Source organism: Capra hircus, chromosome 13 (genome assembly GCF_001704415.2).
Source record: "Capra hircus breed San Clemente chromosome 13, ASM170441v1, whole genome shotgun sequence".
NCBI classification, from domain to species: domain Eukaryota; kingdom Metazoa; phylum Chordata; class Mammalia; order Artiodactyla; family Bovidae; genus Capra; species Capra hircus.
In genome coordinates this window covers 53,926,453-54,067,328 of record NC_030820.1, presented here as the reverse complement: position 1 = coordinate 54,067,328, position 140,876 = coordinate 53,926,453, and the positions used below count along the sequence as shown (strand labels likewise).

General features: G+C 54.8%; 2 protein-coding genes and 2 non-coding genes across 4 annotated transcripts; all 4 read left to right on the top strand.

Annotated features, from left to right (window-relative positions):
• Window positions 3,450–3,542, top strand: MIR1 (microRNA 1). Its single transcript, NR_129548.1, has one exon. It is a non-coding gene; the product is annotated as a microRNA 1 (primary transcript).
• MIR133A (microRNA 133a) lies at window positions 13,746–13,840 on the top strand. The gene has a single exon (NR_129579.1). It is a non-coding gene; the product is annotated as a microRNA 133a (primary transcript).
• SLCO4A1 (solute carrier organic anion transporter family member 4A1) lies at window positions 52,217–76,243 on the top strand. The gene is made up of 12 exons (XM_018057579.1): window positions 52,217–52,299; window positions 63,406–64,235; window positions 65,147–65,237; window positions 65,839–65,960; window positions 66,338–66,449; window positions 69,197–69,351; window positions 70,766–70,961; window positions 71,504–71,669; window positions 71,757–71,929; window positions 72,191–72,255; window positions 72,870–73,018; window positions 74,991–76,243. The coding sequence occupies exons 1-12, from the start codon at window positions 52,229–52,231 to the stop codon at window positions 75,153–75,155; spliced, it is 2,295 nt and encodes a 764-aa protein (XP_017913068.1). The 5' UTR covers window positions 52,217–52,228; the 3' UTR covers window positions 75,156–76,243.
• On the top strand, window positions 89,499–137,611 carry NTSR1 (neurotensin receptor 1 (high affinity)). Its single transcript, XM_005688283.3, has 4 exons — window positions 89,499–90,212; window positions 130,458–130,659; window positions 133,767–133,857; window positions 134,829–137,611. Exons 1-4 carry the CDS (start codon window positions 89,499–89,501, stop codon window positions 135,076–135,078), a joined length of 1,257 nt encoding a protein of 418 aa, XP_005688340.2. The 3' UTR covers window positions 135,079–137,611.

Genomic DNA, 140,876 nt, shown 5'->3' with positions numbered 1-140,876 from the left:
GAGCCTGCACACCCGCCAGACTGTCCCCTTTTGTTCACCTGACCTCTACCTTGCGCTGACCCCGGCTGGGGTGCAGAAGCGTCCTGCAGACACAGCCCAGGCAGGGAGGCTCAAGGTGTGCGGGCTGAGAGGTCGCTCCCTAACTCCGCAGAGCCTGCCACCCTGCGCCTCCCTTCTCTCTCTCTCTCTCTCTCTCTCTCTCTCAAGATCTCCCTCCCTGCTAAGTCTTCGCTGCTGCAGGAGGGCTGGGGGAAGGGCCAGGGTGCGGAGAGGGGGTGCCTGGTGTCTTCTTTCTCTCCGTTCCCCCCACCCCCGCCCCCCAAGTGCGGACGAGTCGGGAGCCGGGCCTCCCCCACCCCTGCGCTCGCGATTGGCTCGGGGAGAAGGATGGGCTGCCGCGGCTGCAGCACCATCTCTCTGGGAGCCGCACGGGGCGCACCGTACCCGGGAGCCGCGACCCTGCGCCCACGGCCGCCGTCGCCAGCCCGGCCGGAGGGGCTCCGCGGTGAGTCCCACTCAGCCCGCCCGGCCCCCCGCAAACTTGCCGGCGGCCACGGTGGGGGTGTGCCCGCGGCGAGGGGGAGCCATGGTGCCGGCGCCGCGTGGCTCCAGCCGGGGGTGCCTCGGAGTTTTCTCTTGGCTCGTGGCATCGTCCGCATTTGGAAAACTGCAGAGCCAGCAGACAGCAGGGCCGGGAGGGCGCGTCCAACCGCGATGCGAGAACTTTGACATGCGGGCGTTTTGCAAGGAAGCAGTGCCTGCAGTCACTGCCGGGGTGCACGAGGGTCGAGGTGCTGCGGTGGGGGCCGCGGGGTCTGGGGGGAAGGCGTGACTGACCTGCAACAAAGCGTGGCTCAGGTGGGAATGTGGCGAAACTTCCCTCAGAACTTGCGGCGGTGGAGATGCTGGGGGCAGGGGTCCTGGAGCCAGCCCTGTGGTGAGGCTGCCCCAGGAGGGAGGCTCTGGACTTTGGCGGCTCTCACAGCCAGGGTCAGGGTAGGGAGGGTCCCTGTGCTGGGCGTGTACAGCAGGGGCACACGTGGGCAGAGATGGGGCTGGAGGGGAGCAGCCGGTGGTCTCTGGGAGAGAGAGAGAGACCTCCACCTGGCTGGGGGCTGGGAGCATTCACAGCTGAAGGGCTGGACTTGGCACTGGGTTGGGCCAGCACACTGCCCTCCGTGGTCCCCTTGGAGATGGCTGGTGGTCCTTTTCTGTTGAGACGGGTAACTTCTTGAAAAGTGGCTGTGGTTCCTTTTTGAGTGGATAGAAGCTCTCCAGGGGTCTGGCTGGACCTAGGGTGACTCTCCTGCCCCTTGGGACCCCCAGCTTTCCCCTGATCTCCAGACACCATCCATATGAATGCCTGGGAATGGGGGTCGGAGAGGTGATCCTAGACCTGAGCCTTGGCCACACCTCCCAGTCTCTGAGGCCTCGTTTGTCAGAGGGTAGCTTAGAAACTTGGACTTCAGACTCCAGGTATCATTTGAGCTTCTCTCAAGGGCGCCCTCCACCCTCGGGGGGCTTGAGGAGAAGCGGGAGCTGGAGCAGCAGTCTCGGTTGTCCTTTTCTATCCTTGGTTCCCTGAGGATGACAAATGGCAGCAGCACACAGAAGTGGGACATTGTTCCTCCGTGTCTTTCTGCCGGGTAGCTCTCTGCTTTTAGTGGGGGTGCCCCTTGGAGCCCTGATCACACCCCCACCCCCATGAACTCCAGCTCTGCTGTGCCCAGTGCTGCTGCCAAGCTCAGGGACTTGAGAAATCACCCAGATTCTTCTGCACGATGCAGGCTTTGCAGACATGGCCCTGCCCCGGGTGGCAGCAGTGCTGGAACCCTCTCCGCACCCATCCACACAGGGATGGCCAGGCTGCCCCAGGGGGAAGGGTGGGCAGGGTAACCCTGGACCTTGCCTTGCTAATGAAAGGAGAATTAGAAGTCCACTCAGGTCCAGGGCCTTGTCCTCAGGTTGGGATCAGTTCCTGGCCACACAGGACCTGGGCCCAATGGGCAGACTGTATCTGCACCTGGCCTGTCTCCCCACCCCAAGTGAGTTTCCAGCAGTCAGTGACACCCTCCTTCCAAGTTCTACTTTTCACCCATGGGCCTTACCTGGCCACAGCGGGGCCTCTGTCCCATGCTGCTCCTCTGTCCTCCCAGTGCCGGCTTGGGCTGGGGTGGCTCCCCTTCCTGCATGGGGACTGGCCCCAAGGTCCCATTACTCTGCTTCAGACTCTCGTGGTTTTCTGACTCCTGGCTTCGTGGTGGCCATGGAAAGTGGTGGGGAGGAGGGGCCTCTGCTCTCCATCACAGAGAAATTTTGAAATGCTGTGGAAAACAATATCGATACAATTAAGTATTCCAGAGTGCTTAGTTGGCCGCTTGCTAAGTTTACTTAAACCCTGTTTAACGGGTTCATTAGAAGCGGTGAGCACTGGGGAAATTCATTAACAGGAAGGCGGCCCCTGCGTTTGACTGTAAATTGGTATTGATCAGGCCTGGCGGAGGCTGGGCGCAGGCCACAAAGAGCCAGGTGAGGGCCGGCCACCCTGGGCGCCTGTGGGAGCCACCCGCCGCCGGCACAAGCAGCGCTTTAGGTGGTGATGCACCAGGTTTGGGGGAAGGAGAGAGGACGGGTGAAGAAGAGAGCGAGGGATGAGGAAGGGTGTCGGCGGAGGTGGCGGTCAGTGCAGGGAGGCCGAGCCGGCACCAGTCCCTCACTGGGCTGGGCGTCTGCTCTGTGGCCAGACCGAGGCACCGAGGGAGCTGGCCACGGCCCGGGCCCCTTCCTAGCAGCTTCCAGCCACCCTCTGGGGATGCAAGGTCCACCTGCAACTGTCTTTCTCACGCACATCTTCAGAGACGGGGCCTGAGCCCTGCCCTCGGGCACTGGCTCTTGGGAGGCCGAATCACCAGGGACCCGCCCAGGAAGCCGCCCAGCTGCTGCCCAGGTAAGGCCTGCCTGCTTCTCGGTCATCTGTGCCTGTGGCCAGGTGTGCTGGCTCTCTGCTGGCTCTGACTACCCTGCTTCCTGGCCGCCCGTGGCGGTGTCCTCCCAAGTGCTGTCCCTTCATGCTGTCCCCCCGGCATGTGCACTTGGCCAGGATGGCGGTGCTTCGGTGGAGGGGAGGTGCCAGCAGGAGGAGGGAATGGCTTATCCTTCCTGGGCCACGGGTGGGAGGTGGCATCCTGGGTCCTTTCTTGTGTCACTGATGCAAAACTAAACAGATGTGTGGTGATCAAGGGAGTCCTGAGACTTAAGAGATATGTTGTCTACGTCTGTCCTTCCTGTGTGTGGGTGTGTGTGTGTGTGAGAGAGAGAGAGAGAGAGAGCAGGGGAGAAAGGGGAGGGCCTCGGGGGGCCGCGGGGATGCAGGGTGGGGTGTGCTGACTCCAGGGTCTGGGCAGCTTCTCGGGGGGCCCTTCCCACACCCACAGCCATGCCCGCTGGACTACCTGCTTGGGAAACATACTTCTTTATGTGCCCATATGGACCTGCTAAGCTATGGAATGTAAAGAAGTATGTATTTCAGGTCGGGAACTCTCGCTGGAGGAAGGGGGCAGCGCACCCACGGGGCCGCCCAGGGGACAGACAGACAGACGGGCGGCTGTGGCTGGCCGGGCCTCCGTGGCAGGCTGCCTGGGCGTCGGTGGCCGGCCTGTCCCCGGCCGGTATTGTTCTGTCACTTTGCCTGTGTCAGCAGGTGGAAGCATTCACCAGACATTAAATATTCAACGTGCTGACTGCGGCAGAGGGGAGGCGGCCTGTGGCAGGCATGGGGTCCGCCGGGGGGCATGTAGGGGCTGGGGGTGCGGGGGCGCCGGTGGCTCTGGGGCGTCACTTGTTGCCACCCTGGAAGGTGCCTTTGCCAGCAGAAGGGGCTGTTTGTGAGATACAGGCAGGAAACTGCTCAGAGGAGAAGCAGAGTAACCAGGAAGGATGGGCCAGCTGCCTAGGAGGGAAGGGGTTGGTTGGCCACGTGCGAGGGGCTTTTTGAGGGAGAGACACTAGGTCTTTGCTGTCAGGCCATCTGTGAGACAACGGTGAGAGCACCATAGGGCTCAGCCTCCCCAGCTCCAGGCCACACTCCCTCCTCTGAGACACCCTGGCCCAGCATTTCTGGGGCACCCGTGATGCACATGATGGGAGACCAGGGCCTGAGCCAGGCAACTGGAGCCCCTAGTTCCACTCTGCCCCCCAGACCCCACGCTGCTCTCTGGTTTTCAGCGACTCTGGCTGAAAGCGCTTTGCTGTGTGAAGGACGGTGGGGTCACACTGGCCACTGTGGTGCGGGCCAGGACCCAACCCACCTGTCCTGCACCAGCCAGGTCCCAGGCAGGACAGGGGCTGGGGTGATGTCCTCTGGGCCCCATGGCTGGACTGTGAGCATCCAGGCACTGGGGGCATGCTGTGTCCAATTCTGAAGGCTGTCTCTGCAGCGCAGAAACTTCTCTGGTGAGGCAAAGGGCAGCAGGCTCTGGGGGCAGGTGGTGGGGCCGGGCTGCTGTGGGAGGACGGGTGTCCCTGTCATTTTCTGGCTCTTGGAGTGGTGGCGTCTGCAGCCTGCCCAGGGCACGTCCTCCACAGCCTCGGGGCTATTTTTCCAAAGCATGCGTCACCTCTGTCTTTCCTGCCCTCCCTGGCACTGCTGCCCAGGCCCATGGCAGGTGCCCCGGCCCCTCCTGCACCCTGACCTTTGGCAGGGTTTTGGCCCTTGGGTTGGGGGTGGGGCAGGGAGGAGGAGTGAGCTGGCCTCCTTCTCCAGCTGCTGTAAAGGTCTGGGGGCAGCCAGGTTCTGTGAGCCGCTCAGGCTCCTCAAGGAGCTGGATACAAGGAGGCATGGGCAGTTCCAAGCTCACCTGTGGCCACCACCTCCCAGGGAGCTGACTACATTTGAGGGTTCAGGGTCCCTTCCCAGTTTTCAAGTCTCCTCACTTCTGACTCTGCTGGCACCCACTGTGGGAGGTGGAACTGTCCTTGGGCACTGCCTTCCTTCTGAGGCCAGAAGGAAGATGACCTTGCCAGAAGGGGTCAGCGCCCGGAATCCTGGGAAGGTCATCTCTGCCTGCGGCTTCCAGCTCCGGCCGCAGGGAGGGAAGCAGCCGGGTGCGGCCCCCGAGGCCGGCCACAGACACACGCTCTCTTCCCCTCCATGCGTCCCGCTGCGCATTAAGCCTTTATTGCAGGATGTGGTGTTTAAATAAAAGCATTAGTGTTTTGGAATTAGGTTTGACTGAGCAGTAAAACTAGAGAGTTTGCAGGCAGAGAGAGCCTTGGCCTTCTCAGCTGTAAATTGTGGCGGGTCTCTTACCTGTAGAATTAGAAAGGGGCACCAGAGGGCCCTCCCCATGAGAACCCCTTGCCCAGTCCTGGTGCCCCCAGCCACTCTGATGAGGCTGTATTTTCTGTAGAAGCTCCATCTCTTGGTTTTCCAGTGGAGGAGCGGGGGATGGGCCCCCAAGCAAGGGCTGGCGTTCCTCCGGGTGGAGTCTTTGGTCCTTTCTGTGCGAAGGATGGGGGAGACCTCTGGGAGCAGCGCCTGTGCTCTGCCCAGAGGGCCTTTAGCTGGACAGTGCCTCCCAACCCTGCCATGCTGCCACAGGGGCTCTGGGGCTCCAGTGAGGGGAGAGGCACCTGGAGTGAGCCAAGAGGGTGAGAGCAGGACAGCCCACACTCAGGGGCTCACCCGCCAACCTGGGATACCGATGGCCCTGTGTGGCTGCAGGGAGAGGTCCAGGTTGGGTGGGGTGGCCAATGCCCCTTTCCCAGAGCTCAGAGAGGGCAGGTCCCCGGGGAGGCATCTGAGAATGCGGAATCTGGCCCACAGCAGTCCTATGGAAGTCCAAGTTCTGCTGGTGGAAACAATAGGTCCAAGGATTGTAGGGCTCATCAATTCATGAGGAAATTAGTTGAAATTTTCTATGCTATGGCTCACTATCTCTAGCCATGCTCCAACTGAAGTTTCCACACTGGACAGAGAGCAGCTCTGAATCAGGGTCAGGTTCTGCATGGGTGTGCTCAAGTGCGCTCAGGTGTGCTCAGGTGTGCTCAGGTGTGCTCAGGTGTGCCGTGCATGGAGGGCAAGTTGTCTTTCCTTTCTGGAGCCAGGTGCCACATACCTTGAAGCATGGTTTCCAAAGAGGGGCTGTGTGGCTCTGTTTGAGGGTTCATCAAGGGCAAGAAACTAGATTGCACGAGGCTTTCAAAGAGGGGCTGGGGTGGCCATGGTGAAAGCCTCTGTGAGCAGGTATCAGAGATATCTCTTAAAACTGACAGCCCCACATGAAAAATGTCGACTGAAGAATGAATTGCTTGTGAGGTGATGAGACTGACCTACAGGACAAACACCTGAGCTGCCACAGCCCCGGGTCCATGAAAGTGAACACTGCTTGAATTGCAACCCTCACCCTTAAATGTCCCAAATAAGAAATGAGGGAATCCGAGTAATCTGGGGATGAGGGCCAGGTGGGGAAGGTGGCCCTGGAGCCCTTTGCCAGCAGGGGAGGCGGGGCCAGAGGGTCAGTAGGTGTGGCTAGAGGCGGGGCCAGCCCATTGCATTAATTGCTGCCACCTTAGCATAAAGGGTAACTGTGGTCCTGTCTGAGTGGTGCTGACTCAGCTGGCTGCACGTCCGACTGCAGAGGGCCTCTCGCCTCACTGCAGCTCTATTCCCTGCCTCTGATGCCCACTGCTCCTTAGGGTCACCAGGCTTGGAGCCCCCGGGGCTTTCTGAGGGGCCTTGGCCTTGCCTACTGTCCTCGGCCTGTCAGCAGCTGGCTTGGGGATGAGAAGAGGCAGATATGACTCTCGGGAAGGGAAGGGGCCTCCCCACAGCCTCAGAAACTGGTGCTGCTTGCTCCGGCCCATTTCCAGCTCCGGCCTCTCTCAGCTGGCCCCACAAGGCCAGGTCCCAGGCATTCACAGCTGGAGTTGCTCCAGGCTGTATTCCTGGCTCTCCCTTTAGTGCCCAAGTACCAAGTCTCTCTGACCAGGGAGGCCTGGCCCGCTGGCAGTGAGGGCTGGGGTCGGGGGTGGGGGGTGGGGAGCAGTGCAGCCGCTGCAGAGCTGCTCCCCAGGGCGCTGCAGTGCGGAGGCGCAGCTGCGGGCTGCATGCAGGGCCGCGTGTCTCAAGGGCAGGAACAAGAGGGCCACCGCTGCAGCTGCCGCTGCTCCTTAGGTGGAAAGACACAGGCAGCGGGTCTGGCAAAGGCACCAGCTCCCACCTGGGTCTTCGGGAGCCCCACTAAGTCTCAGGCCCACTCTGCTTCCTGTGCTAAGCGGGTGGTCCAACCAGGTGCTGGTGGGGGCCAGAGAGACTGGGCTCAGAGGCACCCCCAGGCCCCAGTATCTAGCCCAGGCAGAGAACAAAGGCGAAAAGGCCACTGTACAAAAGTTGCGGGCGGGTCACTGGCTTCTTCCCCTCCAGGGTGACACCAAAGGACCTGGTGGTTGAGAGTCTGGGGACTCCCAGGGGGTCAAGCCTCTAGCGTGGGGAGGGAGCCAGTAAGGATGGCCGGGGCCAGAGGCAGGTATGAGCATAATCCAGTGCAGGAGGATGTGTGGGACGGAGGTGGAGTGACCCAGGTATTTTTAACAGCAGGGCGGTAAGAGGGCAGCTGTCCCCAGAACCTGTCACGGGTGCCCGTGGGGACTTGCGAGGCTGAAGGACACCCAGGACAGACACGCAGCTCTGGGCCCGTCCCCCTGGCAGGCCTGCGCGCCGCAGGTCATGCCCACATATGGCGACCAGGCTGCGTGTCCCCCCAGCCTCCCGTCCACTGTGGCCGGTATAAATAGTTAGTCCACATTCTCAGCTGTCCTACTGGAGAGGCTGAACTTGGATGAACCCGGGGTGGCCCCCTCGCACCCCGCCTGCCACTGGAGTGCCCGGGACCGCAGCTGCAGTGGCGACGACAGGACAGGCGGTGAGGCTCTGGGCTCTGCCCCCGCCCGCGTTTTGTTCCCTGCTCCCTGCTGGCCCCCTTGGTGGGCGTCAAATCCAGCGGCACCTGGAGAACTCTGTCAGCCACATCCAAGGGTTGAAGAGGGCCAGGAGCTCAGCCGGGGCTGGAGATTTGTGTCCGGGGTGAGGGGAGGTGGGAGGCTGGGGGACTCGTCCTATAGCAGGCAGAGACTGGTGCTGGGGTCCCCCGAGGCCCCGCACCCTGTGGTCTTTCCTCATTGTCTCCAGCTATTCCCTCCTGTGCTGGACATGGAAACATGCTCCAGAGGCCTCACAGCCAGCAGCCTGTCACTCCCCTTCCCCAGGGACCTTGCATGCCTCTATTCTAACCAAGAAGTGAATCTCTAATATTGGAATTTCACCCCCTGACCAAGGGCGGTGGAGCAGATGACCTTGGGTGAAGGAACAGGGCCTGTTGAGTCCCCCTCAAAGCGTAGGTGCCAGTCCTGTGGCCTGGAGTGCACTTCTGTGTCTCCTGATCCTGAAGGTCTGGCCAAGCTGGAGGGAGGATGAAACACCCAGGCGTTGGTGTGGCAGAGTCCCCGGCCTGTGGGCGGCTGCAGTGGCCCTCCCACTAGTCCATCTGGGGGTGACAAGGCCAGTCCTGTGCTCTGAGCCCTGCGGTGCCGGATCCAGCTATACGGGCGGATAGGCTGCGTGGATCCCAGGAGGCCCCGTGGTGCCCACTGCCCTTTTCTTATCTCCGGACACATCAGCCATTAATTTGCTCTAAAGCTGCCACCCCTCCCCAGACCTCAGGTCTCCCCCATCTGGTCTCAGGCTAGCAGCTCTCTCTCCTGAAATCACACCAACTTTTACTCTGGTCCATCTCTGAGATAACAAGACACAAAAATCTGTCTTAGCGTTTTTGCAAAGAACAGCAAAACCCTTGTGTGTCCCCTTCCGTCCTTCCCTCCCGTCGCCCCGTCCCCCTGCTCTTTGGGTCTGTTTGAGGCGAAATTTATCTCTAGGAGGGGCCATCAATTTGCTCTGCTCTTTTTGACAAGTTTATTAAAAACCCGGGCAACTCTGTATTAAACTTTTATCAGTGTTGAGAAATAATACTTTTTTTTTTTTTTTAGAATAGGCAGAAAAGTTATGGAACTGGATTGAATGGGTCTTGGTCAGCATCTGGCTGGGTCATTGCTGGCGATAATGAGAAACGGGGCTGTTTTGGGGATGTGGTTCCCTTTTGCCTCTGAATCGTGGGTCTCCCTTGAGACTCCCCTGCACGGTCACAGCAGCCCGAACAGAACCCCGGGAAGGCTCCTTTGGCCAGGCCACTTGAACTCCCAGGATCGTCATTCTTTGCTATTGATTTTAATAATTAACCAAAATCTGAAATTAAAAATTAATTTAATGGTGAATCCTAGTGTTAATAGGTAGTGCTGGCACTGAAGAAATATTAGGTTATTGATGTTTAAATTTTTAAAACTCCATACTGAAAAACACAAAACGGATCCAGATACAAGTGGGTGGCACCTCCCAGGTCAGGAGGGGAGGGAAGTTGGCAGGGAGGAGCTGCCCTCTGCCTGAGGGTGTGAGAATGGAGCTGGAGGGGAGGGGGCTTGGTCTTGGGGTCCCTGTCTCTGTGATGACCCGAGGAGGGTGCAACTTCAACCTCATGAAATGGGCTCTGAGGGCAGCATCTTTGATCTCAGGTGGGTCTGGTCAGTTGGTCATCCATGAGCAGAATTTGGTGCCACATCTTAACTAAGGACATTGGCCATAGTGTCCACTGTGACGTCCCTGGGGGTGTTCTCTGCCCGCAGTGGATGCTGTTTGCTGAGGCCCTGGGTCAGAGATTGTGCAGCAGCATGGGTGAAGTGGTGCCTCGCTGCCCTTGAGAGGCAAGTGGCTGGAGCACCCCTGGAGCTATGACAGCGGTGACGAGGCATGAAGTGACAGGGACTAGGACCCTGCACCCCATGTAGGGAAGTGGAGGCTCAGAGAGGCCAAGGAAGCCCCGGGAGCTCCAGCTCGATGGGTATGCTCCAGAGCCCAGGGTCGCTCTCTGCTCCACCAAAGGCCAGACCTGGGGACTGCTGGGGGTGCTGGGAGCCGAGGTGGAATTCGCTTGGTGAGGCTGTGCTGAACCTGCTTTCTCAGTCTGGGGCCTTATCCAATGCAGGGAGGCTTCCTGGATAAGGTGGTCACCACAGCTCTAGGCCTGAGGGTGTTCAGAGCAGCAGCAGCAGCCCCACAGCCTTCTGGCCCTGGTGTCAGCGTGTCACTGCCCCGCTGGGCAAGGCTGACCGGTGTGGCCCAGAGCCTACTGCAGGCGCGAGTCTCAGCGCACGCACGGAGTGCTGGCCTTTGTCCACATCGCTGTTTGCTGCAATTAGAACTAATTGGACACAGATCACATTTTTCATAGCATCTAATTTTCTATTGATTTTAACGGGGCTGCTGGTGTTTTCGGCAGCGGTTCCCCGCATCTCGTATCAGTTGCTGCTTAAAAATGCTGAGTGTACTTCCCCATGTGGGGTGATTCCATCAGCAGATGTTTTAAAACCTATTTAATTGTTTGGTTCATAAAATGCACAAACTGTATTAGCTGCAGCCTTGTTCCTTCACACGCTGGTAAAAAGAGAGGCAGAGGGCGGGTGCAGCCCCACTTCTCCGGCAAATGGCAAATTCACCAGCACCCAGGCTATCCTCGTGCCAGGCCATGCCCTGGGCCAGAGGCATTGCTCACATAAATGCAGAGTCTGTGACGTGACTGCAAGTCACCAAAGGACTTGGCAGCAGCCCCACCTGCTTCCTTGGGAGGCCTCGGGGCTTAGCCCCCTTGTGCTTCCTTCTAACCTTGGGGTCAGAGGCCCTGGAGCAGCAGGGCAGCCACATGGGGAGGGGGCTGTGGTCTGCCTGGGGTCATCTGGGGGAGGCCAGTGCAGGGCCTGAGAAAAGGAGTGGGGACCTCCGAGGTAGAGTGGGGACTTGTGGGGTATCTGGTCTCTGAGCCATGGACGTGTTTAAGAGCTTGGGGCTTATAGTCCATTAGTATTTGGACTTTTCTAGGTAGAAAAGAAAAAGTATTCCAAGGAAGGTGGGACCCCCGCTGGTAGGTGGGACCCCAGGATACAGTGAAGAGGTGCAGGGATGTCTGTCAAAGTGAGCTGAAACAGCCAGCTGGGCACTTGGCCTGCAGGGGCTCCTCACAGTGGACCCTGCTGTGGGCACTGCCTTGCGTGCCCTTCAGATGCACAATCAAGTGTGGTAATCACGTATTCAACAAAGACTTGCTGGAACATTCCCTGAACAAGGGCATGGGGGGTGCGAGTGGAGTAAGAGGCTGGACATCCACAGCCCCCAGGAGAGTGGCCCCTGGCAAGGAGAGATGGGTGGGCTGTGTCTGGGAGCAGGCGATGCCACTCAAGTCCCCGTGCCCTGCTCTCTGGGACCCCACAGGGTTGCAGGCGGTGGCATCCTGGGTGCTCACATCCTGCGGGCTTCTGAGCAGCTCAGGGCAAGCTCGCTTAACCAACCCAGCCACAGGGCCGTTAGCCATTGTCCAAGGTCAGGCGAGGTTCTGCAGCCAACACCCTTGCCGTGGTGCCCATGGGTGAAATGCTTGCTGTGCTCCTTGGTGAAAGAGTCTGCCAGATCCCTGTAGGAAAGAGCTGGGGTCTGGACCAAGCCCCTGCCCTGGGTGCTCTCTTCTGCTTCGGCTTCCAAATGGCCTTGAGCAGGGAGCCAGCCAGGCTGAAGAGGGGACTGAAATGTGCAAGGGGCTCTTGTCAGGAATAGAGCGTTTGATGCAGAAGCAAAGGCCTCTCATTTGGGGAAATTCCTCCAGCCGCAGGGATGCATGGCGAGAAACGAGGAGAAGAGGTGGGCTGCAGGGAGGTGCCAGTGCAGATCACGCCTTGGGGGGTTACCCACCTGGTGCTGAGATCTGGGCTCTTGCCTGACGATGGACTGGGCATCAGCTATGGGGTGTCTGGCTCTCTTCGTTGGTCGCCTCATGCCAGCCAGGGCATGGAACCCACAGGGCAGTTCTGTTGCTTGTTAAATCTCCGGCTTCATTAGGAATATCGACAGGGGTGATAAACGCATCTAGGTTGCTTCTTCTGCACGGTGTCTTCACCGGGGATGGGGCTACTGCTCTGGGGAGTCTCATATCTGCCCCTGTACCCTGCGCTCCTGGAGTTTAACCAAGAAAGGGGTTTGCAGAGCTGAGTCCTGTCAGCCCCGCTGCCTCCAGGGCTGAGCTCTGATAAAGGCTGACCATCTAGTCACAGGTGTGAGTCTAGGAGGGCCTGGCACCAACCCCTGGGCTCCCCCTGGACTTTGGGGAGGTGATCTTGAGGTGAAAGGCCAGAGCCATCCACAGAGGGGTCCTGGCCAGGCTCTGATCTCAGGAGGGGTTGCCGAGACAGGGATAGGGGAAGGCAGCAGCCTGCGTGGCGGGGGCTGGGGTCTTGGGGGTCCTGGAGTAGCCCTGGAGGGAGGGCATGGTGCCCTGTGGCCCATCTCCACTGCCTGGGCATCTGTGGCCATGGTGTCAGGAGACAGGGGCAGAAAGGGTCCCAGAGAAGAGCAGTGGGTGGAGTGGGGGCAGCAGGCATGTGTGGTCACATCTCTCAGCCAGGCTGGTCTGTGCTCAGAGCGAGGGCCACACACAGGACATTGCATCCCCAGTACCCCCACCCTGCCATTGCCCCTGATGGATCGAGTGCTGGCAGAAAAACTAATTTTCTAAAAAAGAATCTGCTCCCTTTGAATCACTGAGGGTGATCAGGCAAATTTGGTCTGGGCTGGCCGTGCTGACCTCACGATGACCGGGGGGCCCACCCTCACACACCTGACAGGCTGCCTGTCCCCAGGTTGGGAGCCAGGGCCCCAGAGAAGGCCCTCAAGTGGGTCTCCATCTTGCTTCTCCCCCTACAGGCACACAGGTCTAGCTTCCCTGGAAATCTCAGGCCTTGACCACCTGCAGCCAGGTCAACTGGGCTCATAGTCAGCTGGGGCCCACGGTGGGATCTGGGGCCTGTCCTGCCTCGGCTGCGGCTAAGGCTGTGATGGGGGCCAATACCCCTTCTTGCCAGCCCTCAGGATGTCCACCCATGAGGGCAGGTCCTGATGGTGGTTGCTGGGCCCCAGGGCCTAGGTAGTGGTGGCGCCAAGGGCCTTGGACGAAAGGTAGGATGGCTGGAGAATCAGGGAGTGACCGTGGGGGGAGGAGCGGGATGCAGACGCTGGAGGGGTGGGCGTCAGCTGCAGCAGCAGGACCTTCTGCCTCCCTGCACCCCCCATCTCCACCCCTGCCTCCTCCAGTCGACCCAGTGGGCGGGCAAGCACTGTGTGTGTTTGTGGTGTGTGTGTGTGTGGTGTGTGTGGTGTGTGTGTGTGTGGTGTGTGTATTTGTGTGTGGTGTGTGTGTGTGTTTGTGTGTCCTTGAGTTTGTGAACTTATGTGTGTTTCTGAGTGTGAATGGGTGTGAATGGTGTGTAAAGATGAGTTTGTGAGTGTGTATGTGTATGTGTCTATATCTGGGCAAGTCTGTGTCTGAGTGTGTGTGTCTGTGTCTCTGTATCTATGTATCTATGCACGTGTGTCTGGCGTGTGTGTCTGTGTCTGGTCACGTGACTGACCCTCAGACCCCCCCACCCTCGCTCCCCCATGCCTATTCACCCCAGCCCAACAGAACTCGGGGGCCTCTCGGCCCAGGTGGTCTCAGGGAAGGGTGGGGGTGCACAGCCTGGACACCCTGTGGCCCCATCTCATCCAGACTTCACCCAGAAGCCGCCTTCATCGTTGACGCTGCTGTTTCCCGCGGACCCGGGACCGAATGCTTTGCTAAAGCTGGTAAAATGGAACCAAATCAACTGTTCGATGGATTTGGTCCCCTTCAACCAGCTGTAGCTGTGCATTGATGGCGCCTCGGCTCTGCGGGAGGACACACGGCCACATGGAGGCCACTCAGGCCAGCTCGGCCAGGGGACCCAGATGCCGCTCCTCGAGGTGGGTTCCTCGGAGACACCCTCCCCTTGCAAGCAACGAGGATGCAGAACTTGGCGGCCCCACCCCCACTGCCCTCTCCAGTTTACTGTGAAAATAAATGTCTGCTGCACACCACAGCATCACCGAGAGTGTGTGTCCAGGAGCCGGTGCCACGTGGGGTCTGGCACCCACATCATGCCCACTTGGCCTTGCTCTGCTTTCCCCTTCAGAGCAGCCTTGGTCCAGGAGGTCACTGAGGGCTGCATGGTTTCTTTGGGGGTGCTGAGGGTGGTGATTGGGGGCAGGCCCACTGAGTCCCTGGACCATAGTTCTCAGCTTTCCTGCCAGAAATGGCTTTCTCAGGGGAGCAGGGCTAGACCCTATGGAGGCCTCTTTCGGCATCTTCTGGCACCAACCAGGGACACAATCACTGACAGGACTACTTGCACATAGTCGCAGCTTTAAATGTAAGCCCATCATCGCTCCAGAGACGCCGATGACGATGTGTATGAATCTGCTCGTCCCTTGCTTTGGCTAAGTGCCCCAGTCCTGCATAAAAATATCAAATCAATAGCCACACATTCATTCTTCCCGAATGAACCAAATGCGGCTCCCACAACCTGCTTCTCCCTGGGTGGGCCTTCTGCTTCTCCTGACCTGCCCTCCTGTGGGTGTTGGGGCCTGGCTCAGGTGGGGTCAGCTGCAGTAACTCCTTGGGACAGCCCCTTCCCAACCCCTCTGGTGTCTCTCCAGAGGGCCTCAGGGGCTGGGCTGAAAAGGAGGTATTCTCTGTCCCCCAGAACTTGGAAAATCCTAGAGAGCACCTTTGGGGGCGCTGAACTTTCTGCAGTCCTCTGGGGTTGTTCCTGTCTTTGAAGGTTTTATAGTGGTTCCATTTCCAAGGTAAATCTTTCCACCTGGTGTATCCCCTTCTGGCCCCCGTCCTCCTGACCTTGGCAGAGGGGCATTGGGGATAGGCAGGAGACCACATTTTTCCAGCTGGTTTGCTCATCAGGGGAAGAGGAGCAAGGCTGGGGGTCACAGCTCTGCTTGAAGACCTGCTGAGGATGGGGAGGACACTGCAGTCCATCAGGGAGAGGAGAGGGGCTCTGGCCAGCACAGAGGGGAAGGGGGCCCAGCGGGGACCCCAGGTCCAGCCCAGACCTTCCTGTGCCCCCACATTCCCAGATATACCAGAGACACAAAGGTGAGCTGAAGTCATTGGCAGAGGTGGCAGGACCAGTGGGTGACTGGCTTCTGCTGAGAAAAACTAGGGCCAGGAACACCCGATCGTTGCCTTGAAACTGAAGGACATTGGGTCCCTGCTCAGGTTTGTCAGAGATGCTTCTCTGTTAGCAGGTCTGCTCGGGCAGTGGAGCTCAGCATTGCCTCAGAGAGTTAATTCCTGGAGCCAAGAGTGAGGGAAGTTGCTGCAAGAAGCAGTTTTCCCCATCCTCCCAACTCCATCGTGACTCAGACAGATCAGAGTCCGAGAGTCGAAGTGCCCTTGTATGGGGGTGGGGCCTGCCACCCCTGCCCACCTTGCCCACTCTGGCAGCTGCAAGTAGGACCCCTGTCCATGTGGCCATTGTCTCCTCAGAGAAGAGAAGCTGCGAGGGAAGCCAGGGGTCAGCAGAGCAGTGCCGGGGGCCAAGTCCACCAGGAGGCAAGGAGAGGCCTCTTCAGTTCAGTTCAGTCGCTCAGTCGTGTCCAATTCTTTGCGACCCCATGAATCGCAGCACGCCAGGCCTCCCTGTCCATCACCAACTCCTGGAGTTCACTCAGGCTCACGTCCATCGAGTCCGTGATGCCATCCAGCCATCTCATCCTCTGTCGTCCCCTTCTCCTCCTGCCCCTAATCCCTTCCAGCATCAGGGTCTTTTCCAATGAGTCAACTCTTCGCATGAGGTGCCCTCTTACATGAACCTAAAGGCAGAGTCAGCTCCTTCACTGGAGGACAGCCCTGTGAGCCCACCGGCCACCCTCAGGGAAGGCCATGTGCTGCCCTGAAGCTGCCAGGCCCATGTGCAGAGGCCTCCACGAAGTCCTGTTCTGGGACCTTACGGGAGATCCCCAAGCCTGCTCTCATCTAAGCTGAGGCTGCCCTGCTTTCCTCTTCATGGTGAGGACGAGGAACCAAAGATGCTGTGCCTGGGATTCACAGCCCACCAGGGGAACACCACCATCCGCATCCCTGCCCTGATGTGTGGTGTCTGGGGGCAGAGAGAGCTGGGGAGACCTGGGATGCAGGACATGCTTCCAGGAATATCCAGTCTCTCACTCCGGGAAGGTGCCCTAGTCTCCTCGTGAGCCTCCCTCCTGTTTTCCTTCTATGTCAGCAGAGTACCCCTACTAAGACCCTCCCCCAACCCTCATCCATCCCCGTGGTCCCTCCCCCATCCACAGCACTGAACTTCTGGCCACTCTCAATGAAGGACATGTCAGCTCTGGATTTGGCACAGTTTTCAGTCATTCCTATTATAATAATAACACAACAATAAAAATAGCACCTGCACATCATGTGCCTTGTCACCCCCAAACAGAAGGTCCCCCTGACCGATCAGAAGTTCCCTGCTTGGGAAGAAGCTATCGGGGGACTGGACAGGGCACAGAGGAAGGCTGGGGGACAGGAAGTTCCAGGACTGGCCAGTGGTTTGTGGAGGGACCTTGGGTAGTAATTTGACTTCTTCATGTGAGGAAAACCTGCCCAGGGAAGCCAGTGGGTCGGGCAGGGGGATTTGGGCATAGTGCTTCCTTAAACAGTAGAAAAACCAGTGGAGAGCATTTTCAGGACTTGCCTGTGGACAGCTCCCTGCCAAGCTCACTGCCTGCCCCAAGGCGAGCCCTAGGCTGGTGGGCAAGAGACGTGTGGGGATGCCCGTGGGCGCACCCTGGGGAGCTGGGCTTGCAGGCACGCAGCCCCACCCCGTGCCCTCCCCTCTGTGTATCTCTGAGCCCCAGGTACTGATGCCAGAGGAGGAACCCTTGAGCTGGAAGACGAGAGCCATTAATCAGAGTCTCAGCAACTTAATTACAATGCTTGCTTGCTAATGGTTCCAGGCGCAACTCAGAATAAGGGTGTTAACACAGAGACTCACTATATTTGGGGACCCCCTGGCCTGAAAACAGGCCTGCCGAGCTTCTACTATACCCTCAACAGACCTAGTGCCAACACATGAATTATTCATGAGGCACTGTATTAATTGTATTGATCTATCAATAATTAATAACAACATGCTAATAACCACTTCTGTGGCTAGTCTGTGCTGCTCGTTCACGCCCTTCCCATGATGTCCGCCCTGGGATGAGGACCATACAGCTCCAGGGGACCAGAGCCTAGCCAAAGGGCAGCGGAGAGCAGTGGGCACATTGCCTGACTATACCCCACCCTGTCAGAGGGCAGTGCAGAAAAAGTGGCACCGAATGGCATGGTGACACGGGTCCCTCTCCAGGTGTGCCCAGGAGGAAGGCCAAGGGCATAGTCAGATGTGTCCCTCAGCTGACCAGTTGCTTGTGTGTGTGTGTGCTAAGTCGCCTCATTCATGTCTGACTCTTTTGTGACCCCATGGACTATAGCCCGCCAGGCTCCTCTGTCCATGGGATTCTCCAGGCAAGAATACTGGAGTGGGTTGCCATGGCCTCCTCCGGGGGATCTTCCCCACCCAGGGATGGAACCTGCATCTCTTAGGTCTCCTGCAGTGGCAGGTGGGGGTCTTTACCAGTTGCTCAGGTATTCCCAACTGTCGGCTGGAGCTCTGTGCTGCCGGGGTGGGCCCATGGGGGTCGAGTGTGTGGGCTCCGGGCCAGCCTGGCTCCAGTCTCAGCTGTTCTCCTCATGTCAGCAGGCCCGGGTGGGTCTCTTCACCCCTGAAGCTCCACTTGGCCTTGAGGAGGGACTTCCTGCTGGGGGAAGCGTGTTTCAAAAATAAAATAAAAACAAGTCAGTGCTCTGCCCCTTGTCCCTTTTGCAGGGCCGGGAGGGAATGATGTTTGGCAGCTGGTATTTGGCGAACCCCATGGAGGCTGGTGCCAGGAGCCCTCCTGCCTCTGGGTTCCCAGTCCCTCTTCATGGGGGCACTTTCACCCAGATCACCGTTATTAGCCCCATTTTAAAGATTGGAAAGGACATTCTGGCAAGTTAAGGGCCTCATCCAAGGTCACAGCCCATGGAACACCTGAACTGGGCTTCAAACACAAGCAGAAGTTTCCAGAACCACAGAGCAAAGCAATTAGGTGCCCCTCCTCCCATCCAGCAGTTGGAGAGGTGGCACCTTGAGCCTTGCAGACAGCCCACTCCCCCCACACGATCCTGTAGCCCCTCCCCTTCTTTCTCTCTGCTTCTTTTTCCACTCTCTTTCTCTCTGTCTCTTCCCCATGTAATAATGATGGTTCCAGGATGATTAATTGGAGGGCCCCCGAGCATAGCAAGCTTGTCCCTCATGGGGGCCTGTGGGGTCTCCCAGACACACTGGGACCCTTGGCTGCTCCATACCTACCCACACGGGCTCTTGTCCTCGGCTTTTGGGGGGCTGGCTCCTTGGGGCACATGACTCAGAGCGGAGCTGTCACAGTGAACAAAGGCCGTGGATCTTGCTTTTGTGCCCTTTTGGCAACTTACCCCAGAAGAGGCCTCAGCTGAGCAGAGCAGACCCTTGGCATCGCGGGGAGATCCCAGCGGGGCCCACTTCCCAGTGCTCCCTGGGGGAGGGGCAGGTCATCAAGGACAGGGGATGATGGGAGGATGTAGGATGGGGTTCCTAGTGAACTGTGAGTTCTCCTTGGAGGCTAGCTCTCATCCCTTCCAGAAAGTGGGGTTTGCCTCCAGCAGGGGGCCAGGAAAGGCTGCCAGGCAGTGTCCATCCCCCCAGGGCTGGCTGTGCTACCATAGGGCTGCCCTGAGCCTCAAGTCATGCTGACAACTTGGGGACACAGGCCCGGCTGGCAAGGTCCCTCATGGGCAGCATCTCCCCACGTGGCTCAGCAACCAAGCAGGGAACGGGGACTGAGCAGACGGGGTTTGCGCTTGGCAGGGGGCATTGGGGTCTTCAGTGCCCATGGGTTTGGGGGCAGGAGGCCTTCCAGGAGAAGCAAAGGTGCAGAGATGGTGTGACCTGGCTGGGGGCAGCACCCTGGCAGCCTGTCACGGGACCTGCTGGGTGACCGCAGCCAAGTGACCACATGTCCCAACGTCAGTGTCCTGGGCCAGCCATGCACCCTCGTGATCACCCAAGGGTCAAAGGGAAGACTTTGCTCAGCTCCTGGTGGGGAGAGCCAGGCGAACAGGCAGGAAAGCCCGGCCCATAGTGGACCCTGGACCCAGAGGCCTGTGGGTGCCTCTTGGGGGCAGCCACCCTTCCCAGGCCTGCCCCCCTTTTCTGTGTGTTCCTACCTGAACTTGGCCTTCAGGGAGGACCTCCAGGTGGGAGAGGCCCTGCAGGCTTGCATGGCAATGGGGGCCTGGTGAATGAATCAGGAGTCTTGGTGCAGCCAAACCAATGCCCCAGTAGCAGCCGCATAGATTGTGGGGGTCTTCGAGCACCAAACCCCACATCCGGGAACCTGCGGTCCCTAGAGGCTGTATGGTCCTGTTGGGAGAAGGGTTTGCTTTAAAGCAAGTTTGATCAAGAAGCTGTTCCTAAGGCTTTGGAGAAACTGCTCGCGGACAACTTGGGGGAGGGGCAAGGGGCTGGAGCGAGAGGGGCAACTGGCATTTTTCTCACTGTCTGGGTGTTAAACCAGTGGCAATGGCTGCTTTCACTCAAAAAGGAGCATTGGAAAGCTTTGGAACACAACATTCAGAGAGCAGGGCAGTGAGGACCCCAGGTCCTAAGAAACCAGATTTGAGCAGCCGCCCCCCTCTCCATGCACAGTACCCTTCCTTGCAAAGCCCCCGGCAGGGCAGAGGACTCCCAGTTTGACTCCATCTCTCCCCACTGCCCTCTCCTCTGGGAAGACTTCACGAGGGCCTGCAGGTCTCTCCCTTCTCTTCTATTTACTCCTCCCGTCAAACTGTTTAGAAAGAAAGCGCCTAGCACTCCCCGCACCCCAACCCTGTCCCCGAGTCTGCAGCCCAGCCTACCTGTTATATGTGAGTTTCTGTGACTGAGACCCATAGGCTCAGGCTGCTCGGAATATATTCGTCCAGGAACCTGGGTATGTGTGTGCTAGGTGACGGCAGACAACCCCTTGCTGTCCAGAGGTGCTTGTCACTGCCTCTTTGGTCTGAGAGGGGAAATGGACAAACAGCAAAACCGGTAAACTGTGCCCTCCCCCCGACCAGTGGGGCCACTGCCAGGCTGGACACCCCCGGTAGCATCTCCCGCTGAAGTCCCCCACCGCACACTGATGGGGATGCCTTGAGGGGAGATGTCAGTCTTTGTTCAGCTGCTGGGACAGGTACCACCCACATCACAGTGGGCCACCCACTTTCCTTGAAGTTGGCTGATTTAAGCACCTGAACTGGTGTTTGACCAAAGAATTGGGCACCAAGGCCCAGGCGATGGAGCTGTGAAGTCACCTTCTCCCTCCCCAGTGTGATGGGGGTCTTCCCAACCCCACTGCCAGAAGGCGGGGAGGCCTGGTATTTTGGGGATTAAGTCACATCTTCCACCCACTCTCCCAAAGGAGGGCTGTGAAGCAGTGGCAACAGTCTCGTAAGGATCCATGGCTTCTGGCTCCAGGGAGCCTGCAGGCCTGGGTACTGTCAAGCTCTGTGCTCATCTTCATCCTAACCCACTCAGGAAACACCTGCGGAGGTTCAGTGCCGGGCTCAACAGAGACCAGTAGAGGCAGGGCGCATGGGGTGGGAGGGGTCAAGGCAGTCACTCCTTGCCCGCTTTGGGTGAGTTATCACGGAGGACGTCCTGGGGGAAGGGATGTGAATCGTAAGACCCACATGATGGGTAGGGGTTCTGAGCAGGTGACGTCTCCCATGTTGTCCCCAGACCTTCTGGCCACCTGGGCCTTGAGCGCCCTCTGGGAATGGGGATAGGTGTGCACCCATGTTCTGAGTACCAGCAACATGCTTCTGCAGGTCACAGCCACACCAGCTCCAGGGCTTGCAGTCACAGTGAATTCACTCCACTTTCCCCACGCTCACCTGGACATACATGGCTGAGCTGAACACACGACGTGTGAGCAGAAGCCCCCTCAGACCCAACCTTCAGTGCAAGGCCCACCTGCCCCACAGTCAGGTATGACATGGCGATATAAACACAGACCACATGCCCAAGACACACAGGCCACTTACACACACCCGCTGCAGGTGACAGGCCACCGCACAGACAAGGCGGCCGGCTCTCCTATCAGAGTTGGCTGTGGGCATGTCTAGGAGCAGTGCACATGACCAGCAGACATCCAGAATATTCCTAGCCCAAGGAGGCAGCAGGTGGCCCTGCCCAGAGCCATGTGTCCCTCCTGTTGGGCACACTCCTCAGCCCAGATCAGCCGGACTTTCCACAGCTGAGTGGATTGGAGCCTAGGGACTGAGGGCCTGTGTGACCCGGGCAAGTTGCTGCGTCTGTCTGGGCCTCAGTTTCATCTGTAAAGTGTGATGACTGAGAAGCAATACATTGGGGCACATTGCGGAGGGAGAGCGCTTAGACCCAGACCCACGAGGAGAGGTGCCCAAGGCTGGAAGCGCTTCAGGGATCCCACCCTGGGGCTGCCACCCAAGCAGGACTGGGCATCCCCCAGGGCTCATCCTGCAGCCGACATTTCCTGGGCTACCCGGGCGCTGCCTTGAGGCTACAGAAGCACAAGTGGATGACGCATCACTGCCGCTGCAGGATTCCACAGACGTGTGAACTGTGTGTTCCTGAGGGCGAGTGTGGAAACCTAATTTGGTGGCTTCATGCTGCTTATACTCGCTAAAGAAAGCCACTTCAAGAGTGTGTCTGATGAGTCCCTCCCTGAGCAGAAAGCTGCCTGGAAGCCCTGGTTCTGGAAGGAGGGTGGACAAGTGTCTGTAGAGAGGAGGGTTTCCTGAGTGAGTTCATCTAGGAGCACATGGCACCAATGTCAAATGGCCCCTCCTCCCAGCCTGCAGCCCATCTCTGGGACACCATAAGCTGAGACTCTGACCACACAGCTAATGTAGTGACTATGGGACCGAGGGTCCTTGGAACCCACTGAAGGAAGAGCAGCTTCCAGTAAACTTCATCCCAGGACTGGGAGACTGGCGGGCAGAAGTGGGACCCCTCTCAAGGAACACTTGGTGAACACACTGCCCAGAGCCAGCCCCTGGTTAGGCTGCCATAGTGGGGAACACTGGCATCTTTGTCTGGGTGCCTGAAGCAGGATCTGGACAGAGGTTTGGGGTAGATACATAGTCTGTATGGAGGTGATGCCAGCAAAGCCTCAAGGAGCTGGGAGGAGAGACCAGGAGGAGGAGAGGCCATGAGGGCAAGCTGATGAGGGGTGACTGCCTTGGGCATTGGGGCTCAGTTCCACCGAGGAACCTGATGTTGCCCCAAGTGAAGGACCTGAGTGTGGGACACTGGGTGTCTACCACCAGCCCCCATCCCTCTTGGAGATGGGGCCTCTCTCCAGGAGGCTCTCCACCTGCCTCGTACACTGTCCACTCAGGCCACAGATGTCCTCTGTGGGTGGCAGGTGCCAGAGCTGTCCAAGGTGGCCTCAGGACCATCCACAGCCCCCCCTCCCCCGCCGCCTCCCTTTGTGAGCTTGCTTTCAGCACCAAGGAGAGCAGCCGCCAGGCCATGCTGGCCCCACACCAAGGTCTGTGTTCTCTGGGACGCTGACGCCTGGGTTGGCAGCAGGCTAAGGTCAGGTTTGTAAACCACACAAAGGCAGAATTTTACATGGTTTTCTGCTGAGGCAGAAAGTGCTACAATTGTCAAGAGTGATGGCTTCTCAGGCAGTGGTTTGTGCGGGGCAAGGTTTCCTCTTTCATCTGGGACATGAATAACCCTCTTCCTACCATTCTGCCTGGCCTTTTACTATTGATATTATATAAGTTTCAGGTGCATGGTGCTAGGGCTCAACATCAGTGTACACTACAGAGTGGTCACCTCCACAAGGCCAGCTGCAATCCACCCCTAAAGCCCCACCTCTGGTAATCTGCTCCCTGTCTCTATCAGTTTGTTTTGTTTCATTTTGTATTTTTAGATTCTGCGTGTGCGTGAAATCACATGGCATTTGTCTTTCTCTGGCTGACGTATTTCACTTAGTGTAATACCTTCAAGGTCCATCTGTGTTGTCACGAATGGCAGGGTTTCATTCTTTTTATGGCTGAGTAATATTCTGTTGTGCTTGTACCATATCTTCTTTATCCATTCATCCATTAATGGACCCTTACATTGCTTCCATGTTTTGGGGGTTCCCTATCCATCCATCTATCCATCCACCCATCTGCACACCTCCTTGCCTACTGGGTTAGACAGGGCTGACACAGGCCTGCAGGTGCATGGGGCCCTTATCTCAGCAGAGCTGGTGTGAAAGTCTTACAGGGACCCAGATATTGGGGGGTGATCCTGGTCAAACCAGCAGGAAATGGCAGTGCTAAGCCCTGAAAGCAAATCTGGGGTGCTCAGGCTGACCAGGTCTGGGCACTCAGGCCCTAAACTCCAAATCCTGCATGGCCAGGGCCTTTACACATGTCTCCATGTGTGCAAGTATGCACGCATGTGCATAGAGGTCAGAGGGCAATGGAAGTTGTATTGAGTACAAAGTGTTGCACACAAGACATGTGTGAGCATGTCACACACACACTCATGTATGCGTGTACACACATGCACAACCCAAAGCACACCCACAGCCACCCTTCCTGTGCCCCTGGGAAGCACTTTCAGAGACAACAGGTGAAAATGCGCAGTTCCAGCTCTGGGGGAGTTGGAGCCCATTTTTGTCCCGAGTCCTTGCCTGGTTGGTGGTGAAGAGTGGGGCTTGGCGACTGGTTGGAGCAGTGCTGGGCCTGGCATGGTGAATGCGCCAGGCAGGCAGCCGAACGAGGGCTCGGGCCAGCATGGGGCCAGGTCACAGAGATGGGCTGCGGGAAAGGGAGGGGTGGGCCAGGCTGTGGCAGCCAGAGGGGGAGGCGCCTCTGCTGCAGGTCCATTAACAGCATGGATGGAGGCTCCGGGCTAGAGCCAGAGATGACTTAAGAGAACACCAGAGGGATGGGACGTGGTCCAGGAGAACAGACCCGTGCCAGGTGAATAATTCAGCAGGCTGGCTGAGACAGGAGGCAGGCAAGGCTGCTCTGAGCAGCCAGTGAAGGGCAGGCAGGACGAGGGTTGGCAGTGGGTTCTGGGTCATCCCCACACCCGTGGAGAGAATGATGGGGAAGCAGAGGTATGTAGGGCTCCCCACCCAGCCCCCAATTTGTACCTGAGCTGATGCTTGGCCTCACCAGGGAGAGGGTTGCAGGAGGGCACTGCCTGGCCACATGGGGCTCAGGACTCCTGCTGGACCTCCCACTGAAGAGCAGGAATCCAGGGTCAAGACAAGGTCAGGGGAAAGGTCTGGAATGTGGGTATGAATTTGGGGTCATCGATATCTGGGTGACCTTGAAGCCTTGGAACTGGCTGAGGTCACTGGAAGTGTGGACAGTGGGGAGAGGAAGCCTGAGTCCTGCAGCCCCAGGAAGGGAAGGAAAGAGGGGAGGCCGGGATGGGGAGTGTGAGAGAGAAGTTGGGGGATACAGTGTGTGCTTCTCTGGCCAAGCACACAGTAAGTGCTCAATAAACACGAAGTCCTTGGTGGCTCAGAATGTAAAGAATTTGCCTGCAATGCAGGAGACCTGGTTTCGATACCTGGGTTGGGAAGATACCCTGGAGAAGAAAATGGCTACCCACTCCAGTATTCTTGTCTGGAGAATTCCAAGCACAGAGGAGCCTGGTGGGTTACAGTCCGTGGGGTTGCAAAGAATCAGACACAACTGAGCCACTAACACTTACACTGTTTTCAGTAAATTGTTGGTTTAAAGCTCCCTGGTCAAGAGACTGTGGGACTCACCTGCTTGAGTCCAGATGGACAGACAGCAAGCTGATCCCCAGCGTCAGTGTGGTGCTTCCACTTCAGCCATGTGCCCACGTTGCTGTGGTTCCCCTCCTCTGCTTCCTTGTGTGAGGCTCGGGTCACACAAACTTCTAGGAGTGTGGGGGCTAGCTATGCCAGGACCCACGCAAGCCATTACCCACCTCCTGCATCCTCTTCCATCAAGGGTGACGTCCCATGGACGTCCACCCGGAGCCATATTCACCAGGACCAGAGGGCAGAAGTTGCAGGACCATTGTTCAGGAAAAAATACTGAGGCCCCCACGGGTGGAGTCCCAGCACACAGTAGGACAAAGCCCTGCCCTGATGGCTGCCAGTGCCCAAATCTGAAGTCACCCTCCGTGCGACAAGGACAATGACCCTCCAACCACCAAGAGGGGAGACATGTCAGGACAAGCGGCTGGCCTGGGACACAGATCAGCTGCATCTAGCTGGGGACACCGTTCTCCATGAGCCCCCTGTGGCCTAGGGAAGGAAGGATTGGCTGTGGGGGTCCTCTGCTCATGTCAACATGCCCACAGCTGCTGGGGGCTCTGGCTATGTCAGCCTGACCAGGCCTGGGTATTGGAGGGTGTGCTGGGCCTCGTCTGGACAGCCTCAGGGGAGGCCAGGCCTGATGAACATCAGGGCTGCCTTAGCCAGCTCAGACTGCTGCAGCAAAATACCACATACTGGGTAGTTTAAACTACAGAAATTAGCCTTCTCAGGGGTCTGGAGGCTGGGAGTCCGAGATCAGGGCGAGCACAGTTTGGTTCTCGGCTCCCTCTCTGGCTGATGGACAGCTGCCTTCCTGCCGGGTCCTCACAGGGCCTGCTCTTGGTGTGCATGCAGACGAAGTACTCACCTTACCAATCCTGCCACAGGAGCCATATCCTCATGACCTGATGTAACCCTGATTGTCTCCCAAAGCCCCGGCTCCAAACACCATCACATTGGAGGCAAGGCTTTAACACATGCATTTGGAGGAATTTTAGGAGGACACACATTCAGTCCAGGACATGCAGAAATCCTCAACAGATACTGAGAAATCAAATGCAGCAAGAGTAATAAATATGTCATAAGTAAGTGAATGTCAGCTAAGGCTGAAGCTCCAATATTTTGGCTACCTGATGCTAAGAGCCAACTCATTGGAAAAGACCCTGATGCTGGGAAAGATTGAGGGTAGGAGGAGAAGTGGGTGACAGAGGATGAGATGGTTGGATGGCATCACTGACTCAATGGACATGAGCTTGAGCAAACTCCGGGATATAATGAGGGACAGGAAAGCCTGGAGTGCTGCTGTCCATGGGGTCTCAAAGAATCGGACACAACTGAGCAACTGAACAATAGCAACAACAAAGTGGATTTAGCCCTGCAGTGCGTGGTTGGCTCAGTGCTCAGTACAACTCAGGGAGTGGTGAGGAACAGGCCTGAGCTGCCCTGTGCCTGGTGGGGGAGGCAGAGTGTGGCCGGAAGCTGGGTCAGGTCAGCACATTGATGCAACATATTCCTTTTCTGCATCAAAGTCCGACCAACATCTTCATTACCGGCACCAGATGCCACCCTCCCCCCTCCACCATGGGGAAAGGGGGACTGGGCTGGACTCAGTCTGAGCTGGGGGCCATCAGGCCACACATGGAGTTAGGAGCAGAGGGCTGGAGCCCATTCTGGCCCCTACCTCCCATTCTCTGGGCCGCTCTGGCTGCTTGGGACGATAGAGACCTAGTCAGACCCAAATTTCCCGCCCCACACACCAGCTCCAGGGGTTGAATAATTGATGGCAGAGCCGATGAGCTCAGAGCTGGCGGCGGGGGCAGTCTGGCCGGACCGCAGTGACTCAGCGGGAAGGAGGAGACGGGAAGCAGGCATATCTCACGCACACCCAGCCCTACGGTCACAGGCAGGAAGGGGGACGTGAGACATATGGGCCATGACAGCTTAATGGCCTTTGGTTAAAGCAGCCCCTGAACAAGTTAGTTCAGGGACGCTCTGTGCTGAGACCACTCCATTAGCTGGGCGGGGAGGGGTGAGGACAGGCAGGGGTCTCAGCCCTGCTGGGGTCTGAGGACAAGGCCTCTACACGCCTTCCCACTGTGCTTACTCCCCTCGAGCTGTGGAGCCCTGTGCCTGCAGCAGCAGCAGCAGCAGCAGCAACAACAGCGGCAGCAGCAGCAGCGTGGCCAGGTGGGAGGGCCAGTGGCCAAGTAGGAGGGGTCCTGAGTGGGAAGGTGGGGCCACTCGGGCCAGCCCTCAGCCCCAGCCCTCCAGCAACTTCCTCGAGCCCCCATCTGGGACCCCTTTTGGGGCGTGGTGCCACCCGCCCCTGCCCCTCCTGTGAGGGCTAGCTTCTCAGAAACAGCCGGCCATTCTCTGCCAGAGCTGCCCGCACCAGGGACGATGGGAGGAGGGTGCCCTGCAGCCCGCCCGTCCTCCAGGGGCCAATTGAGGGATGGCTCACAGCAGTGTCAGGATCGAGCCGCAGGCTGGGGACCCAGCATCGGTGGCTGCTGTCCAGGTGAACAGGCCGCTGTTGGAGACTCGCTGGCCATTGGGAATCACATTGGCCTGTATTTGTCATAAACGCTTCTCTGAGTCACTCTGTGGCCTGATGCACAGTTGGGCTGGGCAGCCTGGAACATTTAAATTTTTCACCCTCAGGAATTGCAGGGGAAGTCCCCTCCAAAAGTTCTCCCTCACACCCATCTGAGCAGCTTTATAACATTCAAGTTGCTGCTCATGCGTGTTGGGCACAATTTCATTAACAAAGAATAGAGTGCTTGTGGGTGACACCCTCCTCTTCCTGTGAGGACCAAGCTGCTTGACTTTCACGAAGGTAGGCGGCAGTATCTGAGATTCTGAAAGGAGAGAAAGATGCTGCTGGTTGGAGAGACAGACAGGTCGGGGGAGAGGGGGGTTCTGATGAAGAAAAACCCCTTGCTGGAAAACAAAGGGTAAAAATAGCAGCCCAGCTAAATGGACCACACTCCCAGGCAGTGATGCCAGCACTTCCTGCCCCCTGCTCTCCAAGGACCCATGCACTGACCCTGCGCTGGGAAGCGCTGGGCTGGGGGCCAACGGAGCACTCTCGGAGCTGAGAGAGGCCCAGATTTAACTGGTGTTATTCATTAGCTGTTTTACTCAACTGGTTGGCCGGGCCCCAACACAGCCCTGGCTGCCTCCAGGGTTGCAGAGATGTGGGACTATGGGCGAACATCCCCCAGGGCCAGGCAGTGTTCACCTCACCACCCCCCAACAGCATCCTTCTCCTCACACTTTGGCGGCATGTCCCAGAGACCCATACTCCCAGAGCTCACCACCCTTCCCCAGGCCCCATCCAAGGAAGCTGACTGTCAGCTCTCACTTTCTGACAATCTGGAACCCAGACAGCTGGATGACAAGCAGATAAGGAATATTTGTTACAGCTTCAAATGTCAAAAATCCCTGTGCATTAATTGCAGGCCCAGGTGTGTCCCTCACCGTGGGTGACTGAGGCTTCGGTCTGGGGAACCTCTCAATTACACACGTCACGAGCAGATTCTCCGAGCTGTGGGCCAGCTGCAACCCTAGCTCATTCCAGCTCGAAGGCCACACACGGAGGAGTGTGAGGGCCACTGTGTGTCCGCCACGGGCATGCTAATTTTAGGTTATTTGGTTTCCTCTTTAAATAGTATCCAAGGTGACTAGCAATGTGCATGCATGCTTAGTTGCTTCAGTCATTCTGACTTTTGGCGACCCCATGGACTGTAGCGCGCCAGGTTCCTCTGTCCATGGGATTCTCCAGGCAAGAATGCTTGAATGGGTAGCCATGCCCTCCTCCAGGGGACCTTCCCAACCCAAGGATCAAACCCACGTCTCCAACCCACGTCTCCTATGGCTCCTGCATTGCAGATGGGTTCTTGGGAAACCCGCCCTTCTCCACATTAGAAGCATAAACCATTTAAAAAGTCTCCTCCTCCAGGTATGTCCAGTGGTGGCACAAGCCCATGTCAAATGAAGGAAGAAATATGGGTGAGGGCAGCTGGAGGGGCCAGAAGGCTGAATGGCTTCCAGCCCAGAGGCCTCAGCTTTCCCCCTGAGGGGTCATCCAAGGACCAGGATTTTTAGGAGTGGCGCGCCCGCCCTCCGCATCCCCTGTCTGGCCAGGCGGCAACATTACAGTCATCGGCTGCAAGGATGCTAAACATAAAACGACTGCTTTCCGGGAAAACTGCTGACGCGCGGGACTCTCTGGCAGAGAGAGAGCTTGAGGGAGTCGGGCCTCCCGGATCTGCTTGACACGTGATGGCTTAGACCGTGATCAATTTTCAATCCCTGGAACGAAAATAGTCTTGATTTATGAAATTCCACAAGTTGCTTCTTCTCCATGTCGCCTGGTATTAGAAAGTGGCATTCTCCCAGGCAGGCCTGTTGGGCACAAGGGTGACCTCAGACAGGTCCATCTGAGACCCACCCAGCACCCACGGCACCCCGTGCCTCGCACCTCCAGATACAGCAGAAGCAACTCAAGTGTTCACATCTCCCAAGGAGCCCAACCATACCCACATGGGCCATATCTGCAGGACCCTGTTTCTGTATTTCCATGGCTTTCATAGGCTCCCCTCTCTGAGACCTTGTTTGCACTTGCTGGGGTCAGCAGTGGTTCTGAAACTGACCCTGACCTCAGGGGTCACCACCCAGAAGATGAAAGATGATGAATTAAGCAAAGACAACCCTTTCCAAATCCACCCACCAGGAAAACTTTGTATTCAGGGGGGTTGATGAAGATCTATCAACTTCAGCCCATTTAAATATCATATAATTATATTCTGTCTGCAATTTCTGGTCACTAATGCAAGACCCTCAGCTAATTATGTAAGTAAAGTACTTGAAGCATCATTTAGAAGCCTTGAGTCACCACATGCCCCAGTCTGCCAGACAGATAAAGTAGTGGGCACACAGATGAATCATTTTATTACTCTGGGATGATGAAACGAGCACCACTGAGGAAAAGACTGATGTATTTGACCTCGTGAAAATTTGAAACGCCTATATGGTTAAAGATACCATAAACCAAAATTAAAAGCAAACAGCAAATAAGTGTTTCAATCCATGTTACAGATGGACAGTCAACAGCGTTCTGAAAAGGCAGTGTTGAAGTACCGAAGCACCGGCACATCCGCAGAGATGGGCAGAAGACTTGAACAGGCATTTCACCAACTACACCGAGCAACTCGTGACAAATGCTTGACTTTGCCTGAATCAAAGATACACGGTGAAAGAGCCAGTGACATTCAATTCATCTTCTGCCAAATTGGCACACGATGATCTACATTGTCAAGCCAATTCTGTCCAAAGGACAGAGAAAAGGCATTCTTATGCTCTGCCAGACTGGTTCCAAATAGGAAAAGGAGTACGTTAAAGCTGTATATGGTCACTCTGCTTATTTAACTTATATGCAGAGTACATCATGAGAAACGCTGGGCTGGAAGAAGCACAAGCTGGAATCAAGATTGATGGGAGAAATATCAATAACCTCAGATATGCAGATGACACCACCCTCATGGCAGAAAGTGAAGAGGAACTAAAAAGCCTCTTGATGAAAGTGAAAGAGGAGAGCGAAAAAGTTGGCTTAAAGCTCAACATTCAGAAAACGAAGATCATGATATCTGGTCCCATCACCTCTTGGCAAATAGATAGGGAAACAGTGGAAACAGTGTCAGACTTTATTTTGGGGGGCTCCAAAATCACCAAAGATGATGATTGCAGCCATGAAATTAAAAGACATTTACTCCTTGGAAGAAAAGTTATGACCAACCTAGATAGCATATTCAGAAGTAGAGACGTTACTTCACCAACTAAGGTCCGTCTAGTCAAGGCTATGGTTTTTTCAGTAGTCATGTATGGATGTGAGAGTTGGACTGTGAAGAAAGCTGAGTGCCAAAGAATTGATGCTTTTGAAGTGTGGTGTTGGAGAAGACTCTTGAGAGTCCCTTGGACTGCAAGGAGATCCAACTAGTCCATTCTAATGGAGATCAGCCCTGGGTGTTCATTGGAAGGATTGATGCTAAAGCTGAAACTCCAGTACACTGGCCACCTCATGCGAAGAGTTGACTCATTGGAAAAGACTCTGATGCTGGGAGGGATTGGGGGCAGGAGGAGAAGGGGATGACAGAGGATGAGATGGTTGGATGGCATCACTGACTCAGTGGACATGGGTTTGGGTGAACTCCGGGAGTTGGTGATGGACAGGGAGGCCTGGCGTGCTGCGATTCATGGGGTTGCAAAGAGTTGGACACGACTGAGCAAATGAACTGAACTGAACTGATGCTCTGCCAGGAGGAGTAGAAATGGGTGTGTTGTTTTCGGAGGGTGCAAAGACAGACCAAAATTCCAATAAAATTCGTGGAAATATGTCCTTAGGAAAGAAGTTTCCGCCAGAAGATTTTCATGCAAGGATACATCCTACATAATCCCCAAAGCTGGAAACAGTCCATGTAAGTTAGGTCAATTATGGTGGAACAGGATGTAGCCACCAAGAAAGCTGTAGAAGAATATTTACGGGCATGGAACAGTAACCATTGTACACTGTGCAGTGGAGTGAAGGGGCTGAGAAGACTGGGCAGCAACATGTGCGCACTATCTTATAGGAAAGGAACGCGTGAATAAATCGATGGTCAAGGGCACACTGACCCTGGTCGCTGCTCTCAGGGGACCAAGCGACTGTCGGGAACTTTCTCACTACAAACCAGGAGAAATGATGAGACGGTGGGTTTCCTAGCTCCACTGCTGACTAATCAGCTTTCCGTTCCCATCGATTCTGTTCTATAAATCACTTCCAATTGAATTATCTGGAATCATAATGCAAAGAGGCACGCACTTTAACGAGACCGGCAAACACAGACAAGGAAGACGGGCCCCTCCTCTCAACCGATTCAGTGAGGCGATTACTGTAATAACAGAGGAGGAAGCAGCAGGGCGGCCGGGGCAGGCCCACTGTCATAATATTTTCCTTGCAATTAAAACAGAATTTTTAAAAGGTAACGTGAGTGGTGGAGAGGAAAAATCAGTGCCTGCCTTTCAGAGGTGAATAAAGGCGGACCGTGGGAAACAGGACCTGCATTCCAGCTCTCCGTTCACCAGCAGTGGCACCCAGGCAAGCTGCTTAACCTCAAGGCTTTATCTTGACCTGTAACATTGGGGGTGGAGGGGATGAGCCTATCTGCCCTGCAGAGGGGTTGTCACGGGGTTAGAATCCTCTTCGGAAGTATCTGATAAGAAGTGTGTGTGGCTATTGTCAGGTATGTTAAGATATGTCAGGTATATAAGCATGACACAACTCCTTTCCACTGGAATTTTGCTTGGATAAAACTTACAGAAATCTAGTTAAGGCTCATGCATACCCTGAACCCATCAGCTCTGCACAGACTCCCCAGGCAGTACCAGTCACTACAGCCCCAAGCTGGAGACAGCCTAGTGTCTACATGCCATTTTAAAAAGATATTTTTATTTACATATTTGGCTGCTCTGGATCCTAGTTGTGGCATGCAGGACCTTAGTTGTGACATGTGGGATCTAGTTCCCGACCAGGGATCAAACCTGGGTGGCCTACCCTGGGAGCTCAGAGTCCCAGTCACTGGATCACCAGGGAAGTCCCTCTATGTGCCGTTTATTGGATAAATGGTTGTGTGTTCATACAATGGCACACAACACAAAGAAAGAGGCTACCACTGTATGAGACAACCAGGATGAGTCTTGCAAGTATAATTTACATGAAAGAAGCCAGCCACACACACACACGTACTGAATGATTCCACTGAAGTAAAAGACAGGAAGCTGGAAAAGAGGACACAGCCTCTCAAAAAAGTGAGCCTAGAATTGTTGTCTGACCCAGCATCTCCGCCTCTGGGTATTTACTGGAAGGAATAAAAGCAGGATCTTGAGGAGATGTTCACAGAGTTCTTCATAACAGCATCACCAAAAGGTAGAAACATCCCAGGGCCAGTGGCACCCTCTGCTTTCTGTTTAGGGGACATCGAGCCCAGGCCTGGAGGAGCCAAGGCCTTGATGATTTGAGGCAAGGCTCAGATCGGCTCACTCAGCAGCTGAGTCTAGAGGACACAGTAAAGGACACCCCCTCCCAAGAGGATCCGAGGGGACACCTGAGGCCCTTCAGGTGCCTGGAGACACAGGGATGGGAGAAGCGAGCCTGCTGGGGGATCCTGTAACTTCCTTTTCTGCTGTAGCGAAGACGGGGACTACCAGGCATGGAAGAACCACACCTGCCTGGACACACAGCCAAGAGCGAGAACTGGCTCAGAGGCAGTGCTCCTAAAGTCACCAGCAAGGTCACCTTCCTCCATGAAGCTGATTCACTCCCCTCCCTCCTGGGAAAGCTGAGTCCCTCATGCACCCAAGGTTCTCACTCAGCAGGACCAGCAGCCGGCCAGATGTCCCTCCCCTCCTGCCTTCAGACACTGGCAAAGATACCCGCTGTCCTGTGGCTGCTGGAGTCGGAGTAGCTGGGCAGACCCAGGGCCCGGAAGCCCAGGGCTGCTGATGTGATCTGAGCTCAGAGCACAGAGAAGCCGGTTCCTATCCCTCGTGTCCACCTGTTCCTTCTGCGTGGAGTCCCTCCTCCAAGGTCAGTTTCTTGCATAGCTGCAGCTTTCTAGGGAACCAAAAAGAGGGCAGGAGAGGGTGGTGACCGGACACCCCTGCCAGTCTGCCTGTGTTCCTGGTGGCTCCAAGGTCCCGAAGCAGCCGGCTGACTTATCACCTTCCGGGCGTCATCACCTTCTCAGACATGCATCCCAGGGAGGCGCTGCCCAAGGTTTCTATCAAAACACAGAGGAAGAACAGGTAGGAAACACAGGTGAGGGGTGGAGACCAGGGCGGCGTCCAGCTCTGTGTGACTGGTAAGCAGCCACCCTCCATGCCCACAGGGTTTTCACCGTGCCTGCTGCCCAAGGGAGGTGCCGGGAGAGCGGGTGTCAGACCGCCCTGCTTCGCGTCTGTCTTCTAGTGCTCACCCATAATGGCTGGAGAAGGGTGGCAGCACCTCCCGGCTTTCACAAGGCAGGAGGACCTCAAGAGACACAGGACAGTGTCGCTGGGATAAAGCCACAGCCACCTCAGCAGACCAGGGCTGGAGGACCAATGTCCCATCATGGACCCCTCACTATGGCCCCAGCTCTGGAGGGTTCCGTGGCCCCACCCTGCTCGCCACTGGGCTCCCTGCTTTTCGTCTCAGGCTGGCTTTGCTGGCTTTCTCAGTTCTGGCTCTGACTAGAACACTGCGAACACAGAACTCTGGGCGTACAGGTTCCCTACTGGTGCCCAGTGGATCAGGCTGCCACGCACCTCCCCCAACATACACATTTACCACCAGGGCCACCAGACTCCTGCCCCTACCTGGGTCAGTCTCACCACCGGCCCCACAGCCACCCAGGAGCCCAAGAGTTTGGTGGGCCAGGCTCAGGTCAGCTCCCCACTGGCCCTGCCGCAGGCCTCCAGCCCACTGTCCCCTGGCCTGCCTGGAGAACTCGTGGCCCCTCAAAGACTGGAGAGCTTCCCAAAGAAAGAGTCACTACTCATCAGATGTCTCCACTGCAGCTGCTGCTGGCAGGTACCCCCCACATGACCTCCACTTCCTGAGCACAGGGTGGGGTGGAGGCTGAATGAGCCTGGGACATGGTACCCCAGGAAGTGACTTTGATAGAAGGCTGAGGAGGCCACTGCCCGTGAGCAGTTAGTAACCAGCAAAGCAGAGCTCCTCTCTGGAAATGCCCTCTGCTGGAAACACCCCAGGAGAAGTCTGCTGCCTTGCAGGGGAATCATCTGTCACCCAGATTGGCCCTCCTGCCTAAGCCCTCCAGGACCTGCCTCCTCTGACAGGCAGTGGGTGGGGTCCAGGACACCCCCCAGGCCCCAAGAGCCTCTGCATGGTTGGTCCAGCCGATGGCAAGAGGGAGAGGAAGCTCCTGGTTGGAACACCCTTCTGGGAGCCCAGGGCAGGGCCTTGTTTCTGGGTGGAGACCAGCCTCTCCCCTGGGCCCCAGCTGGTAAGCTGAGCCCCCTCTGCAAAGGAGGGGTCAGTGGGACATCCACTCTGCCCACTGTGCTGAGGACTGCGGCCCACACTGATCCCTCTGTGGCAGAAACCATGGGCTTCACACCACTGTGTAGTCAGTACTGTGTCCAGCACCACACCCACCTCATGTAGACAAACACAGAGACACACACACAAATAGACATAGACACACACACACACACAGACATACACACATGCAAACATACATAGACTTAGACACACACAGAGACACAGACACACACCCACAGTGACACATAGACATAGACACACACATACACAGAGACACAGACACACACACCCAGAGACACACAAACATAGACATAGACACACACAGAGACACAGACACACATACATAGAGACACATAGACATAGACACACACACACACAGACACACAGAGACATATAGACACACACAGAGACATGCATAGACACACACACACATAGACACATACACACGCGCAGACATACACAATACACACTCTCTCGTCACCCACAGAGACTCACAGCCTCCAGCGTCACTCACCACTAGGTGGCCCATCAAACCTTCAGGATTTATTTGTTAAACTCGTGCATCTAGATTATCACGGTTGAATAAAAATATAATAGAGCCTCATATGTAATTTTACATGAAACAGTTAAAATTAATTTTAATAAATCTTTAATTTACCCTGAAATAGCCCCCAAACTATCATTTCAACATATAATCAACATCAGGGGTTATTAATGAAGTATTTTACTTTCCTTTTTTCTGCTGAGTCTTCAAAGTTCCCAGCTATGTTTTATGCTTACAGTGCATCTAAGTTCAGATCCTAAATCTTTATCAGAAATCATTGCTTACACTTAAATTCCATAAGATCTAGTTGCTTTGATGACTTGTTCTCCTTGTCTGTAGCTCCTGTCGCCTCTCTTTGGTTTCGTTTTCTTCTTTAATCCTTCATTCCTTCTCGATTCTAATTTTATTCTTATTATTGTTATCTAACGTCTCTGCCACTATCTGGCCATCATTTTCTAACCCTTATAAGTTCTTCCCTTATTAGAAAAATAGCAACGTTGTGAGGATCACGGAATGACCAACCATATACTGAAATTTAAAAATCTTCCCTGATATCGGTGTTTCTTTTGTTTTTTAAAATAATCCCAAACTAAAGGTTGATTTTCTGCTCTAAATTTAGTGTGTTAACATGGAGCTTTAATAAGGTTTTACAAGGTTTACAACTTTTATCTTTTCCTAAAGAACATGGAAAAGGCCCCAAATCCATCTCTGCCTAAATTCCTGAAATAGCTGCTCTTCTCTTTTTTTTTCCAGTTTATCTAGATTTGCCCTCAGCATGCTCTTACTCTACCACTTTTCTTTTCATCCTAACCTAACCTTGTATACTGGAGAAGGCAATGGCACCCCACTCCAGTACTCTTGCCTGGAAAATCCCATGGATGGAGGAGCCTGGTAGGCTGCAGTCCATGGGGTCGCTAAGAGTTGGACACGACTGAGCGACTTCACTTTCACTTTTCACTTTCATGCATTGGAGAAGGAAATGGCAATCCACTCCAGTATTCTTGCCTGGAGAATCCCAGGGACGGGGGAGCCAGGTGGGCTGCCGTCTCTGGGGTCGCACAGAGTTGGACACGGCTGAAGTGACTTAGCAGCATAGTCAAAAATGATACTCATTTACCTGAGTTGTTTTAAACATACTTAAAAGCTTTCAAAAACTGCACAAGTATCAGTTTAAATTTTTAAAGGTAACTTAAAATCAGTTTAACATGCTGGTTGGCTGGGACTGGGTTTCAGAGGCCCCACCTTCAGGTAGCCCACCTGGGTTAACAGCCGTGAGATGAATGACGTTATCGGTGTTCTTAAGGACAAGCAAGGTGGGGCAGGAGCAGATGCATGCCCTGCTGGCATAGAACCAATAGCAGAAAAATCTCAGTGACCAGGCACTAGCTGGGTGACCTGGGGGGCCAACCCCATCCTTGCAGAAGGATGCCAGCTCAGATCCCAGGCCAAGGGTTTGAAAGCCCTTGGAGCAGGCACAAAGAGGAGAAAGGACAGCAAGGGGACCTGGGGAGGGAGGGTGCCTGAGTAGCAGTTGAGATGCTGGGTTGTGGGCGGAGAGTGGTCCCTAACAATACCTTCATCCTAACCCTAAATCTGAGAACCTTGCTTGGCAAAGGGGTATGAGCTGTGAGATGGGAGATGAGCCTGGTAGTCTCTGGGGTTGAGAGCAGGGAGGCTAGAGGCTCAGAGCCAGAGGAGACATGCGATGGAAGCAGAGGTGGGAGCGATGTGGGGAAAGGGCCATGAACTGTGGGGTGTGGCACATCTGAAAGCCAGAACAGGAAAAAGCCTCCAGGAGGAGCTCCATCCTGCAGACACCGGAGGCAAGGAGGCCAAGAGCTGCAAGGTGCTGGCCATGTGCTACTCTTGGTCAGCTCAGGGACATGTCACAGTAGCCAAGACTCGCCACCTCCCCGGGAGGAGCTGGGTGCTGCCCAGCACCATGAGGTTGCCGGAAGCCATAGCTGCTTTAAAAGGTTTGATCCATGCTTCTTAAATATTACTGCATGATGGGACAGTGACCCCAAGGCCACACCCTTCTGGGCAGCTTGTAGTCTTGTCCCCTGAGCTCTCCTACAGCCCCACTTACTGCCCCACTGCACATATGGACAGACTGAGGCCCATGGCGCAGCCCACGTGCCAGCCCGGTGGACATGGACCATGGAGAAGCCCAGATGGGGCAATGTTGTAACGTGCCTAGGGTTAGGGTCAGGCTGGTCAGGTCTGTCCTTGGTTCCCTGGACGGACCTACTGTGCTGTGTAAAACTTCCCAGGGCTTCCCCTCTGGAGCATTTAGGAGTTTCCGTGAGATGATGGGGTTCACCTCTGTGTGCCGGAGTGACACACGGGGACAGACGTCCCAGTCAGAGACAGAGGGAGCTGAGACAAGGAGCCATGTTTCCTCCTCGACCCGAGAAGAGGAAGAGGGTGGCATGAATATTCAGATCAGTGATGTCTATGAACCTGAATAGCATCACTTGTGTCAGCAGGGTGGTGCAGGGGGCCACCCAGAGAACTCTGTACCTGACTCCACCCTGGGGGACTTCCAGCCTTATGCAAGCTGGTTGTCAATTATTTTTTCTGCTCTAAAGATTTAATTGCTACTGAACCCACTTTTCTGGAACTCTCTTGCTTTTTCCATGATCCGGCGGATGTTGGCAATTTGATCTCTGGTTCCTCTGCCTTTTCTAAAACCTGCTTGAACATCAGGGAGTTCACGGTTCACGTACCCAAATAGGAAAAGGAGTACGTCAAGGCTGTATATTGTCACCCTGCTTATTTAACTTACATGCAGAGTACATCATGAGAAACTCTGGACAGGAAGAAACACAAGCTGGAATCAAGATTGCCAGGAGAAATATCAATAACCTCAGATATGCAGATGACACCACCCTTATGGCAGAAAGTGAAGAGGAGCTAAAAAGCCTCTTGATGAAAGTGAAAGAGGAGAGCGAAAAAGTTGGCTTAAAGCTCAACATTCAGAAAACGAAGATCATGGCATCCGGTCCCATCACGTCATGGGAAATAGATGGGGAAACAGTGGAAACAGTGTCAGACTTTATTTTTGGGGGCTCCAAAATCACTGCAGATGGTGACTGCAGCCATGAAATTAAAAGACGCTTACTCCTTGGAAGAAAAGTTATGACCAACCTAGATAGTATATTCTAAAGCAGAGACATTACTTTGCCAACTAAGGTCCGTCTAGTCAAGGCTATGGTTTTTCCAGTGGTCATGTATGGATGTGAGAGTTGGACTGTGAAGAAGGCTGAGCACCAAAGAATTGATGCTTTTGAAGTGTGGTGTTGGAGAAGACTCTTGAGAGTCCCTTGGACTGCAAGGAGATCCAACCAGTCCATTCTGAAGGAGATCAACCCTGGGATTTCTTTGGAAGGAATAATGCTAAAGCTGAAGCTCCAGTACATTGGCCACCTCATGCGAAGAGCTGACTCATTGGAAAAGACTCTGATGCTGGGAGGGATTGGGGGCAGGAGGAGAAGGGGACGACCGAGGATGAGATGGCTGGATGGTATCACTGACTCGATGGACGTGAGTCTGAGTGAACTCCGGGAGATGGTGATGGACAGGGAGGCCTGGCGTGCTGCGATTCATGGGGTTGCAAAGAGCTCGACATGACTGAGCGACTGAACTGAACTGAACTGAACTGAACCCACTTTTGATATTTACCTGACTTCCAGGTGCTTTGAAAAGGAGCTTTACCCTGGGAGGTGGGGGAGGGCCTGGCTCCTGTGCACCTCTCAGTCATTCTGGGCAGTTGCAGGGCTTTGTGCTTTCTGGAAAGAGTCCATGTGCCTGAACTCACAGCTTCACCCTGCACCTGTCACAAAAGGCTGAGCCGCTTCTCTGACACACTGGCTCGTGTCCACAAGGACAGTCTGTGACACAATGGTCCCACTACCAGAGGGTCAGGAGAGGGTGCTATCAGAGGTTGCCAGGATCCATGCAGTCAGGAAATTTCTTTCTCAACCTGCCCCGGGGCAGAAACTTGCCTCCCTTTGGGCCTGGTAATTTTCCAGAACTGAAACTTTCCTTTCAAGGGGCAGGAAGGACATGAAGCCACTGGCAGCTCAACCAGAAACATTTCCGACCGACCAGAAGTCACAACTGCCCAGAGTGGAGCCAGGACATGACTCAGCAGAACAAGGGGGTTGGGGGCAGGGGCGGAGGCAGCCTGGGGACAGCAGGGCACCCCCAGGTCTATGGAAGCTGGGAGGCCAGGCCACCCCCTACTTTGCAAACCATGTGCTCTCTGGCCACACGTTAGGGGCCCTGATGGGTACAGAACAGTCTGGAGGAGGTAGTTCAAGTGAGCAAAGACCCAGAACAGGGCCAAAGGCAGGAGAGGGGCTGAGGAGGTCACTATTCCTGTTTCCATCTCCTTCTCCCGTGGTGGGAGCACCTGGGGATGACAGGAGGGTACGCCGGTGAAGGCTTCTCCCACTTGCCGTGCGGGTGGACAGCTCTGTGTGCCTGAACTCTGCCCAGCTCCCCCTAGATGACCCCTGAACCAGACCCAAGCAGAAAGGAAGTCACGTGTCAGGCTGAGCCTGTGTCCGGTAATCCTGCTCTGCCCTCAGGGCGTGGGGTAGGATGGGGGTGGAGGCCCCCCCGGAAAGTGCCATTCAGGTGGGCACCCTCAGGACTCGGCAGGTACAAGGTTCACCTGCCCTCCTCCCCTGACCACCTGGGCCCCTGCACCGCCCCCTCCAAGGCCACTTGGGATGGAACTCCCAGACCTTGGGCCTGCTGGTCATGGCAGCATAACCGTATTGACTGATCTACTTTTGACCCGAGCTCGGCCCCAGAAGTGCTGGGAACAGACCCTCCCCACTTCTAAGCAACTTCTGCAGTTCTGTATTTGGTATCTCTACGGGAAGTTCTTTGTTATTATCTAAGTAGTCACTATCCAAAAAGGGAAATGTCCATTCAAACCACACTTTGCCAGTTTTACCAGAAAGACCAGATAAAGCCGGAACTTGCATGAAAGGATGGAGCGAGGCTTCCCTCAAGACAGAGGAAGTAGGCATCACACCCTCCGGTGTCCAGAGGGGCCACACAGTCCCCACTCTCGAGTGTCAGCAAGGGACAAGTGGGGATGACAGACTGTGTCCCCAGTCCCCCAGTCCCCCATTCCCTGTGGCCACCGGGAGTTGCAGGTTGGCCTGAACAGAAGCCGAAGCCAATCAAGTCCACGCAGGTCAGTGGAGCCCTGGGTGTGCTCCCAGAATCCGTTGTGGGGAGGCCCCCATTTCACTTTCCTCCCCAGAAATGAGGGCGAAGAAAACGTAAATGCAAATCCCCATTTCACAAGCTCAGTTATCATAATAAACCATCTCCCTCCCTGGTGGCTAAGATGGTAAAGAATCTGCCTGCAATACAGGAGACCCAGGTTCGATCCCTGGGTTGGGAAGATCCCCTGGAGAAGGGAATGGCAACCCACTCCAGTATTCTTGCCTGGAGAATCCCCTGGACAGAGGAGTCTGGTGGGCTACAGTCTGTGTGGTTGCAAAGAATCAGACATAACTGTGCAATTAACACTTTTTTTCCACATCCAGGCAACTGCCTATGGGGTAGAAGAGAGGCTGAGAAAGTGCCTTAAGAGGGGGACCCTCAGCCTGGGGTCACTGTCTGGGGTGGACAGTGCGAGCTCGTGCAGGGGCAGCAGCTGGGCTCCAAGAGCGAGCACTCTCCTTGACCGTCACCCTAGGAAGAACTCTGCTCCATGGGCCCACAGGCTGAAATTTCCACTGTTTTCCATCCTTTGGTTAATGTGTTGCCCTGAACAAGACAGAACAAGTAGGACACGGAAAAGCCCTCCCCGAGGCCGCCTTCCTGCCCTGTAGGACCGCAGCTGCCGGGATCCATTTCCTGCTTTGGAGAGCAGTGCCAAGGACAGGAGTGGGGCCAGCTGCCCACAGGCTGGCCCAAAGGCCACCCAGGGTCAGAAGACAGACAGGTGGGTGTCCATGAAATGGGAGCAACCTTACCTGCAGGAGGTGGTGGAGCTTCACTGGAAATACCTTACTGCCCCCTGGGCCAGATCCCCACAGCCCACATTTCATACCCCCAGGGCTTTGCACAATGAGGCAGCTCATGTGCCAGGGTGGGGGCTGGGGCTGGGGTAGGGGGCATGCGTACAGCTCAGAGCTGGGTCCAGGGTGTGGGATGAGGAGCCCGGGAGAGGATGGGATGGCAGGTGACTTAGTGAGCAGTAAGCGGCCCTGCTCCCTACAGCCTGGCCTTTTCTGGGTGCCCTCCTCTCCTTGCTCAAGACAGCTTGGGGCCCACTGAGGCCTCAGACCAGAAGCAGGGTTCTCTGGATAGAAGGACACCTGGGGAGAGGTCAGAGGCCTTCACATGGGGTTCTCGATGCCCCCTCCTCCTCTGTGGCCCTCTCTTCTGTTGGCGGCTCCCTCCCAGGCCCCTCCCAGCTGAGGGGGCCCAGGGGGCCTAGGCCCCACATACGTGCCACCTAATTCCCACAGATGAGGGCCCATTTCTCACAACGAGGCCTCACTGTCCCTGAAACCCAGAGCACCACCACCACCATTGACCACACCTCACTCACCACAGTTTGCCAGAGCCAGGGGGAGTCTCCTTAGAAGTGGGACCCGGAAGGCAAGGACACCCCCAGACAGTGCTCCTGTCACTGTGAGCAGAGCCTGGACAGAAGGCAATTAGCACCTCCCAGGCCATGTAGAGACATGATTAATGAAGGTTATGAGGGAAATATTGATCAAACACTTGGTTTTTTCCATTTCCCTGATTTGAGGCAACCAGCTATGAGTCACTTGTCATCCGTATTTGAGTTAATCAGACTGGGCAGCCCCCACCTCGCTCAGCCAACTGTGGAGCCTGTCCTCTGGGGCCCTGGCCTGCATAGCTGCCACTCACCGGCTCCATCCCATGGACAGGCACAGTTGTCTATGCTTCACCCACTGATGAACACTTCGGTTGCTTCCATCTCTTGGCAGTTGTGAATAGTGCTGCTGTGAATGGGAGTTTGCAAATATCTTCTCAAATCTCTGCTTTCAATTCTCTTGGGGATAATATCCCCAAGAGCATTGCAGGATCATATGGTAATTCTGTTTTAAGAGGGTTTTTTTTTTGTACAACTGCCAGCCTGTTTTCCACAGCTGCACCATTTCACATTTCCACCAGCAATGCATGCCCTCGGACTTTTTGAAAAGCCCCCAGAGGGTAGAGAACGGGGTGGGTGTGCTCTTGAAAAATGCTGACATGAATTCCCTGGAAATGCTGCCCTGGGGCCTCCCCCTGCAGCTCCGACCCACACGGGATCCTGGGGCCCGAGTCGCTTGCAAACACGCAAGGGATAGGAACAGGAAAGTCTGAACCAGAGTGGGCCCAGCTCTGAGGAGTTCATGGCTGGGGGTGGGGGTGGGGGCTTCCAAGGGCAGAGAATGGCTTGGCCCAGTTGTGGGAGAGGAGGGCTGACTCAGAGCTGGATCCTCAGAGCAGCCCAGCACAGGGGAGCAGCCAGAAAAAGGGTCCTTCCAGAGCAAGGAAGGGATGGGGAGGCGGGGGAGAGGGGCTGTGGGTTTGAGGACCAAGTGCTGGAAGGAGCCCAGCCCCTACCTCAGTGGCTGGTGTGCAGACTGACTGCGCCCACAGCTGGACCGTGCCTGTGACTGAGGCCTGCATGGGAGGAGCTGGGGCCATCCAGGGAGCTGGCACTGCCTTGGGGAGACACCCCCACCTCAAAAACATGGTGTCTGGGGCCTGGGCAGAGCCCCCCTGTACTGACTCCTTTCCCTTGTGGCTTCCTGTGTGCTGAGCTGGGGGTGCCTGGGCCCCCTCTGAGGACCCAGCACTCCCAGTAGACGAGGGTGGGGGTGTCTAGGAAGTCAGCACCCCTTCCCCCCACCACCCAGGGCTGACAGTGGGTGCCCTTCCCTACCTTTTGCTAAAACAGGTGCCAGGCCGCAGGGGTGCAGCCACCAGGTACCTCACTCTGCGGCATCTGGTTGTCATGAGTGTCGTCCGGTGATGAGGACCTCACTCCCCATGTGTCACTGGAAGTGGCCGTCACCAGCCAGGACCGGAGAGACCATGGACGCAGAAACATAGCCACCATGCTCAAGCCAAGAGCGAATGGTTCTCCTTTAAAAATATCCTGTAACAGAGCTTCCCTGGTGGTTCAATGGTTAAGAGTCCACCTTGCAACGCAGAGGACGCCGGTTCAGTCCCTGGTCTGGGAAGATCCCGCACGCGGCAGAGCAGCTAAGCCCGCGAGCCGCAACTGCTGAAGCCTGTGCGCCCTGAGAGCTGGTGCTCTGCAACAGGAGAAGCCACCGCCGAGAGGCCCGTGCATCACAACTAGAGAAAAGCCCGCGCAAAGCAACAAAGACCCGCCACAGCCAATAAATACATGTCTTAAACATCCTTTGATATTGTTATAATGTCAATCTTGCAATAAATAAAATTCCTGTGACAAACAGAGGAGGCAGAGGGAGCGATAGACACAGAGACCCAGAAAGCCAAGGCGAGAATACAGCTGGGGGGCAGGGGCAGAAAGTCAGTGAGGCTGGGGAGGGAGCAAAAGGAGTTGGGCCTCAGGAAGGACATGGGACACCCTGGCCCAGGGTCTGGGGTCCCTGGGAGCCCTGGCAGTTGGATACTGGGAAGGACAGGGCAGGACAACGCACAGGGTGTAGACAGCGAGCAGAAGGGGCGGTGGATAATCTTGATGAAATGCAGGAGCCCGTGTGCACTGGTGCCCAGCACTGCCCCTGAGCTGACACTGCACAAAGACACACAGACCTGGCCCAGGGACCCGTGGGGACAGCGGCAGAGATGACGAGCCAGGTGCAGAACAGGGAACAGGAAGAGTGACTCCAGGAATGGTTCCGAGAAATGAGTGTGGGCAGAGGGGCTCAGCTCTCTCGAAAAGATTCACTGAGTGAGATGAGGACTCAGGGAGGGAGCAGGTGAGGGCCCCAGGAGGGGTTCTGGCCCATGACCCCTGTCTGTCTGGGGAACAACTGGAAAGGCCCACAAGGACACCTCCCAGGACCACAGTGCTCATGGGAAGAAGCTGGAGGAAGCCTGGTGGGGAAACGGGGTTGGAGCATGGGGACAAAGGGAAGAAGCCCTGGGTAGTGCCAGGGCCTGAGGCAGAGTCGTATGACAGAGGCCTTGTAGGGCGGGGGACACGTTCCCTAGAGATGCTGCCAGAGGGGCCTCGCTGGAACTAGGTGAGTGGTTAGGGGCTGGGGGGGATGGTCTGGATGGAGCTGAGGGCAGCAGGGGCAGTATTGGGGAGGGGTCTGCACAGGAGGATGGGGTGACTAGGCCACAGTCGCTGAGGTACTCAGGTTCAGAATTGACCTCATTAGCCCAGCCAGGAGCAGCTGGAAGGGTTTGGGGGGTTGAGAGGTGTGGCCGCAGAAGGGGGTCCAGTAGGCCTGGCCCCCAGCTGAGCGGAGGGGGAGGCTGCAGGGGGGAAGACAGGCGGGAGGCTGCCTCTGCCAGCCTTGCTGAGCCCGGAGGAGACCCATAGGGCCTGCACACACGGGAACCTCCAGGGTCCCCAGAGCCACAAGTTGCCCCACTTCCTGCTGTGGATCAGGCCATCTGGGATGCAGAAATTGACCAGGCTCTTCAAATCCCCTCAGGGGCTCCATGTTCCTGGGGTTTAATAGAACATTCAGGCCTCTCAGTAAGCCAGAAAATTGCATTTGTACCCTGGAAGGAGAAAACATTCTCCTAAATGGGAGAGGGCCAGCTCCTCTGCAGGGCACTGGCCATGGGCCACGCAGCTGCAGAGGGTTGGACAGACCTCACCACTAAGGGGCCGGAGATGTCGTTCTCTCTCCCTGAGAACTGACTTGAACCCGCCCGCCCACTGGATGGGCCGTTCAGATCAGAGCAATTTGGTACAAGCTGAACAGGGTCCAGGTGGCTGCCAGGCTTCCCGGGCCCCACAGACGGCAGACACCTCCCCAGAAGGAAGCTCAGGACCAGGAGGCATCCCCCTTGTAGGCTCTGGGCACTGTCTCCTGATTCCACACCCCCTAGTAGCACTTTCAGTGGCCTCAGCCAGGCCCCAGGAGCTTGGAGAGGGCCAGGCTGGTCACTCTACCCTCAAGCGAGGCTCCTTAGGGACCCCACACACCTCAGGCAAATCCCAGAGTCCCATCTGGTTGCCAGGAGGGTCACCCACAGGCCCAAGGGTCTCCTCCCTGATGGCAGTCCCTGCTTTCCCAAAGCAGGCCCTTCTCTCCTGCAATGCAGCGGCTCTGTCTTCTCACAAACCTCGGCCCTCCAAGGAGTCAGACGCCACCAGGGCCTGGCAGACCTGCAGTGGTGTCGACAGCACTGGAGTGGCTCTCCACCTTGACCGGCAGACTCATCTGCTCCTGCTGGCCCAGAGCCATGGTTGGCCCTCCTTTCTGGCTGCTGCAAAGCCATGTCACATCCTCTTCAAGGCCACAACCCACAGACTTTTCAGGACCCTGGAGGCAGTCCTCCCAGAGGGGGCGTCTCCCACCCAGCAACCCCCCCAGCACCCTGAGAATGGCTGCAGGGCAGTGGCGACTGCACTCTCTCAGCTCCACCGCTGGGCTGGAGCCCCGGTTGGTGGGCTTCTCAGGGGGGAATTTGTCTCTCATCTTCTGGTGATGGGAGGGGTGACTGTCAGGCCTTGGCACCTGCCAGTCAGATGCAGCAGGGCAGTCTAGGATATCTGGCTGCTGCTGATCCTCTGATGGTTAGAAAAGTCCTAGATGGGGGAGAAAGATGTGTCAAGGGCTCAGGCCCCTATTTGCCCTGGCTTGGCCAGTCCTGATGACTCAGTGAGCAGTTGGCAGGAAGTGGCCATCTCTGGTCATGGTTCTGGGACTCTGATAAGACCATCCTGAGCAGAGAGGACACTGGGGGCCTCGTAACAGAACCCAGCAATACGTCAGCTTCCAGGGGCAAAGAAGAGGGAAGACAGGAGGTATGGTTCTGGAGGACTTCCTGGAGGAGGTGAGATAGAGATTTGCATAGTCAACAAAGAAGGAAATTTCAAGAACATTACAAGGGGAGAAGAATGGGGGTTGAGGAATAGCTCATGAGGCGTTTGTGGCATGAGCAGTGGACACGATGGGTAGAGCCCTGGGATAGTGAGGCAGCGGGCAGGTGGGACAGGGAGCCAAGAGCAGGCAGGACCGTGGGGGACACAGGACAAGGCCACGGGACAAGAGAAGGATGGGGAAGTAAAGGCGCAGGGGAATCCAGAGGCTGACAGCAGGATGACACACCCTGATCCACTGAAAAAGCAGAGGCTCCAGTCCCTTGGTGGCCCAACTCTGTCCCTCCATCCCTGGGCCATCGCTCCTTTTTGTTGGTGGTCATGAGTGGCAGGACATTTGCTCCCAGGAGGTAGCAGCTTGGTGGTGGAGATGCCAAGGGCAGGGTCTCACAGCACGGAGAGGTCCCAGCCCCTCAGTTTGCTGAGATTCTCAATCAGATGCAAAAGGAAGAGAGGCCCAGGCACACTGCAGGGAGCGGTTAGTAACTGAATATCTGCATTTCATGTCTTTAACACAAAATCTCCTCCGTGCAACATACTCTTCCTAGTCACCAGGCAGTTACAGGATTGAAGACTAACACTGGGCATTACAGGTGGGTGGGCTGGCATGCAAGCCGGGTAGGAGGCTTGGTGGGTTTCTCTCCGCGTGTCGGTAGACCCTGCGGTGCAGGCATAGCTATGGTTGAAGCTGACGTAATAACTCACCTGAAGCAAGGGCTTTCGGGAATGAGAGGTCTCTGCCAAGTGGACCTTCTGATCCCTCATCCATCCCCCAGACTGGCAGGTGGGCACATGCCCTCCGCCTGGCAAGACATTTGCCTCTTTATGGAGGCGGATGCAGAAAGATCGCACACGTGGGTCCACAATGAAATTCAAATGGTTTTTACAGGGAGGTGCTTGGCAGCCGAGGCCCGGTGTCTGGACAACACTGGGCTCTGTCGGCGCCGGGGGCCTGGCATGTCTCTTCCTGAGCTTCCAGCAGCACCTGTGCCCTGGAGCTGCTGGCATGGAGGTGCTTTCTCCCCATTCTGCTGCCTGCCTTCCCTAGAACAGAGGCGGCCCCGGGTTTCCTCAGATGTCAGGGCTCAGAGGGAGGGCAGGAAGTTCAGACTCCATCTTCTTCTGCCCCAAACCCAATCTCTCACTCAGGTTCTCTGAGCTATATCCAGCTGGTGGCTTCTAAAGAGAACTGGACACCATTGCATCTGTCAGTCCAGACACCTATCACCAGCAGAATAAGCCAGATCCAAGAAAATGCTTGTGAACAGGGATCTCTGTTCCCATCGCCACTGCCAGAAGGGCCAAGGCACATTCCTCCGTGTGATTTATCTGTGCATTCATAAGCCTAGGGAGAGCCTCCCTGTCTGCCAGCATTTTGGGAGAATGCCCAGGACCTGTGCAAGGAAATCAGATTCCCTGGCAGCTGCTTTCAAAGGCCACAGATACTCTAAAAAAGAGAGATGGAAATGAAACTCTGACTTGGGAGAGTCACCTTGCTGGGGACTCACAAAGAGCGAGGAAGAGCAGGGGTGTTGAGGCCCCGAGTCAGCCCTTCTCAATTTGTCCATACCAGCCAGCAGGCATCTGCGCTGAGCTGGACAGCAGCCCATCCCATCAAGGCCGACATCTCAGTTCACATCAGAGGTCAGCAAAGCAGGGCAACTGGAACACAGAGATCCTGCCATGATGATGGCAGCTCACTCGGAGGGCCTGGGCATGCCCAGCTGGAGCTGAGCCCTGTTGAGGGGGACAGGAGGCTCACAAAGGGTTCCAGGAGAGGTCAGCAAGCGGCCACACAGACTCCAAAGCCATCTGCTCTGTTCCAAAGGTGCTCTCCCTGCCTAAGCTGGAATAATAACTTTGAGGAGACAAAGTTCACTTTTTACCATCCATGGACTCTTGCTACCAAAGATCCTTCCAGAGACCTGTGCCCTCCCCTCACCAGAGAAACTTAATCCCCATGAAGCTCTGCCTTCCAGGATGTTTGGACAACTCTGGGTTGACTCTTTTCCCGGGACCATGCTGACCACATAATCGTCTTCTTGGGTAAGCCAGGTACACACTGTCAGCCCACACCTGGACCGCACTGAATAATAACCCCCGCCTGGATGCAACATCTAACAGATCACAACAGCTCACGCAGGCTTGCTCTGTCACCCAGCCAATGCCCTTAGCCTTCAGCAAAACTGTTTTTCAGGCAACACAGTTCAATCAGCGCACTTTGTTCCAGCATGTTCTCGTCATTTCTGAGACATGATGTCAATTGTCACTAGATGGAAACGAACAACTTAGGAATCAAAAAAGGAAGAACAAAAGACAGTTTCTAATGATTCAAATTATATATATGCAAAGTTCCCGCAAACAGAAGTGACCACAAAACACTCCACTAATGTAGGATTTTATGTTCTGCAAATAAAGTGTGCTAGCTGGGCCAGCTCATTTTTGGGTACCACGCCTAGTGTTCCCTTTTCCAGGCCAGAACCCCCAATGCCAAGCCTCTTGGGGCGAGGAGGAGGGGCTTCCTGTTTGGCCATGAACCCGTTCCATGACCCGGAGAAAATTTCTGTCTTTCTATTCCGATCTCAGGAGGAGACACACTTCCCTGAAGTGAGATGTCCAGCTGAAGCCAGCTGAAGTCCATAGAGAGAGGGGGTGTCCACACCAGCACCCCAATTTCAGTTCTTTGTCGAGGGGTCGTGCTCCAAACACAATGCCAGAGGACAATGATTGACCATAAAAATGTGAAAATCTGTGCGGTTCCTAGAGCTGCCCAGATAGCAGTGGAACCTGGTTTGTGCTTTCTTTCCCTTTTAATGACTTCCTCTGCAGACAAAGCCCCACCGGGACAGAACTTACCAAGTACAGAAAGTTCCAGGACACTCTACCAGGCTACCCTTATTCTCAAAATTTGCTGTGCTCTGTGGGTGACCTCTTGGGCCTCCTCCGGCCCCTCCTAATTCTTCCAGGGGAAGATAGGGTCACCTGACCCCACAGTGCTGGTGGTCAGGATCTGAGCTAGATCTTGGACCCCTTGACACCCTGGGCTGCTGCTGCCCTGTGGCAGGCTGCATGGCACGGGGTCCCAGGACAAGCAGGTGCTCCCCAGGGCCTTTGGGGGTTAGCTCAGGCTAACCTTGTCCTTCACCATCTCCCTGACTTCAATCAAACACATGTCCATTGAGTCAGTGAGGCCATCCAACCATCTCATCCTCTGTCATCCCATTTTCCTCATGCCCTCAATCTTTCCTAGCATCACGGTCTTTTCCAAAGAGTCAGCTCTGTGGCCCAAGTATTGGAACTTAAGTATCAGCCCTTCCAATGAATATTCAGGGTTGATTTCCTTAGGATTGACTGGTCTGATCTCCTTGCTGTCCAAGGAACTGTCAGGAGTCTTCTCTAGCACCACAGTTCGAAAGCATCAATTCTTCATCACTCAGCCTTCTTCATGGTCCAAACCTCACATCCTTACATGACTCCTGGCCACAATCTAATACCATTTTCTCTCTTTATCTATTTTTTTATGGTAACCTCTTTATGGTAATGACACAGATTTATCTTTTTAAAAATAAATTCACTCTTTTAGTAAAATACATGTCTTGTCAAAGAAAAAAATATGTAAATAACGGTTTCAAGCAATAAAATCTACAATGAAGTTTGGAACCACTGAGTCTGATCCTGCCTCTGACATCTGAAAGGCTTTCATAGCATCCCCATCAGAAGAGAGGCTACTTCTGCTCACACACCGCCTGTGATGGGGAGCTCACTACATACAAAAGGCAGGCAGCCCTATTTAGCTTTCCAGGGCATTACCAAGCCCAGGTCTACAGGGCAACTCAACTCTCCATCCTCACGGGGACATCTCTGTATAGTGGGCATCCGTTCACACCCGCAGCCTGCTCTGCCAGGTAAAACAGCCAACTGGGCAGCAGTTTCACTTCCTCTTGGAGGGAACCTTACCACCCAGGAACAAGAGTTGGTGGTTTTTTCTCTTAAAGGGCAGCACCGGAAGTGGAGGCCAGTGTTCCAGGAGGAGCTGGATCTTTCCCCGGCTTCCAGGAGCAGAGACTTGGAGGCAGCCACTAGCCCTGGGGACATCACCAGGAACTCCCAGGACCACTAGAGAGTAGGCAAAAGCTGGGCTCTGAAGGAAGAGCATTTCACAAATAACTGTGTGAATGGGGCCATCCCCTATAAGCCCCAGCACCTCTTCCTCTGGCTCTGACTGCCCCCCTCCACCTCCCGCACAGGAAGGGGCCAGGCTCTTATGCCTCCTTTGTGGTTCCCGTGGGCTTTACAACCCTAGGGTTACATTTTGGTTATTACTCTGTTACCCAGCTTATCTCAAGATTCAAACACAGACACACGCATGTTTCACTTTTATAAGTTTCTTTTTAAAATAGATGTAAAGGAAAATAAAAAGGAAAAATTGTGGAGTGTTATTGTGATCAGCTACTAATATGTCACTTCCTGGCAACTCTTATGAGTCCTTACATGGGCCAACTTCTTGCCCTGTTTTATTTCATTCAATGTTTTCAACAGCCCTTTAAGGAAGCTTCATCATCACTCTTTCGTAAAACAACGTAGTAACTGAAAGGGTTTCCACAGTGACTCAGTGGTAAAAAAAAAATTTGCCTGCAATGGAGGAGAGGCCCGCAGGAGATGCGGTTTAGCCCCTGGGTAGGGAAAATCCCCTGGAGGAGGAAATGGCAATCCACTCCAGTATTCTTGCCTGGAAAAATCCCAATGCATGGGGTCCCAAAGGAGTTGGACATGACTGGCCAACTAAACAAGTCATCACTCCCGCTTTATTGATGATGAAACTGAGGCTCTGAGAGATTAAGAACTGTGTTCAAGGTTAGGAACATGGGAGGATCTGTAGACTCTCTCATGCTGAGGGCAAAGGGTGTAGCCCAAGCCTGACATCTACTGACGTCAAAAAAAGGATCCTTTTACTGAAAAGGCAACAAGCGGAAAAGAGTGGATTCTTCAATGGAGGTGCCGACCTCACCTTGTGGGCACGACCCCAAACACGCAGTCCCAAACTCTCAGGGGCGCCAGGCGCTCCCGAAGGGTCACGCAGAGGTAGACATCCCAACCTGGACCAAGGCCAGACCGAGGCCGGCAGTGCCCCGGCCCCCACCTACCACTGGAGGCCTTTCCGAAGCGGTAGAGCGGGAGACTCACTCCCTCCTACGTCCTGTCCCACGGTCTCGGTCCCACCAGCCCCGGTTCAGTTCCGAGTCAGTTTGAAACTGAGTCGCCGCGTGACTTAGGCAGCAGACTTCACCGCTTGGCTCTCGTTTCCCAGCCTGTGGCTCCGAGATGAGGGTCCCCCAACCAGAGTCGGCTCCAAGGGCACGCCGGGCTCCGGTGCGGCGGCGACCAGGGGGTTGGAAAGGCGTCCAGGGCCCCGCCCCTCTGCCGGCGCTCCTTGCCTCCAGGGATCTCGCTCCCCCACCTCCCTGCTCCAGCCCCGGGCTCCTCCCCTCGCCTCTCCAGCCCCGCCCGCCCCGCCGCGGCCGCGCTCTCGGCCAGCTGTCACCTCAGTGGGCGGGCCCTGGGGCGAGAGGGGCCGGGCCCAGCGTACTCGGCGCTGCCATTGGCCAGAGTAGGTGAGGCCTCCGCGGCGGGCGGGCCCGGAGAGGATGAATGAAGCGGGAGTGGGCGCCGAGCGGCCGCCAGAGCGTGGTGAGCAGCGCGGCGGCCGGGACCTCTGGACGGTAAGTGAGCTGGGCAGCGAGGGCCGCGGAGGTTCAGGGCGCCTTCATGGGCGCGCCGCCTAGGTGCGCCGGGTCGCGACCTGCTGACATCAGGAGCGCGGCAGGTGCCCGCAGACACTGGGCTGGGACTAGAGGATCGAGTGGCGCCGGCGCTGGCGCGGCTGGAATGCCAGGCAGCGCAGGACGCTGGGCCCCGGCAATGCGCCCCTCCGCCCGCCTGCCCCTTGGGACCGGCTGCAAAACTGACCCCCTCTCGCTGTCAGTTCCCCGGGCAGGGCGCCTCTGCGGAGGCGAGCGGAAGGGAAGGGAACGGGTGGTAGTTGGGGCTCGGGCGGGGATGGAGGGAGAGCCGGGGGTGGAGGGAGAGCCGGGGGTGGTGGCCAGGGCAGGTGGCCCCGCGAGCACGCAGCTCAGGCCACGCGGATAGCGCCAGTCTAGATGCGCCTCTCGGAGAGGCTGGGCCTCCACCTGCGGCGGATGCTGAGTCAAGGAGGAAATCGTCATGAACAGAAGTTTCTCGCGGGTGGCCTCGCTTTGTTCGCGCCACCGCGCTCCAGACACCTCGGGGAGGGGAGCGCGGGCGGAGCCAGCTCCGCGGTCTGGGCGGGGTGGGTGCGAGGGACTGGTCCCAGCCTGTGCGATGCCGGGCGCTCCGCTGTCCCCGCCCCACCACGCGAGGTCCCCCGAGCCCTGCACAGAGCCGGGGCTTGGGTCCAGGGGTCCAGGAGCTGAGGGAGGAGGGAAGAGGGTACAGCCCTCTGCGCCCAGTGGGCAGCTTGGCCAGAGGCCTGGAAACCGAGGCAGAGGCTGGGATTCCAAGCCCGAGGAGCAAGCCTGGGCATTGCCGAACCCGGTGGGGAGAACTCGGCCAGGTATTGGGGTCTGGCTTCCGGGAAAGAGGCCCGTGGGTGCCCCTCCCCTTCCTCCACGTGCCCGGCTGGGGGCTCCCTCTGCTGGGTCAGACTTGGTGTGGGGCCTGTTTCACTCAGGACCACATGAGTTTTCCACAGTGAAGTAACCAAGTTCCTAGTGACCGCTTTTCTTGGCGCTTTTGGGAACTTGGGTTTGTTCTGTCTGATCAGAAACCGGCTCCAAGGAGGAGGTGGGGTGAACCGCGATCACGGTGGTGCTGTTTGGTTTCCTTGTGCAGCCTGGAGTGTGTGGACTTCAGGGGAGAGAAGACACTGGGTCCAGCCAGGTCGGAGGAGCTCTAATACCAGCAGCAATCTAACGACAGCAGGCTGAGCTCTTGGGTCACTGAGCACTTAGCACCGCAGGCCTTGTGCTGCAGGCTTTCTGTATCAGCTCATGGAAACCTCCTTCCACTCACATGGGAGCTGCTGTTCCTCCCACTTCCCAGATGAGTAAGCCGAGGCACTGAGCTGCAAGATGACGTGCCCAAAGTCACACTGGAGAATGTGGTAGAGAGGTTTGAGTCCATGTTTGTGTGATTCCAGACATCCTACAGCTCTGTACCTGGGGAAGAAGGAAACCCAGGAGAGCTAGGCCTGACGCAGGGCAAGGTCCCGAAAGGTGGGCGGCAGCTTAGGGGATAGGAGCATTTGGCTGGACTGCCCAGATCCATGGGGGCAGGGAGGAGGCTTTCCCAGGTGCTGCCAGAGGGCAGGAAGGGAGAGGCATCCTGGTGGGACACCCACCTGCACCCTGACCATCCTGCATCAGGACTCATCTCTCGGTCCTGCTGGGTGGGGTTGGCAGACACTGCCTGGAAATTTTTCACAGGGCTGCTACCTACCCAATGGCTACGACCTAACCCTGCTTCCCTGGGCGTGGCCCCTGTGGCAGGTGTCCCAACCAAGTCCCTCCCCACTGCCATGGTGAGGCAGCCGGGAGATGGGAAGTCAGGCAGGACAGCCGTGTGAGGGAGGTCTTGGGGCTGGTGTCTGGTCCTGGCCTCCGGTCTGTTTTGAGTGCCCAGTTCCCAATGACTCAGCTTGGAGAACCTGACCCTTGCTGGGTCATGATGGATTTTGGGCTGGTTGTGGCTTGGGCTCTGGGTTATGTCTGGCTTCCAAACAGTTAAGGTCTCCCCTGCTCACTGTGAAGTCCAAATTAATTCCAGGGCTCAGCGCTGTCTCCTCCATGCCCTCCATCTACTTGTCTCCATGAGTGCGAATCCAGCCCAGGTCAGCACTGCTGAGCCGTACAAATTTGCAGCTTCACGCACTCTTGCGCTGGAGCGAGTTTCTGCTACTTGTGGTCAATTTGAGCCTCCCCACAGGCTACAGGCAGGTGCTGGCACAGATCCAGGTGCCCACCATCCTGATGGCACAGCGGGCCCAGTGGGGGTGCCCAGAGGACTCACCCTGGCCCAATTCCCGCTTCCTGCATTGCTTCGTCTGACTGGAGTGTGGACAGAGACCATGAAAGTATTACCCCCCACCCTGAGCCTTCTGCCCTCAGGCGCAGCAGAGAGCCCACTCCCTGCACCTGGAGGGGTATATACGATAGTCATCGGGACACTCAGCCACTTTTGTTCCTGGGCATTCAGCTGCTATGTGGCCTTGGCATGGTCATGGTGAGCATGGGTGCCCACATCTGGGCAGGACCCCCGTCTTCACCATGGACAGGCCTGCTGGGACACTACCCCAAGACAAGGCCCGCCAGCTCAGGCCTCTGATGACCTGGGTTCACAGATATTCGGTGGAGCCAGGTCCTGCTGTGGGGGAGGGGGGCCATCCTAGCTATGGACGTGCTGGACCCAGGATGTGTCTCCTGTGGGCTGGTCATGAGGACCCTTCCTCTGCTGGCCCAGGTCAGCCCTCAGCCCGCTTATGTCCGTGATGGCCATGGCACAGCCCCTTTCCCACCAGAATTAGCCTCTTGGACCACATCTCTGGGGGCGGAGGACGCACTCTTACAAAAAAAACCCAAACAAAACAAAAAACTACGTGCCTCTTACAAAAACTGCTCAGTCATGTGTGGCCACTGAGGCTGCCTCAGGTCCAAGTACCAGGCTGGCCTGCATCTGCTTGTCAGTCTCCAGAGTCACAGGCTCACGGACTGTAGGCTTCCAACATGTCTTGTCCTCCCATGTGGCTGGGGGCCACATGAACATCCTCACCATGGGGCCACCTTTCCCCAGTGGCTTTTTTACCCAGCAAGCCTTGGGGATACCTGAGGAAGACAGGGGTCTTGGGATCCCTGGGCTGAGGGTGGCACTCCCTTCCCACTCGGGCTTGCTCAGGGCCCAACCTCTAGGCAGATGCATGGGTTGGTACTTGGACCCATAGGCCTAAGAGGCCACCTGGGAGTGGCAATGTCCAGCCTGTGCCAAGGCAGGCCCATCATGCGGACGGAACCTGCTCCCAGCACCCCCAGAGCCATGAGAGCCTCTGCAGGTCTGTTCACCCCACCCTCCCACAGTCCGGGCTCAGGCTGTGGACTCAGGGTGGGAGCAGGAATGTCCATGCTGAGACAGCAGGACACTCCCTGCTGGATAGGTCCTCCCAGGTCTCCTTCAGACAGTCTTCCATTGTCGGCCTCCATGCAAAGCAGCCGGCTCCCTGGCCACTCACCTGTGTGTGGTCACCAGGTTTGCAAATTAGGGTGTGCCGATGCTGCAGTGGCTGCCCCAGGTCCTGACGCCCGGGAGTCTGCTCTACAAATAGCTTTGAAACATGAAAGTCCCCACCTCTTCCCCACCCAGTCAGAGAAGGAGAGATCAGGAGGAGTTTAGGAGGCGAGGGGAGACGGCTGCCTGCAGAGCCCCCGGGGTCATGGGGAATGGAAGGAGCAGGGTGGGGAGGCCGGGAGACAGCCAAGCAGGCCATGGTACAGGAGCTCCGTGGGGCTGCTGTGTCGGTGCGGGGCAGTCACCACCGTGTGGTTGTAGCTGGTGGCCTTGGAGCAGTCAGGTCAGGATGTCTGCTGGCTAGAGCACGAGGAGGAAGGAGAAATGAAACCTGCGATTCTTCCCTGGCTGCCAAGTTCTCAGTGGCATCAGGATGGAGTCTGGAAGCACCCCACACTTGTGGATGGGCCCCACCTGCCCACCCCAGCCTCAGGTCTCCCTGGGGCATTTGCTCCAGCTGCAGCCAGACTATCCCATGGGGAGCCAGGCTGAGGAGTCTCAGGGGCCCAGGCACCACCACCTGAGGCTTAGCATACTACACTGGGTAATCCTGCATCCTTCCTACCTGCTGGGCTTTGCAGACAGACTTCAACTGGGAGGAGTAAATGCCTGGGGCAGGCTTGAGGAAGAAATGGGCAGGGCCAAGCAGGTGAATGTGAAAACCACCGAGGTCAGTCCTTTACTGACCCCAGGATCTCAGTTCTCATAGGCAGGGCCACAGTGAGCCACCCACATGGGGCTGCGGGCGACTGTGAAGATGCAGGAGGATGGGGGAGAAGGAGCCAGGAGGGGACCCGGAGTCCTCTGCACAGGCACCTCGGGATGCAGCCGATGTCCAGGTGTTGGAAGAAACCTTATCCTGCTAAGATAGCTATGCGTGAACGCACAAGTACTCGCACGTGCATGCACCTGAGTGCACTGTCTCACTTCTCTCGAAGAAGCTCCAGGTGAGGAGCTGCTGGCCGGAGGCCCCAGGGAGCATGTTGTTCTCCTGCTAATCCTCTTGCCTAATCCTTCAGGCTCTGACTCCCCCTAGGGAACAGGGAGAGGCTCTGGCAAGAGGGGAGAGTCCCCCCAGTCCATCCCCTCCTCCTGCTTCCGGCCTGCTGCCGCCTGCATGCATGGATGGGACAAGATTCCCCTGTAAGAGCAGGCTCTCTGGGGAGAGCTGTGTGCCCTGCGTGGCCCAGGAGGACAGTCGCTCTCTTCCCTGCATGTGGAGGGCATTCTCTATGCGTCTAGGGCCAGGAGGGTGGTCAAAACCTTCATCAGAGTTGTTCCCAGCCTCAGACGTCTTTCCACGAGAACCAGGGCAGTAGAGCAGCAGAGTGGGCCTGTCTGGGTGGTTAGCAGGTGCCCCAGGACCGCCAGTCCCCTGCTGCCCCCCACTTTGGGGTCACGTGGCTGGAGTACTCTGGAGACTTTGTCCTGGGGCAGTGGTCCAGCACAGGGCTGAGGGTAGCCCTCCTGACTCAGGGGTGAGAGTTACATCCCTAACATGGGGGCACCCATGGTAGGGATTTCACATGTGCAGGAGATAGCTCAGTGTGCCAGGCCCAGGGGACAGGCATGGATGAAGATGGTGGCAGTGTCCAGTCAGGTGCCCCTTTCCCGCAGCCGGACTCCTGGGCCTCTGTCAACTCCAAGTTGTGAGTCTCTCAGCAGCCTGTGCTATTTGGATTTGCAGCTGGGACAGTTTGCTACTGATTCTCAAGTGGTGGCCTGGAGTGTGGGGGACTGTGAACTCGTGAACTGGATGGTGTCCTGGGGATCTCCACTCCCACTGCCCAGCACAGACCTTGCACAGCAGGTGTTGACTCAGGATTAACTGATGTGTGAGTCAGGGTTCTCCGGAGAATCCCAGTTGATAGGAGACAGATTGCTATAAAAAGGGACTAATTAGAAGAGCTCAGCCCACGTGATTTTGTAAGATCTGCAGTTGCAAGCCGAGATCCGGCAGAGATGAAGTCATGGTTCCTTCTGAGAGCCACAGTCTTGAGACCCAGAAAGAATGGTAAAGTGAAGTGAAGGCAGGAAAATGCCCAAGTCCCAGTTCAAAGGCAGCCCTGCTGGGCAGAAAGGGGAAGGGTCAGCCTTTCTGTTCTGTTCAGTCCTTCAACTGACCGGATAAGGCCCACTGTCCTAAATCTACTGATTTAGATGCTCACTGATTACAGAAATGCCCTCACAGGGGCACCTGTAATGTTTGTCCAGTGTCTGAGGGGGTGAGCCCTGGGACCCACCAGACTGACAGGTAGAATCTGCTATCACGCTGCTCTTGGCTCTGAGATCATGGACAAGGCACCAGGTTTAGCTGCAGGTTCAGCAGAAGTAGGGGAAGTGTGATATGTCTGGAGTTAGATGGCTGCAGGCTCTCAGGTGAGGGTACCTTTGCCCTGGACCTGGGGTGCTGGCCGGAGCAGGCCTGGCCCTCCTGTGGTTCAGTCTCCATCCATTGTCCCCCTCGTGTCCCTCACCTCCCATCTCCTGCTCGAGTCTTCCTTCACCGTCCTGCTGCAGTCACCCGACCCCTCAACCATCAGCCAAGCCTGAAAGTTCAGGTCCCGGAAGAGATGCCATGCTGCAAGGTCAGGCCTTAGTGGCAGGTGGGAAGCAGATACGCTTTTCTGCTAAAACAATTTCCAAGTAGATGGAAACCTAGGCCACACGCACAGGGCCCAGGAGAGGAATTGGAGGGGTGGCCCAACTTCCTCCCCAAGCCCTGCAGCGTTGTCCAGTCCTCGGGGGACCCAGCTGGCCTTAAGTGGTGCTGCCACTGGACTCTGCCGCCCTGCCACCCTCCCGCTCGCTTTTTGGCCTGAGACAGAGAAACAAAAGACAGTGGTCTTGGGGCTCAGCCTGGCTTTCAAGGGAGTTGGCCAACCATATGGAGGACAGCTGTGAAGTCACCTTCTCCTAGCTGAGGCTTGAGGGGTCGGAGGGCAGGGGTCACCTCTTACCATTGCAGAAGTAGGTCCAGGAAGGAAATCACCCTGAGCGGCCTGGGCTGCACCCCCAGGCCCTGGCAGTGTTGTCTCAGGGAGCTGATGATCAGGAGCCTGAGACAGAGCAGCTGGCCATGCCCACCGCCCCTCAGTCTCACCTGAGTCTACGTCCTGGACTCATGGCAGTGCCTGAAAAGCCCTCGTGCCAGTGCTGGCAGCTCCTGCAAGCCCGATTCTCAGCAAACCTGTGGCTGAGATCAAGTCCTTGAGCTGCGCACATAGCAAAGTGTCCTTTAAGCACAGGGCAGGCATCAGCATGACAGTCTGCGTTCACTTCTGGAGCTGGCTCCTAACACCACACACACCCAGCACACGTCACCTGAGATCTTGGTACAAACTCAGGAATCTCCTCCTGAGAACCTGGGTACACAGGGCCGTCCTCAAGGCTGAGATCCACATGTCACGGGATCCATGTGCCTGCCAACGGAGGGGACACCAGGCGCCACTGGCTCCACGTCATAGCCGTCTCTGCCTGCCCCTCCCAACACACAGACCCCCCAGTGCCTCCGTCGCACCAGGGCCCACCCACCCAATTTCTGATCCAAACACCACTGATGAGGGTGGACGTCTCCAACTGGCGCACAGCACACGGAGCAGAATCGGGCCTCAGTTACAGTTCGGGTGGATTCCTTCCTAGGCTGCCTCAGTGGAGGGGGGTGGCGTCGAGCTCTGCACTCGGGCTCTTGTGTCCTGGCCATCACAGCCACTCCTGGCGGACCTGGCCAGGAGGCACCAGGGCTGTGTACCAAGTGATGTTGTGGTCCCATTTATTTCTCATGTCATACGGGTGGTGACCACTGCTGGTCACCTGGTTATATGTCTAAAATGGGATTTTCCATCTGCGAATTGAAGAGCAGGCGATGCGCCTGAGGATAGACTGACTTTCTGTGTTTGTGTCAGAGACCAGAGCTCATGGCTCAGATAAACTTCATGCTGACCTGAAACTGTTTGCACCACCCACACTGGCCTTCCAGTCTTATTAAATGGGCTGTTTTCAAATAGGAAGGACTATTTCTCAGTGACCATTGCTAGTCGTGAAAGCTTAGCAGCCTGGCTGCCTCCTAAACCCTGCTGGGGCCCGATCCTTCCTGTCCTGGCCCCTGCATTTCTCCTGCTGAGGGGTCAGTGGGAGAGTTAAACAAGCTGGGGGAGGGGTAAACAAGTCCGCAATTTTGCAGATCCTCCTGGGAACACCCACCCACCGATGATAAATCCTTGGCTTGGTACTGCCCTCCATCCCCATGGACCACTGGACCAGCCTCTCCGAGCCGCTAATGCCCTCGGCCTGCTTGGGACAACTCACTCTGGGTCTATTCTAGCCCAGGTTGGGGTCCAGGGCCCTGTTGGTTATGTGTGTGCATTCACGTGTTTGAGCATGAAAAGTGCAGACAGTGGTATGTGCTCAGGTGCACACACAGACGTGTTGGTGCATGTGTGTGTACCTGCCTGTGTATGCACATTGAGACAAAACACTGGAGGAACGAGCCCCATAGCACCAACACACAGTGGCCTCTGGGCAATGATGAGCCTGTTCTGTTTTGCTCTGAGTTTCTGTGTCGGGAGAGTGTCAGAGCCACGGGGCTGGGGGCTGGGGAGGCAGAGCTGTCCTGTCCCAGGGCTCACGCTTGTCACCAGCCACACTGTTCCGCAGCGGCCAGGGCTCCCACGTGAACCGTGGGCACAGCTGCATCGGGACCTGGTCTGCGGGTGCAAATATATTGATTTCTGTCCACTAGGAGCCTTGACGATCCTTCCCCTTCTGCAGGCACCTTCCTTGTAGCTCTTATGACCTAGCCTGGTGTGCCAGGGTGTGTAGCTCTATAAATATAGCTCTGGGCGTCGTCATGGCCCCAGGGACAACTGAGGGGGAATTTTTCCTGTCCACGCTTGGCCTCAAGATCTGGCTGCTGATTGCCTGGCAGTGCCAGTTTCCAAAATAAACAGTGGACTCCATGAGTCGATGACACACAGTTGGTCATGGTTCTTTGAATGAAATGTTGTCAAGGACACCTGTGACTCTCGCACGCGGTCTCATCCTAACCAGCCCTGGCTGGCAGTGTGACCTCGAGAAAACTGCTGACCTCTCTGGGTCCACTTTCCTTTCCTGGAAGATGGGCTGTGGCCAGATGTGCACCAACGACAGGGACACAGCCTGGGTGTAGAGCTCAGACACCAGAAAGTAGGCTGTTGCAATTTCATGCCCACGGCCTGGCCCCTAGGGAGGCCAGAGAAGAGGCCGGAGTGAGGCTAAAATTAGCCAACACGGAGCCTCTGAGGAGCAGGCCGAGGTCTATAGGAAAGATGGGGCGCCCCAGCCTCAATGCACCTGCAAGGGGCTCATGGGAGGTGGTGCTTCCAGACCCCTCCCAACGCAGAACTGCCTCCTGGCCCCGGGTGTTGGCCCCACCGCAGCCACTTCCCTCACCCTGGGCTGCTTCCCAGTTTGCAAGAGTAACACAAGATAAGCCATTCTTTTGTTTAAAAACAGGCAGTCCTGGGAATTCCCTTGTGGTCCAGTGGTTGGTGGTGGTGGTTTTGTTGCTAAGCATGTCCGACTCTTCCGACCCCATGGACTGAGCCAGCCAGGCTCTTCTGTCCGTGGGATTCTCCAGGCAAGAATACTGGAGTATTTCCATTTCCTCTGAGATTCCACACTGCAGGGGGCCCACGTTCAATCCCTGCTTGGGAAACTAAGATCCTGTAAGCCAGGCAGGTCTCATGGCCAAAAACCAGCCCATGGACATCCCAAAACTGCCATCTCAAGGGCTGAAGGATCTGTTTGTGGCCACTGTGGCTGAAAAGCCCTCTTTGCTCTCGAGCAGCAGGGCCCAGGCAAGGTGCAACTGCCCTGAGGCACGCCTCGTGTCTCTTCCTGACCCCATAGCCCAAGAGTGTTAGTGGGAACAGCCCTCTGCCCTTAACGCTGGGCGTACATCCTGTTCTGAGTGCCTGTGGCCTCCTGGAAGCCAGGACTCCTTGGGGGCTGCGTGAGGGTCCTATAACAGAGGACCACCAACAGGAGACTTACAAGGACAGAACTTTGTTCCTCCAGGTCTGGAGGCCAGAGTCTGGGTGTGGGCAGGTTGCCTTTCGTCTGGAGACTCTGGGGTGGGGCCTCCTCGCCTCTTCCCACCTCTGGTCCCCCCACCCCCACTGGCGTCCTGGGCTTGTGGCTGCATCCCTGCCTCTCTGCCTCCTTGTCCATGGCTTCTCCCCTGAGGACACAGTCACAGGATTTGGGGCCATCCGCAAGCCAGGTTGTGCGTGCATGCCCACTTGTGTGTGACTCTTTGTGACCTCAGGGACTGGAGCCTGCCAGGCTCCTCTGCCCATGGGATTTCCCAAGCAAGAATACTGGAGTGGGTTGCCGTGCCCTCCTCCAGGAGATCTTCCTGACCCAGGGATCAAACCCGTGTCTCCTGGATTACAGGCGGATTTCAGGATGATCGCATCTCAAATCAAAGATCATGTCTGCAAAGTCACTTTTTCCAGATAAAGTCACGCTCGGGGTAGGGGGACTTTCCTTTTCCGGGGGACCACCATTCTCCCTCCCAAAGCGGCTCCATCACTAGGTGCCTGAAGGGCTCGGTCCACAGATCTGATCTGAGATGAGTCTGGGGCAGCCTCAAGCCTCTGGGCAGCGGCCCCTCCCCTGGCATTTTCATGGGCGGCAGAGGTATAGGTGTAAGCGAGGCGGGAAAATCAGCTTCTTTCCTCTTAGGATGCATAGTGCTTGTTGCCACCTGGGTTCCCAGGCAACCTTGGGGCAAACAGAGGGCCTGTTGACCTGGCGTAGGGACTGCCCTCTCTCAAAGTGAGGGGGTGTTGGGGTGACAGGAGCCCCTGGGAGCCTCAGGATGAGTGATTTCATGGCCCTGATTGAGCTCCTTTTGGTCAGGGGCCAGGGGTCAGAGTGAGGCCCAGAGAAGGCAGGCTGGGAGTTTGCAGAAAGATGCAGGGTTGGCATGACCGCCCTTAACCTGCCTGTAGGGCCGCAGACCACAGTGGTTTCAGCATCTTGAGAGACTGGCCACAGGTGAGGCCCAGTGCCAGCTGACCCTCCTGTCCAGTGCCACCCCAGGGATCTGGGGCACCTGTCCTTATCCCTTCCTCACTTCCCACACTCCACACTCTGCACTCGGATGGTTTTCCCTTTTGTGCAGGAGTGCAAAGCCAGCTGGGTGTGAGTTCAGAGTAGGGGGCAGTCAGCTGTCCCAGGCGGAACACACAGCTCAAGCTGGTGAGCCAAGGCTATGGGGAAGGTGTGGGTTGGGGAGACTCAGGTGTTCACATAGCTTCCGACTCGGTCCTGCTGTATCTTGGCTCTGCTCTCTGCTCTCTGGCCTTGTTCAGGCCAGGGGTGCCCTGAGTGTGTGGGTCTGGATCCCAGGAGGGGGCTGGTCAGGGAGGCCACCCCCACCAGGCTGGACACCAGGCAAGTAGAGAGCAAGGCCTGGGGGCGGGTTCTCCTGGAGTGGAAACGCTAACCAACAATTCTTCCCACAGATCGAACCAGCTGTTGGAATCCCGCGCGTCCGTTCCCACGGCTGTCACTGCCACACCCTCAGCGGAGATGCCCCAGCACTCGACGGGGGACAAGCCCCTCATCTCAATGCCGCAGCTGGTCTTCCCCGGCCTACCCTCGGGCACTGACAGCGAGTGTGACCACACACCCTCCAGCAGGCGGGTGTCCCTCAGTGCACCCCTGAGCCAGCCGCTGTGCCAGCCCGAGAAGCGTGGGCCCCAGGCAGCCCAGGAGGTGTGCTACGTGGCAGCTGGACAGCCTGGGGAGGCTTGCGGCTGGCGGGCCTTTGCCCCCGCGTGCCTGCAGGCCTTCAACACACCGCAGGGCTTCCTGCTGTTCCTGTGCGTGGCCTCCTTCCTGCAGGGCATGACGGTGAATGGCTTCATCAACACCGTCATCACGTCCATCGAGCGGCGCTATGACCTTCACAGCTACCAGAGCGGCCTCATCGCCAGCTCCTATGACGTGGCTGCGTGCCTCTGCCTCACCTTCGTCAGCTACTTTGGAGGCCAAGGCCACAAGCCCCGCTGGTTGGGCTGGGGCGTGCTGGTCATGGGCACTGGCTCGCTGGTCTTCGCGCTGCCGCACTTCACCGCCGGCCACTATGAGGTGCAGGTGGATGAAGTCGTGGGGACCTGCTGGGCCAACCACAGCTCAACATGCAGGGATGGCACCTCCGGCCTGTCCAGCTACCGGCTGGTCTTCATGCTGGGCCAGTTCCTGCATGGCGTGGGTGCCACACCGCTCTACACACTGGGCGTCACCTACCTGGATGAGAACGTCAAGTCCAGCTACTCACCGGTCTACATTGGTGAGTGGGCAGGTGTGCTGGCAGTGAGGCCCACTGGGCGTCTGCTTGTAGCCCAGCCCCATCCAAGCCCCCTATGTGCATTTCCTCATTGGCCACATGTGGTCACATCTGGCCTCAGGGGCTCCTAGGTGAGGTGGCAGGTGAGCACGGGCCTGAATTTCACCTGATGCCTCAAGTGATGGATGTGGTGCTGGCCGAGCTCAGCCTGACCCCCATACATCTTGAGGGTTCCAAAGCACGTGGTCCGGTGGTTAGTACTCTGCACCTTCACCGCAGGAGGCCCAGGTTTGATCCCTGGTTGGGGACTAAGATCCTGCAAGTTGGACTCAGCCAGTGGCCGGGTTACAGAGCTGGGCACTGCCATGCCTCCCGTGAGGGATGGCCTCGAGCCTCATGCTGCCCCTGAGAGCCTCTTGTTTATTTGGGTGAGATTTCTGAGCTCTCAGCCTCATGCTGCCCACTTCTCTGAGAGCATCCTGCACGGTCTACTCCCCCAGGGCAGGGCCGGGGTCAGTGGAGAGCCCCCAACTTGTGCTCCAGCCTGGCCAGTCTTACTCACTGTCCCGCTTCCTATTCCACCATCATGTGGCAGTTGCCATTCTGAGGTCTGGGGTGGGGACCCAGGTGAGCCCGCAGCCCCGCACGGGTGCTGCCCTTATCTTGCAAAATGAGGGTCTCGGGATCTTTTGGGGGGAAGGAGTCCAGGGGCCATCTGCGAGGCTTTGAGAGGAATGTTTTAAAATCACCTTGAAAGGTTGACACTGGCCGATATCAGACACAGTGGAGACTGTACAAGGAACACCCGGGTTAAGGGGGTTCCCCCCGGGGCTGGGGTGGAGGGCAGCGATGCAAGGGTTTCTCTCAGGTAGGCAGGTGGGGCAGGGGGTCCTGACGGCTCTGCTCCTTTCCAGCCACCTTCTACACCGCGGCCATCCTTGGCCCCGCAGCTGGCTACCTGGTGGGCGGCGCCCTGCTGAACATTTACACCGATATCAGCCAACAGTGAGTGAGCTGGGCCCTACGGCTGTGGTCTAGACCACAGGGAAAGCACTACTATTGGTGCAGGGGGATGGTGGCCTTGGGCAGGGGTCCAGGCTGGCCCTGCTCTGGTGGACCTGGGAGTCTGGGGGCCACTTGGAGAGTGTAGCCTGGGGGAGGGGACAGTGTAGATGGACAGCCTCCCAGAGCCGGGAGAGACCAGCTGCGACTGCTCCCATGCTCTTTGCCGAGGCCAGGGCACCAGCTGTGCCCCCTCTGCACTGCTTTGGGGTGTGGGGTGTGCCTTGCCCTGCTCTTGCTGGGAGAACCTGGCCCCCCGCCAGGCGCCTGTCCTCACGGCCTTGTTGGGAGGCAGCCTGGCAGGCCCCAGAGGAAGGGACCTGAGCAGGCCTCACAGCATCAGCCAGCCAGTTACCATGGTGCATCCCCACCCCACATCTTTCCTGATGCCCTTGTCCACTGCTGGTCCCAGACCTGGTGTGGGGGGGCATCAGGGCAGAGCCTTGATCTCTGCCTCTCACTGACCAGCAGGCAGAAGGGTGCCTGGTGTGTGTGCTCTGGGTGCTGTGAGCACAGCACTGACCCCAAGTGTCTCTTGCCGCAGGACGGAGCTGACCACCGAGAGCCCACTGTGGGTGGGCGCCTGGTGGGTCGGCTTCCTGGGCGCTGGGGCTGCTGCCTTCCTCGTCGCAGTCCCCATCCTTGGCTACCCACGGCAGCTGCCAGGTGGGTGCTTCCCGCCCCAGGTGAGTGGGAGACAGGACACGCTGTCCCCTGCTCTTCCTCCTCCCTTCATCCACTGGGCGATGCTGCCCTCCTGCAGGGCGGCCCAACCCGTGAGCTTCTTCTATGCCTGCCACCTTTACCCGCTCAGGGACCCAGGGGAGAGGCTTATTTCAATGGGAGAAGTGCGCCCCTTTCAGTTCCTTCCCTCTGGTCCCCTGTTGAGCCCTGCAGACTCTCTCCCACCCCCCTTCCCTGCCAGTGTGTCACTACGGTGCAGCTAGTGTCTGTCCAGGAGCCTTGTCTACCAGCTGGTCCCACACCCAGGAGAGGTACTGGGGCCTTGGGTCTCTGCCACTCACCAACACCCATCCTTTCAGGCTCCCAGCGCTATGTGGTCATGAAAGCATCTGAAACATACCAGCTGAAGAACAGTAGCCACAAGGTGACCAGCAACCCTGACTTCGGGAAAACCATCAGAGACCTGCCTCTGTAAGGACCTTGGGGGTCTCTCATCTGTGCCTGTGTGTCCTGCAGACCCATTAGGGTACTCCACATGCTGGGTTTTCACCCTCAGCTAGGAGAGTCCTGTGATCCCTCCAGGGTCATGTGGGAAGTCCACACCCCCTATACATCCCGTGACTCAGCAACCTTCGAGTTTTGGCTCCAAAACTTAGGCAAACAGATTAAGAAGCAGCAGACAGAACCTCCTGGCATGGAGCCACTGAGGGCCTGTTCTGACACCCCACAGCGCCTGCCCCCCACTACCCAGGGCTGTGGACCCAGGGACCCACACACAGGGGCCTGTTCATACTCCTGCATGGCAGGTTCTGGGGGCTGTGCCTGGTACCTCCTCGTGGTTACTAAGTGAGCCCCTGATGCTAGGGTGAGTTGTCCCGCAGACAGTGAGTCCACAGTCCTCAGGGAGGCTGCTGACCCCACCCCCAGGAGTCACCCTCCACCTGTCCTCTGCTCGTTTCCCTGGGAGTCACCTGCATGTGCCCTCGGGCTCCATGGGAGGGACCATCCAGCCTCTGCCTCCTCTGGGGCAGTGATGCCCTGTGTATGTCATGTGTGACCTGGCCTCACTTTGCGGACCTCACTGTGTCAGGACAAACACAGCCAAGGCTGCTGGGATCTCAGAGGGACCGTGTTTGGGGGGGGTCCCAGTGGGCCAGGGCCTCTTGTCAGGGCATTCTGTGAGGGGCTCTCCCAGGCAGGGGGAGGAGGCGCTCAAGTTACCTGCCTGAATTCAGCCTCACTGAGCGCCCACCTGCCCCGCAGCTTCCTCAGCCCATGAATGTCCCCTTGAAGGGTGGATACTGTCAGCAGTGAGAATGAGCCCCCGATGTCTGTCTTCAACACAGGGAGGATGACGTGGGGTCAGGGAAACCCTGGGCTGCTCGCTGCCTGGTTAGACCCTCCAGAAGAGCCACCCACTCCAGAGTTGCCCCTGAGACTGGCAGAACCGCCCCAGGGCCGCACTGGCTGGGGGCACACTCATCCTGTCTCCCAGCACCACAGTGGAGCTGGGTGAAGGGCCACCCACTCTCTCTGAGCAGCGCCAGCACCACGGGTGTTAACAGCCTGGTCCCCATAGCCCCAGGGACAAAGTGCAGAGATAAGGAGATTTCTGCTCAGGCTTGGCTCCCTGAACTGGCTGCTGCTGATAAAAGGAATCCAGGAACATGGCCCTCTGTCAAGGTCGTGACTAGTTCTCTGAGCCAAAGTTCAATACAGGAATTTCAGCTGAGGAACCTATAGACAGGGATTAAGAAATGAGGAAGTTCACGTATTTCTGGGAAGAGTCACCTGGCCTGAGCCTCACTGAGCATCCCCATAGCCTGAGCAGGTCTGGGTAGGTCCGGGAAGGGACTGGTCACACCCAGGGCTTCCCAGCCACCATACACACAAACACACACACAGGCACACACACAAACACTCACACATGCACACATAGGCACACACACACGCACACAGTCTAGTCCCAGACAGCCTCACCAAGACAGCATTTCCTCTGCATCTTATTTCCTCCATGTACGTGGGGCTCAGACAGTTGACCAGAAAGAGGCCTGGTCATAAGTCTTCTAGCCTGGACGTCAGTTCTAAAATGGAATCAGGCCTCTGTCTGCATCAGGAGGGAGACAGAGGCTGCCCTGAGGTTAACCTGAGCAGCTGCGGGGGTGGGGTGACTTCATTAGTGTCGATCTCCTCCCCCAGGGGTTGTGACCGCACTGCGAGCTCCTACTAGGCAGGATCCAATTTATTGTTGGCCTGTGTCCTCAAAATGAAGAGCATTTCAGCGTCAGGGTGTCAGAACTGCTTTGACAGGTGCACTGATGGCTGGGCCTGGCGGGGTTTCCCTCCTGCGAGGGTCACACTCTTGTCTGAGGGACTGGTTCTCCGGGCGGGTCTCCTTCCTAGGAGTGTGACCCAGAGTGTCTCAGGGTGTGGGACTTACCTCCTGGGAGGGTGAGCCACAATGTCTGAGGAGCTGGCTCTGCGGGCAGGAGGCTCATGAGGCCTCAGCTGCAGACACAGAGAATAGGAGCAAAGGCGGCCGTCCTCAGCCGCTGTGACAGGCTCTGTCAACACAGCCATTTGTCACCAGACTTTGCCTGCTTGTGGGCACCTGAGAAGACCCATGGCTCCAAGAGAAACTGCCCCCAGCCCGCATCACTTTATCAAGCCCCTAGTGTCACCCCACTAGCCACTGTCCCCCTAGTGCCCACCAAGAAGAGTTGGGAACCAGTCAAGCCCACCAGGGGCTCCTTGGAGGGGTCTCTGGCTCCAAACCATGGGTCTTCCCACCACCCCCTTTCACTGGTGGTGCTTGAGTCAGCCCCCCTGCAGGCCCTGATCCCCTCTCCAGGCGGCCACCCAGTCCTGGATGATGACAGCCGCCTGTCCCAGGCCCCTCTGCTGGTCCTCCCAGCTGCCCCCAGAGCTGATTCAGTAGCATCGTGATCCCTCGGGGTCTCTCTCCACACTGGAGCCAGACTCTGTGACCTCCACCTTTCCCAGCAAGCCACGGGTTCCAGATCCGGGCACCAGCACTCGCCTGCCCCACGCTTGGTTTCTCTGGAGTAAATGTGGGGTGTCCCCCGCTCTCCTGCACCCCGCCCACTCCTTCCTCAGAACCAGGGCTCCTTGTGTTCAGGTGGGAAGGCCCCTGACTCTGGCCCACTCTGATTCTCAGTCTCTTCTCTCTGGTCTCCATTCCCCTCCCCATGGAGCAGCTCCATCTGGCTCCTCCTAAAGAACCCCACGTTCATCCTGCTCTGCCTGGCCGGGGCCACCGAGGCCACGCTCATCGCCGGCATGTCCACGTTCGGGCCCAAGTTCATCGAGTCGCAGTTCAGCCTCAGCGCCTCAGAAGCCGCCACCTTGTTTGGTGAGAACACTCCTTGAGTCTTAGGGAAATGGGTCCTCTGCTTTTTCATCAGTTTTCAGAGGGGCCTTTGATAATCTCTTCTAGAAAACCCCAGGCAGTGCCGCCCACATGGGCCACACATCCTGGGTGCGTGGTCCTGCCCAGGCAGGGGCCCAGAGCAGGCATCCAGGCTCCTACAGGAGAGCTCTGATCACACTTACGAAGCCCCCCTCCCTGATGGGAAGGAAGGTCATTACCGGGGGCTGGCCGGTCTCTCCATGGGTGCTGGGGAGCCTGGGTCTTTGTGTCCCTGGTCGTGGCGGAAGGGGTTTGGGTGGCAGATCCCACTAGACTCCCTTGAGCCTGGCCATCCCTGGGAGCCAGGCAATGAGTGTCCTGGGGTCTCCCTGAGTCTGGAGACCTAGGCCAGCTTGGCTGAAGGCATACTGTGGCCAGAGGTGGTTGGCCTTCCCAGGTGAGGGTCCTCCTCAGGACCCTCCTCCCAGCCCTGTTCATGGCATAGCCCTGTGTGTGGGGGCAACCACGGCCTCTTAGAGGGCATGCCGGGCATGAGGTATGTGCGGTCCATCCTGGCCAGGCCCCACCCACAGGGCTCTCTTCCCTGTGTAGGTGGATGATGTCAGATTGGGGCCCTATCCCCCGACTAATGCCCCTAGACACCCCTCCTTGCTGGCCTCATGGCTGAGCCCGTCTGCCTACATCCCCACCCAAGCAGCTGTCTCCCCTTCCCCACAGCAGCCAACAATCCTTTCTTAGAACAGCATGTCCCTGGGGTCCTCAGAGCTGGTCTCAATCTGGGGAGAGGGGCTCACTGAGCCTAGGGGCTTTGAGGTCCCCTCTACCCACTCCCGTCTGCACCCCATCTCATGCCAATGAAGCCACGCACGCCGTGTGCTCAGTCACCTCAGTCGTGTCCACCTCTCTGTGACCCTATGGACTGCAGCCCACCAGGCTCCCAGGAACTGGACTTAGGTCTCCCACACTGGTGAAGAATCGATTCTTTACCATCTGAGCCACCAGGGAAGCCCTACGTCGTACCAAGTGGCAGCAGCCACCAGCTTCTCCAAACACCTACTTGTGGTCAGGCTCTGACTGCCTGGGCCCGGTAGTGTGTTTGTCCTGTGGCCTCCCCAGCGGGTGGGGCTGGGGGCCAGTGACCCGTCCTCTTCCCTGTCTGTTCTTCTCCTGCCTCCCTGGGCCTCTGAGTGGCTGGCCTGGTGGCCTCCCCAGGCCCCGGGGTCCCCGAGAGCACTGGTCAGGGTCCCCACGTGAGGTGCAGAGCCCAGCACTGCCACGAGAATGGGGCCCCATGACTGTGCACCTCCATCTCCCCATCTGCAAAGCGGAGATGAGACCCAGCTGGCCCCAGCCCCCAAGGCCCCCAGGATGGCCCTGAGCCCTTCCCTCTCCTCAGGGTACCTGGTGGTGCCAGCGGGAGGTGGAGGCACATTCCTGGGTGGATTCTTTGTGAACAAGTTCAAACTCCGAGGCTCCGGGATCATCAAGTTCTGCCTGCTCTGCACCCTGGTCAGCCTGCTGGCCTCCTTCATCTTCCTCATGCACTGCCCCGGGGTTCCCATGGCAGGTGTGACCGCTGGCTACAACAGGAGGTAAGGGCCAGGCAGCACTGGGGTGAGGGGAGACCCCTGTGTGAGCTGGGGGGACCAGGGGTCCCTGGAACGGAGGTGGGGTCTGGCACTTGGGGTGCAGTCGCTGGCTGGTTATAACAGCAAGGGGACTTCCCAGGTGGCGCTAGTGGTAAAGAATCCACCTGCCAATGCAGGAGACATAAGAGACGTGGGTTTGATCCCTGGGTCATGAAGATTCCCCTGGAGAAGGGACTGGCAACCCTCTCTAGTATTCTTGCCTGGAGAATCCCACAGACAGAGGAGCCTGGTGAGCTACGGTCCATGGGGTTACAAAGAGTTGGACATGACTGAAGTGACTTAGCAAATAAGCAAGCATAACAGCAAGGATGATGACCTCAATGGGGCCTGGTGGCTGGTCCCTGAGCCTCTGTCTATAAAATGGGACAGTGGCAGCCCCAGCTGTGGAGCAAAACTCAGAGAGTTCAGAACCCCTCCGTTGTGGGCCGGTGAAGACCAGACCCTAGACTTGCCCCCACCCCACCACCGCCCTCTTCTGCCTGCAGCCTCCTGCCTGAAGGGCACCTGGAGCTGATGGCTGCCTGCAACACTCACTGCGGCTGCCAGACAGAGCACTACAGCCCCGTGTGCGGCTCCGATGGCCTCATGTACTACTCGCCATGCTATGCGGGCTGCTTGGAGGTGGCCGTGTCTGGCCCGGGCGGCCAGAAGGTAAGCGTGGCTGCTGAGCGGTTGCGGGGTGGGGGTTGGGGCCCTGCCGCTTCCTCCGGTAATCAGCGCTGTTGTTGCGCTCCTCAGGTGTACCGAGACTGTAGCTGTATCCCTCAGAATTTTTCCTCTGGTTTTGGCCATGCTACCGCAGGGAAATGCACTTCAACTTGTCAGAGAAAGCCCCTCCTTCTGGTTTTCATATTCGTTGTAATTGTCTTTACCTTCCTCAGCAGCATTCCTGCACTAACAGCGACTTTACGGTAAGCCCGGGGCAGGGTTCGCTCTGGTCCAGAACCTTCCCTTTGCAGCTAAGCTGGAGCTCTGCGAATCCCTGAGGGATGTGTGCCGGGCCCCGAAGAGCTCTGGCAGGAAAGAGCTGACTGCCTCTTGCGGTGCTTGCCACCTGGGGAGGTGTTGATGCAGCCCGGGGCTTGGCCAGGACCCAGAGCCGCCATGGGGATGTTATGTGTTAGGCAACCAAGCTTCCCCAGGCATTGACTTATGTTGGTTTTTCATTGCAGGTGCGTCTGTGATCAGCAGAGATCTTTTGCACTGGGAATCCAGTGGATCGTGGTTAGAACTCTAGGTACTGTGCTGTGTAAGGAAGCCAAGCACAGTTGTGTGGTGTGTTCACTGCACAAGAGCAGGCATCAGGCTCAAGAGCCTCCCAGCAGGAGGCTATGTAGCCCCAGGGAAGGATGCCATTCCTTAAGAATCCACTAGAGGGACCCCTGGCCATTTATTTGCCCTGAGGGTACCGTTGTTCAGTCACTTAATCTTGTCTGACTCTTTGCTACCCCATAGACTGCAGCACGTCAGGCTTCCCTGTCCTTCACTATCCCCCAGAGTTTGCCCAAACTCATGTCCATTGAGTGGGTGATGCCATCCAACCATCTCTTCCTCCATTGCCCCTCAATGCCCCTCTTCCTCCTCCTGCCCTCAGTCTTTCCTAGCATCAGGGACTTTTCTAAACAGCCCAGAGTGTGCCCTTTCCTCAGTAACACACAGACTCCACCAGAGTCAAAGATCATGGGGCATCTTGGTTGCAGAGGCAAGTCCCCAGAGAAAGGATCCCTTAAGTTCCCTTTGCACCCCCTGAGAACACCTTCCCGAGGGCCCATGCTGTATGGGTCACTGGCACTGCACCCCCACCCCTGCTCCCCAGATGTGTCCAGCCACTGAGTGCACCTCTCTTCACAGGCAGCATCCCGGGGCCCATTGCCTTCGGCTGGGTGATCGACAAGGCATGTCTGCTCTGGCAAGACCAGTGCGGCCAGCAGGGCTCCTGCTTTGTGTACCAGAATTCGACCATGAGCTGGTACCTGCTCATCGCAGGGGTGGGATACAAGGTGAGCAGGGCAGCGTTCCCCCAGGGGCACTGTGGGGGAGGGGTGGGAGCCCTAGGGTCCATTCCAAAGAGCCAAGAGTCTTCTCCCACTAGTTTGGGGGTCTGGGCAGCCCCTGGGTTCTTCCAACAGCTTCATCCCCCACTGGAAGGGGTGCCCTGGGTATCACCCCTGCTTCTGGTTCCCAGAAGGGGATCATTCCCTGTTCTGAGCGGTCACTGTTGGGATGTGATGACCTGATGCCAGTGGAGGCAATGACGGGACAGCAAGTCCAGGGCTTATGTCCAGCCCACCCCCATCCCCCTGCCCTCTGGAGCCCTCACCATCCTCAACCCACTCACCACCACCCCCCCCCCACCCCCTTGTGGCTTGCCCTGGGGCTCTAGTCAGCTGAGGCTTTGGAGAAATAAAAAACCACTCCCCTGAGCAGAGTCAGGCAGGCCTGCCCACTCGGCCTGGTGGGCTGGGAGGGTCCACAAGCTGAGTTTCTCCCTCTGCCTCTCTGGTGGGCCTTGAGTTACATCCCACTCCTCAGCCTGACCCTCTGCTTTCAACTCTTAAGAGAACCTTTCTGCTGGATCTCTCCACACAAGCTCTGCAGGGAGAAGCTTAGTATTTTCATTTTGAATTTACCCCCATTGGAGGAAAAGGTGCAAGACTTTCCAAATAAAGCAGAATCTTAGGGCCAGTCTATAAGAATGTCTTGGTTTTCTTCTTCGGGTGGAGGGTAGACTCAGGATGTCGTACTGGCAGAACCGCCTCTTTAGGGAGAGCCGCAAAGACAGGATTCTCAGCTACCTTTGGGTTTATCTCCCCGAAGATTAGCTTAAAAATAGCCAAGTGTGAGAAGGGATTTGTGCGGCTCTGGACAAGTAGGTCAATATAAAGAGTCGTGCCTACACAGGGAGCCCTGGCCTTCACTTTCTTTTTCCCTGTGTTGTGTGATCCCTCAGCCAGAGCAGCTGGCTGGTACGCAGACCACTGTTTGCCCAGATAGCACCCCCACAACCTCGGCACTGGGGTGGGATCGGCTCCCAAAGTCAGTGCTAATTTTAGTAGGGGAGCGGGGAGCGGCCAGGTGCTCCTGTTGGGTCACAAGGTCACTAGAGGAAATAGCCTCTTGTTGCTGTAGTTTCAGGTCCATCCACCCCTGTGAAAACCCAGCTTTCACACCTTAAACACACACACACATACAGAGGCCAGCATGCCTGCCCACAATTTCGTCTTCCGGATGGCCTGTGACTCCAGCATCATCATGGGGTGATCTGGACAGTGGCTGCAGTGAAGTGACCGCCGACACTGACCACCTCTTTCTTAGGTTCAGGGGCAGCTATGACAAAAGACCCCACACTGGGGCTTAGACTGAAATTAATTCTTTCTGTTCTGGAAGCCAAGTGTCCGAAATCAAGGTGTCTGTAGTGTCCACTGCATCTGGGGTTTCTGCAGGGCTCTGTCAGCTGCCTCCCCCTCCCAGTGGCTCCTCCGCCCTTGGGTCTCCTAGGCTTCTGGGGGCAGCACCCTGTCTCTACCTCCATCTTGGCTGCTCCCTGAGTGTCTGTGTCAGCCCCCCTTCTCTATGTGGACACCAGTCACTGGACCTCCTGCAGAATGACTGCAACACCCCTAACTTAATTATGCCCACAAAGATCCTATTTTCAGATTGAGTCCTGCTCACAGGTTCTGGGAGTCAGGACATATCTTTTGGGGTACACTGTTCAGCCCACAGCAAGCACCGCCCACTTCACCCAGTGCCCTTGTTTTCAAGTCAAATCTCATTTTTCATTCCCCCACTAAAAATATTGGTATCCAAGCTGGGTCTGGCTGTGCAGGACAGATGGGTCCTCTGGCCAGAGCAGGGCCTGGCTCTCCAGGATGCTGTGAGGAACCCAGAGCCAGGCCGGGGCTTAGAAGTGGGAGCACCTGGGACCTCTGGGTGGGCAGCTCGGCCAAGGTCCAGTGGCTCCTTTCTCTTCAGGTCCTGGGCTCCATATTCTTTGCCATTGCCTGCTTTCTGTACAAGAGCCCATTGGGGTCTTCTGATGGCCTGGAGCCTTCTCTGCCCAGCCAGTCCTCGGCCTCTGACAACCCCTCAGACCTTCAGGAAGCCCCCTCAGCTCTCCGGATCCAGAGTGACATCTGACGGCCCAGCTGCCCACCCAGGGGCATGGACTTGCCACATAGCATGTCCTGGAAACACTGTCTCATTGCTCCCTGGAAGCGGGGACCCCTCCCCGATTGAGGCCCAGCATTGAAGACCTGCAAAAATCTGCTGGTGGATCTTGGGGGACTGAGCTGATGGCCACATGTCGAAGCCTCAAGGGCACCGGGGAGGAAGAATGCAAGATGCATCCAAGTGGAAGCCCCTGGCCCAGCCCCCCTGGACCTCGCCGATGGAGCAGGGTGACCGGCTCTTGGCGTGGGAGGAGCAGCTGGCTTCCCGGCTGGATGAGGCACCATCTCTCTTTGGTCCCTCACTCTCAGCTCTTTCCCATGGACTTGGCCAGATGGCGTCCCTGGGAGCCTCAGGGTCCCTTGGAAACATGGACAGCTGTGCTTGTAAAGCCACCTGTGCCCTCCTATGTGACTGCGTCTGTCATTGCACAGAATGCAAAACCACCTGTGGACTCCAGGGAGCTGCTTACGTGTCCCCTCTTCTCTCCTTCCAGCGGCAGATGCTTGGAGTGAGTGGTGCCCTGTGGAGATGCTGAGCTCCCATCATGGTCTTAGATGCCCGGGGCTCCTCACAGTGCTCACGCTGATGCTGGCCTGGTTGAGGCCGCTCAGAGGAAGGGACAGGGATCCCACACTGTGGACAAGCTGGTGCCTTGAGGCTCCTGGGTGGGTCCATGGCATTTTTCAGGCAGCCTGCCTTGATGTCCCACATTTCTCCTGATAAAAAGGAGACCCGGGGGCTGTGTCCTGGGGAACTTCTCTTTCAGGTGTTGTTGTAAACCTGCTGTCACCTCCTGTCCTCAGGCTCATAACCCTACAGCGGGACAGGAGCAACCTAAGAATGTAGCTATGGACCCATATTGTGCAAAGCACTTATTTATAGAATTTGTTTTTACTTGACCATTTGCTGAGCACTTGTGAATTCTACCCGGAGGGCATTGGGACTTGTGTGGAATGTTTACTGTCCATGTCCTCTGTTAAAATTGTATGTATGTAAATATATTTTAATATTTAAAGCATATATTCCTTCCCAGTGTGTTTTATAACCATAAATCTGCAAAGTTAAGCAGTTTTGCAAATTGTCTGAGTGGGCTTTTGTGAGTTCATGTCCTTATGGACTGCCCTGGGGTGAGCAGTCGCTTGATTGAGGTCCCTCCCACCCCTCAAAGTGGTGACCCCTTCCCTATGTGACCTGAGTCCCCTTCCTTCAGGGCCCAGCGCCCAAGTTGGGGGCAGGGGGCTTGGCCCTCAGCCAGGGTCCTGCTTCCCACCACTGTCATGAAGCAGTGGGATTCAGTCAGGGTGACTGGGTACCGTGGCCGGCACTTGTGTATGTGGACACGCGTATGCACACCTGTCAGACCCAGCCCAGGGTTACTCTTTCCCTAAACATCCAAATGTGACAGAGCAGTGACCAGGATGGGCTGTGTCCCTGTCTGCTTCGTCTCCTGAAGGTGGGAGGTGGCGATCACCGTTCTCACTGGATGCTTCTTGGAAGAGGCATCTGGTTCCCGGCTCTGCCTGTCCCGGCGCCTGCGGCTGGTGCTCTGGTGTCTCATTACACAGGGCACGTCGGCCCCTCTGCCTCCTCTGGGGATCCATCAGTGTGGATAGCATCACTGGTTGAATCTGTGGGTAGGGGGGTCCTCAGGCACCAGCTCTGGGTGTGAGCTATGAGCCGGCCCTCAGCCCCGTTTTTCCCAGCTGGGAGTCCAGAGGATCTGCAGTTGCAACCATGGGCTCCAGAGGGCAGCACAGATGCGTCCTGGGCCACAGGCTTCCCCGAACCCAATCTCTCTGGCCCCCTCGCTCTACTGGACCCCAGTCCTGTCCCCCGCCGGCAGCCCCTCCCCCAAGAATTCAGGCGGAAACCAAAGAGGGTCTCTCCCTTCCACTCCCCTGGGAGACATGTCTGAGACATGAGGTGGATGCCCATCTTCTTGGAATCCTCATCCTCCGTTTGCTGAGGACTTGCAGGGCCCGGGTTTAAGCAGGAAACAAAGGCTGGTGCATTAACTGATCACCTGCCCTACGCCGGGCCTGGGGCACACGCCCTTGGGCAGCGGGACCCCTGGTGCCTGGCAGAGCCAATGCTTCTAGATTGTATGTCTTCTGTCTCTGTTCTTGGAGACAGGGTGTCTTGCGTATGCATTCACTGAGCCAATGTGTGCTTATTAAAAATCACATTTAAGAAAAAGTAGCTTTAGTGAAATATAAATGACATGCATGTAATTCATCCATTTGAGGAAAAGGGCTCAGGGGACAGACTGGGATGTCTTGCAGAGTGCACAAAACAGTCCCTCCTGGTCCACACTGCCCATCAGTGTCTAAGCGACACAAACAAGTGGAATTTGAGATGAAAGGCAGAAAAGCCCCTAGATTAGAAGTTGGAATAAAGCGTCAGAACATCAAACACACCCAGGGAGCTCTGGAAATGCACTGGAGCCCACAGTAATTACATATCACACGTCGGGTCTGGCAGGCTGGGTAGCAGTGATAGACTAGGGGGCAGATATGGCCTGGGGTACAGGGGTAAAGGCAGACACAGGGCCAGGCTCTCTGGGGACGATGATCCTGCTTGCACGGGGACCTCTCTGAAGGCAAGACTGCTGCCTGTGACAGAAGCCCGCCTCCTCCAGTGACCCGAGGCTGGGAGGAGGGAGTGAATACTGTAGAGGAATAGGCACCGGAACCAGGGGGCTTTTCCGGGCAGAAGGAGCAGCCACACACTCGGTCATGTCTAAAGTGAGTCCTGGGGAATGAGTTCTAAATCTGATCCTGTAGTTGGAGCCTGGCTCTGGCAGGGAGATCTGACCTTGGGAGACTTGTGGCGACCCCACCTCAGTGATCCCACTGTAAGTAGGGCCCATATGGGGGCCCACCTCACAGGGCGAGATGAGGATGAATCCATTCTGTGCAGAGCCCGCAGGATGACCCAGTGGACCATCCTGGTCACTCTAGGACCCTCAGTGCCCTTGTGATCTGAGGCTGGGAGCCGGTGGTCCCTGAAGGACTGGCCATTTGAGGGTGAGGGTGGCAAGGCTCTCCCACCACCATGCCAGCTCCTGGGGCACAAAGATGAGCTGAAGAGCAATTGCTCTGAATGATAATTTGCACTTAGATTTATTTTAATTGGCAGCACATTAGCCAGGCACATGTGATAACCATTTAATGACTGTTATATGTATAATCCATTTTATTCTCAGCTGGCTCCCACGGTAATTACATTCTGCTGTGTTTAATTCATAACTTGATCATTTATTCCAAGTCATGCTGGGTTGGTCCACAGGCTCAAGGGAGGTGCCACTCACTGAGGAGTTCAGCCTCTGCTCTGGCCATGCAGGAAGCTGGTGAAGCCACCAACATCTCCCCGGATCTCATGGGGGCTCTGGGCTGGGAGCTCCGACTCTGAGCCAGCCAGAGCCCACAGTGAGTGGTGATGATGGTGATGGAATCAGCAAAGGCTGAAATGATATCAGACACTTTCTATTTAATGTAATATCTGCGCAGGATGTGTGCACCCCTCACACCTGGCATACCCAAAAGGCAGGGGCCAACAGCTCAGTGTGAGTCTAACAGGCCTGGGAGGACCTGTGGGTTCAGTTCTGATGTCCAGAGTGTTTCACTTCACCTTTGCACACCTCAGTTTCCCCACTTCTGACACAGGGATGAGACCACAGTACCCGTTTCACTGGAGCCCATGAAGACTGGAGATCCAGAGTATAGTAAATGCAGTCAGAGGTTTTAAATAATTAAAGCAATTCTCACGCTTGCTGCTCAGGCAAGGAAACTGAGATCCTCCCACAAAACAGTACCGAAGTGGGTGTATAAATGCACGAAGGTGGAGGCCTTCTGAGAAGCTGGCTGTCAGCCAGGGAGGTTAAGGAGTCCTATTCCCACCACAGGCTGGAGGCCCAGGAGGCTGGCAGGCAGGCTCATTCTGGGTCTGACAGCCTGAGAACCAGGGGAGCTGATGGGTGTGAGTCCCAGTCACTCCATGTGAGTGCTCGTGGCCAGTTTGGTCGACACAGTACAGAAAACATCGCACACGCCTTCCAGGCCTCTCTGCCTCTTCTGAGAACTCAGGTGTTCCCAGATGTCTGTCCACCATCCAAAGGGCCTTTTTCAGGCTTTCAGTCCCCTATACTTCCACGAGAGTCCTGTGGGGAACTTGCTTTTAAGGGCAGAGTCCACCACCCTCGCCCGCGCTGGTTTAGAATCTCGGGAGGTTCTTCTACCTGCATTTATAGAGCAGGGCTGGCACCACATTCAGGCCAGCAGTGTTTGCCAGGTCCATGCCTGGCCCCACCCTCCATCCCCTATCTCACAGGCACATCCCCTTGGCATGTAGTGTTGTCCACACTGCTGGGAGTCAGCATGAAGCCTTCCACAATTAATCACAGCCGCCCTCATCCCCCACCCCCCGGGCATTGCCGCACCTGGAGGTCCCTAATTAGGAGCCTAATTAGCCCCATGGCCGGTTTCTCATCACAATGGCCCATGGTGAGTCTGCTTTGCAGCTAATGACTGAGTCTTCATGACAAGAATGGCAATTCCTTCTGGTATTTTCCTCCCACCTTCCCCAGAAAAGTGCCAAGGGCAGCATGCATAAGCCACCCAGGGTCCCGCAGCACTGTCCAGGTCAGGGCTGGCCACTGGTCAGGCCATGGACATGAGGGCTGGTGTCGGGTGACCACCATCCTGTCTTAGCTGGGATGTGGGGGCCTTTGGGGAGAGGGGAGCTACTAGGGGAGGGTGGGAACAGGAGAGTGTGCAGGCAGGTGGGGGTAGGACAGAAAAAGGGGCCTGGCTATTGTGTCCTATGCCTCCCCAGCCTGGATCCCCAGGAAGAGCTCCTGAGTCCACTTTGTACTTGGCCCTTCCACTCTGTCTGCGTGGCTGAGCAGGAAGTCGTTTGTCTTAAGGAGGAGAGAGTGAACGCAGGAAGCTGTCAGAGCCGGCGTGGGCCTTACACATCACTTGCCTCCAGCAGGAGCTTCACTGAGGCCATGGTGAACGTTCTGGTTTTTCTCTGGAGGATGAGCTGCCTGCTGGCCCTCTTGGGAAGGAAATGCACTGGCTTCCAACGCCCAGAGACAGAAGAGTCAAATATAGACAATGACCATGTAGGGAGCTGCGGCCCTCATTCCTGGAACACCAGGCGCTCTCGCTTCAAAGGAAGGTTTGACCGGGAATGTGTGGATCAGCCTGTTCTGGCCCGTGGAAGCAGCAAAGCTCAGGCTCTGGGGGTCCTGGCAGTCTAGTAGGAGAGGTGGGCTCCTTGCGGGGCAGGCTGCTCCAGGTCTCCTCCTCCCAGAAAGTCCCTCCTCTCCCCAACCCTCTGCCTTGACCCACAAGCTGCAGTTGTGGGTGATCCACAGAGCAGCAACTGGGCCTCTCTGTCCGGCCACCTTTGGTCTCTGATGACAAAACCTGCCCAGAGCGAGAAAACTGAATCAGACCAGAGCCGTGTGGAGGGTGATGCCTCCAGGCAGTGGGCTTCCCTGGGGTCATTCCCAGTGCAGCCTTCCCCGCTGAGCTGTTTCAAGGGAGGCCAGAGTGTCTCAGTAGGAATTCGGCCCCAGGAGGAGCCTCCCAGGCTCAGGGGACAGAGGACATCTGAGCAGCTCTTCACTGAGATGTTTCACCTCCAGCACCAGCTCAAATGAGCCTCCTTCCTCCACCACCCTTGTACTCCACCCCTGCAGTGGAGAAATGCCCCAGACACGCCCTCTGGTTACCAAGGGCAACCCTGACTGTCTGATGACCAGGCTGAGACTGGACTTCATGAAGCTTCAGAATGAAGAAAATTCCCACCTCCAAGGGCAGAGGTGGGGAACGTGGTGTCCAGTCCACTAGCCTCAGGAAGGGGGCAGAATGAGGACTGAAAACCAAGCCCTGAGCCCCGTAGCTCAGACCCCACACATAGCCCCTGCTAGCTGTCATCACTCTGCAGTCAGATCTTTGCTTTTTCCTTTTCTTAAAAATCTATTGTGATAAGATGTAAAGGAAAAAGAGGGTAATGAAGCCTTAGTAGTCATGTACCCTTTAGTCTGAATTAGCATCAAGTTCTTCACCAAGGGCAGATTTGGATGGTACAGGAGGAGGTGAGAGGGAGGAAGGACACAGGCCACAGAGCAAAGGCAGATGGAGGGAGGGCGACCTGCAAGAGAAGCCTCCCAAGCAGGACCAGGCACCTCTGAAGAAAAATGCCTTCATTTCTGCTGTAATTTGGGCCAAGCCTGGTTCAACCTCACGACGCTCCAGAGGTCATGGAGACAGCTAGAGGCCAGACAGCCACGTGGGACGGTGTGCTTCAGTGCACTTGGCTCTGCATTTGTAACACAGACACTTTGGGTTTACCACTCATTTCACATTGGGAGCAACAGGAGAGGCAGCGAGGTACCTCAATGGACTGATTCTGAGGTTTAGTTTCATCATTGAAAGGGAAACACCCCCTGATTTCCAGCTGAGAGTCTTTGCAAGTGTAGCATTGCAACTCAATACACACCTTTTTATTTAAGCCAGACTTGGTTTTGTTAACTTTGTTGTGAAACTGCCAAACACACAGAAGCGAAGTGAGCACAGGGTGCCCATCCCCTGCTCCCACCTTCCGGGCCCAGAGCACTCCGGTTTTGTCCACTGTCAACCTAGGGTCTCCACCGAATTATTGTTATTTTAACATGAACTTGACAAAGTCAAAAATCCCTTATCCATCTGTCCATCCATTGGCAGGTGAAGAATAGGGTGAAATGTTGGCTTTGGGGTAATTCCCCAAGCTTTTATTTTCAAGGATATCCCACAATACAGCTGACACCCCCAACCCCCTAAACCCGAATGACAGAGCCAGGTACCCATCGCCCCCACCCCTGGGTGGGAAGGAAGTGGACTTGGGCTTCTCGAGAATTTTCAGACTCAGAAGATGCCGGGCTGGGTTTCTGGATTATTTTGAAAGAAGTAGCGCTGGGGCCCTGGAATTGTTTCCTTGAAAACTTGTTTTTCATAAGTAACTGACTGTGTAGGCAAATCAGTCTGTGGCAGCGACGTGCCGGCATGAAGCTAATCATTAGCTGCCGCAGGAAGGAGGCGATCATCCCCACCGGCTCCCATCAGACAGGAGCAGCCCAGGAGCTGATGTCTTCATTACCCAGCCTTGAAATTTCCAGAGAAGACAGCAATTCGTGCATGGCCCAGTCATCATCCTCCCACTGATTTCAGAAAAATGAGACCCTGGGCTTCCTCTCGACGCTTTGTGGCCATTTCTCCATCCTCACACATAAAAGAATCAGCCATCAAGTGGATGCGGAATCCTTGAGTGATGTCTGAAGGGCCCATGGCAGGCTCAGCACGTCCATTTTCCCTCAAGCACCCACAGTTTCGATTCTTGAGTGTGGGAGGGTGGATGCAAACTCAAGTCAAGCCAGCTTGAGAAAAAGTGGGGTGGGTGGGGCGCATTCCAGGTATGGCAGGATCAAGCATTAGAGTGATGCCATCAGGGCTCCAGGCCTCTTCCCATCCCCAGCTCTGCTGGAATCAGCCTGGCAACCAGTGACACGGGCCTGCATCTCCCAACAAGCAGGAAGGACTCTAGGCATACAACTTGTGTTCCCAGGGCAGTGGGGATGGGCACTCTGATTAGCAGGAATGGAGAGGAAAGGACCAGCCCCTCCCCAATGCCATGCAGGGTGGGCTGTCAGGAACACAGACCCCTGGGATCCAGCAGGAGGGCCAGTCTGGGGCACCAGGGTAGGGGGTGGCACTGTGGGTCTGGACGAGCAAAGCCAACAGATGTCCCCTTCTGGGTCCACGCCCGCTGTCATCGATGGAGCAGTGCCATTCAGCCTGTTGTGGAGAGTAACAAACAGGCAACAGATTGCCTGTGTGGAGGACAAGCCTGTTCCACCAACATGGCATTTGAAACCAAGATAATAGAAAGCAGACTGAGATTCAAGGGTCGTGACAGGTGTCCACAGCAAGGTTACCCACTTTGTGGCAGCCAGCAGCCTCGGCCCTTTTTAAAAGAAAAATATTATAGCGTATCAGCTCTCTTAGCTGTTGCAGCCGTGATACATGGGTGTGTATTTAATATTCAATCTATGGCTCTGTGTGTGTGTGTGTGTGTATGTGTGTGTGCAGGGGGCAGGGAGGGAGAAGGCAGATTCAAGGCGACGGTGTGTATGAAGCGCCTAGAACAATGCCCGCAGCAGAGCCCCGCTTTGATGTCGGCTGCGCGGGCAGCGTATCTGCACGGCGAGCTCGCGTGTATTTATGGACCCAAGAGAGGCTGCGATTTCAGCAGATCGTGTTCGCTCTGCATGCATAATCTGATTATATTTTAACTGCTCATTTACACGAGAACACATTTCCCTCAAACGTGCTAATGCTCTTTTTTTTTTCCCCCTCAATGATATTTTTAAAAACCAGATTGCTGGGCGGTACAACTGCGCTGAGAGAGCTTTCCGAAGTGAAAACAAGCGGCTCCCCGCTTGTGGACGTGATGCTGCCCGCCCCGGAATTACACTCTGAGGGGAACAGACCGTGTGTCCGCAGAGCCTTCAGCCCTGCCCCAGGAAAGGGCTTTCCCAGGACGGGGCCCAGGAGAAGGCTGGCCTGGCCCTCTCCCTGCCTGGTCACCCTCCCCGTGCTGCGAGGACGGCCCTGAGCAGGGATGAGAGTGACAGCACAGCACTGCTGCCCTCGAGAAGGGGGGCTTCACGCACACCTGCGTTCACTGCAGCCCCCAGGCTGTGGTTCTTGGTTTCAGCAGCCCCTGGACCCTCATGGGGCCCACAGAGGGGCTCCTCAACTGTCCATGATTAATAGGTCCAGAGGAAGTCCCTCTGAGCCCCCAGGGCTGGGCGCTGGCCAGCCTTGCCCACTCCATCCCCCCTGGTCTGCTTATCCTGTAGGAATCAGGGGCCCATCCAGGGCCTCAAAGCATATCCCTGGGAACTGCAGACTCTACCTCACCTCAGAAATGATCTCAGGGGGCTCTTGCAGGGCAAGGGAGTCCCAGGAAGGTGAGAGGCAGGCAGTGGCAGCCGAGGACCCAGGCCTGACGGGACAGGGCACCCCTTTCCGCCCTGCCCACCTGCAGGCCAGAACTTACTCCCAAGACACGCCTACCTGCAGGGCGAAGGGGAGAAGGGTCACTAATCTCAGACGTGCCCTGGGGACTGCACCCTGGAATCTACAAGCCACCAGGTCTGCTGCCGGCACTTCCGCAGGATTCTCTCCAAGGCTCCTGCCCCAGAGCAGGGGCCACCCGGGCAAGTGGGTCACCTGCCTTCTCTGGCACCTGATTCTTTCCCAAGAGTGCTCGGAGTCACCTCAACGCTCTGAGGCAAGAATGACTAAGGAGACTCGGGTTTTATTTTAGAACTCGTATGAAGTCATTAGGAAATGGGAGACATGTTTTTCTATTTAAGTACTTTTAGGCAACTGGAACTCCTGAGTACAGACAAAGGGCGCAGGTTTCAGGTCTCTGGAAGAAGAGCTGGAACTGTCAGAAGTCGTGTTTATGCAACCATCACCCTCCCGGGGAGATACCCCCACAGAAGGAAGGCCCATGGGGCGGGGGGCAGGGGCCTGTGACCCTTTCTCCTTCAGCTTAAGTCGCAAGTGTGTTCACAAGCACCCCTGGGAAAGCTAACCAGAAATTGGTAAATTTATAAGAGGCATAAACTCAGCTTTCCAGGGGGAGAGCTGACAAAACACTGCTTTTCTCTGCAAGCTGAGCAGATGGAACTGTTTGTCCTTCTGCATCGGATGCGCTGTTGTCTTTCACCCAAGAGAAAGTCTCAAAAAGAAAATGCCTTTGCGGGAGGGGGTACTCAGGGGCCCTCCTTGTAGCCTGACCCAAGTGTGGAGGGCAAGGGGGATGAAGGGGGAAGGCAGGGGACTCGGGGTGGGGGGATAACTCTGTCAGTTTCAAACCTGGTTCCCAGAAGTCAGGTTGCAACTTCAGAGAAAATTCTAAAAAGCATCCTTTGTGTTGATCAGCCTGAAATGCATGCCACAGCAAAGCCTTCATAGGAGTAATTTTTAGGAACCTGGGCTGCATGGAAGCTTGTTTGGAGATCAGATTTTCTCTTTCTCCTTAGATGATCTAACATGCCCTTTTTTCCTCCAAAACATCATCTTTCCTGACATGTGTCTTTGCTGAAGTCTTCAACGCCCCAGGTGGAGTCCACAGTTGCCAGGCCCTTCTCGGCTGCAAGTGTTGGTGGCTATTGCTTGTACAAGCGCTCTGCTCAATAAATCTCGAAAAGTGCACAGTGAGATGGTTTAGATTGTTAGGAGAAGGGGCCATGCTGCTGCCGGGGGTGAAATGACAGTTGCAACCCAGGGGTCCCCATGGCCTGAACCCCTCCCCTCAGCCATCTCCCTGCCTGCTTCAGAGGGTGGAGCTCAGAGGGACTAGCCCCTAACCTGCAGCTGGGAACTCAGCCTTCCTCATGCATCCTCCACAGGGACCCTGCCACTGACGGGAATGAAAGCCATACCCTCACTCTCGGGGGCCCAGGAGCTCAGCCCCTCCTCTTCCTCATCTAGCCCACTGGCGGTAAAGCCGGAGTTTGTGGAGCAGTCACCTCCACATGGCATTTGGTCATGCACCTGAAACATGGTGCTCATAGTAACCTTGTGACACCGGGTCCACTGAGGCTTGGTCGGTTTATAGACCTGGAGCCCACGGTCAGCAGGGTACACTCCTGGCAGCCACACCCTCCCCATCATCTGGCTCTTCCTTGTGGCCACAGCTCAAATTTCCAGAAAGCCAGCCAGGGGCCAAGGGTTAAGGCACAACTGGGAACATGAGGGACAAGGATGTGAGAGCCAAGGCTGGTGCCCAGCCTGGAAGGAGACCTGCCACTCCTGCTCCACTCACTAGCTCTCACACAAGTGTTGCTATATTTTTAACATCCTTCTTGGAATGCTCTGCGTTTTGACATGCGCACTTTACAGGCTGTGAGTGGGAAGTCAGCAGCCAAACTCTACAAATTACACAGACTACACATCCTTAGCATCTTTAGATAAATGTACACTACTCCCCACCCACCTGTAGCCTCATGGGAAACCTAATAATAACCTTAATAACAATAAAATGTATGTTTTGCCACCAAGTTACTGAGTTTGGGGTCCTTTGTTACACAGCAATAGATAAATAGATAGCTGATACAGGTATTGCTGTGAACGTTTTTTTTTTTTTAATTTGAGGAAGAAGCCTTCTTGTAATAAGAGTTGCCCAAGGACCATGTGGGGGCCAGAGGAAAGACAGGATGTGACCCCAGGACTCCAAGGACTGAATTCTTGTAGCCAGGAAAGTAAAGTCCTTGTCACACCCTCTACCCCTCATCCTGGCTGCCACTCTCCTAAGATGGTTAGATAACTCTGCCCCCTCGATGGCTTCAGGCCCAGGGGTGCAACCCAAAGTGATCTGTCTTGGGTTTCATAGCTACATCCTCTTGCATTTGGAAGCCTGTTGGGGAAAGACCATGGGTGTTGTCAGTCTCGCTGTTCATCATCTAATCTCTTTCACTAGTTCATCAAAAGTCCACTGAGCACCCACTACATCCAGGTACCTTTCTTTCAGAGCTTGGGCGAAGGTAGCAAAGGAAACAAACCAAGAACCCCCACACACACCTGCCCATGGCAGTGGTCATCCAGGCATCTTCCCTCCGTGTCTCAGACTTGACCTTCACCCTGAAGCTCAGGTGACCCCACCCAGCTCAACAGCCAGGACCCCACCCTGCCTATATCACGCTGGATTCCCCAGGAAGCTGGAGACACCCAGGTGCTGCTGCCCTCTTGGCCAACACACCAGCTTCCCCAAGAAACTCAGACACCTGCCAGAGCATCTCAGCCCTGGCAGACTCGGACAAGCAAGCTCATTGTGGACACACAGCATGTGGAGTATCAGGGGGAGGCCAGCAAGGCTCAGAGGGAGTTAGGCCCAGTCAAGGTTGTGGTCCAGTCACTGATGGACACGGAAGACCAGCCCCGCCCTCTGTAAGCACCTCACCAAATCTTTCCCTAAAGGGTCCCAGCTGTTCAGGAAGCGCATGTCCAGGGAAATCATAAGCGAAAGAGGCAAACAGTTTGGACTCAGAAGGTTCTGGCTGCTGGGCCATCCGGACAGGCTCCCCGCTTCACCGAAAGAGGATTTTAAGCCACCGGGGACTCTGGACAAGGTCCTGCCACCCACATGGTTCGGCAAGGCTGCCCAGGTGACATTTCCTCTGTGGTTTCAAGCAAACGCCTTGTCATAATATTTGTGCTAAGTTGTCTTTTATGATTTTTTAAGCTCCTGGGCTGGCTCGAAAAGAAATCTTTTCAAAGAAGGCCAGCTTAGCAGAAAGGTCAGGGGTGTGAAAACCAAACAGTGAGCTTAAGCTCCCGAATGAGAGCGCATTTCCATCAGGAATGTCCTGAGTGGCAACAGCTACTGGCCAGCAAAGTGGCCACTGGCTACTGCCTTCTTCTGGGGGGAGGAGCAGGGATCTCAAGAGAGGTGACCCAATACCACTGCCCACGGCAAGACCCCCATGTCCCCATGGGTTCAGGATGACCTCTGGGGGCCAACATAGGCTGACATGGCACTGCTTTCTGTGGTGAGGACACTCAACTCCCAACCCAGGACCTGTTCACTGAACCTATGGGCTCACCTTCCAGAGAGCAAACCTGGTCTAACTTGGAGAAGTTAAAGCAACTTTTGTTTTCCCAGGTATTTCAGCTTCACACCCTCCGAAATCCTCACACAGTCCGCACAAAAGCATGCGCTCCACAGGTGTCCACTGAGCACCTGCTGTTTGCAGTGCCAACAGCATCCAGAACAATGGGGACCCAGGAGCATCAATTTGAACTGTGTACCCATTCCACAGATGACTAAACAGAGGGATGGGGAAGCTAAAACACTCACCCAGATATTAAGCAGCAGGTTGAAACCACTCCTGTTGCCTCTGAGCTCACTGTGCTGGCCTCCAGCAAAGGGACATTTGTGTTTCCTGCGAGGCTACATTTTTAAGCACGTATCTTATGTGCTAAGACTCCGTGGTGGGAACATCAGGGTTCAGTGGAGCGGAGAAGCTCAGGGCCAGCTGGGAACCGGAGACTAAGCACTGAGCCTGAGCTTCTCCCCTCACTGGTCTGAAGTCTGGGCTGCTCGGCCTCACCCCCCTTCCTCAGTGCTCCCTTTCCCTCAGCTCCCTCTGGTATCTGTTCCTGATTCCCAGCGCAGCCAGGTCCCTCTACATCCTGCCAGGCTGGACCCTGAGGATGGCATCTGATGGTCCATGTTCAGGTGGTGATGACAGGCCTGGACCCTACCACCTGCACCCACAGCGGCACATGGCCACCCCAGGGAGCTGGGTGCAGGAGACCACCCTGCAAGAGGCAGGCGGTACTTATCCTCTGCTTTCCGATCGCCTCAGTCACCCCCTCCCCCAGTTACTTGTGCTAGAGTAGAGCCCCTGGGAGCCCAGCTTCTGGCATCCCAGGAAGAAAGGGCGTCACCCCACCTCAGCAGGAAGCCCACTGCTTGGGCAGGCTGGAAGCGACCCGGGGGCAGTTCCCTTGGGGAAGTGGGGCATAGGAAGCTGGGGAGACCCCGGAAAGAGGGGCGAGCTGCCTGAGGAGGGTGCCTGGAAAGAGCCAATATTCCTGGCGCACCCCGCTGGGATCCCAGTTCCCTGGGGCGCTCCTTCCAGTCCAGATGGTCCCTGAGAGGGCGCGGGGGTGATCAGCCAGCCCTGCCCCCTTGCGGGGCGGGGACAGTGGCAGGGGCCGCCTTCTCTCCCCTCCAGCGCCCCCCACGGCTGGGCGCGCCCGTCGCCGCCGGCTCAGTGGAGGCGCAGAGCTCGGGAGGGCGCTGGCGCTGCGGGAGGTGCGCGGAGCGAGGTGCGCGGAGAGCGCGAGCGAGAAGAGAGCGCGCCGGGCAGCCGGGCGTGCGCTCCTCTCGGCTCCACAGGCTTGCCTCGCGCAGCCCAAGCCCCAACCGGCCGGGCGCTCTCCGTGAGAACCGGTTCTGCCGCCCGGGGACCCGAGGAACCGTGGGATCGAAAATTCGGAGAAAGCCGGGAAAGCGCGGAGCCCGGAGGGAAGCTGCAACCCTCGGCGAGTGCGAGCGCCGAGCGCGCCAGGCTGGCACGGACCAGGTTGGCGCTCCCCGGCTCGACGGCGCGCCCCCTCGGCCTCTCACGCCCACCCCTCGGGCTCCCTCTATTCTGTCCCTGCCTGAAACGCACCCCCTCTCCCCCCGGCTTCCAGCAGCGGACCGGGAAAGCGCAGCAGCACCCCGCCCCGCGCGCCCGACATGCGTCTCAACAGCTCGGCGCCCGGTCCCTGGGTCGGCCGGACCGACCACCCGTTCACGCAGCTGCCGTCAGTGCTGGAGGGGGTGCTCCTGGCTCCCGGCTTGGGCAATGGCTCTGGCAACCTGTCGGAGTCCGTACCAGCGGCCCCCAGTAGCGACCTGGATGTGAACACGGACATTTACTCCAAGGTGTTGGTGACCATTGTGTACCTGGTGCTCTTCCTGGTGGGCACGGTGGGCAACTCAGTGACTGCCTTCACGCTGGCGCGCAAGAAGTCGCTGCAGAACCTGCAAAGCACGGTGCACTACCACCTGGGCAGCCTCGCCCTGTCCGACCTGCTCATCCTGCTGCTGGCCATGCCTGTGGAGCTGTACAACTTTATCTGGGTGCACCACCCCTGGGCCTTCGGTGACGCCGTGTGCCGCGGCTACTACTTCCTTCGCGATGCCTGCACCTATGCCACTGCCCTCAACGTGGCCAGCCTGAGCGTGGAACGCTACCTGGCCATCTGCCACCCCTTTAAGGCCAAGACCCTCATGTCCCGCAGCCGCACCAAGAAGTTCATCAGCGCCGTCTGGCTGGCCTCCGGCCTCCTGGCTGTGCCTATGCTCTTCACCATGGGCCAGCAGAACCGCAGTGCCGACGGCCAGCACCCAGGCGGCCTGGTATGCACACCCATCGTGGGCACTGCCACAGTCAAGGTCGTCATCCAGGTGAGCAGCCTCTTCCGGGGGGCAGGGGCAGGAGTCAGAGGGCACCAGACTGGGATCTCCCCTGGGAGCAAGGGTCCAAGGCAGACACTCAGGGAAGCCTCAGTGCCTCATCCCAGAAGTAGTTTCCTGTCTGTGTGTCCTCTGGGTTCAGGAAGTTGGAGAAAATTTCACGTCTCAAAGAAATTTTATTCCTATGAAGCTGTGAAGGAGTGGGGATGGGGGAGGAGCAGGGAACTTGAGAGCAGCCTGACCCCCGGCTTCTTCCCACCTTTTACTCCAGGGCTGCCAGGCCTCAGCCCCACTTATTTCATTCCCTCCTTCCATCAAAGGGGCTGGAAGCCCAGATTACCAACCTCCCTGAAGCTGAGGCTCCGTGGATGGGCCTCAGCCATCCCCAGAGCCCCTGAGGTGTAAGGCAAATGTGTGTGCTGGTGTCCTCTTTCCAGAGAAAGTCCCTCCCATCAGCTTCTCGAAAGGCTTTGTGCTCCCCACAGGTGTGGTTCCTCTCCTCTACAGCAGAACCCCTATCCCAGACTGCTCCCCCAGTGTCTCCTGGCCTGATGCTGTCTTGGGCCGGTTATTTAGTTTAACCTCAGTTTTCCCATCTGTGAAATGGGGCAATCACAGCCCTGATCTCAGAAGGCACAGGATTCAAGAGAGAAGGTATGGGAGCCCTTGTCTGGCTCTTGGCAGGTAGAAGCAGTCAGAGGCGCTGTCCCTGGTGGTGGTGGTGATGTTGTTTCTGCTGGAAAATCCTAAGGTATTGGGCCTGGTGGCAGATTGGAGGGCCTGGAGTTGGGTGACCAATGCCCTCAGAGGGTCTCGGTGAAGCATGTGAGGACCCAGGTTGGAGACCTCCCTGGGCATTGGCTCAGCCAGGCAGGGGGATTCTGGCCCCAGGGAGACGGCTTCTCAGGCAGGGCCCTGGCCTGGGAGCAGGGTGTCCACCAGAGCAAGTCAGGGAAGAGATACCACCTGGAAGGACATGGTGGCCTCAGGATGTGGGTAGCCATGAAAGGGTGGGGACTCCCTCCACCCCAGAGTGGGATGGGAGAGGAGGGTCTGAGCTGAGCCAGGTCGGGGTGGGAGTGGCCAGAGAGACTGGCTGTCCTGTCTGGCTGTCCTTTCACTCCCAAGTCATCAACAGCGTCTCAGTAGAACCCATGCTGCTGCCTCTGAGTGTGACAGAGGTGCCGGGCTCCGGGAGCTGGCATGCTTGGGGGTGGGGAACATGTCATCTGCACGTCTATCCTGGGCTGCAACTGACCCTCCACAGGCCACTGCCGAGATGGAGCCAGTGGGCAGAATTAAGCTCCAGGCTCCTCGCCTGCCCTGGCTCCAGGTGTTCCTGTGCAGAGGGGCCCCCAGCAGCCACGTGTAGCAGGAAGATGAGTCACAGGCGCTGCAGGCAGGAGCAACCAGGGTGCGTGTGGTGAAAGAGTGGGAATTACCTTCCGGCTTCCTCTGGGGTCTTGCAGGCTGTGCTGGGGCTGGGGAGTTGGGAGACAGCAGCCACAACACCTGGCTGTGAAGATGGGGCAGGTCAGTCATGCCCACCCAGGAGATGCTCCCCTGAGACCCCCTCCCCCTTGGACCCCTGTGGGCTGGGCCAGGAGCGGCCAGGGTCAGATCATCAAGAAAACACAGCCACAGAGAGAACCCCTCTTAAGCACCCTTACCCTCTGTTAGTGCCACATAGTCAGACGCCCCAGGAACTTGGCTTGGCTTCCCAAAGGGCCCTCCCTGAATCCTTTTGGTGGGAAGCTGCCATGCTGATGTGGCCCGGGCTGTGTCCTGGTCACTCGTCCACTAGGTAAGTGTCTGTGGAGCTCGCACTACAGAAGGACCGCGTCTGTGGCCGCAGCTGTAGCACTGCTGAGCGTTTACTAAGCACTTGCTGGCTCCGAGACCTCAGAGAGCGGAGTTTCCATTTTTCTTTAATGGCCTCGGCCATGTACTCGAGAAAGGCTGATGGGCCAGTTATTAGAGGTGCACTTATTTCTGACACCAACCGCTCCTGCGAGGCTCCTTGGGCTCCTGTGTGCTGCTCCGTGTGCCTGAAGGAACATTCCTCATGGAGAAGCTCAGCCCTGGGCTTGCCCCCTCCCCTCTTGTCCCTCTGCGCCATCCACTGTCCCAGGAGAGGTTCCCAGGGGATTTTATGTTCCCCACATGGGCTTCTGGGCCACTTGGCAAATCTGGGCCAATGTCCACTGATTTAAACAGTGACATCTATGCAGAGAGGGGCTGGGCACCTGTATCTATGTGTCTCCCTGTCATGGGCTATGTTGGGAAGTGTGGAGAGGTGGGCCAATCAAAACAACCACTCTTTCCAAAACTGGGGCCCCCTCCCAGCCCAAGTGTCTCCCAGTCCTGTCAGCCCTCCATCCTGTGAGGTTCCATCCTGGACACTTGCAAACAGAAGTAGTGTTTAGAAATGAGGTGCTTCGGTGGTGAGATTTCTGAGCAACTTGGAGCTGCCATTGCTGGATACAGCTGGGAGTTTTCCGAGTGTGTGGTTTGAGTGGACGAGGTGAGAGGAACTCATGGTGAGGACAGGGCTTCCCGGGCCAGCAAAGGCCCTGGATCCTGGGCCCCTGGTCAACAGGGAAGCCTGGGAGGTGGAGCCTGAGGAGCCTGCCCCGTTGCTCTGGGACAGTCCAGCACCTCCTCTGGGCCCCAGAGGGGACTGGATTCAATCCTACAGGGTAGTGGTATCTCCCTCCCCGCTGCCACATCTCCATCCCCTAGTAAATCCTGTCTTCCCAAAGCTGGGGAGGGGGGTAGATCTTCCCAATGCTTGGTAGGGGTAGGGGGAGGTGAATGTCCCCCTCCCGGGACCTGCTGCTCTAGGAGCAGGGATGGCGGATATCTAGGCGGTGCCCCAGCTCAGAGCAGCCCCTCTGCATGCGCGGTGCCCTGGGGAGGAGAATTAGGGGTCACAGGGCATGCGTACCTTTGTTAGAGATCCAGCTCCCACCCGCAAGGCCACATTAAAGCAGCCTCCCCTGGAATCACCCATCAGACCTGCATCAGCATGGGGAGGGCTCTGGGTCATCACTTCATTGTTACCATTTTCCAGGACCTGTGGCCCTGGCAGCAGCTGCGAGGCTGAGGGCGACGGGGGGTGGTGGGGTACCCCTGTAATCTGCCTTCACAGATGGCCTCTTTCACATTCAGTGCCGGTAGCACTGCTCCTCACGATGGGCTGGGCCCAGCTTCAGAAGGGGCAGCTGGCCCTGGGTGTGGCTTGTGCAGGAGGGGCTCATGTCCATGGGCACATCGACTCTGGGCAGCCTCCTGAGCATCAAGGCCATTAAAGTCTGACATGATCTGCGGAGGCAGAGGCCGCCGAGACCTGTCTCCACAAAGTGGAAGAAAATTGGTTCCAATAAAATCAGGCCATGGATCATTTTCTCTGTGTTTCTGTCCTGTGCCACCAGCTGCACTGTGCCCTCTCCCCACGCCCCCATCCATCCACCTGTTTGCTCCCCTTTCATCCATCAATCTCCCATTCCTCCACCTGCAGCCAGCTCACCTCAGTGATGCTGACACTTGTGGCTGAAGTTTGGCGAGTCACAGGGCCCCAGGAGAGTGATGCTATATTGGGGAAACAGGCAAAGATGTGCCCCCAAGATTGGTGCCTCTTGCTGGACTCACTGCCCAGAATGCAGCTCCTCCCCTGGAAGCATCTGCCCAGCACTCACAACGTGCTGGGTCATGGAAGTTCAGGGCAGGCCAAGGGGCTCTCCTGTATTAAGGGGATTGAAGACATAGCCCCTGAGCACCAGGCTGGGTTTCCCATCAGACCCAGGTGCAGAAAGTATGCTGCTGCTGAGACAGCAGGGGTGCAGTCCTGGGTTCACTAGTGATGTCCCAGCATGCAGTGGGACTTCTTGGTTTGGCGACTGTGCTATGGTTCTGTACAAGGACAGAGTCTGGGGCAGTGAGTGCGGCAGGGACCCCCATGAGCAGTCATCCCAGGAGACACCCACGCGCTTGGGGACTGCAGCCCATCCCTCGTGTCCAGAGTCTCAGCTCAGGGGGACCAGGACTCCAGCCGTTAGCTTTGGTGCCAGCATGGTACACTCACCCATGGGCCCCAGCAGGACAGTTGTACTGGGTGGGGCAGGGCCTGTGAGGGGAGGAGGGTGTCAACCTGCTCAGGTGGTTGGAGGCCTGCATCCCACCACCAGAGAAGCAGCCAGGCTTCCGTCTGGTTGTCTGATGGCTTGTTTCGAGAGGGAGAGGGATCACAAGCTTTTGTTCCTTTTTTTCTGTTCCAGTGAAACACGCATAATGTGAAATTTACCACTTTCTCCATCTTTAAAGGACCACCACCCCACCCATCTCCAGATGGGGACTTCCCCACTGTCCCTGAGGGAGACTGCATCCCCACTGGACACCAGCTGCCCCTACCCCCAGCCCCGACTGTGTGTCTAGGGTTTGGCTGCTCCAGGCCCCTGTCAGATGGGATTTCCAGCCTGCCTTAGTCTCTAAGCTGTGGTGAAGATGCGGTGGTCACGAGTGAATGCACCGTGCCAAGGAAGGAAGCCAGTCTCAAAAGGCTCCAACTGTATGATTCCAGTCATGTGACTTTCTGGAAGGAAAGTGACGGGCACAGGGCGGGGAGGGGAGGGGTACTGGTGTGGGCAATGCATGTTCTGTGTCTTGTGGGTGCTGCCAGCTCTGATGGAGCATTATCAAAACTCACAGGGCTTAGATAAAGGATGATTTTGGTGAAAATACACTGTCTCCATGAGTCCCTCAGAGGTTAAAGCCAAGTCCATGGCCTCACCCTGTGAAGGCAGTTTGGGTGCCAAGTCCTCTTGGGGGCTGGGGTGTGCCTTTGGACAGGAAAGTACCAAAGGGTCCGAGGGTCATTTCTGGGGAACTCGAATTCCCCAGGCAGCTGCTCGTCCTACCCCCCATCACCCCAGGAGCCAGGCAGATGCTCAGCCCTCTGGGGGAGACCATGGTACCAAGCTCACAGCTGTGGGGGCTGCCTGCTCCCTAAGATCCCCACTCTAACCTGGCAGCGCCCTAGCACTGAACCTGGCCACCACCATCCCCGGTGACAGAACAGCCCCCCAGAGGAAGCAGCCAGGCTCCTTGGACCCCGAGAGAGAACTGAGGCCCAGATAGGGTGGGGGCATCCAAGCCAGGCCTACACCTGCTCTGTCCTTCTGCTCCCACAAGAGGCCCAGATGGAGCGCCCATGTGCTATGACCCCTGCCCCCTTTGGGGATGTCACATACGTGCACCTGTGGGGGTGGCTCCATCCCCCATGGCTGGAGCCAGAGGGAGAGAGGGCCAGGGAACCAGGTGGAGCTGGGCCAGTGCACCCAAGCTGCTAGAGAGGGGTTCTTCTGGGGTTTCTTGTCTTTGGCAGCCCAGGATCCAAGGTTAAGCGCCAACTTCTCCACTGACCAGCTGCAGGGCCAGGCTACAGATGTGGCCTTCTGTGGCTCGGTTTCCTCAATTACCAGCTGGAGGTGACAATTACTCTGTGGGCCAGGAGTGATGGGGCTGAAGCACCCCATGCAGCAGAGGCGGCTTCAAGGAGAGACAGGTTCTCTGATTTGCACCTTTAGGGGCAGCAAGAGCCTTCTGCCCCCAAGAAGGCTCCCCTGCCCAGAGCTGGGAGCTGATCCCATGGTCATAACCCAGTCCCACCTCAAGGTCTGTGTGCACACAGCAGAATCCTGCAGGAGACCCCAGAAACCCCCGAGCCTGGCGTTGTTCTCACACCTGTAGGGTCAGGGACCAGACTGAGTCTCTGCCCAGCTCCCCTGAAAAGCCTTCGCTGCCTGAGGGCCCCTGAGCCAGGAATCTGCAGCACCATGTGCTTGAAGAATTCCCATGTCTTCTGTGATGACACCTCCCCCTTCACCCCCTTCCATACCCACTCACCCAGCACCACCTGCCAAACACAGAGGGACCTATGGAGAACCTCCCCAAAGGGTGTGCATCCCAGCAGAGAAGACAGACAAGCAGCAACACAAATAAGTACAAGTGAACAGGAGAGGCAGTGGGGCTGTGATCTTAGGTAAGGGCAGGTATGACAGCATCTGTGGAAGAAGTTTCCAGAGCGGGAACAGAAGGTACACAGTACCTGCTGGGATGACACGGCCAGAGCAAGGGAGCCCAGGGCAGAGCAACAAGTGATGAGTGATCATGGAGGACACAGTTCAGTTCAGTTCAGTTGCTCAGTCGTGTCTGACTCTTTGTGACCCCATGGACTGCTGCACACCAGGCCTCCCTGCCCATCACCAACTCCCGGAGTTTACCCAAATTCGTGTCCATTGAGTCGGTGATGCAATCCAACCGTCTCATCCTCTGTCCTCCCCTTTCCTTCCTGCCTTCAATCTTTCCCAGCATCAGGGTCTTTTCAAATGAGTCAGTTCTTCATATCAGGTGGCCAAAGTACTGGAGTTTCAACTTCAGCATCAGTCCTTCCAATGAATATTCAGGACTGATTCCCTTTAGGATGGACTGGTTGGATCTCCTTGCAGTCCAAGGGACTGTCAAGAGTCTTCTCCAACACCACAGTTCAAAAGAATCCTTTCTTCGGTGCTTAGCTTTCTTTATAGTCCAGTTCTCATATACATACATGACTCCTGGAAAAACCATAGCTTTGAGGACACAGGACATCCTTTATCCTGGGAAAATGGGCCCCTTGGAGACTCTGAGCAAGAGGCCATGTGGCTTACACTTCAGACAACCATTCTCCCTGCTTCTTTGACACAGTGGGGACTCAGGAGGATGGTTAGGAAGTCCACGTGTGTGATCAAGATGACCCAGACCAGGTCACTTTTGGAGAAGTTGGAAAAATGATCAGATACCAGATCTGTTTGTCTTCTTTCTTAGGCTTAAGTTTATATCCAGGCTTCCCTGGTGACTCAGATGGTAAAGAATCCACCTGCAATGCAGGAGTCCTGGGTTCATTCCCTGGGTTGGGAAGATCCCCTGGAGAAGAGAATGGCAGCCAATTCCAGTATTCTTGCCTGGAGAATTCCATGGACCAAGGAGCCAGGTAGGCTGCAGTCCATGGGGTTGCAAACAGTTGGACAGGACTGAGCAGCTAACACTAAAGTTTATATCCAGAAAAATCATTTGCCTTTGTTTACATCTATGACTTCTGACAAATACAGAGAAGCCTGTAACCACTGGCTCCAAAGACAGGGCACAGTCCTGTCACACAAAGGAGTCTCTGCAACCCCCTGCCCTCAACCTCCCCTCTGATGCCAGGTACACTGAGCCTGTGGGTCTGGCTTTCTTAGAGCATGTAATGCCTGAGACTCACTCATGCCATCGCCTGGGTCAGTAGTGTGTTCCTTCTGTGTGTGGAGGAGTGCTCTACTGTACAGATGCTCCACCATGTGCTCACCGCTCACTGTTTGAAGGCCTTTTGGGTGGTCTCTGGTTTTGAGCGATTATGAATAAACCTGCTGCAAGTATTCATGTGCAGGCCGACGTGTGAACACATGCTTTCATTTTTGCTCATGTAAATATGAGAGTCAGATTTCTGGGTCACACAGGAAGTGTGTTTAACTTCGGAGGAAGCTGCCAGACCTTCCACAGGGGATGTGCCATGTTGACCATCCACTAGCAACATGGTGGAAAGATAGTTCTCTGCATCCCGGCCGGCTCCAGGCACTGTTGGTGTTCGGCTTGTTTGTTTTTTTTGCTTGTCATGTATCCATTCTGTAGGTGTGTAGTGGTATCTTGCTGGGATTTTGACTTGCATTTCCTTGATGACTCATGATATTAAGCATCTTTTCCGGCAGTTACGTGCTGTGTATCTTCTTTGGAAAAGTGTCTGTTCCTGTAGTTTGCCTATTTTAAAATGTGTATATTTGGCTGTGCTGACTCTTAGGTGTGGCATGCAGAATTTTTAGTTGCGGCATGTGAACTCTTAGCTGTGGCATGTGGGATCTAGTTCCCTGACCAGGGATTGAACCTGGCCCCTGCATTGGGAGCACAAAATCTTAGCCACTCGATCACCTGGGAAGAACCTGGCTATTTTTAAAATTGGGTTGTTTTCTTTTTTAAGATATTCATTTATTTGACTGCACTGGGTCTTGGTTACGGCATGTGGAAACTTTTGATGTGATGCTCGGGCTTAGTTGCTCCACAGCGTATGGGACCTTAGTTCCCCAACCAGGGATTGAATCTGCTTCCCCCACCTTGGAAGGTGGATTCTTAACTACTGGACCACCAGGGAAGTCCTGGGTTGTTTGTTTTCTTATTGTTCACCTTTGAGAGTTTTAAATATATATTCTGCATCTAAGTCTTTTGTGAGATGTGATTTGCAAATATTTTCTCCCCTTCTGTGGCTTGTCTTTATATTTTCCTAATGCTGCAGGTCACAGAGCAAATGGTTGGAATTTTGATAAAACCTAACGTATCAAAAATTTTAGCAGCTTATGCAAGGTCACAAAGCTGTTTTTCTTTTTTTATCTTCTGGAATACTGTATCTTCTGAATCTGTATCTTCTGGAATCCATAAGCCCTGGATCATGGCTTATGATCCATTTTGAGTTAATTTCTCTATAGAATGTGAGATATAGGTAATTTTTGCATATACTTACCCAAATGATCAATACCATTTGTGAGAGGATGGTCTCTTCTCCTTTGGAGTTTTCTTGTACTTTAATAAAAAATCATCTGACCTTGTGTTTAGGGCTATATCCATACTGTCACGTGTCCCTTTAGTCTCTGTGCCTGTACCATCCCCAGTCCCACATTCCTGATCGCCGCAGCTTTATAGAAAGTCTTTAGAGTAGCACAAGTGCTCCAAACTTGTTCTTTTCCAAAAGCATTTTGGCTACTCTAGTTCCTCTGCTTTTCAACATAAATTTCATAATCAGACTTTCAGTATCTACAAAAAACCTGCAGGGTTTCAGCTGGGATTGTGTTCCTCTATACTAATAGATCTACACGGGGAGACTTGACATCTTAACACTGAGCCTTCCAATCCATGTGCAGGGTGCATCACTGCATTTATTTAGGTCTTTGATTTTTTTTCAATGGTAGTAGATTTCAGTATACAGATCCTACACATATTTTGTTATGTCTATATCTAATTATTCATGTTTGGAGAATTGTATATGTATATGTACTTAAAATTTTTTTTCTATTTCCTATTTTTTTGCAGCTAGTATATATAAATGTGATTGATTTTTAGTTATTGGCCTTATATTTTACAACCATGATAAGTACACTTATTAATTCTAGAAATCCCTCTATACATTCCCTGGGGTTTTTTGTGTCAACAGAGATGTTGTTTATGATAGAGGAAGTTTTATTTCATCCCTTCCAAATCTTTAATTTCTTTTTCTTGCCTTATTGGTCTAGCTACAACTTCTAGTATGATATTTAATAAGGGTGGAGGAGAAAGTTTCCCTGCCTTGCTACTGATCTTAGAGAGGAAGTCTTTAGTATTTATAATTAAGTTTGAGGGCTTCCCTCGTGGCTCAGATGGTAAAGAATCTACCTGCAATGCAGCAGACCTGAGTTCAATTTCTGGGTCAGAAAGGTCCCCTGGAGAAGGGAATGGCTACCCACTCCAGTATTCTTTCCTGGAGAATTCCATGGACAGAGGAGCCTGGTGGGCTACAGTCCGTGGAGTTGCAGAGAGTCAGACACAACTAAGGGACTAATATGAGAGTTTTAGTTTAAATTTTAGTAAATTTATTTTTAATCAGGTGAAGAAAGTTGCCTTCTATGCCTTGTTTGCTGAGAGCTTTATCACAGATGGCTGCTGGGTTTTGTCTAATCCTTTGCTCCATGTGTAGGCTTGGCTCACACCTCATCAGTGAAAGCCCGCACCCTCCTGCACTGGGAGGACTTACGACTGGATCAGGCTCTTTGGGGGATGCTGTCCATTTGATTTTTGGTTTGGTTGGTTAGGGTGGGTCTAGACTCTGGGGCATGGTTCTTATTCCTAAGGTGCAGATTTGCTGGCATCTCAGTGGGATGCTTGGTATATGAGGAAGACTTCTCTCCCTTCCAGCTCAGCCAGGATACCAGCCACCCTCCCATAAGCCCATCAAGGTCACAGTGTGTGCACACAGCCCAGCCAGCCCAGAACTTACGAGAGACCCCTGTGGGCTTCTGAGGACCCCACCATTCAGGTTCCCCTCCCAGCACCCGAATCTGCAGATTAAAGCCACTCCTGCAGCCCCAAGCTCTGAATTCTGCTTCCTCAACTGGAGTAGCCAAGCTCTGCTCAGACCCCAGCTCCTAATGTCACAACGAGGAAAGTGTCCCCAAATAGAGCACTGGGTGACAGCAGACCGCACCTTGTGACTTTCCTGCTCTCGGGGGCCGTGGTGTGTGCACTGTGGTTTGTCTTGTGTCTGAAAACAATTGCCTGACAAATTGTGTACAATTTTATAGTTGTTTATGACAGGCGAGCTTGTCCAGTGCCCCAAGCAGAAATCATCTGTGGATTTTAAACACTGCCTACTTTCAAAAATATCTGAGGCAGCTTATGATAAAAGACTTGGTTCAAAGGGATTACTAAAACAATGTAGCAAAATAATACATAAAAAGAAACATTGTTATCCTAGAAACATAAAGTGGAAGACAGCCCCAGTGTTTGAGTAAATTTTGTACTGAGGCTTATGAAAAAGTGCAACATTATTTGGACTTAAACATTTTTAGCTCTTTGTCTGTTAAAAGGTGGGTTTATTGTAAATTTCAATAACTCTCTATGGACACATCTAAAGGTTAAGAGCATTCTTTAGCGAGTGACTCAAAGAGAGCTCCTCTGTTTGAAGAAACACACCACTTCCAATGTCCTCAAGTTCAGAGAGTCCTGGGGTTGTTTGGATAGTCCTTGTTCAGAAATTACGAAGTTGTGAGAGCTCACAGCAGGCCGTGGGATACTGTCACCTGGAGCATCGTTTCCTAGTTGTTTGGCAGGAAAAACAAACATCCAGCTCCCGAGGGTTGGGAGGGAGTGAACGTGCGTCTGGATCGTGTCGCTGGGGAGCCCTGCCTGTCCAGTCATCCAGGACACGCTGGCTTGGAGCCCATATTGAACACTTGCTCTTTCGTAACTCAGTCCACTTCGGGCTCCGTGCCCAGCAGGATATGCACGGTCGGAAGCACTGTCCAGGGTCACTATTTATTGCCGGGGACAAGGGAGAAGCAATTACATCTGTGCTGACCCATCTCCCAGGCTCTGCTGATCTGGACAGACCGGCTGCTCCCATTGCCACCAGCCCCACCTGGGGACCCTTAAGAGGAAGGTGTGTCAGTTGAGGGCAGAGATCTCTCTATCTCCAGGACCTACTTGGACAGCCAGTCCAGGGACCCCCGCCTCTGGACTGTCATCAATGAGGGGAACCCCGTGGCATCACCCCTTTGTTCTTCCCACCCCAGGGATAGGCCTGGGGGAGGTAGGGCCAAGTTGAAGTTGAGTATCCCCTGGTGATCTCCCAGTGGTCTGCCTATCTCCCTGGACAGCAGGTCAGGAGCTCAGGCACCAGCATCCAGGGAACGAGGCCAGAGGGAGAGCCCCATGAACAAGGGATCAGGCAGCTGAGTCATGGCATGGCCCTTGCTGATGCGCTTATGGCTTTAGCTGGAGGCAGAAGGGAATGCGGCTGGCCTGAAGCCCCCTCTGTCTCCACAGGCTGCTGCAATGCCTGGGTACCAGATTCTGCCCAGTCCCACTGCCCGCTCTGCTGAGGTGGACCTAAGCACCCCCAGGGGATGCCTTCTCTGCCTAGGGCTGCCCAGGGTTTGGGGAGGAGGGGCAGAGGGGGACACCTGCCACACCTAGGCCAGGGCTCAGTGGGGCTCAAGTCTCACGGGGGCCCAGAGGACAGTGGGCTCCTGGCGCACTCAGAGGCCCAAAAGATTGGAAAAAACACCAGCCAGCCACAGCGAGCTGGCAAGCAGACAGCATACCCCAGCCAAGGCGAGCTGCTCTGCAACAGTAAGGCGCCTCTGAACCCCCACCCTGTCACACTCGCCTGCAGACTCAACATGGATAATTGCAGGGCACCTAGACAGGGTTAACACCCGCTAAACTTCCTGCAATTCATTTTCCTGACAGCTTGTTTAAGAGACACAGTCTTGTGTATTAAAAATACCTACTTTTATGTCAGAGCTGGAGAGCAGCTAGAAGGCACTCAGAAAGCTTCCAGTTAAAACCACACAGGGCGGATCTTCACATTTTGAAAAAGCTCTAACCCCAAACACTTTCTATGCATCTGCCTGTCACGGAAGCTGCAGGAACCTCATGGTCTCATGAGCTGATGGTCCTGGTGTTGCAGCAACAGACCACAGAAATCCATTCTCCCAGAGCTGGGAGGCTGGGCTCCCAAATCAGAGTGTGGGCAGAGCAGGCTCCCTCAGGGGCTCCCGGGGAGGGTCTCCTGCTTCTTCCAGTTTCTGTGGTCCAGGCGTCCTCGGCTCATGGCACCTCTCTGCCATCTCTGTTTTCATCTTCTCATGACTTCTCCCCTGTGTCCACGTCTCTCCTCTCTGGCTCTTCCTAAGGACATTTGTCACTGGATTTAGGGCCACCCCTATCCAGGGTGATTTCATCTTGAGATCCTTAACTGCATCCATGGAGACCCTTTTTCCAAATAAGGTCCCATTCACAGGATCCAGGGGTTAGCACGGGGGGCCACCAATAACCCCACTAGACCCCATTTACAAGGGCAGAGACAGAAAGTGGGATCAGGGCCAGCTCTCCTGGACAGAGGCCTGGCCCCTGTGTGCTGCCTGCCCAGGTCATCTCAGCTCAGGCCCGTGAGGGATCCCTGGGTGAATGCTGGAGCAGGAAGGGCTGAACGCAGACCTCACAGGCCTCCAGTGCAAGTGCCCAGCACAGTCCCAAGACCAACCAGGATGGGACTTTCAGTGTCTCAGCAGAGGAGATGCTCTCTGACCTCCCTGCAAGGACATGGCCCTGGGTGGGGTGGGGCTGGAGGAGAAAGAGGACACAGGTCAGGCTGGCCACAAATCCTCTTTCACAGATATTCTCATTTGACCCCTGTGGTGATCCTGAGGTTGGGACCACGAACACATGGGTTCTGTCACTGCTTTCTCCCTGCACCCCGCAAGCCTGGGGCGGATAGGGCCTTTGAGGATGAGCCTCAAGGTTCCTCTACCAGGCTTGGCCAGTTGTTTTACCTGTTCACACCTTGTCAGGTAGCTCCACCTGTTCACACCTCGTCAGATAGCTCCACCTGTTCACACCTCGTCAGATGGCCCCACCTGTTCACACCTTGTCAGGTGGCTCCTTGGCTGAAAACTCACTGCCTGCTGGAGCGTGCTGACTTGTCCTGGCTTGGTCCTGCCTGACACTGTAATGAACCAAAGTTGAGCTCAGGTTGACTTGATGACCACGCACGAGCCTAAGGTGAGGGACAGGTGCCTGTGACAGTCGAGGGGGTCAAATGTGGAGAGCCAGCCACGGCAAAGAGGTCTGTGGTGAGGTCTGTGGCTCCAGGGTCCCTCCTTTCTACTCCAAGTGTGAAAACTTTAACACTTCTGTGAGGCCTCTGAACCTGGGTCAGAATCCATGCTGTCTACATGTGGCCATGTGAAGCCCAAGGGGACACATGTGTGGAACAAGCCTGGGTTTACTCCTGGGACTCGGCATCTGAGATGGCTCTGCTGTGTAGGGTGGCCGGGAGGGGCAGGTGTGGACGCTGGGTCCCTGATCAGGAGGCTGTGCTGGCCCAAGGGTGAGCCAGAAAGAGGGTAGCGGCAGTGAGGCCAGACTGTGGACAGTTCCCCGGCACCCTCCAACCCAGTGTGTGGGCACCCTCCCTACCCGCTAGGCTCCCTGACCTGGGCACAGGGAGGCTCCCAGTGGCTCTGCCTCAAGGCAATCCCTGCTCCATTCCCTAGGGCCCTAGTGGTCCCCTGAAGAGCCAAGAGCTCCCCTCCCTGTCTTGCCCCTGGGCTTGACCAGACAGGGACTGAAAGGAGCTGCCAGACAATGGTCCAGGGGACGGGGCACCAGCACCCTGATGACAAGGAGTGTCTGGTTGACATTTAAATCATTTGAGCCAATTCCAACCCTTTCTATGAGTGTTAATGGAGTCCTTCCTTGACCTTTTTCACTAAATCTCAAAAGGGATGGGGCACCCCTGGGTCAACTTCCCCCACACTCTCAGAAACTATGAGCTGGGGTCATGGTGCAGAAACTATTTAGAATCCAGCACCAGCATGCCAGGACAGAAATAGATCTCTTGGGAGGCTCCGGTGTCCAGGAGCCAGTGGCTCAGGCCCCAGCTGCCTCAGGACTTCCACTGCTATCACCAATAAATTAAACTTGTTTTTACTTCTCCTGCCCTGGAGAAATAGCCACTGTCAGAGCGTGGAATCCAGGAGGGCAGGCTCTCAATGAACGAACGCCCAAAGGGACCCCATGTGACCCCCTCTTCTGCACTTCTTGCCCCTCTGGGAGATGGAGCCGGTCACCCCAGTTACTCGCATGTGGGTCCCAGGAGCTCCTGACTGTCCCATGCAGTGTGGCCCCTGGAACACATTAACCCTCCGCAGACATCATGGGGTTAGTCAGTTCACAGATCTGAGGTCAAGTGGCTCCATATCCACAAACAGTGAAGGTGCCCACAAGCCAGGGGGTCTGCTCATCCATTACTAGGAGAGATGGGTGCTGAATGATGCTTGTGTCCCTCATCACTTCTGACAGCATCTGAGTGTCACACTGTCACCTCTAGGGTTGCTTTGGAAACCAGATGCTATGGTGCAGCTGATTGATCCCCTGGTTCCATCAACAGGATGAAGGGGTGGGCATTGGTATTTGTGAGGATTGACTGTCAGGAAGGAGAGGGCTTAGTGTCTCCCATGCTCATTGGTTACACAGGCGCTGGGTGCTCCTGGAGTCCCACAGAGAGACCATCTCGTTCCAACCAGAAGAATTCTCTCCTGAAGCCAGGTCAGGTCATGTCGAGCACCCACAAGAGCCCATGCAGGCCCCTTCAGCCCGGAGTCAGGTGCAGGGCCTCTGTGCACACGTGTCCCCATCTCCCCAGACTCGTCACCTAGGGCTCTCTCTCTCTCTCTGCAGCTCCCTCTGCCCTCTGCCACACCCAGCATGGCACCTGAGCCTGTGGGCACAGTCCCTGAATCTCCATGAGTCTGGAGCAGCAAGGCTGGGAGGGCAATGGGATCACAGGGACCCTAGCCTGGAGTTTGCCGGGAACAGGTGGGTTCAAGTGCCGGAGTGTGGCGAGGCGCAAACAGCTTGTCTCTGCCCCGAACATAAACACGGCTGTCACCACCTGGAACACAGTTTCCTTCCCTGTGATAGGGCCCATCCAGCGAGCAGGTTTGAGCCAGCTTCGTTCCACGAGCCTGCCGGCACTCAGCAGAGCAGCTCTGGGCAGTGGCTCCAAGCCCCTGGCTAGCAACCAGGTGACTCCAGCAGGCTGCACAGATGGGGCAGCTGGACAGAACTTCTACAAGGACATGTGTCCAGGACAGCTGGAGGGTCCACCTCGGCTGGAAGAGGTGGACCCTGGGCCAGTCGTCATATCTGGTTGAAAGCTCAAATGGCCCCTGGATGTTAGGCATCCAGGCAAATTGCCTGGGTGACCTTGGTCAGCAGGAGCTTCCTGAGGGCCAGCAGGGAACTGAGGCACTGCCCAGGGACCTGCCCTGTTTCGTCTAAGTTTCCCCGGGTCCTTCCTGGAGTCTGGGGTAAATGTTGATTCAGACTGGCCAGGCGTGGCTCCTGGTTGAGAGCAGGCAAAGCGGGCCACAGGAACAGAGCAGCTAGGTGCCACACCCTTGGCCCCCCAATGCTGCGACCGACTAGGGGCCAACCCTGCCCCAAGTGCCCTACACTTCTCACCCTCTGTCAGAGCAGACAGTGCCAGGCCAATCAGAGTTCCAGGACTGCCCAAACTCCACGGCTCATTCAGGCCCCAAGGGCCATTTGGGCTCTTTACAGCCCTCCCAGGACTCCCTATGAGGACAAGGAAGAGTGACATTGACTTTCAAGCAATGTCAGCTTCCCGAAGCAGGGAGGGCTTCCTGGAGGAAGGGCCAAGAGGCTTTCAGGTCTGGGGAAGTGGGTGATTGCTGCCCCCAGATTTTCTGAGCATTTGAGTTTTGACCCAGTAGGACAGAGGCTCAGGCTCCTTGACTGTGATGTCCTCACCTCCCACCACTGTTCAGCACGGCCCCAGGGCTGTCTCCTCCATGAAGCTCTCCATCCCCTAACCTCACAGCTCCTGTGCCAACCTCAGGCTCCACTCCTCCCTGAATAACGAAGGCGGAGTCCAATAAGGCAGCCCTGACTCCCCAACATCTGGCTTGGTTGGCAAACTGCCAGCTTTACTCTGGGGGCGGACAGACAGATGGATGCTCAAGGCAGGAGTATGCAAAGCTTCCATTCAACCCCGGCTTTCATCTTGCGAGTTTTTACGTTTGGTTCTAAAAACTGCAGAGGGCTCATTTCTCAACTTCCCCTCTGCAAAGCTGTTTCTATTCCGGTGAAAATTGAAGGCATTGGTGGTTTTAATTGCTGGCCAGTCCCTGGACCCGTTTCCACTTGGGCTGGACCAGAGCTCTGCAGAAGATAGGTGTGCACAGTGGAAGTTTATTTCTGTGTGCGTGTCTTGCTCACAAAGAGAAAGAAGAAAAGAACCATCCATGAAGGGCAAGCATGCTGACTGGAAGGCTAGACTTTCTCTGCCGAGCAGATTGCAAGGCAGTCATGTTTGTGACACAAACACCTGTTCCTCATTCAGAACAGAGGCGCGTCCCCCAGAGGCGCGTCCCCCCGCACCCGACAGGCCAGCAGATGCTTGGTCCAGGCACTGGCTGCTGCACCCACAGTCCCCACAACAGGGCCCGGGGCTCAGGATGCAGATGCCTCTCAGCAGAGAAGGACTTTTGGTGGATTTTATTCTGAAGGCACCGGGCACTGGAATTGGAGAGGGGGCCTGTCCCCCCTCTCCCAACTGCAGTCAGAGAGATGCTGTCTGGTCACCATCCTTCCATCCCTGGGAGCTCTCGGCCAGCAGGGAGTCGTTGCTGAAATGTGATTGTGCCCAGACACACTCTCCTTGCCTTTCCCAGGCTGCAGTCCATGGACTCCCCCAGGCCAGTTTCTCTGCTCTGCCCGCAGCCCCAGGAAGGCCCAGTCAGGAAGCGTTAGGTCCCTGGAGACACAGGCATGGCAGGCAAGGGGCTCAGGAGAAGTCCAGCCTCAGCCCCTCTCACTGGAGTCTGAGGTATCCGGAGATGGTCCTGCTAGGAGGTGGGGGCTGGGCTGTGGCCCACATACTGGACATCTCTGAGTCAGGGGTGACTCGGGTCACATGGGGCCTGTGGCATGGCCAGGACCTGCAGCAAGTCACCTCGAAGGTGGCCTCTGTGGTGCCATCAGCTCCAGCCCCAGGCCCATGGAGGACACGTGTTCTGCCCCTGGAGCTTGAGACTATGTCCAAGGTCCCCGCCCAGGCACAGCCACTGGCAGCAGCATTCAGTGGGTCTGTGACCCACCTCAGCAGCCAGGGTGGAGCTCAGGGTGATGAGTTTGGGGATGGGCAGAGATGATGGCCCAGAGGACCAGGCACCCCAGCTTCCCCACCCAAAGCCCCCACTCATCCAGACCTCTGTGTCCTGGCCCCCTAGACACAAGGTGCCCTGGCCGCCTGGACATAAGCTGCCCCAGTGGGCACCTGAAGGCCTCAGACCGCACCCCAGGCCTTGGCCAGGATGTTGAGCCCTCATGCCTCGGTTTCCTCAGCCTCTCAGTTTGTGCCCACTTTAAATGCAACTGGATGTGTCCTGAGGAAGGTGACCGCAGGAGTGGGGACACCCAAGGAAGGCAGTGGGGACTGGGGACCAAGGGGACCTGGTCACTGTTTCTAAATGTCTAAATTCTGCCCAGAGGCAGTGTGAATTTCTTACCATCTCCACGTTTCTGCCTTTCCCAGAATGTCATACAAAGAGCTGGAGTCATAGTCCGTAGGCTTTTCAAATCAGCTTCTTTCACTTAAAAATGCCCTTAAGTTTATTCCATGTCTTTTCAAGGCTCAATAGTGCCTTTGTTTTTAGCGCTGAATAATATTCCATGGTCTGGATGCACCGTGGTTTTTATTTATTCACCTGCTGAAGGATATCTTGGTTGCTTCCAAGTTTTGGCAATGTGGATACAGCTGCTATAAACCTCAGTGTGCAGGCTTTTGTGTAGATATACATTTTCAGCTCCTTTGGGTAAATTCCGAGGAGCACAGTTGCTGGATTGTATGGTGAGAGTATGTTTAGTTATATAAGAAACTACAAACTCTCTTCCAAAGTGGCTGTAATACCATGTGGCATCCCCACCAGCACAGAGTGAGAGTTCCTGCTGCTCTGTATCCTCTCCAGCATGTGGTGTCCTCATTTTTATTTTAGCCACTCACATTGTATCTCCATTCGCATTGTATCTCTCTTGGCATTATATCTCTAGTTCACGTTGTATCTATCTCCATTCACATTGTATCTCCCGGTCTAGGTTTGCCCTTCCATAATGACTTAGGAGGGATTCCCTGGCAGCTCAGAGGAAAGAATTCTCCTACCAATGCAGGAGAAGAGGGTTCCATCCCTGAGTCAGGAAGATCCCCTAGAGAAGGAAATGGCAACCCACTCCAGTATTCTTGCATGGAGAATCCCATGGACAGAGGACCCTGGTGGGCTACAGCTGATGGGGTCTCAAGAGTCAGACATGACTTAACAACTAAACCACCACCACTACCATCAGTGTCTTAGGATGTCAAGCACCTTGATTTCTTATGCTTATTTTGTCATCTGTATGTATATATATATATATATTTTTTTTTTTTTTTTTTTTTGATGAGGTGCCTGTTCAGAGCTTTTGCCAATGTTTAAATTCTTGTTGTTGAGTCAGTTGAGTTCTTCTGTATTACGGAGGCTTTCTCCTATGTTTTTATTGTGCCAGGTTGAACCGATGACATCATAGAAAGTCCTGAAGCCGGCGGTCAGCCCTCCAACTTTGTTCTCCTTCAATGTTATGTCTGCTGTTCTGGGTCTTTCGCCTCCTCTCCACTTCAACCTTAGAACCAGTTCATTGATATCTACAAAATTACTTCTCGAGGTTTTGATGGTGTTGAGTTGAATCTATAGATGAAGAGAGTTGAAACAGTAACAGTATTGTCTTCTTGTCCATGAACATGGACTCTCTCCATTGATTTAGGTGTTCTCTGATTTGTAATTTTTCTTCTGTAGATCCTGTACACGTGCAATTAGATTTATAACTAAAGTAGTTCATTTGGGGTGCTACTGGCAAGCAGGGGCTGGCCAGGGTGGCCTGCACACACATCTCCACCCATACTTGCTCACAGGGTGACGGGATCTCTCTTTGCCTTGGTCCCCTGTCTGGACCATGGTGAGGATTCAGGGAACTGGCAGCATCTGTGAGTCACTGAGTGGTGCCTGGCAGGGAGCCCCCTTGTCAGGGTTTGGAGATAAAAGCCACTTCCTGGCCCCCTGCTCTTCAAGCAAATATCCAAATTTTTTTGAACCAGCTTTAGCAGTTAAGACAGTTTAAAACAGGAAGTCGACCTTGAGCCCAACTCAAACCCACTTTGCTTTGGTTCAAGAGGAATATCTTTAACCAATGTCCATGTTACTGGGCCTGTGACCTGCTGGGCAAACACACCTGTTTTTACCTTACAAGCAGGAGGGTGCACGGGGCCCATCATTGGGCTGGTCAGCCTTGGGCTGGCCGGGCCCTGCAGCTGCCAAAGAAGGCCCGAGTGTGGACCCCAGGCTCCCTCTGACTGTCCAGCTCACAGATTGGCTTCCCCAGCCATCTGTCAGTGCCTGTGGCTACAGGGGACAGAACCCCAGAGCTCCCCATCCTGTGTCAGAGATGGACGAGGAGCCAGGAGTGCACACATCCCGGGGGAGGGCTTGTCCCACTCCCACCACCAGGCCAAGGCCAAGGGAGCCCTGGGTCTCGGCCAGAGTCTCATGTGGCAACCTTTAATTTAGGAAAGTAGGTCAATCTACAGGGCAAGGGTGCCCCCACCCCATTCCCTGGTGCAGCATCTCTTCCCCCACCTGTCGGGGTCATAGTGAGGCAGACCCAGACCTGCAGTCCCTGCTGATGTCTAGGTGACAGTGACCTCTGGAGACTGTGCGGGCATCTGTCAGACTTGTCATGTTGCTGCGAGAGGCCTGGGGCCCCAAGCGGGCTGTGTCCTGGGAGCCACGACCCGCCTGGGTATCCAGCATCATGAATATTCATACAGGCAATTGACTTGCAAATCCAGAGTAATTTACATGTCATAAACAGAGTGTGGATGTCTTTTCAGGATAAAATCTGTCAGGGAAAATGAATCTTGATTGCCAGTTGTAACAGGGAAACAGTCTCCATGTCCATGTCTGAGTCTGTCCTCGCGAGGCTGCTGGGAGGCACTTTGTAGGACCACTCTTCAAAGTCTCAGCTCTGGGGATAAACGTTAGCACAAATCTGGGGAGAAGGAGGCAGTGGGTTCCCTCGTGAGCTGCCCCTGACCTACACTCCTCTCTGTGGGCCGTGAGCTCCGTCTTGGGCAGGGACCCCCCGGGCTCCCCACTGGAGTCAGTCTGTGTCCATCCCAGTGTTCTTTCTGGGTGGGGAGGACAAGTTCTAGAAAGTGTGACTGCTGTTGACCAGCTCAGGGCCTCTTACCCAATGATGTGGCAGGTAGCTGGGGCCTTGAGAGGGCGGGTCCACCACCCTCTGATGGAGACTCTTGACTCGGGTCTCAGATAATGACAAAGATTCTGAGCAGATTCTGAGCAGGGTAAGCAGACCTCCCACAGGGATTAGGACTGTGACAAAGCTGTGATTGGCGTGTGTCAGGCACTGTGACAGCCCAAACATGGCTGCCCTCCACTCCCCGCATCACTAATGAAGTTCTGAGAGCTGACTCTGACCCCTCCATCCCCCACAGCCACCCTCAGGGCTGAGTGCTGCCCCTACTGTCCCCATTTATGGAGAAGGAGACTGAGGCCTGGGTCGGGGGGAGGGGAGCCGCTCATCTCTGCCTCTTCTCCTGGGTGCTCCCACCCTTCCCAGCACCCTGTCCTCGGGGTTTAGCTCCTTGGCATAACTCCAGTTCATTTCTGGGGCTGGGTAGGTGACAGGGCAGGAAAGCAAGATTTTCTGGGGCACGCCTTGTGGCTCCTCCCTGCTCCTTGGAAATCTTGGTGCATCTGGACACTTCCTGGGGTGCGGAGAAGGCCAAGGTCTGTTTCTGGGAGCCACGGCCCCAGACACAGGCTACCCCAGGGTCCCTGCTGCTCCTCCAGTGTCCCCCAGGGAGGCTGCCTGCCCACTGTTCCTGCTGGCTGGCTTCATCTTTTAGCACAACTTTGCTCATGACTCCCTTTAAATGAATGACTCACTTGACCTTGTGCAGGTCCTGACATATCCCGTTTTAGGGGTGACCCTGGGGTTCGAAGGCTGCACTTCTCTCTCCACCGTGGGCCAGAGGTGGGACCCAGGGTGGGGGTGCAGGCATCATGGGCTGTGGGGCAGACGTTTCTGGAAACTGCTCTTCAGGGCTTCTCATAAGAGCCTCGAGCTGCCCTTTGCAGTGCAATGTCCAGTCTGAATCCCAGGGACTTTTGGTGAAAACTACACACTCATGACTCCAGAGAGCTCGTAGGAAGCAGAAACATCAGCACCTTACTAGCACTTTTTATTCTGGTTGCTTGTTGAAATGGTAATATTTTAAATAAATTAAGTTAAATAAAAATCCATTAATGAAATTATTTCTACCCATTTCTACTTTGTTAATATAGCCATTAGAAAATTGTAAATCATTTATGGCTGGCACAAGCCAGGCTGTTCCATTGGGCTGTTCAGCCACAGACGCTGCCCCCAGCGGGGAGGAAGTGGCCTGTCCATGCATGTGGGAATCTTGTGTGTACTTGGGGCCATTCTCCAGAGACTGCCCAGGCCTCCCCCACCCACTGCCACTAGGGCCTCAACCCACCCCATGCGGAGATGGTTCATCCCTCCCTTTGCCAGCTGTTCTGGACTGAAAGTGTCCCCCCAAATTCCTATGTTGAATCACTGTCCCTAGTCATGGGTTAAGGGGTTGGGCCTTTGTGGGGTGATGAGATCTCGAGGGTGCAGTCCCTCATGATGGGATTAGTGCCCTTATAAGAGGCCAGAGGGCCCCCACCCTCTTTCTGCTGCGGGAGAACATGGAAGGCAGCCTCCCCCGAGCCTGTCTACACTGGCACCTGGTCTCACCCTCTGGCCCCAGAGCTGTGAGAGATTGATTCTACCATTTATAGGCCACACCATTAGGGTGGCCGGGGCAGGTTGGGGGGAGCATGTATTCATCTGTTCAGTGTGTGAGTGGCTGGGAGTGCTGTGCTCAGTTCCTGGGCAGCCAGCTGGGGCTGGGGTGGGGGGAGAAGCAACTCAGTAACACACGCCATGCCCCAGGGAATGGCTCACTCTTGACCTCTGTCCTCTGGGGCCACACGACTGCCCACCTGGCCTGCTGGGGGCTACGGGGAGGCCTGTCTCTGCTTGGTGCTCCGCACAGGCTCCGCCAACCCGGGCCAGCCCCATTCACAGTTATGCAAATTGCCGTTAATTGCAGGCAGGAGGTAGGGCCTCTGAAAGCCTGTCTGCTCTGTGCCAGGATGCCACAGTTCAGCTGGATCTCGCTTCTGCGTCAAAACCCAGTGTCAGTGGCTTGACACACCCCCAGTCTAACAAATGAACTGACTATGCCTTTGTGACAAACGCAGTGCTGGGAGGGGGAATTTAGTTCCTTGCATGGGTGGAGAAAAGATGCAGACAAAGTGGCCTCAGGAAGAGATGCCCACTGCAGAGAGAAGCACCCCGTGGGCTGTCAGCCGCCACCCTCCTCCACAGTTCGAGGATGGGATGGTGGCCATGCCCCTGGAGCCTCCCCAGGTGGCAGCCACCCTGCCCATTGCTACCTGGACCCCAGGGAGCTGTCTCCATCTGCTCTGACGGACAAAGCTGGAGGCTTCTACCAGACTCCAGGTACTGATGCTGACCATGTCCTTTTTTTTTTTAATTGAAAGATAATTGCTTTACAGAATTTTGTTGTTTTCTGTCAAACCTCAACATAAATCAGCCATAGGTATATATATATCACCTCCTTTTTGAACCTCCCTCCCATCTCCCTCCCCATCCCACCCCTCTAGGTTGATACAAAACCCCTATTTGAGTTTCCTGAGCCATACATCCAATTCCCATTGGCTCTCTATTTTACATATGGTAATGTAAGTTTCCACGTTACTCTCTCCATACAGCTCATCCTCTCCTTCCCTCTCCCCATGTCCATTTTATTCTCTGTGTCTCTTTCTCCATTGCTGCCCTGTAAATAAATTCTTCAGAACCATTTTTTTTAGATTCTGTATATGTGCGTTAGAATATGATATTTATCTTTCTCTTTCTGACTCACTTCACTCTGTATAATAGGTTCTAGGTTCATTCACCTCATCAGAACTGACTCAGATACGTTCCTTTTTATGGCTGAGTAATATTCCATTGTGTATATGTACCTCAACTTTATCCACTCATCTGTTGATGGGCATCTAGGTCGCTTCCATGTTCTAGCTATTTAAATAGCGCTGCAGTGAACAATGGGATACATGTGTCTTTTTCAACCCTGGTTTCCTCAGGGTATATGACTAGGAGTGGGATTGCTGGGTCATATGGTGGTTTTATACCTAGTTTTTTCTTTTAAGGAATCTCCAGACCGTCTTCCATAGTGGCTGTATCAATTTACATTCCCACCAACAGTGCAAGAGCGTTCCCTCTTCTCCACACTCTCTCCAGTATTTATTGTTTGTAGATTTTTTGATGATGGCCACGACTGAAGCGACTTAGTAGCAGCAACAGCATTCTGACCAGTGTGAAGTGATATCTCATTTAGGTTTTGATTTGCATTTCTCTAATAATGAGTGATGTTGAGCATCTTTTCATGTGTTTGTTAGCCATCTGTATGTCTTCTCTGCAGAAATGTCTGTTTAGGTCTTTTTCCACTTTTTGATTGGGTTGTTTATTATCTTGGCATTGGGTTGTATGAGCTGCTTGTATATTTTGGAAATTAATCTTTGTCAGTTGTTGCATTTGTTAATATTTTCTCCCATTCCAAGTTTTGTCTTTTCACCTTGCTTATAGTTTCCTTTGCTGTGCAAAAGCTTTGAAGTTTAATCAGGTCCCACTTGTTTACTTTTGTTTTTATTTCCGTTACTGTAGGAGGTGGATCATAGAGGATCTTGCTTTGATTTATATCATCGAGTGTTCTGCCTATGTTTTCCTCTAAGAGTTTTATAGTTTCTGGTCTTACATTCAGGTCTTCAATCCATTTTGAGTTTATCTTTGTGTTAGGAAGTTCTAATTTCATTCTTTTACATGTAGTTGTCCAGTTTTCCCAGCACCATTTATTGAAGAGGCTCTCTTTGCCCCATTGCATATTCTTGCCTCCTCTGTCAAAAATAAGGTACCCATAGGTGCATGGGTTTATTTCTGGGTTTCTGTCTTGTTCCATTGGTCTATATTTCTGTTTTTGTGCCAATACCATACTTTCTTGATGACTGTAACTTTGTAGTATAATCTGAAGTCAGGAAGGTTGATTCCTCCAGCTCCATTCTTCTTTGTCAAGACTGCTTTGGTATTCAGGGTCTTTGGGGTTTCCATATGAATTGTGAAAATTTTTGTTCTAGTTCTGTGGAAAATGCCATCGGTTATTTGATAGGGATCACATTGAATCTGTAGATTGCATTTGGTAGTATAGTCATTTTCACAATATTGATTCTTCCTACCCAGGAACATGGAATATCTCTCGCCTATGTCATCTTCGATTTCTTTCATCAATGTCTTATGATTTTCTGTGTACAGCTCTTTGTCTCCTTAGGTAAGTTTATTCCTAGATATTTAATTTTTTGTTGCAATGGTAAATTGGATTGATTCATTAATTTCTCTTTCTGATTTTTCATTGTTAGTATATAGAAATGCAAGTGATTTCTGTGTTGATTTTGTATCCTACAGGTTTGCTAAATTCACTGATTAGCTCTAGTAATTTTCTGATACCATCTTTAGGGTTTTCTATGTACAGTATCATGTCATCTGCAAACAGTGAGAGATTTACTTCTTTTCTGATCTGGATTCCTTTTATTTCTTTTTCTTTTCTGATTGCTGTAACTAGGACTTCCATAACTATGTTGAATAATAGTGGTGAAAGTGGACACCCTTCAGTTCAGTTCAGTCACTCAGTCGTGTCCGACTCTGCGACCCCATGAACTACAGCACACCAGGCCTCCCTGTCCATCACTAACTTCTGGAGTCCACCCAAACCCATGTCCATTGAGTCAATGATGCCATCCAACCATCTCATCCTCTGTCACCCCTTCTCCTTCTGCCCTCAATCTTTCTCAGCATCAGGGTCTTTTCCAACGAGTCAGCTCTTCGCATCAGGTGGCCAAAGTATTGGAGTTTCAGCTTCAACATCAGTCCTTCCAATGAACACCCAGGGCTGATCTAATCTTAGGGGCAATGCTTTCAGTTTCTCACCATTGAGAATAATGTTTGCTGTAGGCTTATCATAGATGCCCTTCACTATGTTGAGGTAGATTCCTTCTATGCCAATTTTTTGAAGAGTTTTAATTATAAATGGGTGCTGAATTTTGTCCAAGGCTTTACTGCATCTATTGAGATTGTCGTATGGTTTTTATCTTTCAATTTGTTAATATGGTGTATCACATTGATTGATTTGTGTATTGAAGAATCCTTGCATTCCTGGAATAAACCCAACTTGATCATGGTGTATGAGCTTTTTGATATGGTGCTGAATTCTGTTTGCTAACATTTTGTTGAGGATTTTGCAATCTATGTTCATCAGTGATATTGGCCGGTGGTTTTCTTTTTTTGTGTTGTCTTTGTCTATTTTTGGTATCAGGGTAATGGTGGCCTCGTAGAATGAGTTTGAAAGTGTTCTCCTCTGCAATTTTTTGAAAGAGTTTTAGAAGGATAGGCATTAGCTCTTCTCTAAATGTTTGATAGAATTCTCCTGTGAAGCCATCTGGTCCTGGGCTTTTGTTTTGGGGGAGATTTTTTTTCATCACAGCTTCAATTTCAGTGCTTGTAATTGGGTTGTTCATAATTTCTGTTTCTTCCTGGTTCAGTCTTGGAAGATGAACTTTTCTAAGAATCTGTCCATTTCTTCCAGGTTATCCATTTTATTGCCACGTATTTGTTCATAATAGTCTCTTGTAATCCTTTGTATTTCTTCATTGTCTATTGTCATCTCTTCTCATTTCTAATTTTGTTGATTTGATTCTTCTCTCTTTTTTCCTTGATGAGTCTGGTTTGTCAATTTTGTTTATCTTCTCAAAGAACCAGCTTTTAGTTTTATTAATCTTTACTATTGTATCTTTTGTTTCTTTTTCATGTCTTTCTGCTCGGATCTTTATCATTTCTTTCCTTCTACTAATTTGGGGGGTTTTTTTTCCTTCTTTTTCAGTTGTTTTAGGTGTAAAGATAGGCTGTCTATTCGATGTTTTTCTTGTTTCTTGAGGTAGGATTGTATTGCTATAAACTTTCCTCTTAGAAATGCTTTAGCTGCATCCCATAGGTTTTGAGTTGTCATGTTTTCATTGTCATTTGTTTCTAGAAATTTTTTGATTTCCCTTTTGATTTCTTCAGTAACCTGTTGGTTATTTAGAAACATGTTGTTTAATCTCCATGTGTTTGTGTTTCTTACAGTTTTTTTTCTTCTTGTAATTGATATCTAGTCTCATAGCGTTGTGGTCAAAGAAGATGCTTGATATGATGTCAATTTTCTTAAATTTACTGAGATTTGATTTGTGACCCAAGATGTGGTCTATCCTGGAGAATGTTCCATGTGCACTTGAGAAGGTGTATTCTTCTGCGTTTGGATGGAATGTCCTGAAGATATCAATGAGATCTATCTCATCTAATGTATCATTTAAGACTTATTAATTTTCTGTTTTGATGATCTGTCCATTGGTGTGAGAGGGGTGTTAAAGTCTCCTACTATTATTGTGCTACTGTCAATTTCTCCTTTTATGTCTATTAGTGTTTGTCTTATGTATTGATGTGCTCCTATGTTGGGTGCATAGATGTTTACAATTGTTATGTCGTTCTCTTGGATTGATCCCTTGATCATTATGTAGTCTCCTTCCTTATCTCTTGTAATCTTCTTTATTTTAAGGTCTATTTTATCTGATATGAGGATTGCTACTCCAGCCTTCTTTTACTTCCCATTTGCATGGAATATATTTTTCCATCCTCTCACTTTCAGTCTATATGTGTCTTAAGGTCTCAAGTGGGTTTCTTACAGACAGCATATATATGGGTCTTGTTTTTGTATCCATTCAGCTAGTCTGTGTCTTTTGGTTGGAACATTTAATCCATTTACATTTAAAGTAATTCTTGATATATATGTTCCTATTGCATTTTCTTAATTGTTTGGGGTTGATTTTGTAGATCTTTTTCCTCTCGTATTTCTTGACTACATAAGTCTATTTAATATTTATTGTAAATCTGGTTTGGTAGTATTGAATTCTCTTAACTTTAGCTTATCTGAAAAGCTTTTGATTTCTCCATCAGTTTTGAATGAGATCCTTGCTAGGTTCAGTAATCTTGGTTGTAGATTTTTCCCTTTCAGTACTTTAAGTATATCTTGCCATTCCCTTCTGGCCTGCAGAGTTTCTGCTGAAAGATCAGCTGTTGAGCGTATGGGGTTTCCCTTGTATGTTACTTGTTGCTTTTCCCTTGCTGCTTTCAACATTCTTTCTTTGTGTTGTCTTTGTTAGTTTGATTAGTATGCGTCTTGGCATGTTTCTCCTTGGGTTTATCCTGTATGGGACCCTTTGTGCCTTTTGGACTTGATTGACTATTTCCTTTTCCATGTTGAGGAAATTTTCAACTATAATCTCTTCAAACATTTTCTCATACCATTTCTTTTTCTCTTCTTCTTCTGGGACCCCTATTATTGGAATGTTGGTACATTTGATATTATCCCAGAGATCTCTAAAACTATTGTGTTTTTCCATTCTTTTTACTTTATTCTGCTCTTCCGAAGTTGTTTCCACCATTTTATCTTCCAGCTCACTGATTCATTCTTCTGCTTCAGATATTCTGCTATTGATTCCTTCTAGAGTATTTTTAATTTCAGTAATTGTGTTGTTTGTCTCTGTATGTTTATTCTTTAATTCTTCTAAGTCTCTGTTAATTGATTCTTGCATTTTCTCCATTTTGCTTTCAAGGTTTTTGATCATCTTTACTACATTATTCTGAATTCTTTTTCAAGTAGTTTGCCTATTTCCTCTCCATTTATTTGGACTTCTGTGTTTCTAGTTTGTTCCTTCATTTGTGTAGTATTTCTCTGCCTTTTCATTTTTCTTTTTCTTTTTTTTTAGCTTATTGTGTTTGAGGTCTCCTTTTCCCAGGCTTCAAGGTTGAATTCTTTCTTCCTTTTGGTTTCTCCCCTCTAAGGTTGGTCCAGTGGTTTGTGTGAGCTTCATATAGGGTGAGATTTGTGCTGAGTTTTTGTTTGTTTGTTTGCTTGTTTTTCCTCTCATGGGCAAGGCTGAGGGAGGTGGTAACCCTGTCTGCTGATGATCGGGTTTTTATTTTTGTTTTGCTTGTTGATTAAATGAGGCATCCTACACAGGGTGCTATTGGTGGTTGGGTGGTGCCTGGTCTTATATTACAATGATTTCCTTTGTGTGAGTTCTCACTACTTGATATCCCTTAGGATTATTTCTCTGGTAGTCTAGGGTCTGAGAGTCAGTGCTCCCCCTCCAAAATCTCAGGGCTTGGTCAGGAACAAAGATTCCACAAGTGGTTTGTTATGGCATTAAGTGAGATTAAAACAGATATGCAAAAACAGGAAACCAAAGATGAACCCCAGACAAATTGCAGTTACAAAACCAGGCAAATAATAATTAAAATAATGGAATATACACATATACATATACACCCATGAGCAAAATCAAAACAGTCCAATAAAAATAAAGTACAATAGACTGACCCAGTGAACAAAAGAAATCAAAAATTATGTTTACCAGTTAGGAACAAAACTAACTAAAACACAAACTGGAAAACAAAACTAAAGCAAGGTGTCAAGTGGGGAATAAAGCAACGAAAACAAAACTAACAAATATGTTGAGAGGAAAGGAAAGAAAGAAAGAATAGATATGCAAAGTTAAATAGAGGTAGATGAAGAAGATTCATATACACTGAAGATTAACTGCAAGGGGAAAGTAATAGTAGGAAAGTCAAACAAAGGAATAAATGTAGAAATATATATAATAGGTTTAAGAAAATTAAAATTATAAAATAGAAGAAAAAAACAGAAGAAGAAAGAGAAAAGGAAAAAAAAGATCATGTCCTTTTGCTGTCCTCACATGAGTGGGAGGGCAGGGTCTCCCTGGGGCCTCTAAGCTCATCATGGGGCTCCACCCTTGTGACCTCATCACCTCCCAACACATTGCCTTGGGGGTTGGGATTCAGCGGTTGGACTGAGGGACACATGTTCAGTCCAAAGCAGTTACCCCTCTGTGTAGGGCTGTGCAGGGCTGCAACCTGGAGGTGGGAGGTGGAGTGGGCACTCTGAGGCACTGCGTGAGGACTCCGGGCCTGGTCTCTGCCCTCCAGCATTTGTAATTTTGTGAGGGACAGAAAGTGAAATGGTTAAACAATGACAAGAAAGTGGAACAGGATACAAGTCTGTCTGGGAGGGGAGGCTGTCCCCAACCTGCCCACAAACAGGTGTAAGGTGCCAATGGGAAGCACATGGCCTGGCCCAGCCCCTGACTCCCTGCAGCCCAGGGTCCTCATGCCAAGCCAAGAAAACGCCTCTGCCATCCCCTTCAAGGCTGTTGTCCTGTTCCCCCATTAATTAATGTGAGGCTGAACTGAGGGTAAAAGACATAAAATAATGAATGTACAGGCAAGAGAGGGCTGTTTACTCCATCGTGGCCCATGAGGCTGAGGCTGCAGACCACTTCCCCGGGGGTCAGGGGACACGTGTCCAGGGAGCCGAGGCTCTGGTCAAAGCCCATTTCTGGCTCAGAGCTTTCTTCAAAGGCGTCTGGTCTAAACACCAAATTTGGACTCCATGTTCAACAGCCCTCTTGATCAGAGTCTGATTTTCAGAAACTGCTGAATATCACCCAGATTGTTCTCCTCCCTCCACAGAAACCAGGGAGCAGTGACTGCTGAGGCCCATGTTGGCTGAGCGGAAGTTTGCTTAGAAACATGTCCCCTCAGTGGTGACATGGATTGGGGGGTGTGGGGTCTGCTTAGGATCTGGGGTGCAGCAGCTGGACAGCTGGAACCTGATGGCCTTCTCAGAGGCCACATAGGGGGAGGCCAAGGCCTCAGTCATGAGGCATTTCTGTCATTGAAGTCACCACCTGGGTCTTTGTGAGCCAACGTCACCAAACCACATTGGTACCCTCGCCCACGCACAGTAAAGCCAGTCCAGTGACAAGGAAAGCACAGGGTTTACTGTTGGCACCAAACCCAGAGTCCAGGGCAGCTGGTGCTGAAAAAGCCTGAACTCTCTGATGGGTTTCAGGGGAGCATTTTAAAGGCTGGCTGAGAGGAGGGGTGGGCATCGCAGGGTGTGTGATCAGCTCCTGCACAGTTCTCTGATTGGTTGTGGGGAGGTGCAGGAGCGGGGCCACTGGGGTTCAGGTTATCAGTCCTCCAGCTCCAGGAGGCTTGGGGGCTATGAGCACAAGGTCCTCAAGTAGTTGCCGTCTTCATCTGCTTTCAGCATCTGTGCCACAACTCGGGAACGTGCATCAGATACTATTATCTGGTGCTTCAGAGATGAGCTAAAGCAGAGGATGTGAGGGGGTTGCCTCAAGAAGGCTTCCCTGGTGGCTCAGTGGTAAATAATCCACCTGCCAATGCAGGAGATAAGGGTTCAATCACAGAATAGGAAAGATCCCTGGAAGAGGAAATGGCAGCCAACTCCAGTATTCTTGCCTGGAGAATCCCATGGAAAGAGGAGTCTGGCAGGCTGCAGTCCATAGGTTCACAAAGAGTCAGACATGACTGAGCAACTAACCCTTTCAGGAAGGCCTTAGAGTGTCCCACTTGGTTGCACCAAAGGGCTAAACAGGACCAGATATGGAAGACAGCTGTGCACACATGCAGCTCACACACACATATATTTGTATAGACACGCATAGACATACAGACACACATGCTCAATACGCCCACTGAAGTTTGACTGGTGTCTGGGGGCTCGAGGGAGGACCACTCAGACATCGTCGCAGCATGGACCCCTTGCAGGACGCTGGGCGCTCATCTCAACCTGGGCTCACCTGCGTGGGCCCCTCACGGTTGATTTCACAGTCACTTAAGCTCATTCAGCAGCCAGCTCTCCTCTGTCAAGTTTTAATTACATGCTGCTGGTTTTTCAAGTCAGACCCACAGGTTAGATTTGCTGGTTCATAGGAAATACAGGCAAAAGAGCCCCACCCTTCTGCCCACCCCTCTTTCTGTGTAATATGACTGGAAGGGTGGGACATCACAGGTGGTATCAAGTTACCTTTATAAAACCAGTCCCCTCCTGGCCAGCCAGCTTCTGGCAACCTGTCCCTAGGACCAGAGTCTATAAAGAAATTTAAAAAACAGTCCCCAAGTTCTGGGGTCAGACAGCCCAGTCAAATGACACAAATGACCCCTGTCCAGCATTCCCACCACATCCCCCTGTCTTCACAGGACTTCTTATCAGAGCTTGGGGGGTAAGGGCCTGTGAAAGGTTGAGGAGGGGAACTTAAGGTAAACAAAGGAAGGTGCCGGAACATTCCAGAAGAGACACAGAGCCTGTCCCTGCTCCTCCATCCATGGCCCCTGGGCTGGGAGGTAGCCAGCTGCCCAGGGTGTGTCTCCAGGTAATAGTCTGAGCCACAGCCACCTCAAGTTCCTGCGAGGAAAGAAAGGGCTGATGAGCCTTGAGCGGGGCATCAGTAAGCCTCACACAGTCCCTGTGAGCTGCTGGCCTGGCGCTCAGGATAGCGAAGCTCCCCTGGGCACCAATCAGCACCCACTCCGACCCCAGCCCCCAGGCCCAGACTGTCAATAGTGCTCCAGGCACCCAGGCCCTGGGTCACGCAGGGTCCTTCTGCTGCTGGGGACCAGCCTGGGCTGCCTCCATCCCCTGGTCTTCCAGGTGGACCAGCCACCCTGTGGTTATAGGCAGGAGGCAGGTCCAGTCTGAGAAGGGCACGTGCTTGGGTTGCCGGACCCAGCCCCAGCCTGGGTGGCTCTGCTCTTTGCTCTGCTTCTATAAACAGAAATCACCCTTCAGGATCCCCCCCTACACACATGCAAAGGACGGAGAGCCACGCGTGCTTGGGCCACCCACAACACACAAAAGCCAAGCCTGTTCCCTGTTCCAGAGGGCCCTGCATGGCCATGAGGAGGATAGCGCAGTGGACCCCATGTGGTCACGGAGCCAGGGCTCTCCTGGGGGTGGAGGAAGAAAGGTCTTCAACAGATACGGGTGTGGGGGAAGGAACTTAGGGATGCCGGCCAGCCCCCCGAGGTGTTCCCTCTCACTTCACTGATGGATGTTGTCCTAGAGTGCAGGTCAGCCAGGCCCACCCACACTGGTTGGGGCTGAGTGGATTGGGAGTGCAGGACCCCACTGTCACTTCTAAGGCACCCTCCCTCCTCATCACAGCCATCCAGGTGGAAGCCCCAGGAGGCCTGGCTGAGGGAACCCCTGTGTCATTTCCCAGGGTCAAGCCCAGAGCACAGGGTGCCCCCCATGCCCAGGGGTTGGTCAGCTTGGGAGAAAACTAGAACCAAATGCTGGTTGAGTGGGGTCTGGGGGAACGTGGATGGCAGCTCTCAAGCCCCCTCCCTGACACTGGCCACTTGGCTCCAAGTCCACCGTAATCAGATTGCCCTAAGCAAGGACAGAGCTCTAATTCTATTGAGAGGAGCCGAGACTCAGAGTTCAGGGCCTGATGTCCACAGGGAGCACAGTGACCACACGTCAGTGGACGGTAATTTGAAATTGGGAAGGAACAGGATATTTGCTGAGCTGCCCACACAATTACATGGCCAGAAAACATTAAAAATTGTGGGGCTGGAGAATCAGCTGTCAGTGAACTCAAGGTAGGGCCACTCCCACCGGCCCTGGAGGTGGAGGACAGGGTGAGGGACAGTCATGCTGCAGCGGGGACACCACTCCTGGTAATCCCTTCCTGGAATACGCTGACACTAGCTTGGACGCCGGTCCCGACAGCACAGCAGTGCCCAGTCCTACAGGACTCATTTTCCAGCACAGCTGGGGAGTTTGCTCAGTTCCCCAGAAATCCACTCCCCACATCCCCTGGCCCTAGAGGCTCTCAATTAAGACCAGGCCCCCAGGTTTTCCTGGCCCGGAGCTGAGAGCATTCTCTGATGGCTAAGTTCCTTCAAGGTGCACACGGAACCTCCAAAACAGGTGTAGAGTCGGCACTGCTGGTAATCCTGAGTCAAGTTGTGGTCCCACACAGCAGGAAAACACAAACAGGAGGCTTAGCGATGACCATAGGAGCTCATGTATGGATAGTGGGGTAACAGCAGCCAGTTCTTACTGTCCAGGAGTTGCCCTGCAAGGCAGACTTTGTTGCCATTGTGGTGTGAGGTATGGGTTGGGATAAGACCATGATTCCATGTAGGTGCCCAGGTGACCACCAAGATGCCTTCCTGCCCACATGCACAGAGGTGGGAGCCAGGCCCAGGGTTAGACCTCCACCCCCTGCCCTGCGCCTGTCCTGGTCAAGGACTTTTACAGCCCTGTCAGTGGCTAATCAGCAGACACCCCACTGGTCTGAATATTCTCATGGGCTTTTTAGCCAAGAGGTGTTTGAAAACATGACAAATAGGCCTCCAGCCCACAGATGATTTTGAAGCAGTTTTGAGAGGGGCTGGAATCACTGGAATGTGACTTGCCACCCCAGCTTCCACACCCAGAGTGATGAATGAGCCCCCACCAGCTCACAGCCAAGTCCAGGCCCCAGCACCTGGCCTGTGTGCTGCTGAGGGCAGGAGTCCCCTCCTCTCTCCTCAAGGATGAGCACGGCTGACCCAGCAAGGGTGGAGGGGCAGGGGTGGTGAGAGGCCATTTCCCTAATCCAATTGAGGGTCTCCTGGAGCCAGGCTGGTGCCAGCACTGCATCACGGCCGGGAGCAGACAGGATGTGACTACCCAGGAGGGGCGGGGGGTCGGGGGGAGGTAGCATGTCTCCGTGGCTCCAGCACTCAAGAGGAGAAAGACTCACACAGACAGCTGCTGCCTGCATAGGCAGTGGGGCACTTGGCGAGGCTCCTGTAGGGGTTACAGGCTGCTCACCTGCCCCTCATCAGAGGCCACAAAGAGTCTAGGAGCAGTGAGGACAGTGTGGAGTGTTCCTGATGGCCCCTGCCCCCAGCTGGCCCTACTCCCCCCACCGAGGCCCTCCCCACCCCAATCTCTCCAGTCTCTCTCCCCACCAGGCCAGGCAGTGGGCACTGTCCATGGTGCTGAACTCCGAGGCTCTCTGGAGCATTCTGTCCACTCTGAGTCGCTGGTGACCTTGGTCCACCCTCTCCCAGAAATTCCAAGCCAGAAGATGAGCATGAGAACCAGGGTGGAGCAGACGGGAGACCAAAGAAAGAGAGAGTGATGGATGGAGGTTCAGTCCTGAAAGGAGTCACGGCCTTTGCACTAGAAGGTGTGCTCAAATTTCTGCAGTTACCCAAAGTGTCCTCTCTGGGAATCTGAGGTGGGGCATGTCCCCCCCTGAGGCTTTACAGAGGAGGATGAGGTCCCTCCGCTTGCCCACAACCAGTGAGTGCTCTGTTCACTTACTCTCTGCTCACAGACCAGCCCCACGATGGAGGTGAGCGCCAGGATGCAGGTCACATTGGGTCTGGGCTTTGTCTTCTGTAAAATGAGAGTAGCTTCTCCATGCATACTCCACAAGGTGACCTGTACACGGCACTAAGCATGGGTCTGGCTGGTGGAAAGCATCTATCAAGGGTTATGATGTGTATCATCTAGAAAGTGGAAGTTAGAGGGACTTAGAATGTCCTCTTTTATACTGAGCCAAATTCTGGTACTGGAACCACCTAATGGTGAGGGACTGCACCGTGAAGAGCAAGACCAGTGGCCGGGCAGTCAAGCTAAGCCCAAGGTGCACCCAATCTATGGAGCCCCCTCTCCAGGTTGCCCTTCCAGGCACTAAGATGACTAACTTGGTGCCTCAGTAGTGCAGGCAATGCTGGGGGAGGCTCAGATGCTCTGCTCTGTGGTTGGCACTGACCTGACCCACAGAGCAGTGGGCTTCAATGTTGGTCTGTCTTCTCTCCCAGACTCTTGTCTGCTGTGGACCGTGCACCCTCTTGGAGTGGTCCCAGCAATGTCTGGAGTATCTGGGGGCCACTGAGATGAGGGATGATAGAGGGCAGTCACCTCGGATGGTGTCAGCCCCAGGAGATTCTGGGTTGTGTCACCTGGAAGGACCTTTCTGCCACCCCAGACCCAGTGTCCTGACCCTGATGTGAGAGTGGATGGGCTGAGATCTGGTCCCCGCCACCTACAACACCCCACCCCAGGGAGGCAAGAGGGGTGTGTGGTTGGCGTGTCACCATGGGTATAGGACCTGGGCAGCTGTCACAGGATGCGCATTCATTCCATTCATTAATTTCATTTAAGGTCAAGAGGACGTGCCGAGAGCCCCCAGCTCCCAGCCTCTCCCTGGGTCGGCCTCTGTCAGGCTTCTCTCCAGGGAGCTGTCTGGTGTAGAGCTGGCCTCTTACTCCACAGAGAAACCAGCTGCTCTGTTCCTGCTCTCCTCACTAAACCATGACGTTGGCCCTCCCTGTCGGTCATTCTCTGTCTTGACAGCGCCCTGTGGTGCGGATACATCATAACTCATCAAGAAGCCCAGGCAGTGGGTGTTGAAGATGTTCTGGGTTCTTGCTTTCTGAGCAAGTCTGTGATGAGTGATGGGGACACACAATGACCCTGGAGTGACTTACATCACTGTTCTGCCTTTGGTAGTGGCAAAGGGGAGGGGAGGGCTTCCCAGGTGGTGCTAGTGGTAAAGAATCTGCCTGCAACGCAGAAGACATGGGTTTGACCCATGAGTTTGGCTCAGATGGTAAAGCGATTGCCTACAATGTGGGAGACCCGGGTTTGATCCCTGGGTCAGGAAGATCCCCTGGAGAAGGAAATGGCAACCCACTCCATTACCCTTGCCTGGAAAATCCCATGGGCACAGGAGCCTGGTAGGCTACAGTCCTTGGGGTCGCGAAGAGTTGACACATGACTGAGTGACTTCACTTTCACTTTTTCCTGAAGGAAGGCAAAGCAACCCACCCCAGTATTCTTGCCTGGAGAATCCCATGGACAGAGGAGCCTGGCAGACTGCGGTCCATAGAGTCACACAAGTAGGATACAACTAAAGCAACTTAACAAGGACACATGCACAAAGGGAGGGGACTTTCAGCATTTGCTGGGTGAGGAGTGTTTTTTCCCTGAGGTTAGAAGGAGGTGGTCCCTAAACCCTGGGCCCAACTGGGCTGGTCGCCTGCTGGGAGTGACCTCTGCCCACCCAAAGAGGTCATCCCAGTGGCTCCACAGTGGAAGTTCAGACAGGAAGTCCCTTCTCTCCACCTCCCTCGCCCTCCACAGCCTCAGAAGCTGCTGCACAAGCTGCTGGGTTTTGCCAACACCCTGAGCAGTGTTTTGCACCTTCCCACTCACCATGGGCTGCTTGCTGAGCTGTGAAGCTTGGGAGTCCAGAGGCCGGCTCTTTACTAAACACAATGGAATCAATTAAGGGGAGACAGGCGGCACAAAACCAGCTATGGCTCCTCAGAGAAAGAGTGCACAGGACAACAGCCTTGAAGAGGGTGGCAGAGGAGTTGTCTTGGCTTGAGGACCCTGGGCTGTGGAGGGCCAGGGGTTGCGCCAGGCCATGTGCTTCCCACTGGCACCTTGGACCTGTTTGTGGGCAGGTCAGGGACAGCCTCCCCTCCCAGATAGACTTGTGTCCTGTTCCACTTTCTTGTCATTGTTTAACCATTTCACTCTCTGTCTCTCAAAAAATTGCAGATACTGGAGGGCAGAGACCAGGCCCAGAGTCCTCGGGCAGTGCCTCAGAGCACCCACCCCACTCCTTCTCACCTCAGGCTGCAGCCCTAGTCCTGGGTAACCCAGCATGAATTCTGCTTCTGGCCCTGAGCCTGGCACTGTCATTGTCTCTCTGTTAGTGATGAGAACGCTGAAACCAACATGCCCGTCTGGGACCGCCTGAGGTCAAAGCTAACCAGTGGACAGGTCAGGGGTCCTGCAGCTTCCTGGTGGTCCTGCCTGACTCAGGAGTGTTTGGAGGATACAGTGGGACAGCAATTTCTCCTGGGACTGAGAGAATTTTTTCCCACCACTGAACTTTTATAGCAGAATTTTCCAGCAGTGCCTAAACTACTTTATTTTTTTAAATTCCAGTAGTATATCATGATAGCAAAAATTTCATAATTTCTTCTAGCAGACTTGTGGCTTTTATTTCTGTGTTCTAATCTTTGCTTGATCTTGATGTGTGTGTGTGTGTGTGTGTGTGTGTGTGTGAGGGAAAGAAAGATCTCTGTGAGTCAGGGTACTCATTCCAGGAACTCATTCAGATTGTCTTAAGGGCAATAAAGGAATATTTATTTTGCACAAGAAGGACTGAAAGTCCAAGAAGGATGACTGCTGGCAGAGCTGGATCTGGGAGCTCAGTGTCCCCAGGGTGCTTTCCTTTCCCCTGTTGTGGGAGTTTCACTGTTAGGCAGGTCCTTCCCTCAGAGGTGAGAAAACAGTATCAATGGCCACAAAAGCAGTTTCCTACTCAGCAGACTCCCAACCCTCAACCTGAGGTGAGATCTCTTTCCTGAGCATCAGGTCTGGGGCCGTTCTCAGAGGATAAGCATGACTGCTACAGAAGCGAGCATGCACCCTGCATTTGTCCAAAGAGGACCCACCTGGGCCTTATGGACTGTGCCCATTGTTCAGGAATCCAGAGGGGTGGGCGGTTCCTGGGCAGCAGAGGGAGGTCCTGGGAAGGGACAGTGGATGCAGCAGGCCCTGAGCTTCCACCCCTAGCTCTGCGGCCTGTCACCACCTTCCCCTGCTGCTTGGACACCACCTCCACCATCTACCATGTTTGCCTCCTTGGGAACGTTTTGGGCCTCTCTTGCTCCCCTGAGTGATTTGCACCAAACAAATCTTGTGCCGTGTTGGTTAGTGAGCTCCCATAGTGAGTAAGGCCTCCCTGCCGGCCTGCCATCCTTCCCTCCAAAAGTGTCCTGGCCACTCTTACATTGTTTTTTCCAGTTGAATTTTAGAGTCTGCCTCTCTATGCCCACATGGTCTCACGTGTCATTGGGACAAACACACAGATGAGGCTGAGGCTGGGCCCTCCACACCAGGGCGTCTCTGTCTGGAAGGAAAGGCCTGGCTGCTCCTCCTTCCCCTTCTGTCTCTCCTGTGGCTGCACCTCCGGTGTTTCCTGGATGGCTTGCACAGGGCTGAGCAGATTCACTCCTCTTTGCTTGTAGCTGGGAGTGGGCTGCTCCCCTATTCCCAGAAGTGGGGTGTAGAGTGCAGAACTGGGTGAAGCCTGAGCCCCCATCCATGCTGGGAACCCTGGCAAAATGAGGCAGACCCCTGGCACCACCACAGTCCAGGCTGGAGGGGCAGGAGAAGCCTAGGGAAGGCACCCCCTCTTTCTGCACCAGCAGGAATCCCCTGCTGGCCAAGCCTCTTCCTCAAACCTCTATTAGGGGGCTGCAGTGCTGGGGCCTTCACCCCACCCTGGAACCTCAAGGTCAGTGCCTGGCCTTCTTCCAACTCAGGGATCCACTGGGGCCTCAGACCAGACTCGGCAACCCACCAGCCTGGGCCTTCGTCCATCGCTCGCAGCCCCCATATGTGGCTGTTTTACTGTCTGTGCTCAGCAAGGTGTGGTATTTCAAATGTTTTGACATTTAAAATCTGTGTTGGATACATTCATTTTGTTAAATTATACCTGGCTGTGGTGACTCATGGGAATTGATTTGTCTCCTGGGTCTGCACCCCTACCCAGCCCCCAGCCCAGAGCTGCCCCTCGGCTTCACCAGCCCCTCATTGTCCAAGTCTCCAGACCTGTCCCCCAAGCTTGGTGGGGCTGAGCACTCAAAAGACAGAGCCAAATGCAGTTTTACACCAGAGGGTGTTATTCCCCTTTTCCCGTATAGCTCAGAAGGTAAGGAATCTGCCTGCAATGCAAGAGACCCCAGTTTGATCCCTGGGTTGGGAAGATCCTCTGGAGAAGGAAATGGCAACCCCCTCCAGTATTCTTGCATGGAGAATCCCATGGACAGAGGAGCCTGGCAGGCTACAGTCCATGGGATCGCAAGAGTTGGGCATGACTTAGCGACTAAACCACCACCACCACTGGGAGGTGGTTCAGGACCGTGGGAGACCTGTTCCCCATCACTGGTCAGGGTCACACACATCCCCTGGAGGTTTGTGTCCCTATTGGGAACAACAGTACTTTCTCAGAGAGGCCACAGCCTCTCGGGCTGAGCAGGTGCCTGCGAAGGTGGATCAGCCTAGTATTGCCGAAGGGCTGGGCTCTGGCTCAAGTTCAGGTCTGAGCCGGTGATTTCAGCAAGACTCTCAGCACCTCGGTCTCCCCAGAGGCCAAGAGAGGCAGAAGATGGAGGTGCCAACAGGAAGTGCTCTTCAACGTGCTGAGAGGCAGTGGGGAACGAGGCAGTAGGCAGGGTCCTTGCTTTGTGTCCTAATATGAGCTGTCCACATGCAGGATGAGGGACGCTGGGTGGGCCGTGCTGAAGAGAGGTCAGGCGGGGCCACATCCTTGTCCAGACCTGGAAGTACAGAGCCTAGACCCTCACCACAGCCAGGATGCTCCAGGCTGGGCCCTGTGCTGCTGCCTCCCTGAGGTGGCAGAGTCCACAGACCCTCAAGCCAGCCGGCGGAGCTGGCCTGGAGATGGGCAGACCCAGCAACTCCCACCTCCAGCCCCTGAACCTGGACCAGTGGGCAGGCGAGCACCAGGGCACATCCCCGCCTGGGGCTCAGGGACACCCTCCTCTGTCTCTCTGAGGGCCAGCAGGCAGGTGGGCCCCAGGGCGCATCCCCACCCAGGTCTCAGAGCCACTCTCCTCCCTCTCTCGCAGATCAACACCTTCATGTCCTTCGTGTTCCCCATGGTGGTCATCTCCTTCCTGAACACCGTCATCGCCAACAAGCTGACCGTGATGGTCCGCCAGGCTGCTGAGCCAGGCCAAGTGTGCACCGTCGGGGACCAGCACAGCTCCTTCAGCATGTCCATCGAGCCCGGCCGGGTCCAGGCCCTGCGCCACGGCGTCCGGGTCTTACGTACGTAACTTCTGGGCCTCGGGGTGGGTGTGGGGGCGAGCTTGGTACCACAAACAGGGAGGTCTAGAGAGCTGGGGAACCGAGCGTGCCAGGCCAAGGCTTGGGTGCCAGTTCCTCCGGGGATCAGGCTGCTCTTCATTTACTCACTCGTCCTCCCACTCACCGATTAGCAAGCCTCCGCATGGTTTCAAATCAAGTAGTTTGCTCACAAAGCCGGGGCTGCAGAGTTGGGGTCCCCAAGCATGCTAGGCCAGCTGGAAAGGCCAGAGGTACCGTCCCCCCTCACAGGTTCTAACAGGGCATCCTGAAGTCCTGGAGGGTCAGGTGGAGTGGACCCTTTTTTTCTGTGAGCTGTGAGGGTCCAGCCTCCATCCCTCTGTCCCTGGCCTGGTCTGGGCCTGCAGATGGCATCATGAGGAAGGGTCCTCAAAACCACCTACCCCTCCCCACTCTCCTGAGGCAGCCCCAGCCCACTCAGCCCCCCAGAGCATCCACCCCCACCTTACACCGGCCCCAGCAGCCCCTCTCCCATCTCCCGCTCTGCCCCGGGCTGCTAGCCCCTCACCATCTGCAGCCACTAGTCTTGAGAGGAAAAGGTCCCAGCAGCTCTACCCAACAGGAGCATGATGCCCGCAGGCCCCACATGAGATGTTAAATGGTCCAATAACCATGTTTTTAAACAGTAAAAAGAAACAGGTAAAATTCATTTTGTTCATTTATTACTCCAGTATTTCCCAGATACGATAACCTCTGCCTTCATCTGTGTCCTGAAACTGATGGGAGAGTCACTTCAGGCATGTTTAGCCCTTGGCCTGGCTCGGCTCCCTGCAGCCTGGTGTCAAGTGACCAGCAGGCAGTGTCCAGCAGGCAAGGCCACAGCATCTCTATCTGCTGTGTGCGGATAGGCTTTCTGGAAATCCTGGTGCCTCCAACCCGTGTTTTCTGCTGCTTCGAGCAGGCAGCTCCCTTATCAGGGCCTCTCCACCCCAGGCCTGCGGTCTCCGGAGACCCCCGAGTGGGTCTCGGGGGCTGTGGGGTCAGGACAGTAGTCAGGGTGTGGGCCCCAAACCCAAGACCCCCACAGATCCTTCTACAACCCCAAGACAATGACATTATCTCAGGGACCACGCTTCTCTCTTCCCCAAGACAGCATAGTCAGCCCCAAGTTTTCCCAAGCAGTTGGCTTTTTATTGCTCTCCTTTTCATTCTGGTAAAATATACCCAGCGTAAAATTTACCATTTTGACCATTTTAAGTGCACAGTTTGGCAGCTGTGTAGACAATCATATCACTATGGGGCCATCATCACCATCCCTTCCCGCCTTGTAAAACTGCAACTCTTCCCGTTAATAACAAGCTCTCACCACTCCCCCAGCCCCTGACAACCACCTTCTACTTTCATTCTCTATGAATTTGACTCCTCTAGGGAGCTCATATAAGTGGAATCATACAGTGTTTGTGGATTTTGTGACTGGTTTATTCACATGATGTGGTAGCCTCAGGGTTCATCCACCTTGTAGCCTGTGCCAGAATTTCCTTTCTTTTTAAGGCTGAATAATCTTCCACTGTATGCAAGGACCACATGTTTATGCATCCTCTGTTGATTTTAGCTCCTGTGAACAGTGCTATGAGGTGCTGGTATCTGAGTTCCTGCTTTCAGTTATATATATACACACACACGCACACACCCTGGAGTAGAATTGCTGAATCACATGGTCATTCCTGGGTCGGGAAGATCCACTGGAGAAGGGATAGGCTCCCCACTCCACTATTCTTGGGCTTCCCTTGTGGCTCAGCTGGTAAAGAATCCTCTTGCAATGCTGGAGACCTGGGTTTGATCCCTGGGTTGGGAAGATCCCTTGGAGGAGGGAACAGCTACCCACTCCAGTATTCTGGCCTGGAGAATTACATGGACCATATAGTCCATCGGGTTGCAAAGAGTCGGACACAACTGAGCGACTTTCACTTTCGCAGTACTTTCACAGGGTCATTTCACGTTTAATTTTTTTGAATTAGAAAAGATTTTTAAACAGCCATACTATTTTCTAAAGTGGCTGCACCATTTACATTCCCACCAACATTGTACAAAAGTTCTAGTTTCTCCATATCCTCCCACAAATTACCATTTTCTGGGGTTTTACTATTTTTTATAATAGTCATCCTCTTGGACTATGAGGCAGTATCTTATTGTAGTTTTGATTTGCTTTTCCTGGGTGATCAGTGGTGTTGAGCATCTTTTCATGTGCTTATCGCATATTTGTATCTCTTCCTTGGAGAGAAATGTCTATTCAAGTCCTCTGCCCACTCGTGAATTGGGTTGCTTGAGTTTTGTTGTTGAGTTTTCCATATGTCCAGGATATTAATCCCTTATCAGATGTGAAGGGAACATTTTTTCCCATCTGTAGGTTGTCTTTCCGCTTTGTCAATTGTATCCTTTAATACACAGTTTTTAAATTTTTATCCAAATTATTTTTTTCTTTGTTGTCTTTGGTGCCATCACCAAGAAGTGATGTTCAAATCCATTGTTGTGAAAATTTTGTTCTATCTTTTCTTCTAGGAATTTTATACTCTTAACTCTTATGTTTAGATCTCTGATCCACTGTGAGTTAATTTTCGTGGATGTTGTGAGATTAGGGTCCAGCTTCATTTTTTGCATGTGGGGATCTAGTTTTCCCAGAGCATTTGTTGAAAAGAGTCCTTCCCCCCTTGATCTTGGTATCCAATAGAAAATCATTTGAGAGTTTCTGGAAGGGCTTATTTCTGGACCATCCATTCTGGCCCATGGGTCTATATGTCTGTTCTTATGCCCGTACCACTCCATTTGGATGACTGTAGCTTTGTCGGGGGTGGGGGGGGGCGGAGTTTGAAGTCAGGAAGGATGAGTCCTTCAGCATTGTTCTTTCTCAAGACTATTTTGGCTGTTCAGCATCCATTGAAATTCCCAATGAGTTCTTCTACAAAAGAATGTCATCAGGACTTACCCAGAAATTGCACTGAATCTGTAGATCTGTTGGGTAGCACAGTCATCTTAACAGTATTAAGTCTTTCAATCCGTGGACACAGGACCTCTCCCTCCAGCTCCCTGAGGTCAGTGTCTCCATGTCTCAGGTGCCGTGGTCATCGCCTTCGTGGTCTGCTGGCTGCCCTACCACGTGCGACGCCTCATGTTCTGCTACATTTCAGACAAACAGTGGACCCCGTGAGTACAGGAGGCAGGGACCGAGGGGGTGAGGCTCAGGTCGGGGGCATGCTCCCCAAAACAGGTGGGGCTGGGGCACTGAGAGGGGCAGCTCAGGGTAGGGGTGGGAGTCAGTGTCCCCCAGCAGGAGCTCGGGCATGGCTGTGATGGGGCAGGGGGCACAGAAGGCCGTGGAGGGACAGACACTCCTGGAAGCTGCTTCAGAAAAGGAAAGCAGGTCCTAAGACGGTCAGTAGGTTTGGGGGAGTCTGGAGAGCGAAAGGAAGGGCTGGCCCTGCTGACTGTGGGTAGAGAGATGGCAACCGTCAGGGTCCCTGTAAACCTGGAGGAGTCATCCACCAGGAGGACCTGGGGCTCCAAGAACATCACGCCCATGCTGTGATGTTTGGGAACTGGCCTTCCCACAACAGCAGTCTGAATCCTGCTGGGTGAGCTCCTCTGCAGAGCAGGGCTCCAGGTCAAGGATCATGGGCTCTTCCAAGTGACAGGGAGCCACTGGGGAGGGCACAGCTAGGCTGATTGAGGAGAAGGTGCAGGGAGTGGAGCATAGTCCCAAACACAGGGTTTCTGAGATTCAGGGCTGCCAGGTGAGGGAGTGAGGTCCCTGTGCATGGAGGCAAGCAAGTCGAGGTGCACAACTGTCTGAGCTGTGTGGAGGGGCTCCTACCCTGGATGTTCCATTAACGCCAGGCCCCAGCTGAGCCTGGCAGCCCTGGGGGGCCTGGGATCTTGCACAGGAAGGGCGCACCCACAGGGCAGCAGGGGAAAGTGGAGACTGTGGCCAAGGTAAGCTGCACACCCTACCTTGGGAGGGGGGCCGCAGCTCAGCTGACCGGTGCTGGGCAGGAGTGTATACAGAACAACCTCTCAAGAGAAACCAGAGTCCTGGAGGTTATTATGAAACATCCCCACACTGGCCAGGGCCGCCCTGTGTGTCTGGGCCCACCGGCCTGAGTGCCCTCTCCCCCCAGGTTCCTCTACGACTTCTATCACTACTTCTACATGCTGACCAACGCCCTCTTCTACGTCAGCTCCACCATCAACCCCATCCTCTACAACCTCGTCTCCGCCAACTTCCGCCAGATCTTCCTGTCCACCCTGGCTTGTCTCTGTCCCGTGGGGGGGCGCAGGAGGAGGGGGCCAGCCTTCTCGAGGAAGGCCAACAGTGTGTCCAGCAACCACACCTTCTCCAGCAACGTCACCCGGGAGACATTGTACTAGCACCGGGCAGGCTGGGAGGGAGCTGGCAGGGGACCAGGATGGGGTCTCTCAGCCTCCACCCCCATCTACCCAGCACCTGGGAGCTGGAGGGAGTCATCCCAGGGCCTGCTCCCAGGCTTCCAAGGTCCAGGACCCGGCACCCATATCCCAGAGGCCCCACTTCTTTTCAGTTTATCCTCTCTTCCCATCACCTCCCTCCTCTCCTCTTTGAAAGCAAGAGAGATTGCTCTCCTCCCAGATCTAAAAATGGCCTTTAATGAGGAGAAATTTGTGTTGGGTGATAGGCAGTCTTCTTTGTTCTCAAACTAATGGATGTTTAGGGAGAAAAAAATGAAAGGGGTAGATCAAGGCAGGCCGTTGGGCAACCCAGTTGACATTGGAGGACAGTGACCCCAAGAGCTGGCGCTGAGACGAGCCCAGCCGGCAGGACCACCACTGGCCTGGTGCTGCCGAGGGCCTGTGTTATACCTCCAGTCAGCTCAAGACCAAGTCAGCTCCTTGTGCAGCAGGCATTCGACACCCCCTTCAAAGTGTTGTCACAGGAAGTTTTGATGCCACCAGAGGGCTGGGGTCAGCCTACCATTGCCCAGCCCTGGGCCTCCCATCCTCGCCTGTCCTCCCCTGGCCAAGGCAGCAAAGCCCTGCAGGGACATCTCGGGCAGCTCAGCCTCCCAGTTCTCCATTCTGACTCTGCAGAAGCAAGGCCAGGTCTGTGGGGTCCTGGTGGCCCAGTCCAGGACAGGGACATCCCCACGCACTCTCATTTCTGCTGTCCAGCTGAGCTCCTGCAGCCTGGCTCCAAGCTGCTTCAGGGTGGACACTCGAGGTGGAGGAGGGTCGACCATGTCTCCAAGAGATGCCAGCCCTGGAGCCACAGGTGAAGAGGAGGAGCCACGGGTACAAGCTGCCTGCTGGCCGGCAGCCAGGCAGAGACCGAGACTCGTCCGTCATGCCTGGCCCCAGCTCAGATGCCCAGGACAGCAGGCGCCTCCTTGGTCTCTGGGAGCCGGTCCCAGACAGGATGGCCCGGCCCCAGGAAGGTGCCCTGAGCCAGAGGAAGGTGGCCCCGGGGGGAGCTGCTCTGGACCAGCCGGACTAGGAGTGGCCAAGGGACCGGAGGTGAAACATAGACCTTTTAAAGCAAGTCCTCCCTGGGCCTGGAACACATTGGCCCAGAAGGGAGACAGTCAGACCGACGGTCAGACGGGCAGACAACCACATGGGTGGCACTGACTCAGGATCTGAGAGCTGCTCCTGGTCTGGTCTCAGCCTCCATCCACAGAAACGGCACGTCACATGCTGCAGGGTCCACAGGCATGTCAGATCTGGGCTCTGCTATTGATCGGGGGTCACTTGACCCTCCCAAATCCTCCCTCAAGCTGTTCAGCAAGAACCAGGCCAGGAGAGTCAGCCCATAGCTGGTCCCCATGCCAGGCAGCCCTGCCGTGACACAGTGGCCATCAGCGCAGAGGACAAGGCCAGCCCAGAGCTCCCACGTGGGTGTAACATCTGGACAGGGGTAGGGGAGCCCCTGCCCTGCTCAGCAAGTGGGCATTGGAGTTCAGCAAAGACAGTCTGGTCCCAGGTGCTGGCTTCAGGCAGAGGACCTGGACTCTTTCTGACAGACCCTTAGACACTTCTGGCCTCCCTGGACCATGCACACACTGCAATTCCCCAAGCCCTGGTTTCCCTGTCTGAGTAGTGGGCATGGTGACTCCACCCACTCGGCCAGAGCTGAGCGTGATGGCTCTGGAGGACCAAGCTTGGACAATGGAAGGATGGTTCACCGAGGTAAGGGTGGAGAGGATGTGGAATGAGATGAGACGCCCGCCACCCAGACCCTCCTGGGGGCACACGGGCAGGGCCTGCCACTGAGCTCTGAGCCCACCTTACTGTCTGCCCACTTCACGTCAGTGGGGACCCGGGTCCATGCCCTGTCAGACACCCTCCTGAACCACCCCAGCTCCTGGTCAGGTCACCGTGGAATGCCAGAGGCCGGCTCTGTGTGCTGTCCATGTCCCTTCGCAGGGTCCAGTGTCCATAAGCCTGGTAACCAGTGATGGCGAAACCCCACAGTGTGCACTGCCCAACCACCCTAATGTCCTGCAGTGACTGGGACACCCCCTCAATAAAGAAGTAAAGGAGCCTGTGGGCCCGTGATGCACCCCCACATGGGAGAGGGGCCCCACGGACCTGCCGGCAGCCATTCACTCACTCATCAGACAGTGACTGTGTCAGCGACAGCCTCTGCTGGCCCTTTTACCAAAAAAAAAAACGTGCTTTGGTCCCGTTTCCCAGAGCTGGGGGTCTGGGGGCAAGGACCTCCAGCTCAGGTCCCACCTGCCCCCAGAGCTTTCAGCAGCAGCCTGTGAGGGGCCTCTCCTGAGCACAAGGTCCCATGGGGCCTGAACGTGGAGACCTGGGTCCACATTGGCTATGCAGCGACACCTGCCACCCAGTGTCCTGATCTGGGGTCTGAGCACAGGCGAGGCCCACCCAAGGGGGTGCGGGGCCCTGTGACTCTTTGACCTCAGTCTCCATGGCCCCTCTAACCAGCCTGGCTCCTCCCTGGGGGCCAGCAGGTGGGGGCCGGGTTAGGGAGGGGCACTCACCTGTCCTTGGACACAGCCAGAGCCATCCTCCAACAGAAGGGCTCCTGAAGCAGGGTGTCCCCTCCTGCCCTCTCCTCTTCCCCTGATCTGCCTTCATCTCATAGCAGCAGCAGAGTCCCTGGGGACCCCAACATGGGGAGGGGAGGGGCAACATGGAAAGCATCTTTCCAGATTGCCAGCCTCTGTCTTTCCCTTCTCTCTCCTCGGTCAGCAGTCTTCCCCACACTCCCCTTCATTCGTTCATTCACTTGTCAGCTGCCCCCATGAGCCTGGTTTCCTCAAAGCCTCCCCATCCAAAGGGACATGGGGCTGAGTGTGAGCTTCAAGTCCTCTGTGCTTATAAGCCATCCGCCCCATCAGCAGGGAAGTCTCAGGATGCCCACTCTCCTGGCAAGCTCCAATAGGTATGCTGACATTTTACAAGAATAGCCAAAGGAATAAAACTCTAACAGTGGAATTTCAGGCCAGTCATGAGGAGAGAAATTTAGGGTCAGTGGTAGCAGTCCCAAACCCTTGATACCACTGTGCCACAGGGCCAGAGCTCTGGTCAAGCCACTCCCTGCCTCCTGCAGGTTTTCTGAGCTATGGTCCCTGTTCCAGCACAGGGAAGGGGGAGGAATCCACTCTCCTACAGGAAGGCACCTCTGGCCCCATCGCTGTCGCTAGGCAACAGGAGGAGGGCCTGGGAGAGAATTCCATACATTTTGAAATACATTTGAAGAAAGAAAAAAGCATCCGGTGGCTGGCTGCTGGAACACAGGAGAAGCTCTTCTCCACCCCCCTGACTCCTCCCAACCCTCTTCCTCCTCCCACCCTCTCCTTCCTCCCATCCCCTCCCTCCTCCCACATGTCCCCCACCGCTTCCCACAATTATGATTTGAATTCCAATTTCTATCAGAACACCATGGAAACCGTGTCCAGGCTGAATTGATGAAGGAGAGAATGGGAGAAGGGGAAGGCGGAGGGCTGGTCAGGGAAGGAGTGGCAGAGTGAGGGGCCGAGAAGGGACTGCACTCCAGCTGGGAGGGCCCCCCACCGCACATGTGCACCCCCACCACACACATGCATGTGCTCGCACATGTGCCCAGCCAGCAGCAGCCTTCACCTTCCAGGCCTCATTCATCGGATGAGGTTGCCAGTTCTCAGCCTGCGGTCTGGCTTTGGCCAGGGGTGGGGGCCAGCACCTGGACACTGTCTTCCTGACCACCTGGGTCCCTCAGTCCCACCTCTGCTACCCTCTTTGGAGTAAAGAGAGGCACAGGGGCCCTCGTTCTACTCTCAGCACCCTCAGGGATCCCCAGCAAAGCTACAAAGAAACTTAAAGGGAGTTGCCTGCCACAGCCAAGGATGCTCAGGGTGGGGGTGGGGATGGGGGTGGGGGTGGGAGTGTGTGGGCAGCTGCACGGGGTCCAGCTGGGCCATGACTCTAGATGTCCACCACCCTAACCCCCTTCAGTCCTCAAGGAATGTGAGCTCAGCTCTCTGGGGAGAGAAGTGGACCCTGGATGGAGTAGGATGGCTGCAGAGGGCGTCTGAACCTGGTCCTCACCCGGTGCCCTCCCCACTCCATCTAGCTTGCTGTGTACACATTAACTTTCAAGATGCAAAACCTTCATCTTTTATTATAAAAGCGATTCACTCTTTCATGAAAAAGTGAAATAATATGAAAAATACAAAGTATAGGGTGAAGTCTCAGCTTTGTCCCACCTGGAGGTGACCGTGGCTGACAGACCAGTGAGAACACCACCCAGGGCACCACCATGTGCTACCACACAAACACGCTGGTGCTTGGAGAGAACACACACCACCACTCACAAGACACACGCACATGCACTTACATACACACATGCAAACATATGCACATGCACGCCCTCACATATACATATATATACATACAGGCACACACATGCACACGCAAGCATATACATATACATATGTGAACATATGCATATACACATCCTCACATAACATATATACAGACATACATGCACATACATGCATGCAAACATACTCATGCCCTCACATATACATACACACATGCACATACACGCTGTGTGTGCATGTATGCTCATATGCATATGCTCATATACACACATACCCGCACACCACACATACACATGTGTATACTCACACATATATACACATGTGCATATATGCACTCATGCCAACATATACGCATGCACACACTCTCATATACACATATGTACACATACATAGACATGCATATACATACTGTGCACACATGGAGGTACTCGTGCATACATAGTTGCACATGCATGCACACATGTGCATGCTCACATACATATATACATGTGCATACATATATGTATGCAAGTGTACATTCATGCACACTGTCATACACACAGATACACATATATGCACACATCCTCACACGTGCACACTTGCACATAAATACACATACACATGTGCATATGTGCATGCATGCGAATGCGTATGCATGCACATGCTCATACACACATGTGCATATACATGTGCATTATACATACATGTGCACATACATATACACATGACTGCAGCCATATCAGTGCACACAGCACTCCCTCTTTCTTTTCTATTTAATCTACTAAAATTTTTTTAACTTTTTATTATATATTGGAGTATAGCTAGTTAACAGTGTTATAATATTTCAGGTGCATAGCAAAAGGACTCTGCCATACATACACATGTATCCATTCTCCCCCAGACTCTCCTCCCATTCAAGCTGCCACATAACATTGAGCAGGGTTTCCTGTGCTATATAGCAGGTCCTTGCTGGTTATCAATGTTCTTTTCTTTTTATTAAATTTATTTATTTCTAATTGAAGGATAATTGCTTTACAGTATTACCTTGGTTTCTACCAATCATCACCATGAATCAGTCATAGGTTCACCCACGTCCCCTCCTACTTGAACATCCCTCTCGCCTCCCTCTCCATCCCACCCCTCTAGGTTGTTACCTCTAGGTTTTTCAGACACAAAGTTAAAATAAATTTCTGACATTCAGATGTTTCCAAAAGCAACTCTCCTGTGCAGGTAAAAAGTCCCCAAGAGTCCAAGCAGAGGACATGCTCTATCTCAACAGACTTCAACTGACCCCTTGGGAGCCCGGAGATGGGACGGCCCTTCAGGGGTGTCCTGCGGGGCTGGTATGGGAGGCCAGCAGAGAGCTGTGCCAGCAAGGTGGCA

Excerpts from the sequence above, each read along its gene's own strand:
- SLCO4A1 (XM_018057579.1), top strand. The coding sequence starts at position 52,229 with ATGAAGCGGGAGTGGGCGCCGAGCGGCCGCCAGAGCGTGGTGAGCAGC. Across the intron at positions 69,352-70,765 it reads AGAAGCCGCCACCTTGTTTG|GGTACCTGGTGGTGCCAGCG; the intron begins GTGAGAACACTC and ends CCCTCTCCTCAG. Across the intron at positions 70,962-71,503 it reads ACCGCTGGCTACAACAGGAG|CCTCCTGCCTGAAGGGCACC; the intron begins GTAAGGGCCAGG and ends TTCTGCCTGCAG.
- NTSR1 (XM_005688283.3), top strand. The coding sequence starts at position 89,499 with ATGCGTCTCAACAGCTCGGCGCCCGGTCCCTGGGTCGGCCGGACCGAC. Across the intron at positions 90,213-130,457 it reads CAGTCAAGGTCGTCATCCAG|ATCAACACCTTCATGTCCTT; the intron begins GTGAGCAGCCTC and ends CCTCTCTCGCAG. Across the intron at positions 130,660-133,766 it reads CCACGGCGTCCGGGTCTTAC|GTGCCGTGGTCATCGCCTTC; the intron begins GTACGTAACTTC and ends TCCATGTCTCAG.